Source organism: Lepisosteus platostomus, chromosome 5 (assembly GCF_059453375.1).
Source record: "Lepisosteus platostomus isolate fLepPlt1 chromosome 5, fLepPlt1.hap1, whole genome shotgun sequence".
Lineage (NCBI taxonomy): Eukaryota > Metazoa > Chordata > Actinopteri > Semionotiformes > Lepisosteidae > Lepisosteus > Lepisosteus platostomus.
In genome coordinates, this window is record NC_142615.1 from 56,488,726 (window position 1) to 56,632,070 (window position 143,345).

The 143,345-nt window shown below is 41.9% G+C and overlaps 5 protein-coding genes and 9 non-coding genes across 16 annotated transcripts; 10 read left to right on the forward strand and 4 right to left on the reverse strand.

Annotated features, from left to right (window-relative positions):
- Window positions 1-21,809: 21,809 nt before the first annotated feature.
- Window positions 21,810-21,892, forward strand: trnal-uaa (transfer RNA leucine (anticodon UAA)). The gene has a single exon. It is a non-coding gene; the product is annotated as a tRNA-Leu (tRNA).
- Window positions 21,893-24,046: 2,154 nt separating this feature from the next.
- trnaw-cca (transfer RNA tryptophan (anticodon CCA)) lies at window positions 24,047-24,118 on the forward strand. The gene has a single exon. It is a non-coding gene; the product is annotated as a tRNA-Trp (tRNA).
- A 14,086-nt stretch (window positions 24,119-38,204) lies between these two features.
- Window positions 38,205-45,292, reverse strand: LOC148669905 (uncharacterized). The gene is made up of 2 exons (XM_088632431.1): window positions 44,685-45,292; window positions 38,205-42,191 (listed from the first exon to the last, which is right to left on the reverse strand). Exons 1-2 carry the CDS (start codon window positions 45,070-45,072, stop codon window positions 40,456-40,458), a joined length of 2,124 nt encoding a protein of 707 aa, XP_088488557.1. The 5' UTR covers window positions 45,073-45,292; the 3' UTR covers window positions 38,205-40,455.
- A 1,942-nt stretch (window positions 45,293-47,234) lies between these two features.
- Window positions 47,235-92,928, forward strand: LOC148669906 (uncharacterized). Its single transcript, XM_088631008.1, has 5 exons — window positions 47,235-47,286; window positions 90,365-90,403; window positions 91,349-91,449; window positions 91,531-91,644; window positions 92,182-92,928. The coding sequence occupies exons 1-5, from the start codon at window positions 47,235-47,237 to the stop codon at window positions 92,641-92,643; spliced, it is 768 nt and encodes a 255-aa protein (XP_088487134.1). The 3' UTR covers window positions 92,644-92,928.
- A 2,376-nt stretch (window positions 92,929-95,304) lies between these two features.
- Window positions 95,305-95,376, forward strand: trnaa-cgc (transfer RNA alanine (anticodon CGC)). The gene has a single exon. It is a non-coding gene; the product is annotated as a tRNA-Ala (tRNA).
- A 1,754-nt stretch (window positions 95,377-97,130) lies between these two features.
- On the forward strand, window positions 97,131-97,224 carry trnai-uau (transfer RNA isoleucine (anticodon UAU)). The gene is made up of 2 exons: window positions 97,131-97,168; window positions 97,189-97,224. It is a non-coding gene; the product is annotated as a tRNA-Ile (tRNA).
- A 1,715-nt stretch (window positions 97,225-98,939) lies between these two features.
- trnat-cgu (transfer RNA threonine (anticodon CGU)) lies at window positions 98,940-99,011 on the forward strand. Its single transcript has one exon. It is a non-coding gene; the product is annotated as a tRNA-Thr (tRNA).
- Window positions 99,012-100,948: 1,937 nt separating this feature from the next.
- Window positions 100,949-101,022, forward strand: trnat-agu (transfer RNA threonine (anticodon AGU)). The gene has a single exon. It is a non-coding gene; the product is annotated as a tRNA-Thr (tRNA).
- A 4,373-nt stretch (window positions 101,023-105,395) lies between these two features.
- Window positions 105,396-105,506, reverse strand: trnal-caa (transfer RNA leucine (anticodon CAA)). The gene is made up of 2 exons: window positions 105,469-105,506; window positions 105,396-105,441 (listed from the first exon to the last, which is right to left on the reverse strand). It is a non-coding gene; the product is annotated as a tRNA-Leu (tRNA).
- Window positions 105,507-112,730: 7,224 nt separating this feature from the next.
- Window positions 112,731-115,137, reverse strand: LOC148669912 (zona pellucida sperm-binding protein 3-like). 3 transcript variants are annotated; one of them, XM_088632586.1, is made up of 7 exons: window positions 114,127-114,216; window positions 113,897-114,045; window positions 113,702-113,819; window positions 113,403-113,503; window positions 113,252-113,325; window positions 112,902-113,084; window positions 112,731-112,822 (listed from the first exon to the last, which is right to left on the reverse strand). In XM_088632586.1, exons 2-7 carry the CDS (start codon window positions 114,019-114,021, stop codon window positions 112,815-112,817), a joined length of 609 nt encoding a protein of 202 aa, XP_088488712.1. In that variant the 5' UTR covers window positions 114,022-114,045; window positions 114,127-114,216; the 3' UTR covers window positions 112,731-112,814. The 3 variants fall into 3 exon arrangements, with proteins under 3 accessions (XP_088488712.1, XP_088488711.1, XP_088488710.1); XM_088632585.1 differs by lacking the exon at window positions 113,252-113,325 and having other exon boundaries at window positions 113,326-113,503; XM_088632584.1 differs by lacking the exons at window positions 112,731-112,822; window positions 112,902-113,084; window positions 113,252-113,325; window positions 113,403-113,503; window positions 113,702-113,819 and adding exons at window positions 114,309-114,424; window positions 114,526-115,137 and having other exon boundaries at window positions 113,959-114,045; window positions 114,127-114,233.
- Window positions 115,138-118,145: 3,008 nt separating this feature from the next.
- Window positions 118,146-118,217, forward strand: trnam-cau (transfer RNA methionine (anticodon CAU)). Its single transcript has one exon. It is a non-coding gene; the product is annotated as a tRNA-Met (tRNA).
- Window positions 118,218-122,042: 3,825 nt separating this feature from the next.
- On the reverse strand, window positions 122,043-122,100 carry LOC148669914 (U7 small nuclear RNA). Its single transcript, XR_015939052.1, has one exon. It is a non-coding gene; the product is annotated as a U7 small nuclear RNA (small nuclear RNA).
- Window positions 122,101-128,306: 6,206 nt separating this feature from the next.
- LOC148669915 (uncharacterized) lies at window positions 128,307-129,079 on the forward strand. The gene is made up of 2 exons (XM_088631009.1): window positions 128,307-128,864; window positions 128,966-129,079. The coding sequence occupies exons 1-2, from the start codon at window positions 128,307-128,309 to the stop codon at window positions 129,077-129,079; spliced, it is 672 nt and encodes a 223-aa protein (XP_088487135.1).
- A 74-nt stretch (window positions 129,080-129,153) lies between these two features.
- On the forward strand, window positions 129,154-130,664 carry LOC148669916 (zona pellucida sperm-binding protein 3-like). The gene is made up of 7 exons (XM_088632617.1): window positions 129,154-129,257; window positions 129,335-129,509; window positions 129,587-129,704; window positions 129,903-130,003; window positions 130,081-130,154; window positions 130,311-130,493; window positions 130,573-130,664. The coding sequence occupies exons 2-7, from the start codon at window positions 129,385-129,387 to the stop codon at window positions 130,578-130,580; spliced, it is 609 nt and encodes a 202-aa protein (XP_088488743.1). The 5' UTR covers window positions 129,154-129,257; window positions 129,335-129,384; the 3' UTR covers window positions 130,581-130,664.
- The last annotated feature ends 12,681 nt before the right edge of the window (window positions 130,665-143,345 follow it).

The following is a 143,345-nucleotide window of genomic DNA, read 5'->3' on the forward strand; positions in this document are numbered from 1 at the left end:
TGTATTCTGCCTTGTGTCCGTTGCTTACTGGGATAGGCTCCAAATCCTCTGTACTGGATAAAGAGATTAGAAATGGAAGTAAAGGCACTGTGTGGATGGAACTATACACAGTGTTAGAAACCCACTATGAAATGGCAGCATCTCACTGAGAATAAAATATTTTATAGTGCTGGTTTAAGGAAACAGCCTTTCCACCTCTCTTGCACATCAGTATCCATACCTAGTTATTTAAACAAATTGCCTCTAATTATAAACATCTTAAAATGCTGGCTCTGTGGATCCGCATCAGCTATGTTTGCCCATTCCTTCAATTCATGTACATCCAACACACAGTTCAATGCCAGCAACTACACATAATCTAAAATACAAATCCTTATTTCAGTATCTATGTAAACATATAGTCTGTTAACTTCATCATCTTCATTAAAAGTATGCCTAACCCCATTAGGAAGTCTTCTTGTTATAAGTGTATTCCTCAGCTTTCCCCAAATTATCTTCTTCTTGCCAACATCTCTAGTCTTTTATCCTGCAATAACTCAGCCAACACTTAAATCTCCAAAAGCTGCTTGTGTTAATTTCTTTAAATCACAAATATCATTTGTAAATACTGGCCATGTAATACTCTGCATTGTGGAATAATAGTTTATATTAAATGGAACTAGAGAAACTAAGAACTAGAGAAATCAAGAAAGGCTTTTTTTCTAGAATTAATAAATGCACATCCTGTTCACTGGGGAAATTAAATCCACACTGAGCAATCTTCAATATGTTCAGAATATGACAGCAAGAATCCTATCAGGAATGCATTACACCTGTTTTCAAGTCCTTGCACTGGTTACCTATCAGATTTCGAGTCAACTTCAAAATCCTTATCCTCCTTATATACTGTCCAATAATTGATGACCGAATTATTGTACTTGACATGACTTCATTCAGCCTTTCCTGAACGTCTATGACAGGCAGAGAGAGTGCTGTTTCTGGTGCGATCTTTTGCAGCTGACATTTCACTGTTTTAAACGAACAAGAAATTAGATTGCTCATAAATCAGTTATTCTATATAAACACAGTGTAATTGCCCTCCGAAAATCCTCTTTTTCTTGTTCGTTTTAGAGACCTTGATCCAAACTGATTTTAGATGTCAGAAAGGATTTATTTTCTCTGTATTTCCTACATTGCTTTGTCGAGATTTTAACTTTATACCTAACTTTATATCTAGGCTCAGATTTCAACTATTAATCGTACAGTAATTAATAGCAGTAAATACTGATGTTTTGCACCCTCTTACCACAAAAATATATGTTTTGTAGTTGGGATTAACTTTATTTCGTACGCGTAGCTACTCCGATTCGGACACCGAACAGTTAAAGATGGCGGCAAATCAGATACCCAGAGAGGGGGGGGGGGGGCGTCTTCTCGCCTCCATAACTAAAATGCCAAATAGGAGTGGCTTAAGCGACATACACAGTCGTGTAACTGACAGTTTGAGGTAGCCTATCGTGTAAATTTCGCTTTGTTGCTGATAGGTTAAGCTTTCGAAACTCTGCCCCAAAGTCATGTGACTGATTTTTCGCCCTGTTTCGTTGGTTAAACGCAATGATCACAAGCACCACCATGGTAACTGGGATGTGTAGTTTTTAATTCCATTTGAATTATAACTGTACGTACTGTCTTCATATTTGGCCAGGGCTTTAAAGAGAAGGCGCGCCAAAAAATTTCGGTGCCGTCGTCTCCATTTTAAAGGTACCCCCGTGCTGGAAGAATTTGACCTCGGAACGTTTGCCCAGCGTAGTTATAGTGGACATAAAAACAAGAGTTCGCTGGCATTATATCCTAGAAGACACAGACCGGCGCCAGACCGGTAAATGCTTGATGAACTAGGGATTGGACAGTTTCCAAGTACTTGTACAATCGATGGAAATGTTCAAATAAACGTGCAAAAGAAATAAACAAAATAATCATTTATTTCTTTATCATATTGGCTAGCTAATGTCCTCTCTTTGCTAGTTAGTGGCTGTGTTTCTGCGTTGGGTAGCAATGGGTGACTGTTCTCAGGCGGAAGATGTAAACAGCTTAATTTTCGTGTTAAATAATTTTTAAAAATTAAAATTCATTCTATACAGCAATCACATATTTGGGTACCGTTTCATAAAACTTTCATGCTTAAGATGTTTAGGGAGAAATGGAAGACTGGTGTGTATTTTTTCTTTAAACTATCAAGAGCAGCCATACACAGTACAGTTTATGTACATACAGTAATGTTTATGTTCCTAAATTAATATTGTTTATGACCTTCAGATGCGTTATGCGCCTCTTCTTTTTATGCTCAGCTACTAAAATTTCCCTTTAGTGGTAAAATTCCATATAAATATTCAAAACTAAGCAGATTGAAATGTGCACAGTAAAGACATTAAATGATTAAATCTTTTCACTACCAACCAATGCACCACGAGTGCCCCTGTCGGTCATTTTGGCCAGCCAATCACTTGCCCTGCGGTGCCCTATGGTGCCCTGCGGGTTGGTTACTGTACCACGAGTTTTTACCGCTCATTTTGAATGGCTGCATCTGTATCACAAGGTATAATAGTCGTCGTGCGTCCTCAGTTAAAATGTACAACAAAAGTACAACATTTATGGTTAAATCCATATTAAAATGAAGGTAAATATACCAAGATATTAAAATACAATTGTACAGTCCTAACTTAATAATGCCTGTGAAGTTTTCCAACAAATCCGAACTGTAATTTTGAAATATTATAGCTGAGAATGAAAAGAGAGTACAAAGATCAAATTCAATGAGTGAAAATGCACCAGTAGTTCTCTAAAGTGAGTTTCTTCCCTGAAATGACTTGCTTGCAAAAGCACCAAGCAGCCTTGAACGGATCGCGGAATCAAATATACAGTACAGATGGATTCAGAGTGTGCTTTCCAACTTTTGTGCAACATTTACCTTTGATAGGGTGGAGTTGTCTTCACAATCTGGGTTAAATAAAAAGGAGTGACGTCAGCGTTAAACAGCTTTCCTTCTTGGAGAACAACGGTTGTGTTCCATATTTCTAATTATTTTGGTTTCAAGATCGCAATTTAGTGTGAAACATAAAAGCCAGCTGGATAAGCTTTATTAATTTCCCTCATGGGATCAATAAAGTATCTACAGCAGTGGTTCTCAAACTTTTTGGACCAAGTACCACCCCTAATCCAACCAAAGCATCCAAGTACCACCTACAAGTCATCATCTCATAGGAACCCCAGAAATTCTCAATGACCAACATGAGTGTACGTGCACATACTCACACATACATATAATAAATATTATAATAATGAACTTTATTTGATATAGCGCCTTTAAAGGTGGCTTCTCAAAGTATTTTACAGAAAAAAAACATTAACAACAACTAATAAAAAAGCACCATTTCAGTGAGAGGGGTGAGCCTATTTAGTTGAGCAAAGGAGATGTGAATTAATTTTTCAAGCCTTGATACAATTCACAACAGAGTCTAATAGATATTAAATCGTCAGGCATTTTCTTGACGGCAAAGGTCTCGCGGTGGATGTTGTAATGCGTACATTAATTTCTGGAGCAACCTCTCTAATTCGTGCAACTGCACCGTTATGTCGGCTTGTCATTGCTCTAGCACTGTCTGTACAAACTCAGACGCATTTTATCAAGTCGAGGCCATTCTCTTCGATAAATTCATTCAGAAGCTGAAATATGTGCTCTCCTGTAGTTCCTGTTGGTAGCGGTTTACAGAACAGAAAGTCTTCATGGGACATACCCTCAAACTCGTATCTAACGTAAACAAGCAAATTGGCCAAATCGACTACAGACTCATCTAATTGCAGTGAAAAACATCTGCTCATCTTAACGCGCTCTATCAGTGTACTTTTGATATAATCCTTCATTTCAATAATTCTATGAATGACTGTGTCTTTCAGGGGGAGGGGGGCAGCAGGTCGAGCTGTTTAGCAGCTTTTTCTCCACACATAATACGTGTCAGCTCTTTTGCCAACAGTAAATAAGGTTCTTCAAAAATAGTGTAGCTTACCTGCTTAAGCAATCCGAAAGCTTGCATTTTTCCGCGTTTCTGTTTTTATTTCTGTATTTATTTAAAGTTTTTATTTCATGCGCATGGGAGCGAAACACAGAGACGCTCGGTGTATTTTTCTCAAATTCGAACAGTTCTTAAATATTTTTCTGTTATCACGCTTTCGTGTGCTCACAAGATTACCGGTGTTCGTAGCACATATTTCTATGCATTGCTGTGTTTAGAACGTTGGCATAGTTCCAAAATCACGCACATTCTTCGTTCTCCCTATTTGCTGGAGATGCAGTAGCTTTTTTTAAATACAATTGGTCACTTGCATCCGTAGCACGCATTCCTATAGAGTGGTATAGAATTACAGAGTATCTCTTGTGTCCACTGAAGTATTAGCGCATACTGTATCGTAGTACGTAGGCTGCGTATTTGACACGTATTAAAATACAAAATATGAAAACCCATCCCGATTTTTCAGTGCACACTACACAGTTCCAGGGTCATTTGGCGTACCACCTGGTGGCACTCCACGTACCACTGCCGGTACACGTACCACAGTTTGAGAACCACTGATCTACAGTATCTATAAATCTCTTACACGTCATTTACAATGGCTTTTCAACTAATAGCCCGTGCAGGGATCAAACCCTAACTGTTGGTACAGTACGAGTTGCGTAAGGCTCTGTAATGCGCAGATGAGAAACTAACCTCTACTTCTTCATTATATACACAGTGAGCTATATATGCAAGCTTACTGCCCCCTGCGGGCTCTGTATTTGATTGCGGTACAAGACCGGCCATGGAGATAAAGTGAGACGGGTGTGTACATTAAAAGGCTCATAGTGTCCCTGGGAGGGCTCAAACCACCACCCTTTTGGTTAACAACCGAACCACAAAGACTCATGTACAGCTTAACACTTCTCGGTCTCAGTGAAAGTGATACTCCGTAAAATTTCCAGAGATTCATTTATTTTTAAAGGAAAATCACCAACAGCGGCCGAGATCTACTGGAGTTTTTTCATTCTATACTGCGATTTCTGAAGGGTACTCTGTGAAAATATGAGTTTTGACGAGAAGGGATGGACATATAAGGTCAAAAGGCTTGGGGAATTGAGCTTTAAGGTGAAGACTGCGGGTTCAGTAGCAGCAGAACCTGATCAGTATCAGTTGACTCCGATATACTTTGAAAATGAACTTGGGGATTTAGAGTCAGACGTGCTACGGTTGCACCATGGGGTACTTAAGTTAAAAAAATAGGGAAAAAAAATCAGTGTTCCTGGATCTGTAATTGAGAACAACACCTGCACAAGAGCTGTGCAGGAAGAATAAAATGTGGTCTGGGATGAAGAGACTCTCTTCGGAAGAGCGGCGCTCTTCACAGGAGATTTTTTTTTGTGAAGTTGATTTGTCTCCTTTGGGAAATTCAAAGGTGCTGATAGCCATGGCGCAAAGGTAGCATATCTGACTCCAGATCAGAAGGCTGCATGTTCAAATTACATTGAGGTCTGCTTTTCGTTTTTCAGGTTCTGCTCGTCCTAAACACAGAATTCACACCATGTAGTTGAGTTCTATCTGTACACCACATAGATAATCTAAACAAAATAGAGCCCTACTGGACATACAGTTAGGATCTCACACAGCGAATACCCTTAAACACAAGAGAGAAGGCACAGTTCACATCTGCGAAACATCACATCCGTCTTTAGAGACAGCTACATCAGAGAATGGAATCCCGGAAGTTTCAAATAACTTATTTTAATACAGGTTCAAGCAAACCTAAAAGTTAGGGAGTTTCCGGACACTTTTGTTTTATTAAAAAGTGTCTGAAGCCTGAAAATGTAATTTGAAAAAAAAAAAAAACGCTATTGGACATTAGCAGGTACTTTTTGTAACGATTTGCTATTTTATGCTGAAAAACAAAGGAAACAGACCCAATGTTTGCTTTCAGGTGCGGTTCATTACATAATAGACATCTATTACTGAGGAGCTTGAATAAAATTTACACGAGCCAGGTAGAAGTCGAACCTACAATCTTATGATCCAAAATCAGATGCGTTATTTATTAAACTGCTGGTATTTCACATAACCGGAAATCCCCCATAGTGTGCTCACCGGGGTAAAGTTAGCTCGAAGTTCGAAAACGATTTTGGCACGCCTGTAGCGCTTTCACGAAACCTCTTAGAGTTGCGAGAATGCTTGTTTTGTGTATAAAATACATTGTGGATGCTTTCTCAGCCTTTACTTTGTCGTTTTTATGACATTTTTTTGACCAAGCACGAATATTCTTTTGTCCATATCTTCGCGATGGAAGCACAGAACGCCGTCAAACCAAATGCATTTTAAAGACCACGACTTGTGGATATTTCCACACCCTTTACATCAAACTATCAGTGAGCTAATTATCTTTTTTAAAACCTCCGGTTTTTCATCGATGCGTAATTACGCACGAACTGGAACCCGGGGGACCGCTGTGTGCACACGTTCACAAAGCGAGAAATACTGTTCAATACGGCTTCATGCGAAAAACCCGTATATGACCATAGGAAGCAGAACAGCGCAGTCTCCCATTACCCAGACTGTAAGCACGGGAATAAAGCTTTGTTTGATTTCTGAAACCCTTCCTTTACGCCCTGTTTTCATTCAGGTAAGGGTCAACTATATTGAAAATACTACTGACAGCAGGAAGATTAAAATATTCTTTACTCAGCAGCTTATTAAAAACAGCTCCCATGATGTTCAAACCGATTTTTTACACAGAACACTGACACAGCTTTGTGTTCTGAATCTCTTTTTCTCTTGCTTTTATTTAATGTGACACAATGCACTGGGATAGGGGTATTCTGTTCACAAACCAATAGCATTTGAACCACAGCACCCACAATGCTGCAGGTAAGTGTTTTGCACACTAAGCAGGTCATCTGACTATTCCCAGCTCTGTTTTGGGTTATGGAACCTTTATTTTTTTATGATTTTCTGAAGATAACACTACAGGTAACACACTGGGATGGGTGGGTCGTCTTCATGGCTCAATAGCATTTCAAATACAGCACCCACTCTGCTGAAACCAAGTGTTTTACACACCAGACAGGCCCCCGGACCTCGTACAACCTTGCTGTGGCTGTGGCCCCTTTCTTTATTTTGTAATGAGTTTCTGAAGATAACACTACAGGTAATACACTGGGACGGGTGGGTCGTCTTCATGGCTCAATAGCATTTCAAATACAGCACCCACTCTGCTGAAACCAAGTGTTTTACACAGCAGACAGGCCCCCGGACCTCGTACAACCTTGCTGTGGCTGTGGCCCCTTTCTTTATTTTGTAATGAGTTTCTGAAGATAACACTACAGGTAATACACTGGGACAGGTGGGTCGTCTTCATGGCTCAATAGCATTTCAAATACAGCACCCACACTGCTGAAACCAAGTGTTTTTCACACCAGACAGGCCCCCAAACCTCATACAACCTTGCTGTGGCTGTGGCCCCTTTCTTTAATTTTTTATGATTTTCTGAAGATTACACTACAGGTAATACACTGGGACAGGTGGGTCGTCTTCATGGCTCAATAGCATTTCAAATACAGCACCCACTCTACTGAAACCAAGTGTTTTACACACCAGACAGGCCCCCGAACCTCGTACAACCTTGCTGTGGCTGTGGCCCCTTTCTTTAATTTTTTATGATTTTCTGAAGATTACACTACAGGTAATACACTGGGACAGGTGGGTCGACTTCATGGCTCAATAGCATTTCAAATACAACAGCCACACTGCTGAAACCAAGTGTTTTACACACCAGACAGCCCCCAGAACCTTATACAACCTTGCTGTGGTTGTGGCCCCTTTCTTTATTTTTTTTATGAGTTTTTCAATATGGCACCATTAGACAGGCGGTACATGGGGATAGTACATCGTGCTCTTCACGAGTCAATAGCTCTTCAAGCACAACAGCCACAGTGCTGCAACCAGGTGTTTTACACACCAGACAGCTCCCCTAACCTTATACAACCTCGCTTTGAGTTGTTTAACATTTCTTTCAAATCACTTGGGTTCATCAATCATTTGATCATTTTTCAGCGTGGAATAAACCTATTACTTGTTCCTTGGAGATTACCATCTGCTGATAAGATATGATCGCTATATTGACCATATACAATTTCTTGCATAAGGAATTCATATTTTGCATACACCGATCCCCCCGGAGTCCCAAGTGATTCTGGTTTTGGAAAGCTAAAGGACAATGAGCTTCACGATACCAGGGGGACAGTGGGTGGTCAAGTCTCCCCTAAACAATGGATCTTGTCAGATTATGATGTCAGTGCATTTAATAATGTTGTTGAACTCTCTTTAGCCCAAATACAGAGGAGCCCAGACCCAGAATGTTACACATACTGACAGAGAGTGATCTCATTATGTGTGTTTGGATTTTAACAACTATTTTTATTGTTTGCTAGAACCAAAACAATCTATGTTAGACATTTTCATCTTCAGCCAAAAATACAAACCTGTGTACGTAGTGTGGTGCAGGTTCTTGTCCCATTCTGCTCTTGGTCCAGGTTGGAGGGTTGCACCGATTCTGAGTCTTGTTAGCTGGTATGGATGGGTTTGGGGGTGTTGATACCAGAGTGGTCCAGGAGGGGGATTCAGGTGTCTCGGGGGCATTCTTGTTTTTCTATGAGTTCAGGTTGATTCTGTTGGTTCTGTCATGAATCTCCCTCACGCAGGCAAGCGCTCCAGCATTCCCTCGAGCTCTCCCCATACCAAACGTGCACATGTCAATCAGTCCTCTACTTAAACCCTCATTTGTCCCCCGGTCATTGCTCATGATTGAGATTTTCTCCCGGAGCTTACCTACTAACTACGCCTTTGCCTTACTATGACTTCTCCCCTGGACCTCGACCCCGCTTTTCCGACAACCGCTTTAGCCACTCGATTTTGTACCTTCACCTGTTTTATGCTTTCTCGGATCCTGCCTACCGACGCAACTTCTACGCCTTCCCGGACTCCGACCCCTGCCAGTCCCTCGACTACGCCTTCGCCTGTCGATTCTGTGCCTACGCCTGTACTACGCCTTCCTGGACTCAGGCCCCTGCCTGTTTACTCCGACTACGCCTGCGTCTTGCGCCAACCCTACCAAGGGCACCGCATTGGATCCCTATCCTCAGCAGTCAGCCCCTGCGTGACAGGTTCTGAGTGTCTTGGCTACATCCGTTTGTGTGTATAGATGAAAAAGCTATTGAAGAGCACCCCCACACCCCCCACCCGTCTCGGTGGAAGTTGCCATATTCAAAAAATCCTAAAAAGATAATTAAAGTTGCACACAACAAAGCATGACTGTGAAAGGTCAGGAGGCCTGCCTAGTGAGCACAACACTTGATTACAGTAAAAAAAAACATTAAAAAATAAAGAAATGTTCCACAACTCAAAGCGAGGTTGTATAAGGTTAGGGGAAATGTCTGGTGTAAAACACCTGGTTGCAGCACTGTGGCTGTTGTGCTTGAAGAGCTATTGACTCATGAATAGCACCCCCCAATCCCCATGTACCGCCTGTCTAATGGTACCATATTGAAAAACTAAAATTCTTATTAAAAAAATAAATAAAGGGGCCACAACCACAGAAAGGTTGTATAAGTTTAGGGGACCTGTGTGGTGTGTAAAACACTTGGTTTCAGCAGTGTGGTTGTTGTATTTGAAATGCTATTGAGCCATGAAGACTACCCACCTATGGCACTATATTACCTGTAGTGTTATCTTCAGAAAATCATTACAAAATAGAGAAAGGGGCCACAGCCACAGCAAGGTTGTATGAGGTTCGGGGGCCTGTCTGGTGTGTAAAACACTTGGTTTCAGCAGTGTGGGTGCTGTATTTGAAATGCTATTGAGCCATGAAGAAGACCCACCTACCCCAGTGTGTCACCTGTAGTGTTATCTTCAGAAAATCATAAAAAAAGAAAGGTTCCATAACCCAAAACAAAGCTGGGAATAGTCAGAGGACCTGCTTAGTGTGCAAAACACTTGCAGCATTGTGGGTGCTGTGGTTTAAATGCTATTGGTTTGTGAACAGAATACCCCTATCCCAGTGCATTGTGCCATATTAAATAAAAGCATGAGAAAAAGAGATTCAGAATGCAAAGCTGTGTCAGTGTTCTGTGTAAAAAGTCGGTATGAACATCATGGGAGCTGTTTTTAATAAGCTGCTGAGTAAAGAATATTTTAATCTTCCTGCTGTCAGTAGTATTGTGAATATAGTTGACCCTTACCTGAATGAAAACAGGACGTAAAGGAAGAGTTTCAGAAATCAAACATTCCCGTGCTTACAGTCTGGGTAATTGGAGACCGCGCTGTTCTGCTTCCTATGGTCATATACGGGTTTTTCGCATGAAGCCGTATTGAACAGTATTTCTCGCTTTGTGAACGTGTGCACACAGCGGTCCCCCGGGTTCCAGTTCGTGCGTAATTACGCATCGATGAAAAACCGGAGGTTTAAAAAAAGATAATTAGCTCACCGATAGTTTGATGTAAAGGCTGTGGAAATATCCACAAGTCGTGGTCTTTAAAATGCTTTTGGTTTGAAGGCGTTCTGTGCTTCCATTGCGGAGATATGGACAAAAGAATATTCGTGCTTGGTCAAAAAAATGTCATAAAACCGAGAAAGTAAAGGCTGAGAAATCATCCACAATGTATTTTATACACAAAGCAAGTGTTTTTGTAACTCTAAGAGATTTCGTGAAAGCGCTACAGGCGTGCCAAAATCGTTTTCGAACTTCAAGCTAACTTTACCCCGGTTAAAAATGAGCGTTAAAAACCCGCGGTACAGTAACCAACCCGCAGGGCACCGCGGTAAGTGATTGGCTGGCCAAAATGACCGACAGGGGCACTCGTGGTGCATTGGTTGGTAGTGAAAAGATTTAATCATTTAATGTCTTTACTGTGCACGTTTCAATCCACTTAGTTTTGAATATTTATATGGAATTTTACCACTAAAGGGAAATTTTAGTAGCTGAGCATAAAAAGAAGAGGAGCATAACGCATCTGAAGGTCATAAACGATATTAATTTAGGAACATAAACATTACTGTATGTACATAAACTGTACTGTGTATGGCTGCTCTTGATAGTTTAAAGAAAAAATACACACCAGTCTTCCATTTCTCCCTAAACATTTTAAGCATGAAAGTTTTATGAAACGGTACCCAAATATGTGATTGCTGTATAGAATGAATTTTAATTTTTTAAAATTATTTAACACAAAAATTAAGCTGTTTACATCTTCCGCCTGAGAACAGTCACCCATTGCTACCCAACGCAGAAACACAGCCACTAATTAGCAAAGAGAGGACATTAGCTAGCCAATATGATAAAGAAATAAATGATTATTTTGTTTATTTCTTTTGCACGTTTATTTGAACATTTCCATCGATTGTACAAGCACTTGGAAACTGTCCAATCCCTAGTTCATCAAGCATTTACCGGTCTGGCGCCGGTCTGTGTCTTCTAGGATATAATGCCAGCGAACTCTTGTTTTTATGTCCACTATAACTACGCTGGGCAAACGTTCCGAGGTCAAATTCTTCCAGCACGGGGGTACCTTTAAAATGGAGACGACGGCACCGAAATTTTTTGGCGCGCCTTCTCTTTAAAGCCCTGGCCAAATATGAAGACAGTACGTACGGTTATAATTCAAATGGAATTAAAAACTACACATCCCAGTTACCATGGTGGTGCTTGTGATCATTGCGTTTAACCAACGAAACAGGGCGAAAAATCAGTCACATGACTTTGGGGCAGAGTTTCGAAAGCTTAACCTATCAACAACAAAGCGAAATTTACACGATAGGCTACCTCAAACTGTCAGTTACACGACTGTGTATGTCGCTTAAGCCACTCCTATTTGGCATTTTAGTTATGGAGGCGAGAAGACGCCCCCCCCTCTCTCTGGGTGTCTGATTTGCCGCCATCTTTAACTGTTCGATATCCGAATCGGAGTAGCTACGCGTACGAAATAAAGTTAATCCCAACTACAAAACATATATTTTTGTGGTAAGAGGGCGCAAAACATCAGTATTTACTGCTATTAATTACTGTACGATTTATAGTTGAAATCTGAGCCTAGATATAAAGTTAGATATAAAGTTAAAATCTCGACAAAGCAATGTAGGAAATACAGAGAAAATAAATCCTTTCTGACATCTAAAATCAGTTTCGATCAAGGTCTCTAAAACGAACAAGAAAAAGAGGATTTTCGGAGGGCAATTACACTGTGTTTATATAGAATAACTGATTTATGAGCAATCTAATTTCTTGTTCGTTTAAAACAGTGAAATGTCAGCTGCAAAAGATCGCACCAGAAACAGCACTCTCTCTGCCTGTCATAGACGTTCAGGAAAGGCTGAATGAAGTCATGTCAAGTACAATAATTCGGTCATCAATAATAACAGTTGTAGGACAGTATATAAGGAGGATAAGGATTTTGAAGTTGACTCGAAATCTGATAGGTAACCAGTGCAAGGACTTGAAAACAGGTATAATGCATTCCTGATAGGATTCTTGCTGTCATATTCTGAACATATCGAAGATTGCTCAGTGTGGATTTAATTTCCCCAGTGAACAGGATGTGCATTTATTAATTCTAGAAAAAAAGCCTTTCTTGATTTCTCTAGTTCTTAGTTTCTCTAGTTCCCTTTAAAATAAACTATTATTCCACAATGCAGAGTATTACATGGCCAGTATCTACACATGATATTTGTGAGTTAAAGAAATTAACACAAGCAGCTTATGGAGATTTAAGTGTTGGCTGAGTTATTGCAGGATAAAAGACTAGAGATGTTGGCAAGAGGAAGATAATTTGGGGAAAGCTGAGGAATACACTTATAACAGGAACACTTCCTAATGGGGTTAGGCATACTTTTGATGAAGATGAAGTTAACAGACTATATGTTTACATAGATACTGAAATAAGGATTGTATTTTAGATTATGTGTACTTGCTGGCATTGAACTGTGTGTTGGATGCACATGAATTGAAGGAATGGGCAAACATAGCTGATGCGGATCCACAGAGCCAGCATATTAAGATGTTTATAATTAGAGGCAATTTGTTTAAATAACTAGGTATGGATACTGATGTGCAAGAGAGGTGGAAAGGCTGTTTCCTTAACCCAGCACTATAAGATATTTTATTCTCAGTGAGATGCTGCCATTTCATAGTGGGTTTCTAACACTGTGTATAGTTCCATCCACACAGTGCCTTTACTTCCATCCATTTCTAATCTCTTTATCCAGTACAGAGGATTTGGAGCCTATCCCAGTAAGCAACGGACACAAGGCAGAATACACCCTGGACATAGCGCCAGTCCATCACAGGACAGACAGACACAAACACACACACCAGGGCCAGTTTTCCCATAAACCAATTAACTTACCAGTATGTTTTGGAGTGCGAGAGGGAGTCATATCACACATATGGAGAAAAAACATGTAACCCAGAGAGAACATGTAAACCCCACACACACAGGATGGCAGGAATTGAACCTAGGACCCCAGTGCTGCAAGATAGCAATGCTAACCACTTTGCCACCATTATAAATGGATGGATATCTTAGTTATCTTTCTAGTTCACAGGTTTGCATGCATAATTTAATTTTGAAAGCCACTGAGACATCAGGTACTACTGTTGTATTTATGAAAAAGAAACAAAACAAAAAACATACTAACAACTGTGCCATCCTACTCCTTAGTTAATACATTTTATTATTCATTAACAGTAAACATTGTTAGCAAAATATTTTGAATTATATTTAACCCTATTTTTTCTTTAGTTTTGTATTTAACTTATTATATGATAGTCAGACTTAATGTATATTTGAACAATGAAAATATATTTTTACAAGATGCGGGGGAAAGTGCAACAGCTTATTACAGTGCTAAATTTAATATTATTGATTGCTAATAGTTTATGCTAACACCTAACTTTCTTAATTAGATGTATTTAAAACAGTGAACTAAGTGTAACATAATATTCAGAAATACAATCGAAAATAGTTTTGTGGTGTTTGTATGGATGAAACGTTTCTAAAATGTATAACGTAACAAAATTAAAGACGATTAAAATCTGTAATCTTTCCACTTGTAATGTCATTAGACAGAACAACACGTTTCTGGTTTGTTTTAATTAGCTAGTATTAGTTAGTAGTTAGTAGTTTTAATTTAATTAGTATTGCAATTCGCACTGATTCCCTTGCGAAGATATGGACTTAAGAATATTCGTGCCTGGTCAAAAAATGGCATTAAGCACTTAAAATTAATATGGTTAATAATAGTAAACTGTAACATGCTGTAACAAGATCGGTTAAACTGCGAAGAAAATGCTTTCAGAGAAAATGTTTCAGGTGTGAAGAACATAGATCTCCAATGCAATTTCAACCAAACCTGTTCCCACACACCCTGCCCCCACTACCATTAGAATATACACAAAGCACTGAAATCTTTCGAGCTAATGATCAGGTGACCCGAGAGAGAGCGAGAGAAACACCAAGGGGTGCGGAACCAGGGAACTATTTACATGGAAAACGGGCGATCTCCCCAGACTGTCCGCCCGTTTCACTGTTACCTGGATACCTCTTTATTTAGAACTCACTAACACTGATTTTTAGTTTAGAAGGATTCAAGTAGGGTTTTAGATGAAAGGCAGCGACCTTAATCAAGCCCAAATCATAATTGAACCCATTCAGAGCCTACATTACATTTTAGCGTTTCATTCTGAGCAGAAGATCCTCACACCTGAAGAAGGCTTGCGTTTTCTCTCTTCTCTTTTAAGCATGTGTACAATGTGTAATACAATTACAATGTGTAATTACAATGCTGTAATACAATTTGAATCGTATGAGGGTGTATTATTAGGGGGAGGTGTCTTTCGCTGGAAATCTCGCCTTCTTCTACTTTAAGAGTACAACCCCCTCTCTGCCTGAGTGCTGGCTGTGACGAATTAAACCGGTTTCACAGGTTTCAATCACAGACCATGTGACATGGGAGTCAGGAAACTAACACACAGCGCCACCGGATTTGATAACGCTATAAAAACGCTATAAAATAATGTGACTAGGCACAGAACAAGTTTACAGCACAGTACAATAATAAATGCTGACCATGACTTTAGAAGCATAAATTGCCTTACACTCAATTTAAACACAAGCTGTCTTTAGCCCTCTAAGCTGGTTCATACAGAAATGTAGAGATCCAGGCTCAGAACACACAGCTTCATTAACGAATACATATGCAGGACAACTAGAGAAGACGTTTTACAGAGGATGGATTTTTAGAAACATCCCATCAGTGACATCACTGAAGTCAACTCCTAGGTACTGCAACTGTCATGTGGATAGTTTCACAAGAATCAGACAAAGGTTTAAGCATCGCTTGTTCTAGATAAAACTGCAAAAAAAAAAACAACCCATAGTGTACTTCTTTGCGGCTCTGTTTGCCCAAATCATATATTCACAACGTGAAATTTAGAAAATAATATTACGTAACCAAAATCCGCAATATGGAAACAGAACCTGTGTAATTGTTGATAGATGATGTACTCGTAACATTTTTACAAGACGAACTACAACATTTAAAAAATGACTTGTATGTACTTGATATCTCTAATTAATCCACGGCGACATTGTTAAAGCAGAGTCCCAGTAAAACGAAACTAAAACGCCCTGGGCATACCGTTTCGCACTTCTTATTAGTTGCTCAAAAGTAATTTGACCGTATGAAATGCGTAATATAAACCTAGAAACATATACGTGAGCAGTATTTACGTACTGTAGTATCGGTGTTAAGACATACCTCTCAAATACTGTAAATCAAGTTAAAAATATCTCAAGACCGATTCTGGTCATAATGAAACCATGTTTCGTGTATGTTTTCTTTAAAGTACCGAGACCAGCCATATACTGTATGTTTATCTTCCAAAATTAATATTGTTTATGGCCTTCACACGCGTTGCAGTATGCTCCTATTCTTTTTATGCTCAGCTACTAAGATTTCCCTTCAGTGGTAAAATTAGATTTGAATATTCAATACTTAAACGGGCACAGTTAAGACATTAAATATGCATATACATACTGTATACAGTACAGTTTTCATACAGTAATATGTTTATGTTCCTAAATCAATCTCTTTTATGAGCATGTGAAAGGCATGGTGAATCGATTCTCAAAAATTACTGTAATTTACATGATTGGAAACAAATGCGTGATTGCAAAGACGGTCAATGAAAAAAAGAATGTTGACCAGGGCAATACTTTGAGTTTACACTTACAGCTTGTCCAAGGTCATTCATTATTAATACTATTAGTAATATCTTCGTTAAAGACTTTGATGGCCACAGCTCAAACATGAGAGGTTGAGCTTTATTAGCTCCAGCTTGCCGAAATTCCGGATACTATTATTTTGCTTGTCATATTATAGGAGAATTTACGGTAACTAGTGGTATTTACCGGTAACTCGCAGTATTTACCCGTAACTTGCGGTAGACTGCGTACAGCGTACCGCAAAATAATGCGGTATCGCCCACGCATTTTGAATGGCTGCATCTGTATGTCCCCCAGCTCTGAGCCCATTGGGCCTGCTGGTGTGACCAGAGCTGCAGCGTCGCCATGCTGGTGGGGGTCAGTTCGGCTTTTCTGTTGGAATGAACAGGGGGGTTACATGATGGTGCTGTCTGTGGTCTGGCTGTCCTGCTGGTCTGGATGAGGGGTGCGTAGTGTGGTGCAGGTTCTTGTCCCATCCTGCTCTTGGTCCAGGTTGGAGGGTTGCACCGATTCTGAGTCTTGTTAGCTGGTATGGATGGGTTTGGGGGTGTTGATACCAGAGTTGTCCGGGGGGGTGCAGGTGTCTCGGGGGCATTCTTGTTTTTCTGTGAGTTCAGGTTGATTCTGTTGGTTTTGTCACGAATCTCCCTCACGCAGGCAAGCGCTCCCGCATTCCTACGAGCTCTCCCCGTACCAAACGTGCACGTGTCAATCAGTCCTCTGCTTAAACCCTCATCTGCCCCCCGGTCATTGCTCACGATTGAGATTCTCTCCCGGAGCTTACGTACTAACTACACCTTTGCCTTACTACGACTTCTCCCCTGGACCTCGACCCCGCTTTTCCGACTACCGCTTTAGCCACTCGATTTTGTACCTTCGCCTGTTTTACGCTTTCTCGGATCCTGACCCCAGCCTGTCTCTTCGTTTACACCTCTGCCTTCTGAATCCACACCGACGCAACTTCTACGCCTTCCCGGACTCCGACCCCTGCCAGTCCCTCGACTACGCCTTCGCCTGTCGATTCTGTGCCTACGCCTGTGCTACGTGTGGAAGACCGAGTCAAAAGGTCAGGACAGTGACTATGCGTGGGAAAGGTTTTCTGTTCGCACCTAAGACCACTGTCTTAGGTGCAAACTAAAGCCTGTGATTCCTCACACCCATTCAACCAGAGAAAATTGAAACAGATTTTAGGATGCCAAATGGCACCCCCCTGTCCTGTTTGTTTGACTTCTGACACTGCCCCTTTCCCTGTATGTTCCTTTGATATGTTAAAGTATTGCCTACTTTTAATGTATAAAAAAGGAAAGTATAACTTCAGTCTAGTGAGCATGTCTTGAGTGCTAGGGGAAACCCTTTCTCTGTGATATGCTCCCCTTCAGCTGATTGTATTAAAGATCTCTGTTGACAATCTCCCAACCTGAGTGAAGACTGAGTTTTCTTTGAAATACGCCTTCCCGGACTCGGACCCATGCCTGTTTACTCCGACTACGCCTGTGTCTCGCGCCAACCCTACCAAGGGCACCGCATTGGATCCCTATCCTCAGCAGTCAGCCCCTGAGTTTCTTGTTCTGAGTGTCTTGGTTACATTCGTTTGTGTGTATAGATGAAAAAGCTATTGAAGAGCACCCCGACACCCCCCACCCATCTCGGTGGAAGTTGCCATGTTCAAAAAATCCTAAAAAGATAATTAAAGTTTCACACAACAAAGCATGACTGTGAAAGGTCAGGAGGCCTGCCTAATGGTGGTGCTGGCCCCACTAGCACCTCTTCCAGCAGCAACCTTAGTTTTTCCCAGGAGGTCTCCCATCCAGGTACTGACCAGGCTCACACCTGCTTCAGTACTGAAGGCTGCTGATTATGGCCAGCAGCCATATCACCCTGCAACTCACAACTGGCAACCCACTGAAGCTAAGCAGGTGTGAGCCTGGTCAGTACCTGGATGGTAGACCTCCCGGGAAAAACTAAGGTTCCTTAGTTCTTTAGTGGGGCCAGCAGGGGGCGCTCACCCTGTGGTCCATGTGGGTTCTAATGCCCCAGTATAGTGATACTGACAATATCCCCAAATTTCCCCATTGGCCCTTACCAATCATGGCCTCCTAATAATCCCCATCTTTGAATTGGCTACATTTCTCTTCTCTCTTCCTCACTGATAGTGGTGAGTGTTCTGGTGCACTATGGCTGCTGTCGCATCATCCAGGTGGATGCTGCACATTGGTGGTGGAGGGGAGTCCCCATTACCTGTAAAGCGCTTTGAGTGGAGTGTCCAGAAAAGCGCTATATAAGTGTAAGCAATTATTATTATTATTATTAATGAGCACAACACTTGATTACAGTAAAAAAAAAATCATTAAAAAATAAAGAAATGTTCCACAACTCAAAGCAAGCTTGTATAAGGTTAGGGGGCCTGTCTGATGTGTAAAACACCTGGTTGCAGCACTGTGGCTGTTGTGCTTGAAGAGCTATTGACTCGTGAATAGCACCCTCCTATCACCATGTACCGCCTGTCTAATGGTGCCATATTGAAAACATCATAAAAAAATAAAGAAAAGGGACACAGCCACAGCAAGATTGTATAAGGTTAGGGGGCTTGTCTGGTGTGTAAAACACTTGGTTGCAGCACTGTGGCTGTTGTGCTTGAAGAGCTATTGACTCGTGAATACCACCCCCCTATCCCCATGTACCGGCTGTCTAATGGTGCCATATTGAAAAAATAATTACAAAATAAATAAAGGGGCCGCAGCCACAGCAAGGTTGTATGAGGTTAGGGGGCCTGTCTGGTGTGTAAAACATATGGTTTCAGCAGTGTGGCTGTTGTATTTGAATTGCTATTGAGCCATGAAGCAGACCCACCTATCTCAATGTCTTACCTGTAGTGTTACCTTCAGAAAATCATAAAAAAATAAAGAAAGGGGTCACAGCCACAGCAAGGTTGTATGAGGTTAGGGGGCCTGTCTGGTGTGTAAAATATATGGTTTCAGCAGTGTGGCTGTTGTATTTGAATTGCTATTGTAGCGGCAATGCTTGTTAATAAGACTTAAGCGTTGGTATGCTGTCCTAAAGGAGGCCCCATCTCACCCTCCATCTCTGTGGTGCAGCCACAGAGAAAATATTCATGCAGGCTGATTTAAGATGTTTTCTTTTGATAAGGAACAAGCTCCCAGACGGGGATGCAGTTAGCTAAGCCTGGCTATCATGATCAATGGTCATCCATTGGCGCCTATCAGTCTAGGGAGTGCCGAATGGACATCTGGACTGCATTCCTAAGTGTCAAGAGTAAGTGAATTATATCTCATCTTGACCAACCAATCAGGGACTGGCAGGGCGTGGTAATACCATGTGGGTCTCCAATGCCCGCCAAACTCTCAACCAATCAGCACACATCTGGGTCTTGGTCAAAAAGGGAGCGCAAGCTCAGATCGGGGCTCTCCTTGGCCATTTTCGCGCATCCTCAGAGACAATCACGTGACAACTGCTGTTGTCTGCAAAAGGACTTGGACTTTGTTCTAAGCGCGAGGCCGAGGATCCCGTACGTTCTCAGAATTCTACCAACGTGAATGCTTCGCTTGATCAACGGCAGCCTACAGTTGGACCCTCGTTGACAACCTGAATAGCTTATTCAGAAGCAGCGCTGGACCGGGAACGAACCAGCTTCTTCCCGGGCAAAAGAGTGACTTGTGAGGACTCGCGGTCACACTCTGTGCATAGAGACTTTCTACTAGCCAGCCGGACTCCTGGTAGATCCCCTCAGAGCAACAACTGCCCTGCGCGCCGCAGTCAGATTCCTCCGCCCATCCTACTCCGAGCTGCACCTTGACTGGTTGGCCGGTAGACAGAGGACGCCGACACAACGCCCATTGGACAACCGCTGCAACAGAGGCTGCAACAGAGCCTGTCAGCTGGTTTGGTGTTCGTGGCGGGAGATTCCAAATCCATACACAGTGGATAAGTAAACCCCATGTTCTACATTGCGTCTCGAGAATTCAATTGTACCTCAACACAAGTTGTTATCAATTTAATTCATGAGTAATGTATTTACTTCCGAGTTTAGAGTAACAGTGGGTAATAACACTGGTTAGCGATTTGGTAACCGAACGATATATATTGACATATATTCTCTGTTGTGTATCTCTTTGTGTTTGCATCTCTTCGAGATTATATACCTTGTATATTGATAACCCTCACAGTAAGGTCTGCCGCTCGTATCCAGGCAGACTAGTATATCTTTGGTGCACAATTTATATTAATAATTGTATCTCGTGTATCGAACCCGTGTGTGTGTGTTGTTAGTTGTTTGACGATTGATTTTCTAAAAGCTACAACGAACAACCTCGTGATTACTGTTACAATTAATAATTGTAAACCCATCAAACCACTACACTATTGAGCCATGAAGAAGACCCACCTGTCCCAGTGTATTACCTGTAGTGTTACTTTCAGAAAATCATAAAAAAATAAAGAAAGAGGCCACAGCCACAGCAAGGTTGTATGAGTTAGGGGCCTTGTCTGGTATGTAAAACATATGGTTTCAGCAGTGTGGCTGTTGTATTTGAATTACTATTGAGCCATGAAAAAGACCCACCTATCCCAGTGTATACCTGTAGTGTTATCTACAGAAAATCATAAAAAATAAAGGTTCCACAACCCAACACAAAGCTGGGAAAAGTCAGAAGACCTGCTTAGTGTGCAAAACACTTACTTGCAGCATTGTAGGTGCTGTGATTTAAATGCTATTGGTTTGTGAACAGAATACCCCTATCCCAGTGCATTGTGCCATATTAAATAAAAGCACAAGAAAAAGAGATTCAGAACGAAAAGCTGTGTCAGTGTTCTGTGTAAAAAATCGGTTTGAACATCATGGGAGCTGTTTTTAATAAGCTGCTGAGTAAAGAATATTTTAATCTTCCTGCTGTCAGTAGTATTGTCAATATAGTTGACCCTTAACTGAATTAAAACAGGGCGTAAAGGAAGGGTTTCAGAAATCAAACAAAGCTTTATTTCTGTGCTTACAGTCTGGGTAATTGGAGACTGCACTGTTCTGCTTCCTATGGTCATATACAGGTTTTTCGCACGAAGCCATATTGAACAGTGTTTCTCACGTTGTGAACGTCTGTACACAGCGGTCCTCCGGGTTCCAGTAAGTGCGTAATTATGCATTGATGAAAAACCGGAGGTTTAAAAAAAGATAATTAGCCCACTGATAGTTTGATGTAGAGGCTGTGGAAATATCCACAAGTCTTGGTCTTTAAAATGCATTTGGTTTGACGGCGTTCTGTGCTTCCATTGGGAAGATATGGACAAAAGAATATTCGTGCTCGGTCAAAAAAATGTCATAAAAACGAAAAAGTAAAGAAAGCATTCACAATGTATTTTATACACAAAGGAAGTATTCTCGCAACTCTAAGAGGTTTTGTGGTTTAATATTTTTTAATTGTTGAATCATATTTAAATGCTAAACAACTGAAGAGCATATCGTTGTAGACCAGGATGGTCGAGTGGTTAAGGCGTTGGACTTAAGATCCAATGGACAAATGTCCACGTGGGTTCAATCCCCACTCCTGGTAGTGTTATAATAAGTTTTAAGTGACAGAACACTTTGATGATTTACTCTCTATTTAAATATGAATTTGCTAAATTTCAGTTCAGTTCTCTTCACTCCCACTCCCTGGCATAACTGAGCTCTCACTATCGCATACTGAAGGCTTTACATGCATTAGCTGTGATACAGCTCCCAATAAAGACGGAATCAAACAGTTTGTTCTATTTCTCATGGTGATCCTCTTCTTGATCCAAATGAAATGGATCATTTAATATGATGCCTCGAGAAAAAAAAAGGAGTGAATTTCCGCCTGTAATGATTGATGCCCCATCAAACATTTTGTAACATCCCTGGAAGATTATACAGTAGAATCCTGGTTTGTGGCTTAAATTCAAGGTAAACAAGTCTAAGGAAACGAGTTGGAAACTTGATGTCGAACTGGAATTTAAGTACCCGGAATGTTTCACTACATTGGGCAATATGTGCCAGAGAGGAGTGCTTTAAACCCCTTCGATAGCTCAGTTGGTAGTGCGGCTGACTGTATTAGAAACAGTTAGGAATCCTTAAGTCGCTGTTTCGACCCCAGCTCGAAGGAAGGTGCTTTTGTGAACTTTAATCAAATAGTTAAAATAGCGACTCTTTTTCACTCAGACGTTGATCAAAAGCTCAATAAACGATGAAGCAGAGGCTCTTGTTCCGAATTCAGCTAACATCTGGTTGTCTTGTTTTGGCCAAGATCTGATCTTTGAATTAAGGGACTACGCTGTCTGATTTGTAATTCAAAAGTAGATACAAATGTCACTGTTTTCAAAGGATAGGTACTTAATTGGCTTTATGATTTGGTATTGATTTTGTATCATTATATTATTACGTTTGTGCTTTCTGTGTTTTTTATCGTATTGTGAACTTATTTTTTGCGATCCAAAGAGCCTCAGACGCACAGTCTAACAGTAACCAAACCAGAATGGATTCTGCTGGGAGCCGGACTGAGCTCATTCTCACTCCCTGTGCTGAAAACAGAATTATCTCTTCCCCAAACATCGTCTACAGCTGCTAGATATTGCTCTGCGTCCTACTGCTCCAGCAATTCCTTTGACCAAAGACAGATCACTAGTGCGCTTTTAAACTTCTTGCCACTACAGGCTCTTTGATGACTCATGCTGACTGTCCTGTGAATCCAAAAGAAAATGTTAAAGCTGATACATTTTCGATTGTAATTTGCATCTAACTACAACGTCCCTGGAAAAGAGATTTTATTCGTTGCGTGCAATCACTATCTTTTACTTTACGTATGGTAGTGGAAATAGTTTTAAAAATGTTTTCTAAAGAAGATTGTATTGCCAGGACCTGCCTTTAGCACTCAGTAGCGATTACGCTGTTGATATAGATGGAGAAGAAATGTAAGATGAATTGATGATCTAAGCTAAAATATCCCTAACACGCCTCCTGTAACAGTGTTTGTATTCATAGCAAGTAATATTTTTTTTCAAACCCGAACGTTGCTTTTGCATTAAGTGTTATGTAACCATTAGCGGTTTTGGTAGCTTCTGAAGAGCGCACTTTTCCAAACTGAAGCCTATAAGAACATTATTCAAGATGCACCATGGCCCAGAACGTGCATCGGGACAAGGATTAACATCAATTGAAAGTACTACCAAATAAAAGACTTGACGGAAAAATTGAAAGAGTAGGCAAGTATTAAAACAACACCATAACTTCTCGGCTTCCAATCTCTTTCCAGGTTCAGGCTTTGTAAAATGACATGATTAGTGGAGTCATGCCGCGGTTGTGAGTTCAAGCTTCACCTGGAGCAGCCCGGTTTTCTGTCTTGACAGGTAAACAGTGTTTTGTGTTATTTGCTAAATGGAGAGAGGATTCTGTGTTAATTGTGCTCCTCCTGGGAGAGGTCAAGATGAGAAGTTCACGAGGCTGGTGGTAAGTATCCTGTCCAGGAATATCGGGGCTGTAGGGGGTGAGATCTATAGATGTAGTAAACACATCAGTGGAGACGGTGTGTCTGCTCTCTGTGAGAGAGCCGGGCGGAAAGAATAATCTGTGGTTGGGGAAGAAGAGACCCTCGTTGGAAGAGCGGCGCTCCACACAGGAGAGAATGAAAAAAAATATTTTTCAGGGACACTGATTGTTCTCTTTGGGGGAATTAAAAGGACGGGTGGTGAGCGACCTTGTGGCGCAACAGAAGCGCATCTGACTCCAGATCAGAAGGTTGCGTGTTCAAATCACGTTGAGGTCAGCTGATGAGTTTGCAGGTGCTGCTGGTGCTGAACCCGGAAATTACACCATGCAGTCTGGTTTTATCTGTACACCACATAGGTAATTGAACAAAGTAACAGCGCAGTACAGAACACCCAGTCAGGAGCTTATTCAGCGAATCATCATGAACATGACAAGAGAAAAGGCACACTGCACATCCGTGAAACATCACTGGCTTTAGAGACAGTGATATCAGAGAATGGAAGTTTCAGACCTCGTTTTTGTTACAGGTTCAAGCAAACCTGAAAGTTAGGGAGTGTTTGGTCACTTTTGTATGAAAAAGTGTCTGAAGCCTGTAATTACAATTTGTCCTTTTTTAATTGTGGTTGAAATCCACTCCCATGTACCAAGACCTACAGTATATTCATGTTAGCTTAAATGACTAACGCTATTGGACATTAGCTGGTGTTTTTTGTAACGATTTGCTATTTCATGCAGGAAAGAAAGGAAACCAGACCCAACGTTTGCTTTTAGGTGCGGTCTATTTACATAACGGACTTCTATTTCTGAGGAGCCTGATTTAAATCACACAACCCCGGTAGAAGTCGAATCGACAATCTAATAAACCGAAATCAGATGCGTTATCCATTAAACCACTAGTCCGTCACGTAAATGAATTGCACCATGGTGAGTTCAGCGCCACTACTAGTAATACCCCACCCCCATCTTAAATTTCTACGTGAGAAACGTGTTTTCCAAATTTTTATCAGTTTTTAAAAATCATCACTTTTAAGCAGACAAAGCCTTTATGTGTCGCTCTGAATTTCTAATTCATTTATAATTAAAAAGAAAATAGCGTTTTGTTCCACAACGGCTTGAAATTATCACATCTTTCACTCTACGTCTCTCTAGTAGTAAAGCAGACCTTGCTAGGTGAGCATTTGCTCTGGTAAATTAGGTCACTTTTCATGTTAACTCACTTCTTCTAAACACAACATTTCCTGGTGCACGTTTTCTCCATGAAAAAATACATTTTCCCTTACGTGATTACTCGGTTTTTTTTCATCAAAGAGTACAGAAAGAAGAAAGAAAGAAAGGAAGTGTCGTAAATGAACTCTGTCGCCCGTGGGAGATGTCAAGCGCATTGGACATGAAAAGTGCCCGATAAAAGCCATTTCTGTACGTTTCTCTTAGTGTCGGGGCCAGAATGTAAAGGAGGCAACATGCTCAGCCAGCCGACTCAGCTTACTGAATGCAGGTGTCTCTGAGCGGTGTGTCCAAGGGGCAGTAAAAGAGGAGAATTCTGCCGGCGCCGTGGCTTAGTTGGTTAAAGCACCTGTCTAGTTAACGGGAAATCCTGGCTCCAAATCCCAGCAGTCCATCGCCTGTGTTGCACTACACACCCTGTAGATAATCAAAAGCATATTGAGCTCCTTGGTAATGAAATTGGCAGATAAAAGCCATTTCACATCCTTTCTCAACTTGCTCAGTGAGCAGGCTCACCGCACACCGAACGAAGATATAACAGAGCAGTGTGTCCAACTGGCTGAAAAAGGGCAGTGCTTTGCTGGCGCTATGGCTTAGTTGGTTAAAACGCCTGTCTAGTAAACAGGAGATCCTGGGTTCAAATCCCAGCAGTGCCTTACTTCCTGTCTTCGCCCACTGTTTATTGTTACAGACAATATGCTTCTGCATTATGTTTAAATGAACTTTTAATTTCGCTTTTGGCACAACTTGTTTTTCAAGAAATCCACACATTGCGAAAGATAAAATGCTCATCTTTCTTATCAGTGCAAAAGAATTACTGCCAGCTGGCAAGAAAATGACAACGATCTTTTTTTTTACTTTAGCCAAAAAACTGTGAATGTAGAAAAAATACAAAAAATGTCAGTTTCTATGGCACACTCAGTCAGGGTGTCCTTCAGTTAAACACAACGTTGGTAGATCAAACGCACCCAGAGACACACTTTGAATTAATCCGATCTAAACATTACCTTCTCTAAATGTGATTGAGTTTCTTTCCACGTCCTTAGCCATCTTGATGTTTGCAGAGATTTTCAACTTTTGACACCAGTCAAACTACAAGTAAATAGTGGAGTACCTAAGTCAATATCACTGGGAATGTGAATATAAATGTAAACATCAATATTTCTGCTGTCTCCTGATAAACACAAGTATAGAGTCAAAACACAAAAAATAATGCTAAAATGTTATTCAGTTAACACCCAGATGTGACAAAACACATTTAATACTTACATCCCCTTTAAATATGTATTTCCTTAATATCAGTTCTCTTCCCTCCCCAGGATACCTGCAAATTCACTACAGCATATTAAAAGTTGTGTGTAAGTCTTACATGTGTTCTGAGTAGTATAAAGCGACACCTTTCGTCAAACTTTTGGCAGGTACCACGCCCCCTTTTCCAGCCAATGGCAGTCAGCGGTGGTTGGCTGTCCCGCCCCCTTGTCAGCCAATGGCGTGTTGTTATTTGTGCATGTCCCGCCCCCTCAGGAGCCAATGGTGTGTTGTTAAGGGTCGGAACTCCCGCCTTCCCCCCCGGCCAGTCGGTCCGGAGCCTCAGGGTCCCAAAGCCCAAAGGCGGTGCATCCCTCGCTTTAGGTATGTGAAAGTGTGTATTGGTTTGGAAGGGGACCATGTCTGCAGCGGGGTTGAGTGCGCTCTATTATAAACCTAGGGAATCGGGTAGTTACAGCGGCACGGAGAGTCTGGTGTGAGCTGCGAGATCCCGTGTTGTGAGCGGCGCCAGCCACGGCCGGGTGGCCGAGTGGTTGTCCGGCCAGGCTGCTTATACGCTGCACAAGCCGTGTCTCAAAAGCAGCAGGGTTGTAAGCACACACACACTGACTGCGTAAAGTCTCACGGAAAGAACTCGCAGGACAAACACAGGACAAACACCATGTGAAATGTGAACCGCTTTATTTCAACAGTAGGTGTTTCAAACATTGGGCTCATTAGGGACATCGTTAGCTAAACCTTGTTGGGCATCAGCTTTATTAACATTTGGCCGAACACACAAGCATTGGATGATGAAATGCGAGACATTCTTCAGAACTCGCATCTGGCCGAATATGAAAAAGTGAAATTGTACAGTTAGGTGTTACAACGGTATTTGACATTAATACGCCAGGAGACTTCCGAAAAGGGGACTTTAACTGTTGTACTACATGAAAATGCACCCGCCGAGCTATCACTCACGTTAGCACAACCGCCGACATTGAGCGACACTGACTTTGGGTATATTTTGGACAGTGTGTCTCAGCGGTTCCGGAGAAATGCCAAGATATTGTTAAAGACCATGGCCCGCAATGAACCATTAATAGCCTGGAATGAAAAAGGGGAATTTGTGTACAAGGGGGCACCCGTTGAGGGCTCTCACATGATTGGTCTTGTCAGGGCTCTCACGCAGCAGCAAGCAGTTGCGGTCGGTAAGAAGCCAAAAGGTTGGGATGTGTTCATGGAGGCTATGGCAGAAACCAACGTGCCGGGCACCTTGCTAGCCAACGCTGGTAACCGAGAGCTACTTGAAAAACTCAAGGCTGCCCCGCTGGGGTGTGCAGCGTCGGTCAAAACTTTAAAACAACCAGTAGAGTTGTCGATGGTCGACCCGGTCTCTTAGATAACCGCTGAAAGGAGACGATCATTAATACCTAGACCCACATGGTTGTCTTTGTAACATTTTTTCTCTGGGTATGTGTGTTTGTGATAAATGACTTGAAATGTATATTAAAAAGCGTGAGCAATATAGTTAAAAATTTTTGTAAGAAAATGGCTTGGATGTAACATTAAACATAACATTAAAAAAAGCTTGAGCGCTATAACAGCGAATGTATAATAAAAATATTGTATTGATTTTAATTCATGTTTTGTGTTCTTTCTAAATAATAACCACACAGACATCGAAATGGTTTGATTTCATTTTTATTTTAGACGGTCGATTAACATTTATGACATGTTTTAAATTGTCGTAAACACCCGCGTAATTGAACATTCGTATTTTCAAATGGCTTAAAAGGGTATCAGGGTCTCCGTCTCACACGGCGTCGGTTTTTCAGAAACATTTCCACCATGGGGTCATTCTGGATTGCATTCGTAGAATAAAGTTCTAAAATGTTTCTAAAAGATAAACCTTTACATCTATGGTGTAGTGGTTTTGATGGGTTTACTGAGACAATTATTAATTGTAGCAGTAATCACGAGGTTGTTCGTTGGGGCTTTTAGAAAATCAATCGTCAGAACAACTAACAACGCACACACGGGTTCAATACACGGGATACATTTATTAATATAACTGTGCAACAAACATATACTAGTCTGCCTGGATACGAGCGGCAGACCTTACGGTGAGGGTTATCAATATACAAGGTATATAATCTCGAAGAGATGCAATCACAAAGAGATACACAACAGAGAATATATGTCAATATATATCGTTCGGTTACCAAATCGCTAATCAGTGTTATTACCCACTGTTACTCTAAACTCGGAAGTAAATACATTACTCATGAATTAAATTGATAACAACTTGAGGTACAATTGAATTCTCGAGACGCAATGTAGAACATGGGGTTTACTTATCCACTGTGTTTGGATTTGGAATTTCCCGGCACGAACACCAAACCAGCTGACAGGCTCTGTTGCAGCCTCTGTTGCAGCGGTTGTCCAATGGGCGTTGTGACGGCGTCCTCTGGCTACCGGCCAACCAGTCGAGGTGCAGCTCGGAGTAGGACGGGCGGAGGAATCTGACTGCGGCGCGCAGGGCAGTCGTTGCTCCGAGGGGATCTACCAGCAGTCCGGCTGGCTAGTAGAAAGTCTCTATGCACAGAGTGTGACCGCGAGTCCTCACAAGTCACTCTTTTGCCTGGGAAGAAACTGGTTTGTTCCCGGTCCAGCGCTGCTTCTGAATAAGCTATTCAGGTTGTCGACGAGGGTCCAACTGTAGGCTGCCGTTGATCAAGCGGAGCATTCACGTTGGTAGAATTCTGAGTACGTACGGGTTCCTCGGCCTCGCACTTTGAACAAAGTCCAAGTCCTTTTGCAGACAACAGCAGTTGTCACGTGATTGTCTCTGAGGATGCGCGAAAATGGCCAAGGAGAGCCCAGAACTGAGCTTGCGCTCCCTTTTTGATCAAGACCCAGATGTGTGCTGATGAGAGTTTGGCGGGCATTGGAGACCCACGTGGTATTACCACGCCCTGCCAGTCCCTGATTGGTTGGTCAAGGTGAGATATAGGTCACTTACTCTTGACACTTAGGAATGCAGTCCAGATGTCCATTCGGCACTCCCTAGACTGATAGGCGCCAATAGATGACCATTGATCATGATAGCCAGGCTCAGCTAATTGCATCCCCGTCTGGGAGCTTGTTTCTTATCACAAGAAAACACTCTTAAATCAGCTTGCATGAATTCTTTCTCTGTGGCTGCACCACAGAGATGGAGGGTGAGATGGGGCCTCTTTTAGGAGCATACCAACGCTTAATTCTGTCTTATTAACAAGCATTGCCGCTACAATGGTATAGAAAAAAGACACGATGTAGACCGCAGGTCACCGCAAAAGAATCTTGCAATTGTCTGTTGTTGTAAAATATGGAATTAGCATTTCTGTTTAAGAAATCAATAATATTCTTGGGAAAAAAAAAGGCTTCGGGTGAAAATCCGTAGGAGTCGAAAAATTCTGCGCCCTCGTCGTCGGGTAAGTAAATAGCCAACCAGTGTTCACCGGGGCGGTCGTGTGGGTGAGTATTAACTATTAAACTCAGAGGAGGCCACGCCAGTCTCTCACGCGGTAGGGCATCACTGGGGAACACGCCTAGAAAACTGTCTCGGGTGTAGCGGTCCTGGGTTAGAATGTCTTCCAGCTGTTTGGTGTTCATCTTTATGTGCAGGTTGTGTGGCCTCCAGTGCTTTTTAGCTGAAGTCGTAAATGACTTGACGTCTCATATCTAGCTCTATCACGTTGTCGAACAGCGTGTACACAACCATGTTAACTGTAGTGGGTAGCGGTAGCGCGAAGCGTATTTCAGCTCTCAGATTACCCATTTTGATAAGTGAATAATGTCCTGTGCACTCGTCGTCGGGGCTGAGGTTGAAAGCGAACAATGTGTAACCTCGCGCGTACTCCTCGCGGTCCACCAGAAGTGGTTTGTCTTTCAGACGCTTCCCGGCTGTTTTCACCAGATTCAAATATTAACGGACGCAATGTCCATTCTGGAAGTCTGGTTGAAGCGGTTTAGTGGGGATTTGTTCACCGTCCACGTAGAGAGCCAGAAAGTTAACGTTGTAGTGTTTAAAATTGAAGGGGTTTTGGGTAAAACTGCCGCTGAATGCCGCGTTGTCCACAAACCCCAAAATGACCACTTTGGGTAACTGTCCGAGAAAGAGGTTTTCTTGGTTACACACACGGCTCCCGGCAGGCAGGCTGAAGACTTTCATCTGTACGCGGTCTATGGGGTATTTAGCGTTGGCCGTCAGGAGTGCTTCGGCGTGTCCCAGTCTGACCCCGGGTGACACTCTGACTCTTTTCACAAACAAAGATGCAGAGAGTACGCTCAGTTTGTATTCTCCGGCGTTGTTCATTAAGCAGAAAGCATCTCTGTTTCGTGTGAGTTTTATTTTCAGGTCTACGCCATTCAGTAGTAGTTTGTCCTGAAAAAACAGGTCGGCGTGAATGTGATCCAGGAGCTCTAGTTTTCGGCTTTGCGTCGTGTATGATGCTCTTTTTCTGAACCCCTGATTGGGACCATCCAAAATTGTGGACTCGTGTTCCCCGGCTGTGTCTTTGTCAAAGAGCCCTGTTGAATACTGCGTCTTCAGCGTCTCTTCACTGTAGTTCAGGACCGACTCTATAAAGGCTCTGTAAGGATAGCAGTTGTTGCTCTGGCTGATCAATCGGTCTCCTACGGTGATGTCAACCTGGCTGAAGATGGCTGCGATGGGGTACTTCACCAGGCTCACACGGGCTGCCGCATCAATGTCCCGACCGTCTTCTTCCATTATTTTACAGGTCAAATAGAGCAGGGTGTTGTTTAAATCTAAATAATCTTCTCCGTTGCCTGCGACGTAGAACTCCAGAGGTGCGTTTTCTGTTAGGGCTGTGAGGGGTGGAACTTCTATGTACAAGCTTTTCTCGATGCTTGTTTGGGTAGGTGCTAATTTAAATATGTCCAGCTCCGACTTGGCTCATTCTGCAGACATGAACAAAAGCCATGTTTAAAATATGTCTCGTTTCGTGTCTCGTTGATTGCGGTGTGTCACGCTCTTCTTGGTCGACCTGAAGCTTTTATGAGTTGCCTGTCTGCGCTTAGCCATTCTTTTATCAGGTTTCGGCGGCCCCCGACGGTGTGATGATGACGTCTGTCTTTTTCTCCTGACACCCCTGCGGATGTATGCTAGACCTGAACCTTCCTGCTGATGTGCAGCCACCTTAGACATGACCGCGCTTGTAACGTTGCTGACCACGTCTTTGGTGATGTTTTTAGCTGCCGATGCCATGTGCGGCTTAGCTATTTCAAACCCGCGTTTCAGAAAAGGCACGGCTTTTCTAAATAGCGCTCTGAAAATACCCCCCGATACCAGCGCCGTACTGAACCGGTAGCCCTGAAAATCCTGGTAATCCATAACCAGCCTGTTGTTTGTAGTAGTGTGTATACAAAGAAGGATCCCCGTAGCTCTTGATGACCGTCATCCTTTTAGATGTTTGTCGCTTTCACAGGTCTGAAATGCAGCTTGACGATGACCTATCCAAATGCAAATGACACGTGTTCGTTTTGATCCGTCTTTATTTCAATAGTGATGTTGTTAAAATGGTCGATGCTCACCAGCACGTAATGGGGTTTGTCGTACAATACTGTGACGAATTCACCATCCACGCCTCTGAAGGGCACACAACACAAAAGCGGTACGTAGACGTCGCCTATTAACTGGTGTTCTATGATATCGGTGTATATATACATGGTGTTAAATCCGCCAGTCATATCGACGGGGTGCGGTGATTTTACACCGGCGACACCCGAATTAAAACCCAACATCCGCGCTAGGTGGTCACGCACTTGCATAACAAACCGTTTATCACTAACAATCCTTACCGACCGGCTAATGGGGTTGTATTTAAGACTTACAGCCGTTAACTTGGATTTTTCAGCAGCCCGTTTCATTTCATGCAAGAGCTGCTCGATGTTGCCGTAGTACCCTCTCGGTAAGGTACAGGTCCAGATAGTCTTGAGCTCCTCGCTGACGAACAGAAAAACTTCGTCTTCATCAAAAGTGTTTAGTGTATTCGGATAGTGTAGTTCGACCAGGCCCACTTCCCAGCCCCCGTCCAGGTCAATCGCCTTTGCCAGATGCTCTGTGAAGCACGCGTTAGTGTTCTTTGGAAACATCTTTGAGGATGAATTACTAGCCAGCATCACATAGAAACCATTGGGGTTCATTTTTCACCACCTCTATATGTCTCGGACCTCAGAAGCCTTCACTCAACTATTGAATTTATCGCTCCAGCCACGCCACTTTACCAAAAGCTGTTTTTGCCACGACCCCTGGCTGCTAAAATCGTTTGGATGCGGTAGACGTTCTCAACATCTGGGTTTATCTTCTGTAGCTCTTCGGCATAGAAGGAGCCCTTAATGTTGTTGCCTGCGTAGTCCTGCAGTTTGTAATAGGGTCTCAGAGCCGCGGTCCGCTCTTTGACAGTGAAAATTTCATCTGTGAAGGTCTGTTCATATCCCTTCTCAAACACTCCCTTTATTTTGGACACCCGCACGCGATCACCCACATTAAATGAAAACTTTGACGGTTTTCTCTTAAAGTGCTCGTCATTGACCGTTCTCCACACCTCAAGGGAGTTGTCGGACGTAACAGAAGCCGGGGTTCGTTTAATAGTCTTGTGGTAACTATGGTTATAAGCGTAAATAAGATCTGAAAGGACGTCGATATATCGAAAGGTGTTTTTGTGTGTCAGGTACCTCCACATTTTTGTTTTAATAGTTCTGTTAAACCTCTCGACCACGCTAGCCTTCACATCGCTGGCCGTAACGAAATGTTCAATATTCTCACGTTTGAGAAAATTTTGGAAGGTCCTGTTAAGAAATTTTTTACCATCGTCCGTTTGTAGCTTTTTAGGAGCACGCCCCTCTTGCAGTATATTTCGGAATGCGCCTGTCACGGCCCCTCCAGTCTTGGTTTTCAGCGGCACGGCCCAAGCGTATTTAGACAGCATGTCTATACACATTAAGATGTAACAGAAACCGTCGTTGAACTAGCGGTGTTCTCTCATGTCCACCAAGTCGGCCTGCCACTGCCAGTCCATTTCGGACACCAGCGTCCTGTTTCTCTTAAAACGTACGCGCGCCGGCTTGTGCAGCGTATAAGCAGCCTGGCCGGACAACCACTCGACCACCCAGCCGCTCACACCCCGGGATCTCGCGGCCCGCACCAGACTCCCCGCGCCTCCGTAACTACCCGATTTCCTAGAGTTATAATAGAGCGCACTCATCCCCGCGGCAGACATGGTCCCCTTCCAAACCAATACACACTTTCACACACCTAAAGCGAGGGATGCGCCGACTTGGGGCTTTGGGACCCTGAGGCGCCGGACCGACCGGCCAGGGGGAGGCGGGAGTTTCGACCCACACCATTGGCTCCTAAGGGGGTGGGACATGCACACATAACAACACGACATTGGCTGGCATGGGGGCGGGACAGCCAACCACCTCGGACGACCATTGGCTGGAAAAGGGGGCATGGTACCTGTCAAAAGTTTGACGAAAGGTGTCGCTTTATACTACTACCGTTGTTCCCCAAGAAGGAAAGCTGTTTTACACTGACGTCACTCCTTTTTATTTAATCCAGATTTTAAAGACAACTCCGCCCTCAAAGGAAATCAAAGGAAAATGTTGTATTAGTACGAGGCTCTGAATCAGACCATTTCAATTAGTCTGATCAGTGCAGGACAAGTTAATGTAGAATTATTGCTTTGTCTGTCTCTTGTTTGTATATAAATGAATGTCTCTTAAAACTTAATGTTAGTTTTTAATTTAGTTTTAGTTTTACGCCATGCGTTGACATATGCACAAACACACGAAATGTCTCATTCCTGATTCAGCTCATGCTCCATAGGAGAGAAAAGATTCCTCCTGTTTTTCGTATAACCATATCAGAACAGAAGCCCGTGTCACCCAGGTCTGATTCAAGATCGAGTTGCATCTTCAACATTTTGTTTTTGTTTCTGATCATAATTTTCTTTAGTTATGATCAATATTGAACATTTTCTAAATAAAACAAAACTAATCAAACATGCAGGCAGATTTTTTAAAAGTATTAGGAGTTGACAGAGCGCTCCTTCGGAATAGTTGTCAGAAAATGTGAGAAAAGGAAAGTTACGTAAACTCTCACACACAGCATTAAAGACTGGAATCTGATCATAAAAAAACTAGCTGTCTCCCCATCGGTAATCAAGCCCCGGTTTCCCGCGTGACAGGCAGGGACACAAACAACTTTACTAACTAGGAGCGCTTGCTACCTCTGTCAGAGGATCTCAATCTGCTTTCCGTGTACAAGAAGATGTCCAACTCATGTAGCTAAAGACATAGACGACAGTGCTCCACTGAAATCTTGATCTCACAACCCTCGGCATGACTCCGCTGTTCTGCTTTAGACAAAGGGGGGAAAAGACTTCTTTCATCACACGTTCTGCACTGTTTACGGTGTTTGCAGTGCTCTTTCTTAATTGAAAACCAGGAATCGGCACCATATGAGGTGAGACTAGATAATATTGGAACAAGTAGCCTCGCCATTCCATGCGTGACGTGAGCAAAGTGTAATTCCTGTCTTTATAGTGTGCTTGTTAGAGACCTAGCTGGCACCCAGAGCGCTTTAAATCCGGGAGACAGCAGCCCAAGACAAGAGAGCTTCCTTCGTCTAAGTTTTTTGCGTGAAGGGGGAAAACCATGCGTGTGCTGCAAACCATCTTAGTATCGAAGTGCCGTCCCACATAACCGATCCGAACAATCTGCTTTACAGAGGAGCACTGCCGGAGCTTATCGTTGGTGAACTGAACACCAGGCCGACCTCTTCTGTGACTCTTAAACTCTAAATCTTAAGGTTGTGATTTCAAGCTCCACACTGGCGGGAAATTCCATAGGTTATGATCAAATTTTCTTGCATGCTAATCAAATGAAATATTAAGAAACTTTTCCCAAAACAAGTTTCACAGTGACTTTGTAGGTGACATTTTCCTGATGAGAATAAGGTTTCGTATGCGATCAATAACAGCACCAGAATAAAATACCGGAAAGAAATGACCTGTCACTAAGAGAATTCATTAAATGACGCCGAGACATAATCAGAAAATCGACATCAAGAAAATGTTAATCACTTTACATATTCTTTAGCATTTTTATATATACACATTCTTATAGACGTTCAAGGTGTTCTAGTCGCTGTACTCTTCGTAGATAATCTAAACGAAATTACAGTACAGTACAGGACACGCAGTGAGGAGCTCACACAACAAATACTCTTGAACACAAAAAAAGTAAAGGCACATGGCACATCACGTATGAGTTTAGTGACAACTACCTCAGAGATTGTAAGCTGGGTAGTTTCAGATCACTTTTTTATTAAAAGTTCAAGCAAACCTGAATAACTTTGCAAGAGACATTTCAGAATCCTAGTCAAATCCAGTATGATTGCTGTATTGATTGTACTGATTGCGGATGCTGTAAAAATAAAATGACATCAAGGGTGCTGTACGCAGAGGTCTAAAGCCTGCTCCACAGAAGAACCTTATCCAGAGGTGTTAAAGAAGTCGAGATCTCGCCATGAGAGGGGAAGTGTTGCGCCCCTGAAGAGGGAAATGATTAAATAATCAGTCACTCAACTTGTTTCCTCATCAGTGGCTTTTAGTGTGATTCTATATAGGATAAACAATTTACAGTAATACAATATAACAAAGAATATAAGCTGAAAGTTACAAAAATGGTTCTTAATATTTTTCTAACTATACATTAAGAAAATATTCTGCATTATGTCTTATTCAGTCTTCTCCTTAGTATATTCTACATTTCAGTAAAACACAATCTAAATCGACGATATCACGAGACCACATTAGTATTTCTTTAAAAACATAATGTTCACTAGCAATATAAAAATGTGGAGCACTTTGGTTATTATAAACACCAATAAATATAGAAAACCAGGAACAGTTTCTGTTCCTAAGGCTAAATAATCTAAGGCTATTACCGAACATGAACTAAATTGCTAATTTCAAATTTCATTTCATTTAACATTCAAATTTAATTTAATTTAAAATTAAATTCAAATTTCATTTAACATACCAAATACATGGCCTTTATGCTAACTATGAGGATTGGCGCTACCAACTTTGTTCTAATAACTCAATATAATTTAACAAATACACTCAAATCTGAACGGAAAATACTTTTGACATAATAACAAATCATTGACAACTTTTCTCCAAATCACAATCGTGTTTTATACACTTTTTACCTGAAGAGGGAAATGAGTTATAGTTACTCAACTCTTTCTTTCCTCATCAGTAGCTTTGATTAGTTTGAATGAGGAATGGGAGCTCCCTCTCACTGTTTCACAGACATAAGTAGTAAATTATTGATTAAAACTGTAGACTCTACGGGTAGATAACAGATAAAAAGACTGAACAAAATAACATCCCAGTGAAAACTATACGAAATGACAGCGTCCATTTTACTTTTACATGTATCTATTTTAACGGCTGTGTAACTTTTAATAAACACAGTATCACGTATTCCATTCAGTTTTTTTCAACAAGCAATGTTTGTTACTTCCAATCAGATTGCAATCCAATTTTTTTTTTACTTATCGTACTTTTGAGCACACGTTCTGTGCTATTGTGTGCTGTATTATTCTTTCTTGCCTCACCAGGGTTATGAGGTGGAAGGCAGAAGGTTATTCTTTACATTTATACTCCAGTTCTTTCTTCTATCACCCATCCAGGCTTATACTTCTGTCCTCTCCACACCTCACATTCTTCTCCGTCATCGCCACCTCTCGCAGCCCATCACTACCTGTTTTTTTACCCTTTTTGCTTGTCGCACAACCCTTCTTTTAACTTTTTTTAAAAAGTTGTTTGTCTTCTTTTCTTGACTTAGCATTGCTAATATTAATTCCCTCCCCATATTCTCATAACTTAACAACAATACTATCGCCATTCATTTAGCAGCAGCTGCAACTCACAACTGGCAACCCACTGAAGCTCAGCAGGTGTGAGCCTGGTCAGTACCTGGATGGGAGACCTCCTGGGAAGGTTGCTGCTGGATGAGGTGTTAGTGGGGCCTGCAGGGGGCGCTCACCCTGTGGTCCATGTGGGTCCTAGTGCCCCATTATAGTGACGGGGACACTACACTTTAAACAGGCGCCGTCCTTCAGATGAGATGTAAAACCGAGGTCCCGAATCTCTGTGGTCATTAAAAATCCCAGGGTGTTTCTTGAAAAAGAGTAGGGGTGTAACCCTGGTGTCCTGGCCAAATTTCCCATTAGCCCTTACTAATCATGGCCTCCTAATAATCCCCATCTCTGCACTGGCTTCATTACTCTGCTCTCCTTCCCACTGAGAGCTGATGTGTGGTGAGCGTTCTGGCGCACTATGGCTGCTGTTGCATCATCCAGGTGGGGCTGCACATTGGTGGCAGTGGAGGGGAGTCCTCATTACCTGTAAAGCGCTTTGAGTGGAGTGTCCAGAAAAGCACTATAAAAGTGTAAGCAATTATTATTTTTATTATGTTTTATTTCAATCTAAATACATAACTTTTGTTTCCATGTTCCCTTTACCTTTAGCCCTTATAATACTCCTCCTTAAGTGGTCTAGAACCGACCCTGTTTTATCTGGACTAGATACCATCTCCAGATCTATCAGTGCTGCCAGCGGAGCTGCCATCACACTTACAAGTACCCTTGAGGTCAGTGAATATGAGTCTGGTGTTAGCATACAGGGCCAACTCCTCACTTAACACTCAGCTCAGCAGTCACTGGTGATTAAACTGCTAGCACAACTGGTCTATACTCATATTATTAATAATATTATTAACCTTAGCTTCCTTAGCAGGACACAGTCTTGTGTGGATTCAGTTTTATTGAGCTCAATAAGTCCGACAACGCGCGCTGGGTCTGCCCCACAGAACAGACAAACTGCAAGGGTTTCCCAGCTCTTATATATACAGTCAGAAGAAAGTTTGTTTCACAATCTGAGTGCTTGTCCTGTTCTTTGATATATAATTACTTCTTGTCCTACTCTGTCTTGCTCTAGGTTCTGCCCTTTGATATGCAGCAGACATTGGTCTGGTTTGTCCTGTCTGTGGGTGTTGTTCCTGTCTGTTATTATGTAACGTTAAGTCACTGGGGCTGCTAAAGCAAATCAGCTTTATGGCATCTTAGTTTAACTTTTGTTTGAGGCTAAATTAACAGACCCCATCAACACCTTTCACAATGTGCTTAAGTTGAAAGGGTCAGTAACTTGGAATTCCTTGGCGTCCATATCACCGAGAACCTCACATGGTCTCTCAACACCACCTGTCTGATCAAGAAAGCGCAACAGCGCCTGTACTTCCTAAGACGGTTGAAGAAGGCTAAGATATCTCCCCAGATCCTCACTAACTTTTACAGATGCACTACAGAAAGCACACTGACAGGCTGCATCACAGTGTGGTATGGCAACTGCAGTGCTTCTGACTGCAAAGCCCTACAGCGGGTGGTGAAAACTGCCCAGTCTATCACTGGGGTTGCCCTCCCATCTATACAGGACATTAATGACAGACGGTGCTTGAGGAAAGCTCTAAGCATCATCAAAGACCTGACACACCCCAGCTACAGACTTTATGATCTGCTACCATCTGGAAAACGGTACCGGAGCATTCGGGCCTGGACTACCAGACTCAGAGACAGTTCTTACCCCTGCATTATCAAACTATTAAACTCCCAGCTTCTCTCACTCTCACCTCACCTCTCACCTATGATCTGAAACTCACAGCGCCTTCTTTCTTTCTTACCAAAAACCCAAACACACATTGAAAATCTACCTCTACCATACATGTCAATGTATGGTAGAGGTAGATCCCCATAATTTCATTCCCTTTATTTCATTCTGTTTATGCATGTTTCTGCACATAACCTGTTATCTTTTTGCTGTTTTGAACATTGCCTGTTGTTGATGGTTTTTTTGACAGTCAGTGATATTTATTGTGCAATTTATCAAGCAATTGAACACCAGTGAATTTGAAATGAACACAGGTGTACCTTGTTAATGTATTAAGTGTGATCTCTCAAGATAATTGACCCAAATTAGGTTGTTAAAACAAAGGGAGTGAATACTTATCAATTAAGTAATTTTCCATTCTAAATACTTAACATTACAGAGAATTGCTTCTACAGGAGTGGAAAAAATCCCATTCAAATATGATTTAATTTGACTTTGCAACACAGCAGAATGAGAAATAAACAATGGGATGTGAATATTTTCTGAAGGCACTGTATATATTGCTTGTCCTGTCTTGTTTAAAAAAAAATAGCTGCAGTGAAAAAAAACATTAAAATATAGAATTATTACTAATGGTGCCAAAATAGATTTTCTTATTAAAAGAGATTCATACAATATCTTATTCTTTATTTTGTACCCTTTATTGCATAAATATTTCTTGTATTTGATATATATATCCTCCCTGGGGATAAATACACTTTAGATTGTGCAACACAGACTTTGAGCTCTTTCTGTAGAATTTAATCAGATGTGTGACTTTTTTTTTCCCTTAAGAGTGACAGTTAAGGATCTTAATCTGTTTTACACACATTCTTTGCTTAACATGGTAAGTTAAAAGCTGTTAAACAATAACAAGCCTATCCAATGAGACAGTCTTAATTGTAAATTAAACATGACTATAATTAACATTCCAAGGGTATAAAGGAATTCAATTCAATTTAGAAATTAATTCAATGTAGACCTAATTCATTTTAAAATTGAATTAAACTAAAAACATTTTACTATACACAAATTAAACTCTGTGACAAGAGCTATTTCTATTTTAGTCAACTGTAAATAAGAGTATAGTCAAAATTTAATGGACCAGACGAACTCAAAAGTGGGTGACTATGACTAATAGATATTTTAGGAACAAGTAAAGGTTTGCTGAAAAGAGAAGAAAATAAATGTTTCGACAGTGGAGCCTTTTTCGGATGTCACATGCTGATGCATCTACCTACTTGCACTAAAAGACATTTTAGTTGACTTGACTGGTGACTGACCTGGTGACTAGATTGGTGTTTTTAAGTCACCTGACTGGAAAAAAACTCTTCCCACACTAACTGCAGCTGAATTATCTCTCTCCTGTGTGAATACGCTGGTGGGTTATTAAGACATCTGACCGACTAAAACTCTTCCCACACTGACTGCAGCTGAACGGTCTCTCTCCTGTATGAATGCGCTGGTGGGTTTTTAAGACATCTGACCGACTAAAACTCTTCCCACACTGACTGCAGCTGAACGGTCTCTCTCCTGTATGAATGCGCTGGTGGGTTTTTAAGTCACCTGACCGACTAAAACTCTTCCCACACTGTCTGCAGCTGAATGGTCTCTCTCCTGTGTGAATGCGCTGGTGGCTTGTTAAGTCGCCTGACTGACTAAAACTCTTCCCACACTGACTGCAGCTGAACGGTCTCTCCCCTGTGTGAATGCGCTGGTGTGATTGTAAGTGGTTTCTTTTACTAAAACTCTTCCCACACTGACTGCAGCTGAACGGCCTCTCCCCTGTGTGAATGCGCTGGTGGGTTATTAAGGTACTTGACCGAATAAAACTCTTCCCACACTGACTGCAGCTGAATGGTCTCTCTCCTGTGTGAATGCGCTGGTGTGTTTTTAAGTCATCTGACCGACTAAAACTCTTCCCACACTGACTGCAGCTGAACGGCCTCTCTCCTGTGTGAATGCGCTTGTGGGTTTTTAAGTCACCTGACCGACTAAAACTCTTCCCACACTGACTGCAGCTGAAAGGCCTCTCTCCTGTGTGAATGCGCTGGTGGGTTATTAAGTTACTTGATTGTCTAAAACTCTTCCCACACTGACTGCAGCTGAATGGTCTCTCTCCTGTGTGAAGGTGCCGGTAGGGTTTTGAAATGCTAGACTGACAGAAACGCTCCTCCTCCCTGTGCCATAATAGCAGTTTGTCCACTCCATCGGAGCAAGGCCTTGAGTGATTCTTCCTCATCCTCTGATCATGCTGGGGTCTCTTATTCTGAAAATGCTCCATGGAATGGTCTTGCTCTGTGTGATGAAAGTGAGATTTGTTTTCTTCATTATGTCCCTCAGTGTTCTGCTCAGCAGTGTGAATCATCTGGGGCTCCTTCTCCAGCTCTCTGAGACTAAAACCGCCCAGTTCATTCAGTTGTTCCTCTCTTTGCCCAAGAACACACACACTCTCCAGTTCATTAAAACTTTCAACAATTTTCTGAGTAACCAGATTATTAAACCTGTGTGTAAAGTCATCAGATGCTAAGGGATTGCATGATTGTTTGAGACTGTGCAATGACAGTCTCTCCACTTGAACAGAACAAGGCCTAATTATCAAGCCCTGTAGGAGCTGCTGTTGCTCCTCCCTGTACTGACTCTCCTCTCTGTGCTGTATCTCAACAATGTTTTCTTCACTAGGTACATCAGTCTGCTGCTCTGCACAGTCAATCAACTGGGGCTCCATGTCCTGCTCTGTAAGATTAAAGACATCCAGTTCTTCACTGTGCTCTTGTACAGAGACACAGCCCAGTTCATTACAACCTTGTGTAATATTGTTCGAGTCCAGATTATTCATCTTCTTTGTAAAATCATCACATACTAAGCGCCCAGGTGTCTCACTCTCAGACTCCATCTTCATCATGGGCACAGAGTCCAGAACCTCAACAATCTGTCTGCTCTCTGTGTGCTGCTCACTGAGAGTCTTTTTCCCTTCTGGAGCAGTGAGCTCTGTCTCCTGCATCAGACTGGAGCCCCACTCCTCCTCACTGTGCTTCTGTTCAAGAGGAGCCCTTTCCCCAGCCTCAGAGAGAGCACTGGCCTCTGAACCTGTAAACAGAACAAGACAAAATCTTTATAATAATAATAAAAAACTTTATTTTATATAGCACCTTTAAAGGTGGCTTCTCAAAGCATTTTACAGAATGCCAACAACAAAAAATACACAAAATAAGCATGATGAGAACACACAGTTAGAGGAGACAGTAGATGGTGGTACTAAATACAGTAGGAGCAGAGGGGTAAAGAATAGTTCAATGAAGGGTCTTCTAAAGAAGAAGGTTTTGAGTCTGGATTTGAAGGAGTTTAGAGAAGGTGACTCTCTGATATCCTTGGGGAGAGAGTTCCAGAGCTTTGGGGCATAATAGGAGAAGGCCATCTCACCCATTGATTGTAGACGGACTTGGGGACAGATAGGAGAACACAATTAGAAGAGCGAAGGTTGTGAGGTGGGGAGTAGGATGATAACCCAGACAGGTACTGAGGTACCAAGCCATGGAGAGGCTTATAGGTGAGCAGGAGGATTGTTAAGTTGACATGCAACTTGACAGGAAGCCAGTGCAAGGACTCCAGGATAGGAGTAATGTGACTAGACCTAGTCAGGATTCTGGCTACTGAATTTTGGACATACTGAAGTTTGTTCAATGTGGATTTAGAGTCCCCAGAGAGTAGAGCGTTACAGTAGTCTATTCAAGATTAGACAACTCTTTTCAGCCACAGTTAGTGATAACACAGGGCGTAGTGGAGAAATATTTTTGAAGTGAATGAAAGATGTTTTGACAACATGCTGCACATATGGGTCAAACATCAAATATCATCCCCAAGTTTTTCAATATAGACTGAGGCTCAAGTATAAGAAAATCTACAGATAGAGTTACAGCATTGGTTTTACAAAGTTGATGGGTGGTGCCAATAAGCATGACTTCAGTCTTGTCACAGTTAAGATGAAGGACATTTTGAGTCATCCAAGATTTTATATGGGAGATGCAACTAAATAGAATAGAGACAGACACATCAGCGTCAGGTTTGGTATGGATGTATATTTGAGTATCATCAGCATAGTAGTGATAGCTGAGGCCATGTGATCTAAAAAGCTTTAAACCACACACACGCATACAAGTACACTCACAATCAATTTGGGTTGTTTAAACATAGCGGAATATGTGGGTATAAGGAGGTGTTCTGATTTAGCTTTGTCAGAAACCTAACTACCATGTAAAAAGTAAGTCTACTGTAATAATATCACAATCACATTATATTTACATTAACAGTGCACTGAGAGAGAGGGATCAATACAGACTGAGTGGACACCACAGAACATTAACACTGCAATCAGAGAAAGAGGTTAATACAGACACACTGACTAACTGGACACTACAGAGCATTAACACTATACTGAGAGAGAGGGGTTAATCCAGACACTGACTGGACACTTCAGCACATTAACAATGCACTGAGAGGGAGAGGTGGGTTAACAGACAAATTGACTGCACCCTACAGTACATTAACACTACACTGAGACAGAGGGGTAAATACAGACACTGATTGGACATAACAGTACATTAACACTGCACTGAGAGAGAGGGCACATGAACACTGCACTAAGAGAGAGGGGTGAACACAGACAGACTGACTGGACACTACCGTGCATTAACACTATACTGAAAGAGAGGGGTTAATACAGACACTGACTGTACACTACAGCACATAAACAATGCATTGAGAGAGAGAGGTGGGTTAACAGACAAACTGCTTGCACACTACAGTACATTAACACTACACTAAGACAGAGGGGTAAATACAGACAGTGATTGGGCATAACATTACATTAAAACTGCACTGAGAGAGAGGTCTTAATAGAGACATGCTGACTGAACACTACAGTACATTAACACAGTACTGAGAGAGGGGTTCATACAGACACACTGACTGGACACTCCGGTATATTAACACTGCACTGAGAGAGAGAGGGGTTGATTCACACACACTTACTGCACAGTACAGTACATAAACAATGCACTTAGAGAGAGAGGTTAATACAGACACACTGGATTAATATTCCAGAGGAGTTAATACAGACACAGACCGTGGAGGACGGTAATACTTAAACCAATTGAAATATTTTTTTTACACAATCATTAGTATACATATTAAATCTAGACCAATACAACGTAAATACAATATTTATAAATGTTGTTTCATAATGATGTTGGGTTACAAATTGATTCAGTGGAACAATTGTTGAATGTGAACGAGGTGTTTTCAGCACCTTAACCGGACAAAACAGTTCAGTTTCTAGTAAAGAATCCCGTTGCTACATCACAAGTCTTTCCCACTTCACTCTGCATCTCTGCACTATATTCTCACCAGTGAGGAAAGTTTTTTGATGACAGTTTGATAGTTTGTTAGATAACGAGAATGTTTACTCTTGCGAGATGTTTTCTTTAAAATAAAGTTTGTTATTTAAAAAATCTCACCGGTGAGGAAGTTATAGACACTGGTTTTAAACACACATACTGACTTCATACAAGTCACCACACTGACCTGAGAGCTGCAGTTCCGTATCCATTTCTTCTTTTATTTCTGCAGAGACTTCACAGGGAAGCGTGTGTCCAACACGATCTGTCTGTTCCTGATCTCCTCCTGCTCCCGACTCCTTCTCCCTCAGCTGCAATCTCCACTTCAGGCTCTCGTTTTCCTTCTTCAGTTGCGCCATTTCACTCCCGACACTGTCCTCCACACACTGTGTGATTTTAAACACGGCCCGTCTCACCAGGATCCGGGAGACGCTGCGGAGTTTGTCTTGAAACTCGTCCTCCGAATCACACATCCTGTTTCCAAAAACTTCTGACACTTCATACACGATCGATTTGAGCAAAACGTGCATGAAAGAGTCAAGCTGGGTTTGCAGATTTAACAAGCACTCCGCCATCCTTCTTCAGAGTCGGTCAGAAACAAAGGCTGACTTCCGAAGTTTAAACAGAACAACTTATTTTTTATTCTTCACAGATCCTGTTGTCAGGGCTGTGCTCTGTTCAAGCATAAACGCAGTCGACAAGACGTTACGTATTCAGAACCTGAAGTTATTTTAAAGAAACACAACAACTTTCTTTAAAGAAAATTATTCAGTCACCCACACGTGGGTGAAATACATGCAGGGTCGCGCAGTATAATGACGTCATTCGTTAGCGCGGCCACAGTTTCAAAACAATAGAGAAGCGGAGCTGAGAAAGAGGAGTTTCTTCAGCCTGATATAAACTTCTCTGCAACACCTAGCGCGACCTAGTCAAGAGGAGTGAATCACCTGCGACCTTCGCCGTTCGTAACGGAACAGATTTATTTTTTGCCCTTTCACAACCCTCCTCCCCAACGAAAACGTCTCAAGTGGATTTTTTCAAGTGGGTTTTGATCTCCCTATGCAGGTTTTTGGTTAAAGAAAAAAAATGCTGTCGTTCAATGCGTTTGACATATCCCAACAGTGACAGAGTTCTTTTGCGACACTGTTTCTACTTTTATCTTCTTTCTGTACGCTTTGATAAAAAAACGAGAAATCGTGCAAGGGGAAAAATGTATTTTTTCATAGAGAAAACGTGCACTAGGAACTGTGGTGTTGAGAAGAAATGATTTAACACGATACGTGACCTTATTTAACGGAGCAAATGCTCACCCAGCAAGGTCTGGAGAACTTGGAGAGTCTGGTGGATGTGATACTTTCACGGTATTGTGGAAGAAAACAGTCTTTCTTTGAATTCTCAATCAATCGGAATTTCAGTGCGAAATATAAACCCTTTGTCTGATTTAAAGAGATTATATTTTAAAACTCATAAAAATTCAGAAAACACGTTTCACACTTTGAAATTTAAGACGGGGCGGTGTATTACTAGTAGCGGCGCTGAGCACACTATGGGGGAATTCAGGTTATGTGATATACTAGAGTTTTAATAAATAACGCATCTGATTTCGGATCTTAAGATTGTAGGTTCGACTTCTAGCTGGTTCGTGTAAATTTTAATAAGGCTCTTCAGTAATAGATTATGTAATGAACCGCACCAAATCATTACAAAAGGCACCAGCTAATGTCCAATAGCGTTTTTTTTTTCAAATTACATTTTCAGGTTTAAGACACTGTTTAATAAAACACAAGTGTCCTTAAAATCTTCAACTTTCAGGTTTGTTTTACTCTATAATAGAGGATCCAGATTGTGAAGACAACTCCGCCCTATCAAAAGAAAATGTTACACAAAAGTTGGAAAGCACACTCTCAATCCATCTGTATATTTGATTTCCGCCATCCATTCAAGGGTGCTTGGTGCTTCGCAAACAAATCATTTCAGGGAAGAAACTTAGTTTAATGAACTACTGTTGTATTTTCACTGATTGAATTTGATCTTTGTTCTCTCTTTGCATTCTCAGATATAATATTTCAGAATTGCAGTTCAAATTTGTTGGAAAACTTCACAGGCATCATTAGGTTAGCACTGTACAATTGTATTTTAATATCTTGGTATATTTACCTTCATTTTAATATAGAAGTAACCATAAATGTTGTTATTTTGTACTTTTGTCACACTTTTTAAAACATTTTAGCTGAGTCTCCTCATGTGCGTGTATATCTTCTGGTGTTGTGTGGTTGTTAACGAATAAAGCTAATGGTTGTTTGTTAATCGCGTCTCCACTCGTCCTTTGTTTTGAAAAGAACCTGTAAATGCTACATTGGTGTCAGAAGCGGGCAGAATGGACAACTCGTGGCAGACACTACCCAATTCTATTAAGCGCCGGCTGACGCTGAAAGAAACAAAACCCATCGGCAGCGCACATAGGGAGCCTGAGCAACTCCTGGGTGCGACAGGTGGCCACAGCCCTTACCATGGTTATTCAATAGTGGTCCCACCAGTAGAATTGGGGCGACTGGCTGCTACTCCTGGTCAGCGGGCACCCCAGATAGAGGATACTCTCCCTGCCGGAGCCGATCAGCGATTCCCACACCCATCGGCGCGGGTGCGAACAGGTCGCTACAATGGGGAAGCGCCTTGGGAAATCTACGAGGCGCAGTTCCAGGTCGTGGCCCGGACGAAGGGCTGGAACCGGGCTGAGATGGAAGGAGTGGCCTGCCAGGTCCCGGAGGATGTCCCGGAGGAGGACAGAGGTGAATACACGGCGCTGGCGGCGGCTCTCCAGCTGCGTTTCGGTGTAGAGGAGGCGCCAGACTTGATGCGGGAGAGGCTGGCCCTGCGGCGGCGGCAACCAGGAGAGCGACTGGGCCCGGTTGCCGCTGATGTCGCGTTCCTCGCCCGCCGAGGATACCCAACTTTCCCCCGGGAAGTGCAGCGAGAGATGGCTCTCCAGGCTTTTCTCAAGGCCCTCTCACCCGAGGAGCTGCGGCGCCACGTGCAGCTGGCCGCGCCAACATCGCTGGAGCAGGCCTTGGCCCTTGCTACACGGGGTGAGGCCGTGTTCGGGGTGACTGGAAGTGCCAGCAGACGCAGTGCGCCCTGCTGGCTGACCGAGACGGCGACGGAGGAATCCAGCAAGGGGGAAGAGCCAGCCCGGGCAGCAACCCCTGCGGAACAGCCCCGCACGCTGATTTGCAACCGCTGCGGGAAGAGAGGACACCGAGCCTGGTTCTGCCAGGCACCCGAACCTCTCACTCCTCGATCGGCGTAGGGAAACGGGAATGGGGCGACTCAGCTTGGGGAAGGCCGCCCCTCGAACACCTCAACCCCCGCTCCAGAGAGCGCTGTTAAGACCGGCGCCCCTCACGCCACCGTGGGGCGAGTCGGCTGTAGCCGGGGCCTGTACCTCCACTGCAAAATCGAGGACCAACCCTGCCTGGCCCTACTCGACACCGGTTCATCGGTAACCCTACTCCGGCCGGGCATCCTCCCCAACACCGAGGGCACCAACCCCCCAGGATGGGAGGCCTCCAGCCTGCGGCTAAGGACTGTGATGGGACAGCTCGCCGCAGTGCGGGGGAAACAGGTGCTTGCCTTCCGTCTGGGTGCAGCGACGGTGCGCCTTCCCTGCTACCTCGCACCCATCCAGGAGGACTGCATTCTGGGGCTGGACGTACTGCAGCGAGTGGGGCGCGCCGTTGAGGATCTCTGCCAGTGGAGCTGCGAGGGCCTCGATCAGGACCAGCGGCAGCGGCTCCAGGCGCTACTCGCCCAGAACGAGGATCTCTTTGCGGCGATAGATGAGGACTGCACCCGCACTGCCCTGGTCCAACACGAGATCAACACCGGCGACGCTCGGCCCATCCGCATCCCACCGGGACGCATGGTTCACGCCAAGTGGACCGCCGGCGAGGAAAAGATCCGGGAGATGGCCGCAGCGGGGGTGATTGAGCCCTCCGCGAGCCCGTGGTCGGCGCCAGCTATACTGGTAAAAAAAAAAGACGGCTCGTGGAGTATTCTGCGTCAACTACCGCAAGCTGAATGAGGTCACCCAGAAAGATTCCTACCCCCTGCCGAGGATAGATGACGCCCTAGACTACATCACCGGGTCGACCTGGTTCAGCTCCCTGGACCTCCGCTGCGGCTACTGGCAGGTACCGCTTGCTCCCGATGCTCGCCCGAAGACGGCCTTTTCTATCGGCCAGGGCCTCTGGCAGTTTACTGTCATGCCTTTTGGCCTGTGTAATGCCCCGGCGACGTTCGAGAGGCTGATGGAGAGGGTGCTGGCATCTGTCCCGCGGAACCAGTGTGTGCTGTATCTGGACGATCTGCTGGTTCATGCCCGGGGCTTCGACCAGGCCTTGACGAACCTCCAGGTGGTGCTGGCCTGCATCCGCCGTGCTGGCCTGAGGCTCAACCCCCGCAAGTGCGAGCTCCTGCGGCGGGAGGTGAGCTTCCTGGGACATGTTGTTGGACCGCGAGGGATGGCTACGGACCCAGGTAAGGTCGCCGCAGTGAGGGACTGGCTGACTCCACACACCGTCACGGAGCTCCGCAGCTTTCTGGGGTTGGCCTCGTACTACCAGAGGTTCGTCCGGGACTTTGCCAGCATCGCTGCCCCGCTGCACCGCCTCACCGACAATTGCCGCCGTTTCGGCTGGGACTCGGGCGGTGAGACTGCCTTCGGCCGGTTGCGTGAAGCTCTGGTGGGGGCCCCCGTGCTGGCCTACACCGACCCGCGGTTGCCGTATGTTCTCGACACCGACGCGAGTGACTCGGGTTTGGGTGCGGTTTGGGTGCGGTGTTGGCGCAGGAGGGGCCGGATGGGGAGTGCGTAGTGGCCTACTAAAGTCGGGGTTTGACTAGGCCGTCGCGAGCTGCTGGCGGTGATGGCGGCGGTCCACCACTTCAGGCCGTACCTGTTCGGGACCCGGTTCCGGCTGAGGATCGACCATGCGTCCCTCACCTGGCTGCTCCACTTTAAGGAGCCGGAGGGGCAGATGGCGCGATGGATAGAGATCCTGCAGGAGTACGACTTCACTGTCGTGCACTGTGAAGGGTCTTGCCATCTCAATGCCGACGCTCTCTCGCGGCGCCCCTGCGAGGCCGCGGAACGCCACCACTGCACCCGGCGGGAGCAGCGTGAGGAGGCTGGCCGCACCGTGGCGGGGGTGAGCACCGCGGCCACGGCCCGGGAGGGGCCGCTGGGGGTGGGCCTGCCAGACTTGGCACAGCGTCAGGCAGCTGATCCTGATGTGGGGCCGGTGCTCCGCTGGAGGGCAGCTGGAGTGCGGCCTACGCGAGAGGAGCTCGCCCCGCACCCGAAGTCTGTCAAGGCCCTCTGCGCCCTGTGGGAGGCCTTGGAGGTAAAGGACGGGGTGCTGCGCCGGGGGTGGCGGGTACCCTCCAGTGGCGAGATACGGTGGCAGCTGGTGGTGCCTCGGTCACTCCGCAGGGCGGTGCTCCGAGCGGTGCACGGCCAGCCGGGCGTGGGGCACTTCGGCGGTAAAAAAACCCTGCAGCGTCTCCGAGGCCATTTTTATTGGGGTCTTTCCCACCGGGATGTGGAGCGGTACTGCCGAACGTGTGCGGTGTGCGTGGCGCAGAAGGGTCCCCCTGAGCACTCTCGGGCCCCCCTCCAACAACACCAGGTGGGGGCTCCTATGGAGCGGGTGGGGGCGGACGTTTTGGGCCCGTTTCCACACACCGAGGCCGGGAACCTCTACGTCTTGGTGGCCATGGATTATTTTACGAAGTGGCCGGAGGCCTACGCCCCCCCGGACCAGAGTGCCCCCACGGTGGCCGATCCACTGCTGGAGGGGATGTTTGCCAGGCTGGGGGTGCCGGAGGAGTTACACAGTGACCAGGGGCGTAACTTCGAGTCCCAGGTCTTCGCCAGAGTGTGCCAGCGCCTGGGGATCACTAAGACGTGGACCACACCGCTGCATCCCCAGAGCGACGGGTTGGTGGAGCGGTTTAATCGGACGCTCACCACCCAGCTGGCCACCCTGGTGTCCCGGCACCAACGGGACTGGGACTGCCACCTCCCCCTTGCGCTCTGGGCGTACAGGACCGCGGTCCAGGAATCCACCGGGTGCACCCCAGCCTCGCTCATGCTGGGCCGGGAAATAAGAACCCCGGTGGACCTGGTCTTCGGCCCGCCGCCCGAAAATGGGTTGGCACTGCCGGCTGGACTGGACTACGAGTGGGACCTGTGGCAGCGGATGCAGCGGGTGCACAGCTTTGCACGGACCCACCTGACACAGGCGGGGGTCCGGCAGAAGCGGTACTACCACCTGCGCTGCAGGGGACCTGCCTTCCAGCCCGGGGACTCAGTTTGGGTGTACAACACGCGCCGCCGCAAAGGCCTCAGCCCTAAGCTGGCGCTGTCGGAGGAGGAGCCGTGTGGGGAGGCTCTAGAGGAGCAGCTGGGGCTGGAGCTGGCCGATAGTGGGGCGTCTGTGGGTCGCCAGCCGTCACCGTGGCGCAGCGGCCGCTCACGCAGGGTTCCGCAGCAGTTGGCCGAATACGAGTACAGCCTGAGGGGGGTGTTCGACGTCGGCGAGACGCCAGATGCCAGATGCTTCAGGTGGGGGCAGTGTAACATCCTCGCTTGGTGGTGAGGAGGAAGCGCCCCTAGGCGCTCGTAGTACCGCTGGGCATGCTGGGAGTGGTAGCCGGGGAGAGTCTGAGGGTCAGCACGATGACCAGCGGCTGACCCTACCTGTGTAAATAATGTCCTAGTAATTCTAGTGGCCTGTGTAGTCCTGTAAAAGTATAGTGTGTTGTTAGGTAATTACCACCCTAAATATGTGTACGTGTTCCGTCAGTCTCCTCATGTGTGTGTAGATCCTGTGTTTGGTTTTTGTGTGGTTGTTAAATAAAGCTAGTGCTTGGTTGGTTAACCGCGTCTCCACTGTTCTTTAGTTCTGAAAAGAACCTGCAAACGCTACACAATGTATTGTGAAGCATAAAAGCCAGCTGCATCAATCTCTATTACGCGTCATTTATGAAGGCGTTTCAAATAGCAGCCAGTGCAGTATTAACGCTTTTGGAGCATGTATTACATTGTAAATAGTCTTATTTAAATAAGTTTAAATTCGCACACTGTTATTTAGACAGCGCCAACACAGTCTGAACTCCTACAACCTGTCCCCGCTGAGTAGATCTTAAAGCAGCTGCAGCCAGAGTAGCCGTAATGGCAACAGTGTTTGGAGTTCGGCTTATTTCTTCTGCAGAACCACCGGTATTGGAATATACTGTTCCGCAAAAGAAGCGCTTTCGGTTTCTGATCGTTTTAATTAAGCGCTGCTCTAAACTTTACATTTGCTCGTACTAGTTTCCTCCATGAAAAAAATACGTTTCCCTCATTACTTGATTTCACTTTTTTCTTATAAATAAATAAAACATTTAATTCAATACAATAACCACAGGCAGGAAGGCTCGTTGTCTAAGGCGTTGCGGTCAGTTAGCAGTTTCTCCTGGAGACATTTGTTCAAATCCCACTTCTGATGAAAAGCTTTTCTCGTTAGAGTAGAAACGATAGAAGCCTTAAGTGGGAAAAAAATCACAACATCTCGCATTTCACGTGTTTAATGTTAATTGTCTCAGTGGTTGCCTGGGTGAATGATGGATCTTCTCTCTTGCAGGGTGACGGCAAACTTCTTCAGAGAGGGAGTCTCCAACGTACGGCTTTTCTTTGTCAAGAGCCGAGACAACAGAAACAGACTTCAAACTCACATGAATTAATTCTTGAGCGTTTATGACCCTCTTTAAAAAGCCGAGAGCAGGCGAAAACGTCATTGGAAATGAGGAAATGCCTGCTGACAGTAAACAGAGCTCACGTTCAGCTGCGAATAAGTGCTCTTCGTTAGTACAGTGCTGAGTACCTACGCTTGTTGCACGGGAGACCGGGGTACTTTTCTGTGACAGGGCGCTGGTTTAATTTTTTAAAAACCTGACTCCACTTAAAAGTGTTTACTGTGTACTAACTTTCGAAGTACTTAGTGCGGTAGAATATGGAGATCATCTCTAGCTCTGAGCTCAACTGCAACAAGAAGTCGTGCTGAACAAAGTCAGAGCCCAGCTGAACATGTGCTCAGTGTGGTGCTCAGGACACGTGAGCATTGTTGTGGTTCTAATTAGCGCTAACTGCAGGGGCTCTGAATCAGAACGTTTCAATTTATCTGTTCAGTAAATTAAAATGCAGAACACGTTAAAATCGGATTATGACTATATAACCGAATGTCCCTCACAGTTTAAAAGATACCAGTAAGGACACACAATTACTAATGCGATACTTATTGGAAATAGTCCCAAAACAAGCACATATCGCAGCTGGTAGACCCCTGTAATAATTTTGCAGTGACAGAACACTTTGAAGATTTGCAATCTATTTAAATATGAATTTTCTAAATTTCAGTTCTCTTTACTCCCTGGCATAACTGAACTCTCACCTTCACATACTAAAGGCATTACATGCATTAGCTGTGATAATGCTTCTAAGAAACACAGAATGACATTTAGTTTTGTTCCTCATTTCCCCCAAGAAAAAAAGAGTCAATTTCCACCTGGAATGATTGATGCCCCATCAAACATGTTTTAATATCCCCAGAAGTTTATACAATAGAATCCTGGTTTGTGGCTTAAATTCAAGGTAAAAAAGACTAAGGAAAGGAGTTGGAAACAATGTCGATCTGGGATTTTACTCATCCGGAATATTTCACTACATTGGGCAGTATGTGCCAGAGAGCAGCTCCTGATATCCCTTCGATAGCTCAGTTGGTAGAGTGGGGAACTGTAATAAAAACACTTTGGAATCCTTAGGTTGTTGGTTCAACTCTGGCTTGAAGGAAGGTGCTTCTTGTGTATTTTAATCAAAGAGTTAAAATAGTGAATCTGTTTAATTCAGTCGTTGATCAAAAGCTCAATAAACGACGAAGCAGAGGCTCCTGTTCCGAATTCAGCTCCTGTCTGATTGTCTTGTTTTGGCCAAGATCTGATCTATGAATTAAAGGACTACTCTGTCTGCTTTGTAATTCAAAAATACATTTTGTAATGCAAATGTCAAGTTTTTTGTAGATATAAAGGTGTTCTCTGTTTTCAAAGGATAGCTACTTAATTGGCTTTATGATTTGGTATTGATTTTGTATGGTTGTATTATTAACTTTGTGCTTTCTGTGTTTTTATCGTATTGTGGACTTATTTTTTAAACAAATGCTTACAAAGGCAGACACGGCACACATCTGTTTATACCAGCGGTGAATTGTACATTTTTATTAAGTACAATCTACTGTGCATTTTTGGGAGTATAACAGGTTCGATATAAAGTGGCAAAAATCTAAAAGGGGAAAATACCCCAGACTGCGTGTAAAGCCCTTGTTGTGGCTGTTGTTTTATTTTTAGATAAAAATGGCGTAGTGTGCACGAAATGTTATAGAAACACAATCTAATATTTTAATAACTGTTATTTTAATAATTTGATAAGTATGAGGCCCCAGATCCAAATCTTCGGTTCTGATTTTTTAAACATGATATCTTCCCTTCCTCTCGATGTGAGCAATTGTTTTTTTTTCACGTTGTGATCTAAAGAGCCTCAGATGCACAGTCTAACAGTAACCAAACCAGAATGGATTCTGCTGGGAGCCGGACTGAGCTCATTCTCACTCCCTGTGTTGAAAACAGAATTATCTCTTCCCCGAACATCGTCTACAGATCACTTGTGTTCTTTTAACCTTCTCGCAGCTACAGGCGAGACTTAAGCTGGAGATGTGAAGGCACCCGTTGGTGCATCTTCTCCAAATTTCACTTCTCTTTTTTTTTAAAGTAGATATAGCCCTGAAAAAAGCATTAGCTTTATCAATTTTTACATTAATCGATTTTGAAACAAATATTATATTTTTATTGCAATTTACATAATAATAATAATAATAATAATAATAATAATAATAATAATAATAATAATAATAATTATTATTATTATTATTATCATCACTTACACTTATATAGCGCTTTTCTGGACACTCCACTCAAAGCGCTTTACAGGTAATGGGGAATCCCACTACCGCCACCAATGTGCAGCCCCACCTTGATGATGCAACGGCAGCCATACTGTGCAAAAATGCTCACCACACATCAACAATCAGTGGGGAGGAGAGCAGAGTAATGAAGCCAGTTAATAGATGGGGATTATTAGGAGGCCATGACTGATAAGAGCCATTGGAAAATTGGGCCAGGATGCTGGGGTTACACCCCTACTCTTTCAAGAGACGACCTGGGATTTTTAAAGGCCAGAGAGAGTCAGGACCTCAGTTTTACTTCTCAGCCGACGGGCGGCACCTGTTTACAGTTTCGTGTCCCTGTCATTATACTGGGGCATTAGGACCCACATGGACCACAGGGTGAGTGCCCAGCGACAGAAACCAGATGGTACTGTGTGTCGGGCTCGGCTGCAAGCAGGACAATGATGGCACAGGGACAAAGTAGAAAAAATCAATACGGTTCTGTAAAAGACCTGTATCAGCTGTTGGTTCGCAGTCTGGACTCTAAATCCATCGATCTGATTTCAAATCTCTCTAACACCTGAGCTGTGGCTTCTTTTGAGTAGTTATTCAGGAGAACATTATGTTAATAGATGAAACGTTTAATATATTCAGGTGAATAGCTACTTCAGCATGCATATCTGCAAAGAAACAAGTAATATTGTAGGTTTAATCCATGCTGAAAAGAGAAGAGAGAAAACAAACCTGAAGAAGTTTTCATAGCTGAAACATTGTGTTTTCTCTCTTCTCTTTTCAGCATGGAATAAACCTATTACTTGTTCCTTTAATATATTGTTCTGTTGAATTCAAAATGTTTTACTACTACAAGAGAGGATTATAGTATGGAGGATGAGACAAATTTATGATTTCTTGGATGAAAATGGTTTTACTTTGCATTCAAAATGAATCAAAACTTTTGCGTGACACACAAACCCTTTGTCTTTTTTAAAGATATCATATTTTTAAACATTTTAAAAAGTTTTTTTTTTACTTAGAAATTTTGGATGGGGGTGATGCATTACTAGTAGTGGCACTGAGGTCACTATGGTGCTGTTGAGCACCATAAGGTTAGGGCCAGTGGTGTAATGTATAATGCATCTGACTTTGGATCAGAAGATTGTAGGTTTGACTCCTGTCTGACTCATGTTGCTTTTAAACCAGTAGTAGATTTTCTTTATGTAAATTAACTGCAGCTGAAAGCTATAGAAAACACGTTGGGTAAATTGCAATGAACTGTCGAACTGTTTTGCACGAAGCTGCAGACTACTTAACACGGTACTGTCTGAAGATCAGCTCCTGCTCTGAGCTCAATAGCAATGCAAAACTGTGTGTAACAAAGCTGGCGAGCAGCTGAACTTGTGCTAAATAGTCTGTTCGGTGATGAGGGTTCAGTACTGGCGTTGTTCTAATTAGCACGAACTGCACAGGCTGAATCAGACAATTTCAAATAGTCTGATCAGTGTAGGACAAGTTAATGAAGAATTATTACTTTGTCTGTCTCTTGTTTGTATATAAATGAATGTCTCTGACAACTTAATGTTAGTTTTTAATTTAGTTTTAGTTTTACGATGTAGGTCAGGCGTTGACATATGCACAAACACACGAAATGCTTGGCATGAAGGGGGGGTACTGTCACGCCCTCTGCAGCCAGAGGGCGCTCCTTCTCTGTTCCTGTTCCTAGTTTCCAACCTGCTGTCCTTCCTGTCCCTCTCTTTCCCTTGGGCTATATATTTCCGGGTCTTGTACTCTGTCGTTGCTCAGCATTGACGTTCGGATGTCCTGAGACCCGCCTAGCACCAGGGCGCCCCACGTCCGCTCCCTGAGGGCATAAGTTTCTATACGGCATTCCTGAACTCTTTGCACTAATGAGCCCGGGCCTTTTTCCCGTCTCGCCGCTACGCATATGGGTCTTTTTCCGCTCTCCTACTCCCCATGGTTAGTCCCTTTGGACGTCTGTGACAGGTGCCCCTTTGGAATAGTTTTCAGAAAATGTGAGAAAAGGAAAGTTATGTACAGTAAGCTCTCACACACAGCTCTCAAACACAGCATTAGAGATTGGAATCTGATTGTAAAAAAAAAAACTGCCCGTCTCCCTGCCATTTAACGTTGCTGTTGTTTTTATTTTACATATTGTTAGCATTTTAATGAATTGTTAAAAGATTTATACACAAATCGCTAAATACGAAACGTAAAAACCCATCTGTAAGCAATTGACCATTCATATTCCTGAATTTTAAATCCCTGTGTTTATCTGTGTCCAAGTGCCTGGTGCAGCTATTTTGAAAGCATACCTCAAGGAGGACTTTACACGCAGTCTGGGGTATTTTCTCCTTTTACATTTTTGCGATTTTATATCGAACCTCATATACTCCCAAAAGTGCACAGTAGCTTGTACTGTGTGCCCTGTTTGCCTTTGTAAGCATTTGTTTAAAAAATAAGTTCACAATATGATAAAAACAGAGAAAGCACAAACTTAATAATATAACGATTCAAAATCAAAACCAAATCATAAAGAAAAAGAGTCAATTTCTGCCTGCACTGATATCCCTTCAAATGTTTTATAAGAACTATTGACGTTTATAGAGTAGAAGCCTGGTCCATTTTTTCTACTAAACGAGACTATGGGAGTGAGTATTTTGATGTCGAACTGGGATTTAAATAAAGAGGAACACTACACTACATTGGGCTACGCGTGTGACAAAACGTTTATTTTAGACTTCTCGATAGCTCAGTTGCTAGCTCTTAAAACTGTAGAAAAAGCAGCGAGTATGTCTTATGTCCCTGGTCTGAATCCAGTTTGAAGGATGGTGTTTTCTTGTTCCTTAATCAAAAAGTGAATTGCGAATTTGTCTTTCACTTTGACGTTCACCCGAAAGCTCAGTATACAAAGAAGTAGAGGCTCCTGTTCTGAATAATCCTTACGTCTGATTGTTTTGCTTAGACCTTTAAAATGTACACTGTGGACTATTTGCTCTTCCTAACACAATTAGAAAGCCGCCGGCAAACCTATCGATCGGGAGTTTAGTTCAGTGATAGCGCGCACTTAAGACGCTCCGTTTTCTATCGCCGGCATCTCTGTATTCTTTTTAAACGCGATATTTTTTATTCTTCGTGTGTGAATTTCAGGGAGACTCATAAACCCTTTCTCTGTTTTTAAGATACATTATTTTAAACCAGACATAATGAAAGACGTAGTAATTAGACACACGTACAAAACACATGAATCTGAGAAACTTTTGACCGGGGCGATGTATTACTAGTAGCGGCTCTGAACTCAATGTGGTGCTGTATAGGAATGCAATGCAAACGCCAATGGCACAATGGATAACGTGTCTGATTACGGATCAGAAGACTTTAGATTTCACTTTAGGTGACAATAAGTTTTTGTTTCTTTAACGTAACCTAACTTTTGCCTGTAAAGTTCACATTATTTTCTGTAGCCGCAAATCCCCAATATTTCTGCTGTCTCCCGAGAAACACAAGCGTGGAGTCAAATCATATTAAATAACACAACACATCTATTAATTTAACACCCAGATGTAACAGAACACATGTAAGACTTACACACAGCTTTTAATATGCTATAGTGAATTTGCAGGTATCCTGGGGAGGGAAGAGAACTGATATTAAGGAAATACATATTTAAAGGGGATGTAAGTCTTAAATGTGTTTTGTCACATCTGGGTGTTAACTGAATAATTTTCTAGCATTATTTATTGTGTTTTGACTCTATACTTGTTTTTCTCAGGAGACAGCAGAAATATTGATGTTTACATTTATATTCACATTCCCGGTGATATTGACTTAGGTACTCAACTATTTACTTGTAGTTTGACTCGTGTCAAAAGTTGAAAATCTCTGCAAACATCAAGATGGCTAAGGACGTGCAAAGAAACTCAATCACATTTAGAGAAGGTAATGTTTAGATCGGATTAATTCGAAGTGTGTCTCTGGGTGCATTTGATCTACGAACATTGTATTTAACTGAAGCACACCCTGATTGAGTGTGCCATAGAAACTGACACATGTCGTATTTTTCTACATTCACAGATTTTTGGCTAAAGTAAAAAAAAATCGTTGTCATTTTCTTGCCAGCTGGCAGTAATTCTTTTGCACTGATAACAAAGATGAGCATTTTATCTTTCGCAATGTGTGGATTTCTTGAAAAACAAGTTGTGCCAAAAACTAAATAAACACCTCCATTAAACTTAATGCAGAAGCATGTTGTCTATAACAATAAACGATGCAAGGAGACAGGAAGAAAGGCACCGCTGGGATTTAAACCCAGTGTCACGTCCTCTGCAGCCAGGGGGCGCTCCTTCTCTGTCCTGTCCCTAGTTTCCGGTCTGCTGTCCTTCCTGTCCCTCTCTTTCCCTTGGGCTATATATTTCCGGGTCTTGCACTCTGTCCTGGCTCAGCATTGACGTTCGGATGTCCTGAGACCCGCCTAGCACCAGGGCGCCCCATGTCCGCTCCCTGAGGGCATAGGTTTCTATACGGCATTCCTGAACTCTTTGCACTATGAGCCCGGGCCTTTTTCCCGTCTCGCCGCTACACATATGGGTCTTTTTCCGCTCTCCTGCTCCCCACGGTTTGTCCCTTTGGACGTCCGTGACAGAATGCTGAGCCACCTACTGACCCCGCGAGCGGCGTTTTTTTTTTTTGTCTTGCCGCAGTTTCTTTTTTCTTGTTCTCTGTGCTGTTTTTTTTTTTCAGTTCCTCTATTCTAATCACTGGATATAACTCCGATCTTCCGTGCCTGTGAGCGGGTCCTGTACCTGGCTTTCCTCGGGTAGATCACTCCGATATCAGTGATTGAATGTTGAGCTGGCTTGCCTATTCTTATTACTGGATATCACTCCGAGCTTCTGTGTCTGGAGCGGGTTCTCGTGCCTGGCTCTTCCTGGTCTGGCTCTCTCCGATACCAGTGATAGAATGGTAAGCTTTCTGCCGTTCCTCCATGTCTTTCGCTGGATATCACTCCGGGCATCTGTGTCTGTGAGCGGGCTTCGGTCTGGCTTTCCTCAGGTTGTCCACTCCGATATCAGCGTTAGTATGTGAACGTGCCCATTTGCCGTTCCTCCATTCTTTTGCTGGATATCACTCCGGGCATCTGTGTCTGTGAGCGGACTTCGGTCTGGCTTTCCTCAGGTTGTCCACTCCGATATCAGCGTTAGAATGTGAACGTGCCATTTGCCCAGTCTGCGGTATTTTTCCCCGGGGTTTTTGTGTTTTTTTTTCTTGTTTTTTGCCTTTTGTTTTGATTTTTTTCTTCCTGGTTTCCCCTCCTTTTTGGTCCCCCCTGCTCTCTGTGTCTCGGAACCTTGGTTCCTACCTGTTTTTGGTTCCTATTTTTTTTTGTGGTTCGTCTCCCTGGTCTTTCCCAGGTTTTTGTCTGTTGTGTTTGTGCTTGTGTACTTTTTTGTTTTTAGTCTCCGGAGCTCTTCTCTACCCCCCCTTCCTCCACCCAATAAAGGTTTATACCCCGGAGGAAGGGGTAGCTCTCAGCCGTGGATTCCCGGAGGTTTCCTTTCAGTTAAATGAGGTTTTTCCTCCCCCCAGTGCTGTGCAGCTTATTTATTTGTATGGGCGTCGGGAGCCGCCCATGAAGGGGGGGGTACTGTCACGTCCTCTGCAGCCAGGGGGTGCTCCTTCTCTGTCCTGTCCCTAGTTTCCGGTCTGCTGTCCTTCCTGTCCCTCTCTTTCCCTTGGGCTATATATTTCCGGGTCTTGCACTCTGTCCTGGCTCAGCATTGACGTTCGGATGTCCTGAGACCCGCCTAGCACCAGGGCGCCCCACGTCCGCTCCCTGAGGGCATAGGTTTCTATACGGCATTCCTGAACTCTTTGCACTATGAGCCCGGGCCTTTTTCCCGTCTCGCCGCTACACATATGGGTCTTTTTCCGCTCTCCTGCTCCCCACGGTTTGTCCCTTTGGACGTCCGTGACACCCAGGATCTCCTGTTAACTAAAGAGACGCTTTAACCATCTAAGCCACAACGCCAGGAGAATTGTCCTCTTTTACTGCCACTTGGACACACCGCTCTGAGACACCTGCGTTCAGTAAGCCCTGAGTCTGCTGGCTGAGCAAAGCTGCCTCCTTTACACGGAACAGGAGCCCTGACTGTAAGAGAAACGAAGAGAAATGGCTTTTATTGGGCACTTTTCATGTCCAATGCTCTTCACATCTCCCAAGGACGACAGAGTTCATTTACGACACTTTTCCTTTCTTTCTTCTTTCTGTACTCTTTGATGAAACAAAACGAGAAATCATGTAAGGGAAAATGTCTTTTTTTCATGGAGAAAACATGCACCAGGAAATGTTGTGTTTAGAAGAAGTGAGTTAACATGAAAATTGACCTTATTTACCAGAGCAAATGCTCACCTAGCAAGATCTGCTTTACTACTAGAGAGAAGTAGAGTGAAAGACATAAATATTTCACTCCGCTGTGGAACAAAGCGCTTTTTTCTTGGAATTCTAAATCAATTAGAAATTCAGAGCGACAAATAAAGGCTTTGTCTGCTTAAAAGTGATGATTTTTTAAAACTGATAAAAATGTAAAAAACACGTTTCTCACTTAGAAATTTAAGATGGGGGTGGGGTATTACTAGTAGCGGCACTGAACTCACCATGGTGCAATTAATTTACGTGACGGGCTAGTGGTTTAATAGATAACACGTCTGATTTCGGTTTATAAGATTGTCGATTCGACTTCTACCGGGGTCAATAAGAAGATTGTCCCTGGGTGGGTTTGAACCACCAACCTTTCAATTAACAGCAGAACGCGCTCGCCGATTGCGCCACAGAGACTGATGAGAGAGGCTTTTTTCCATTCGCACCTTTCTGGTCAAAAAATAAACATTGCTTGCATTTTCTTGCCAGTCGGCAATATTCCTACTGCTCTGATAGCCAAGAATTACATTTCATTTTTCACAAGCTGTATGATTTTCTTGAAAAACAAGTTGTTGCAGAAAGGAACTGCATTCATGCTTTAAACTAAATCAAGCCCTATGCGGTTGTCCAAGATGTAAGTTTCTGCACAAAAAGACAGGAAGAAAGGCACAGCTGGGATGTGGAGCCAGGATCTCCAGTTAACGAGACAGGAACTTAAACCGACTCAGCTACGGTGCCGTCAGAATTCTCCTCTTTTATAGCTGCTTGGACATACCGCTCTGAGCCATCTGCGTTCACGAAGCCCTGAGTCTGCCGGCTGAGCAAGCTGCCTCCTTTACACGGAACAGGAGCCCTGACCGTAGGAGAAATGAAGAGAAATGGCTTTTATTGGGCACTTTTCATGTCCAATGCTCTTGACATCTCCCAAGGGGGACAGAGTTCATTAACGATACTTTTCCTTTCTTTCTTCTTTCTGTACACTTTGATGAAACAAAACGAGAAATCATGTAAGGGAAAATGTCTTTTTTCATGGAGAAAACATGCAGGAAATGTTGTGTTTAGAAGAAGTGAGTTAACATGAAACGTGACCTAATTTACCGGAGCAAATGCTCACCAAGCAAGATCTGCTTTACTACTAGAGAGAAGTAGAGTGAAAGACGTGATCATTTCACGCCGCTGTGGAACGAAACGCTTTTGTCTTGGAATTCTAAATCAATTAGAAATTCAAAGCGACAAATAAAGGCTTTGTCTGCTTAAAAGTGATGATTTTTTAAAACAAAAAAAAATGTAGAAAACACGTTTCTCACTTAGAAATTTAAGATGGGGGTGGGGTATTACTAGTAGCGACACTGAACTCACCATGGTGCAATTAATTTACTTGACGGACTAGTGGTTTAATGGGTAACGCGTCTGATTTCGGTTTATAAGATTGTCGATTCGACTTCTACCGGGGTTGTGTGATTCAAATCAGGCTCCTCAGAAATAGATGTCTGTTATGTAAATGAACCCCACCTGAAAGCAAACGTTGGGTCTGGGTTCCTTTCTTTCCTGCATGAAATAGCAAATCGTTACAAAAAAAAAACACCAACTAATGTCCAATAGTCCAATAGTTAGTCATTTAAGTAAACATGAATATACTGTAAGGTCTTGGTACATGGGAGTGGATTTCAACCACAATTAAAAGAAGGGCAAATTATAATTACAGGCTTCAGACACTTTTTCATACAAAAGTGACCAAACACTCCCTAACTTTCAGGTTTGCTTGAACCTGTAACAGAAAAGCGGTTTGAAACTTCCATTCTCTGATGTCACTGTCTCTAAAGTCGGACGTGATGTTTCGCGGATGTGCAGTGTGCCTTTTCTCTTGTCGTGTTCAAGATGAAATGCTGCATAAGCCCCTGACTGGGTGTTCTGTACTTTTCTGTTATTTCGTTCGGATTACCTAGGTGGTGTACAGCTAAAACCCGACTACATGGTGTAAATTCCGGGTTCAGCACCAGCAGCACTTGCAAACACATCAGCTGACCTCGACGTGATTTGAACACGCAACCTTCTGATCTGGAGTCAGCTACTACTACGCACTACTGTTGTGCCTCGAGGTCACTTGCGACAAGTGCTTTTAATTCCCCAAAGAGAATAACAGTAATGCTAGAATAACAGTAGTATTAAAACTACTACTATTACTGTTAATTCTCTAACAGTAACACTATAATTATAATTAATTTTAACATGAATATGAACATTAAAACTAAAACTATCAGTAGCGCTATCATCATTAATACTCACATGAACACTAGCATTAAAACAATCAGTTGTACTCTCATTAATATTCATATGAATACACTAGTATTAGTATTTGTTGCTACCCATGACGTCACATCGCTCTTTGTGACGAACGCGATACACCTAGACGCACACAGTGACATGGCGCCTGTCCCCGTGGTTACCATACTTATGATTTATAAACACGGGAAAAAATACATGTAAACTGTTACTTACATACATTTATCAACTTGGAATATGTATTTTTAGCTCTAGGATACAGTTACCTAAATAATAATAAGAATAATCATTGTTTAATTTCGGTTTGAACATTTTTTACACTAAACGCACTACGATAATTGATCGATACAGTCCTTATTGACTGTTTTCTAGATATTTAAAACAGGATCAAAAACAGAAAAAGAATTAGTACTCACCAATCGGTGAAGTTAATAATTTATTCTACGGTTTTTCAATTGAATTAATTGGTTTTCGATAGATACGTGATCAATAACTCCATGCATGCCCTCGCTCTCTGATCCAGGCGCTCAGGCTGGTGTCTGTGACATCACAGCGCTCTTACTAACAGAGCAGAGCGCGTCTCCGCTGGAGGAGACTCCTGTCCGGAGCCTGGGGGGCTTTTCTTGCAGATATAACATCCCCCCCAAAAAAGAACAGACAGGGCTGTGAAAAGAAGCGAATCATAACAGTTGTAAAAGGAGAGCGACAAACCAAGGAATGAAATTCATAAAACAGGGAAAAAAATAGTTTACTTCGCAGATTAATGTGTTACAAGGCGTACCCGTGTGGAGCAGTAGAGAACAAGCACAAGTCCCTGTAATAAGTGCTTTTAAATGTTTTAAACGAATCATCAGAGTATAGAAGCCAGGAGGATCAGGAACCTGATCCTGGAGGTTAAAATGTGTATCCTGGTTTTATTTCCAGCCTGCTCTCAGTTCCATAGGTAGTCTGATTATTTAAATTAACTGTATAACTGTTACAATAATTCATCTAATTGTAAATTTATAAGACTGTGAGACACCTGTAAGAGACATATGAGAGCTGGTGATTCCCTGGGCTGGTGTGGAATCACACACAGACAGGTCTTCTTCTGTGTGATCTGAGTCCCACTGCTGAGAGCTACAGACTGGTCAACTGGTCACTACTGTAGACAAGGCCATCGGCCCATCGGCTACTAATAATCAATATACAGTGTACTGACCAGAGTGTCACTACTTGTGTTTATAACATAAAAAGATAATTCCACACTCACGTGTGTTATAAAACATTTAAACATTAAAACAAGTGTCTGTGAGGAAGGAGAAAATGGGGAGATGTGACCTGAGTCCAGGCTGTTCTGTCTGATATTATTCATGTAACAGCACTGATTGTCTGAATGTCCTCTGGTTCTGGATTGACGGATAAAAAGAAGTATTGAGCTTCTGTCCGATTGTCTCTGAGCTGTGAATCTGACTGAGAAGAGAATAATGATTTTTTTATTCTGCCTCTGATAATTTTTCTCTTTGCCAAGTGGTGTTACATCCCCTTCAGAAACTCTGCACAGACTGTCAGAGTGAGAGAAAAGTAGAGAGATGGACAAATAAGAGCACACGCGGCGAGAGATACATACGTCTTGATTTACTTTGAACCAAGTGTTCATTTCCTTTGTGGAACAAGTTGTTTCTGAACTTCAAGAAATTCATACAACTTCTGAAAGATAAAATATAAGTCTTGCTAATCAGGACAGAAGAAATACCGCAAATAAATGTCAGTGATTTTTCTCCTTTTAACGAAAAGTGGAGAAACACAACGGCAGTGCATCTCCGTCAGCTTGATTTAGCTTAATACAAGTATTCACTTCCTTTTCTGTGGATTACAGACTGCGAAAGATGAAATAAAGTTATTGGTTTTTCATGGTTAGTGCAGAAGAAATACTGCTGGCTGGCAGGAAAATGTCAGTATTTTATAATTCTTTAACTATAAATGTGTTAATGGCAAAAAGCAACAGGAGTGTGTCTCAGTGTAGCTATTAAATGAAGGGCTGGTGGTTCAAACCCACTAAGGGACGAGCTTCAGACTGTTCCGCTGTAACCATAATCTCTGCTAAAACTTGATTGGATTTCTTCGCAAGCCCTCTTGAAATTTGCAGGAAATATGTATTTTACTCGTGTGGAACTACAAGTAAACAATTAAGTACCTGTCAATGTCCAAGTAAACCATTTTCACGTGTGGAATTTTATCTTCAACTGGCTGTCAGGAGAATTCATTTATACACCCGTTGTATCCTTAGCAAAAATATTTTAAAATTAGAACACAGATTTGTTGGAGAACTTGACAATCCTTGACAATCATTATTAAATGAGCATTATACAAATGTGCGTTGATATTTTGTATATGTACCTTAATTGTAATAAACTTAAACATAATTGCTATGGATGTTCATTTGAAGGATTTGAGGAAACTATCAAGGATCTCAGAACAACCAAAGATACATTTGGGCATCTGCTATTGGTAAAGATTAAAGAGTACTGTAAGTGTGAAGCTTGCACACACACGAGAGAAAAATCAGTTTTAATGTACTTCATTAAACTGATGGTGTGCTTATCAATCGTGCATAAAATGTACATAGCAAAGGATGGTTTCAATCAGTCGATCTTTGGGTTATGGGCCCAGCACAGTTCTGCTGCACCACTCTGCTAACAGATGTCTTAGTGTGATTCAACACAACTACTCTATCTTTGCTTTCTAAAAGTGTGCCCAAGATGGAAAAGTCTAAACGGTAAACGCAGACGTCACTTTGAGCATTTGGTCTTTTATAGTACAAATCATCACACGCTGCCTTACATGGGCGTGTCTTCAAGATCGTTGTGAACCAAACCTTCTGCCAAACTGAATCTTTCGTCGTTAATTCCCAAATCTTCAATGAGAATCAGTGAAACGAAAACCAAGCCCATGTACACAGTTGCGTCCCAGCAAAAATGATGTAAGCATTTGAGAAATAACGAGAGTAGTCTGAACATCTCCAGCCTGTCAACTGCTCTACAAAGAGATCGCTCCCTCTACACCCACTTTATAACGCTGAAAATGATTCAGAAAGCACAGCAAAGTTCTAAAACCAGCGAATGCATCTGCATACATAAAATGTCAATTTTTCAAAAGTAAAATCTTCAGCTTTGAAAGATTGTCATCTATATATTTTCGTTTTTCTCTTTTTACATAACACGCTTTCGAAAAACAAACTGTCTTGTAATGAAGGCTGCATTAGAAAATGTGTATCTAGCTTTGTTAAATTAAAATCGGCACATCCCAGTGGACAAAAGATGTAGAATATACGACTATTAAACGCATACTTTAGACGTATAAATGTGCTCCCTAACTGGTCTAGAATGAAATTCTAATATACATATATCGTTATATGTCAATTAGACATCTATGATTATATGTTTATTATACATAAATGGTTGGAGTTCTATTATACGGATAAATTTAGAGGACTAATATACATATATAGTTAAAAGTCTATTATACATCAAATAAATATTTTATAGGTGTAGAAACTAGTAAATAAAGCCAATGATTTGTTTTAGAAATTGATTCTTAAAATATACAATTATTCACACCTGAAAAATATGTAGTTCAAATTATACATTATATACAATATTGTAATCAACAAATGGCTACTCATCATAAAAACACAACTAGTAATCTTCAGTTACAAATTCTAGTAACATGGCAATATATATAGTAATGCCAAACAAACTAATTACATGATCACGCTTATATTTAACTCAAAACCACATTTCGATTCAAATATAAATTTTAACATTTACAACTTCTATATTTCCACGAAAATATAATTAATGTAGCACAAACGCTACTTTCTAAATAAGACAGAATGAAACAGTTTGTTTTGAGTTTCATGGTGATCCTACTCTCGATACTAATGACATGTTTAATATGATCCCTCGAGAAACAAAAAGGAGTACATTTCCGCCTGGAATGATTGATGCCCAATCAAACATTTTGTAATATCCCCGGAAGTTTATACAGTAGAATCCTGGTTTGTGGCTTAAATTCAAGGTAAAGAAGACTAAGGAAACGAGTTGGAAACTTGATGTCGAACTGGGATTTAAATCACCCGGAACATTTCACTACACTGGGCAGTATGTGCCAGGGAGCATTGTGTGACATGCCTTCGATAACTCAGTTGGTAGAGTGGAGGCCTGTAGTGGAGTCAGTAGGGAATCCTTAGGTCACTGGTTCGATTCTGGCTCGAAGGACGGTGCTTTTTGTGTACTTTAATCAAAGAGTTAAAATAGCGAATCTTATTCACTCAGACATTGATCAAAAGCTCAATAAACGACGAAGCAGAGGCTCCTGTTCCAAAGTCAGCCCACGTCTGATTGTCTTGTTTTGGCCAATATCTGATCTTTGAATTAAGGGAATACTCTGTTTGCTTTGTAATTAAAAAAAACATACAGTACAAATGTCAATTTCATTTTGGTTTCAAGATCGCAATTTAGTGTGAAACATAAAAGCCAGCTGGATAAGCTTTATTAATTTTCCTCACGGGATCAATAAAGTATAAATCTCTTATACGTCATTTACAATGGCCTTTCAACTAATAGCCCGTGCAGGGATCAAACCCTAGCTGTTTGAGTTGCGTAAGGCTCTGTAACGCGCAGATGAGAAACTAACCTCTGCTTCTTCATTATATACACAGTGAGCTATATATGCGAGCTTACTGCCTCCTACGGCCTCTGTATTTGTTAGCGGTACAAGACCGGCCGTGGAGAAATGAAGTGAGGAGGGTGTGTACATTATAAGGCTCATAGCGTCCCTGGAAGGGCTCAAACCACCACCCTTTTGGTTAACAACTGAGCCACAAAGACGCATGTACAGTTTAACAATTCTCGGTCTCAGTGAAAGTGATACACTCCGTAAAATTTCCAGAGATTCATTTATTTTAAAAGAAAAATCACCAACAGCGGCCGAGATCTACTGGAGTTTTTTCATTCTATGCTGCGATTTCTGAAGGGTACCCTGTTAAAATACGAGTTTTGACGAGAAGGGATGGACATATAAGGTCAAAAGGCTTGGGGAATTGAACTTTAAGGTGAAGACTGCGGGTTCAGTAGCAGCAGAACCTGATCAGTATCAGTTGACTCCGATATACTTTGAAAATGAACTTGGGGATTTAGAGTCAGACGTGCTACCGTTGCACCATGGGGTACTTAATTTAAAAAAATAGAAAAAACAATCAGTGTTTCTGGATCTGTAATTGAGAACAACACCTGCACAAGAGCTGCGCAAGAAGAATAAAATGTGGTCTGGGAAGAAGAGACTCTCTCCGGAAGAGCTGCGCTCTTCACAGGAGATTTTTTTTTTTGTGAAGCTAATTTGTCTCCTTTGGGGAATTCAAAAGCACGGACAGCCGTGATTTCATGGCGCAACGGTAGCGCGTCTGACTCCAGATCAGAAGGCTGCATGTTCAAATCACGTCGAGATTAGCTGTTACTTTTTCAGGTTCTGCTGGTCCTGAACACGGAATTCACACCATGCAGTTGAGTTCTATCTGTACACCACATAGATAATCTAAACAAAATAGAGCAGTACAGGACACGCAGTGTGGAGCTCACAGAGGCTTACAGTCTCCAGCATTGGAGTGAAGAGGAAAAAAAGAACTTGTTTTTTTTTAAGAGAAAAAGCACAGTTCACATCTGCTTAACATCACGTCCAACTTTAGAGACAGCTACATCAGATAATGGAATCCCGGAAGTTTCAGATAACTTTTTTTAATACAGGTTCAAGCAAACCTGAAAGTTAATGAGTTTCCGGACACTTTTGTTTTATTAAAAAGTGTCTGAAGCCTGAAAATGTCATTTGAAAAAAAAAACCCGCTATTGGACATTAGCAGGTGCTTTTTGTAACGATTTGCTATTTCATGCTGGAAAACAAAGGAAACAGACCCAACGTTTGCTTTCAGGTGCGGTTCATTACATAATATACATCTATTACTGAGGAGCTTGAATAACATTTACACGAGCCAGGTAGAAGTCGAACCTACAATCTTATGATCCGAAATCAGACGCGTTGTTTATTAAACCGCTGGCATTTCACATACCCTGAATTTCCCCATAGCGTGCTCAGCGCCGCTACTAGTAATGCACCGCTCCGTCTAAAATTTCAAAGTGAGAAACATGTGTTTTCTGATTTTTTATGAGTTTTAAAATATAATCTCTTTAAATCAGACAAGGGGTTTATGTTTCGCACTGAAATTCCGATTGACTGAGAATTCAAAGAAAGACTGTTTTCTTTCACAACACCGTATAATTATCACATCCACCAGACTCTCCAACCTCTCCAGACCTTGCTGGTTGAGCAATTGCTCCGATAAATTAGGTCACGTATCATGTTAAATCATTTCTTCTCAACACAACATTTCCTGGTGCACGTTTTCTCTATGAAAAAAAAAGACATTTTTCCCTTGCACGATTTCTCGTTTTTTTATCAAAGCTACAGAAATAAAAAAGAAGAAGAAATAGTGTCGCAAAAGAACTCCGTCGCCCTTGGGAGATGTCAAACGCATTGGACATGAAAATGCCAGATAAAAGCCAGTTCTCTTCGTTTCTCAGTGTCGGGGCTGCTATGTAAAAGAGGCAATTTGCTCTGAGCGCAGGTTCAGCGCTTACTGAACGCAAATGTCTCAGAGCGGTGTGTCCGAGCGGCTGTAAAAGGGGCTGGTCGTCCTGTCACCGTAGCCTAGTTGGTTAAAGGGCTTCTCTATTAAACAAAAGAACAGGGATTCAAATCCCAGCCGTGTCTTTCTTCCTATCTTGTAGTACAGAACGTATCATTTCGGGCAATCACAAAGGGCTTGATTTCGTTAAATGCATGTGTTCATTTCCTTTCTGGAAAACTTGTTTTTGATTAAATTCACACAGCTTGCGAAAAATGAAATTCAATTCTTGGTTATCAGTGCAGAAGAAATATTACCGTCTGGCAAAATAAACGGGAAGAGATTTTTTTTTTTTAACCGAAAACTTGTGATTCGAGAAATGAACCTACCGGTCAGTCTCTGTGGCGCAATCGGTTAGCGCGTTCGGCTGTTAACCGAAAGGTTTCCTTTGCAATGTAAACGCTGTCTTCAGTCGATTGGATTTCTTAGCGAGACCATAACCATTTTAATATTTACAGGAAATGCGAGTGTTTAACACGTGTCAGTGTCACCGGGAAATGTCCAATAATGTCCAACATTGTAACTCCCCAGAAAACCATATTCACTCAAAAAAAATTATCGTCGAATCTTCATTTATACTCCAGTTGAATCCTCTGCTGAAATATTTTAAAAATACAATGCAGGTTTGTTTGAGAACTTGACAAGCATTGTTACAATAGCACTGTGCAGTTGGATTTTGATATTTTGACATATTTACCTTAATTTTAAACATAAATACTATACAGTCTATTGTAATTTTAAAATATGTTAGCTGAGGATGCAAAGGGGTGAAAGGGAAAGGTCAGAAGGTATAGTAAAAACAAGGTTAGGATTGGTGGTAGGGGTGTTGATGGTTTTTCTCTGTAGAGGATGATTGAGTTTTTTATCCTTCTCTGAAGTGAGAAATTGGAAGAGTTGGGAGTTGAGGGATCTGATGAGGTTAGTTATAAAAGGAAGTTGATGTGGAGCTGTTAGCCGTAAAACTTCCTAACATCTTTGATGTTGTCATCAAAGATAAACTGCAGTAAGCAAAGATAAAAAGAAAATTATCTTTTCTTACTGCTCTGTCTTGCTCACACCTGAAGAAGGCTCTAGGGCCAACATGTTATGTTTCCTTTCTTCTCTTTTCAGCATGGAATAATCCTTTAATTTTTCCTTTGCAGCCTACGCATGCTGACACAGCTACTCACCTGATATATAACATTCCTATAATCGCAACTATGAATGTCCACTGTGGGTATTTTTTCCATTATTATTTATTTTGGCATTGAAGCATATTTTATGTAATACCGAAGTGTCATTATCACTGAAAAACATAATTGTTTTCATTTAGAAAGAATTAAAAAAATATAAATCACTATGAATTACATTTAACCTGTTCTGATCTAGGTTTTCTATATACTTTAACATGCCATGTTCAGAATGTCACAACACAGAAATGCAACAGTGAAGTTTTGTAATTACAAATGTTCGTGATGAGTGATTTTGTCTCTCTTACCTTAGTGTCGGAATACTAAGATGTTCTGGTAACGAGGAAGGAGGGAATAAGTAATTCAGCAGAAGGGGTGCTATTTTGTTGACTATAAATCCTCACATGCCATGTTCAGAGGGTCATATTAAAAAATGGTACAGTAAATTTTCTTATACTTCATGATTTTCATAATTTGTTACATTGTGTCTCACACCTTTGTGTCAGAATTCTGAGATGTTTTTTTCTAAACAGGGGCCATCGCAATACAACAGAAAGAGCAATTAGCTTTTCCCTATGAATTCTCTCATGCCATATTCAGAGGGTCATATTTTAAAAATGGTACAGCAACATTTCCTGAAGTTCAGGATTTTGAGAGTCTGTTACATTGTGTCTCACACCTCAGTGGCAGAATTGTGAGACAATTTTATAATCAGGAGGGAGGGTCATAGCAATAAGCAGAAAGTGTCATCACCCTTTGCTCATCCTCCGTTAACCATATATTCTCATATGCCATGTTCTAAATGTCCCATTGTAAACTGCTATAATAACATTTCTTGCAAAATGCAAGATTTTGAGACTTCACGTTTTGCCTTTGTCTTATTTACTTGTTGTCTAACATGCCAGTTTGTGTTATTGTGAGTTTTGAAAATTGGTTTTCGATTTTCTGAAATGTGTTTCATACAAAAATGCAATTTGGATAATCATTACTTACATATTCCCCTTTACTGAGGATATATACAGTAATCAACTCGGATTAGTATTTTTAAAAATGACTATAGAGAGCCATCTACAGGCGAAAGGCGTCATAACATCACAGCAACAGCACTTAAGGTGGAACGAAAAACGCGAATAAGAAGCTGGCGAATAAGCAGCCAACTTCAGCCTCGTTAATGCAGCAGGATTGGGTGAGGCAGAAAAATATTTCTTCCTCTGAATCCTAACATTTTTGTTGGTGTTCTAGGACTTCTCGCCTCAGATTAAGCTGCCAATACATCACTTATTTCTACTCCATCAATATCAGCAGTGTTATCAGTACTGAGCCCTAAGTGTAGGTCCTGTCATCATATAAAAACTTGAACGTATCGACTGCATTCACCTGAAAAAATCTGATAAAATTGAAAAATACATCGGAAACAAATTTGCACTGTTTTTTTTTCAGATCCAGAAGAGAATCATCATGAGACTCAAAACAGACCTGTTTTTAATTCTTTCCAGGAGGAAAGATTATTCAGATGCAAACATGGGTCCAAAATCAATGTACTCACCTATCGCTGTTGCTTCTTCAAATCCTTCAACTGAACGTCAATATTGAGGGATGATTTCATACAAATTTTGGTTTTCTTTTAAAGCAAATTTTATTAAAATATGAGCCTCTATTATAGTTGTCTTGGATGTTTCGCAAGGTATAATAGACCCCCTTGTGCCCTCTGCTAAAATATTATAAAATACAACAATCTTTATATATATATATTTATATAATATTTTAACTAAGGGTGCAACGAGAGTATAAATGAATTCTCCCGCCAACCATTTGAAGGTCAAAGTCCGTGACTGAATACGATTCCCTTGAATGTTGGCCATGACTGGTCATTCCCAGTGATAATGACTAATGTACTCACTTGTTTACTTGTTGTAGTTCGTCACACAAAAAAACTGCATTTCCTGCAAATATCAAGTGGGTTAAGTTTTTACTAAGAAATCCAATTAAGTAGAATAATGAGAAATGGGCTCGAACCACTAACCTTTCAATTAACAGCTCCCAGAGACTCACGTGCATCCCTTTTCTCCATTTGCAAGCTTTTTGTAAAAAAAAATACTTTATTCTTGCCGGCCTGTGATATTTGTTTTGCACTGATAAGCAAGATCTGTGTTTCATCTTTCGCAAGCTTTCTTTTTTTTGTCAAATATTTTCAAGCATATTTTTGCTGTTGAAAATAAGTGGTTTGTGGTTTTGAGTGTTGTGTTCCTCTTTCCTTAGTGTCACCCAAAGTGTTACATTGTGCTTTGGCAATTCTTCAGGCTATAGTGTTAAGAGGAGCTCAGTTGAATTAGTATGCATAGATAAAGTATTTATTTTCCTTTTAATCCTTTAAAGCATATTACATTGTCAATACATTGTATCTTTATTCTTACTAATTGTCATCATTTTTTTTTTCTGGCTTGATCTCGTAATCAGATATTTCAGAATCTTCCTTAAAAACTAGTAAAAGAAGTGGGACAGATTCATGCACATTAAAAAATATGAAAGGGTAGCAGGACACAGTAACCACCAAACATCTCGTAGATTATGAATGTGCCTAAAATATTTCAGTACTTTAGAGGGTTCTGCCATTTTAGATGTTGTACTGTGCCTGTCTGATTCATCAAATGTGTCATTTAAATCTCCCGTCAATTCTATATCAGTCTTGCAGTAAAGATTGCAATTCATCCCAAAATGCCAAGTTTCCCACTGATGATACGTACAAAGAAATTAATGTACATTTTCCCCTAAAATCAACCAATTTAAAATCAAATGCATCCCTCCTCATCTGCTGTTGGAGAGAAAAATGTCAGAATAAATACAGGTTTTAGAAGTCAGGAGCATTGATAGTCCTATTTTAAAATTATGCTAAAATGCTCAATATATTAAAAAAGTTCTATAAAATGCAAAAATAATTAAAACATATTAAAACAAGGTAAAAAGAAATGATACACAGTCATAAAGATCAGGAATTATCAATTTGAAGTTACAATCCACTTACAATATGCCAAAAATGGCAAGGATATGTAAAACAGGTGTATACATTTTTTAAAAAATAAAACAAGTTAAAAATAAATACTAAATACTTTTAAAATTCAGGAATGTGATTGGTCAGATGCTTATGATGAGTGTTGTTGGTGTTTCGTGTGATTTAGCAAAATGAAAAAATATTCCATTTTAAAACGGCAAGAGCTCGTATGAAAAAAATAGTTCGTAAGTATCTTTGTTGTAACAGCTGCGCCAGAACTAGTGTATTCATATACATCAGAAAAGTACCTGAACTTGACTGGTTTATATTCAGTTATGTGCATTGGGAACAAAAGGGAGACTTACATGGATTTTATTAGGTTTTAGGAATCAGAAAATGTATTTTTACACGTTTATGCCTACGAGGAGAAATAACTTCCTGCTTTCAGCGCTTTAATTGTTTCCGCTTGTAATCTCGAACAGAGAAACCCAGTACTGACTCACAGAAACGCCCCGGAGTTTCTGTGTTCCTGGGATTTAAGAGGGATGTATGAAGACAGTAAAGGGGAGTTTCTTTTTTCCCGCTGTAGAAGGCGGTGTGACGAGTCTGGAGGGAGGAGACGCGCATTCCGCACGGGGAGCGCAGAGCAATGAGTTTCACCTGCAGCTCGCCGAGTCCTGTCCTATATAACCGCTGAGCCCGGACACACACAGCGTCTCCAGCTAGTGTTGGGGATGCACTATATCAATAGTTTTTTTATGCAGATGCTGGGATATTATTATTATTATTATTATTATTATTATTATTATTATTATTATTATTATTATTATAAGTGGATTATTGGAGTTAGTGGTTACTATGCTAAACTGGCGCGAATGGCGCTTCTATTTCTTCTGTCTGCTCAAACACTGCTGGGCAAAGCTTAAATTAAAACCCTTTTTCTGAAACATTGAGTGTGAGGGGTAACAGGTGGAGTTTATAGCCAAATAAAGGGCTGTATTGGATGAAAGTAGTAGATTGCGTGAGTGACGAGTAACGAGCTCGATCAGACCCAAACTCCATACGTGCGGTAAAGTAAAGAGTACAGATGCAGCCATTCAAAATGGGTGGGGTATTCCGCAGCATACCCCGGTGGGCGTGTCGCGGTGTCACGCAGTATCACGTGGTTAATCGCGTCATTTGATGCCATGCCGGAAACTATCCGCGTCACCTTGTAAAACCGCCGGGGGGAGCTTAACCTCTCATGTACAGCATTTGAGCTTTTAATTTTGAACTGTGTATTACAGTATGTTAATCATCAGTCATTAAAATGTTGGTATATTTTATTAAAGCAAGATTGCTCAGTTGGACAAAAGTACACAACCTACCTTTATCAGAAATATTTATGCATCAAAGCCTTTACCGAAGATGTTACTAATAGTATTAATAATGAATGACATTGGACAAGCTGTATGCTCAAAGTATAATTTCTTTAGCACATTTGTACAAGCACTTGCAATCTGTCCAAGCCATACTTTGTCAGGCATTTTGTTTTACTTCAACAAGCATAAAAACTTCCTTGCTTTTAACAGGGCGTTTCATAATTTCTAACTATGAAAATGATTTAAAATGCGACACCTATCATTCAACTAGAGCTCAAAATATCACAAGGATCCTCAAGAGCACAGCAAAGACTGTATTAAAAGATACTTGTATGTATCAACGCTTTCTTTTCCGTATACCTGATTTTATGGAATCACTTCAGAAGGGTGTCAGCCAGTCAGATTCCAGGAATCGGTACTTTAAAGGAAAAATACACACTGGTATTCCATTTCTCCCTAACAATTTTAAGCATACAAGTATTTAACTAGCATGTGAAATAGCATGTGAAAAAGTGGTAGTTTTAAGCTTTTCTGCTAATATAATATGGAATCACGTATCTAAAAAATTGAATAACGATATGATTATATTCGTGTACTGCGACAGGGCTGTGTAGGGCTGTTTCGCCTCTCTCTTCATGTGACTTCCCTTGTAGCCTACTGGTCTACGTGCCCGATTACCAACTCACGGGTTGTGTGTTCAAATCCAGCTGGTGCTGGACTTTTCTCTTAAGAAACATTTCTTCGAAAAAATAGAATAGCGATAGTATGGACAGTCAATTGACTTTTTTATTTCAAAATATCACAACATGATCGATTCTAAGTCATTTTTGATAACAATGAATAGTCACCTTCTTGCCTTCTGACAACGGTCCCTGCTTCTGCTTCCTGGTTCTATTGTGTGTGTGTGTAATAGAGTAAATTTTTATAGAGAAATGGAGGCTGGACAGTATGCGTTACAATATAAACATTTATATTGATTTAAATCGCAAACGTGTGTTTAATTATGTGTTTTTTTATCATAATCAGGCTAATGCAACATAAATTGATACAGTATCTTTGTCTTCTAAGTATCTTAATAAACTTTCAGCATAACTTTCTACCCATTTAGATTTATATCTCTTGGGATTTTGGGATCAAACGTGGAAGGATTAGATTGTAATCATTTTTATTTTTCAAGTACGTTTTAGAAAAGTGTAATCTATACCTGCCCAGACTGAACGCCTTCCTATACCCCGCCTTTCATTCCTGTAATGCTCTTCCCCACGCACCCCAGCCGGGCGCTCTTCGGCCTCTGCCTGGGAGGAATGTATATTTTGATATTTACACCCGGCGCGGCACCGAGGGAGCGTCTGCATTTAAAACTTAGTTTTTAAAATTAGTCAAGCAATATGAAGCATCTCCTTTTACTTTTAAGTCCCTTAAATACATTGAGCACAGCTTTCTCACCACTTAAGATTGCTTTTCGATACCATCCTTACACAAAGCAGAAACTTTCCGATGACATACAGTACAAGTGGAAAGATTACAGATTTTAATCGTCTTTAATTTTGTTACGTTATACGTTTCATCTAAACAAACACCACAAAACTATTCTCGATTGTATGTCTGAATGTTATGTTACACCTACAGTAGTTTACTGCTTTAAATACATCGAATTAAGAAAGTTATGTGTAGCACTTTAGATCTTTTTTTCTGAACCAGGGAAAATCTGATCATGTTTCTCTATAACAATAATAAAAAACTTTATTTTACATATCACTTTTAAAAGTGGCATCTCAAAGCAATACAGTAGATCAAAAAACAGTTAAAAGGGACCAAAGTAAATACCAGGCAAACGCGTTTTTAATAAAATGCTTTTATTCATTCAGCAGAGAGAGACACACACACCGGTTTCCATTGACAAAATTGTTTTTTTTTCAATTCCTTTTGTCTAACAGGAATGTTTTGTTTGTGGTTAGACTAGAGGAAAAGAGCTCCTCCTTCTACGAAGCATTTCGTTGATCCGATCACAAATTCTTTTCCAGTCGCACACAGTAAGGGTTGTAAAGTGCTGATTCTTATGGAATGTGTTCCGCCGGGGATTAAAAAAAATATTTTTTTTTAATCGCGTATCTAAGGAAAATTGCAGTATAACTTTGTTCATGCACATCATTATACAGTATCTCATTTTGTATTTCGATAAAAAAAAATTGTTTGCCCAGCCACTATTGTTGTTATTGTTTTTATCCTGTAAAGCGCTTTGAGGAGCACAGCTTTCTCACCACTTTCTCACCTTCTCACCACACCATCCTTACACAAAGCAGAAACTGATTGTATTTTCCGATGACATACAAGTGCAAAGATTACAGATTTTAATCGTCTTTTTTCTGAACCAGGGAAAATCTGATCATGTTTCTCTATAACAATAATAAGCTTTATTTAACATTTCACCTTTAAAAGTGGCATCTCAAAGCAATACAGTAGATGTAAACCACAGATTACAAAGTAAATACCCAGACAAGCGCAAACGCGTTTTTAATAAAATGCTTTTATTCATTCAGCAGAGAGTGAGAGGGACATCCAGCAGAGAGAGACACACACACACCGGTTTTCATTGACAAAAGTAATTGTTTTTTTTACATTTTTTTTACATGTTTTGTTTGTGGACAGACTGTCCACAAATGTGAGACTCTCTCTCAGACTTACATTCCCGAATGTCCTCCGCCCTGGTCAACAATCCTAGGAAGAACACGAAACAGCCTGTTAATAAAATTGTTACAATTTTGTTCAGTCAGTTCTTCCTCACAGAATTTATAGATCGCATCGATCAGTTCCTGCTTTGTGACGGGCTTAGCAGTTTTCCGAGCGTAGTCTTTCAACGAATGCCAAACCATCTCTATCGGATTTAGATCTGGTGATTCGGCTGGAGTTTTCACCCAGTTCACTCCTTCTGCTATAAGCCTCGCCCTTGCTGCTGTGTGTTTCGGTTCGTTGTCTTGAAAGAGACGGTGCCTTGATCCAAACTGCTCCCTGATATATGGGGCGGCATGGTGTGTGACCACGACTTCCTCGAAGAATACACGGTCCATAATTCCTTCGAAAATAAGAAGTGGTCCCGGGCCTCTTCTAGATATACCCCCCCAGACATGAACCTTCAGTGGATGTTTGGGCTTTGGCTTGTCCACATGTCTCCCCTTTTTGCAAAATGCCATTGTTGAAAACTGTTCCAGAGCCACTGTTGTTTCGTCGGTAAAAAGTACATCCTGAAATGCCTCCCCCTGTTCAATCCATTGGAGCGCTTGCTTGAGTCTTTCCTCTTTGTTTTTTAGTCTTATCATGGGGCATGTGTTGGTTTTTCTGTATCTCCATCCAAGCCTCCTGCGTACTCTTCTTATCGATGTCGGGCTAATGGTCGCACCGAAGTCAGCCCAGAGCCGTCTTCGGACTTGCATCGCCGGTAGCTCATCATTTTCATCAGTCAGTTTGTCGATAGCTCGCACAATAGGACTTGAAAAAAAAGAGATCAACAGTTAGTTTTAAAAATAATGTGCGTAGTTGTATTTACATGCAAGAAAGGTATTTTTAGAAATTTATTTACCTTTGAATCGTCCTCGGTTTAGATTCTCTTTGCCTCCTCTCCCCTTTATAATGCCGTCTCACTGTGCTTTCAGAAACGAAGATGTCCATCAAAGCCAACTGCTGTACAATGTCCCGTGTTGACTTCCCGTTTCTCTTCATCTTCATTATTTGGTGTGAGAGAGTCTTCGTGATTTTGGTCATTGTCTATCTCCTTACCAGAGCGATACAGTGGTGCAGCTTGAATTCTGTACCTATATACTGTATGATATGGTACAGATAAAACTTACACTATACCGATGAGCTAATGCCAGGAAAAGACACTCCTATTTTATTTAAAACACAATACGCCAGGAAATGTGTCTGATGCATTAGCAAGTTAAAACAATTGGGTCGAAAACCTGGGCGTAACACCATTTCCTTTTTCTGATCACTCGCTTTCTGGATACACGTCTCACCTGTCCTGTTCTTTGTTTTCCTGGTTTGCTGATTAAGCCTGCTGCAGTCCACTCCTACCCTCACACCTAAAGAATACTATTTTAAATTTCATGGCGCAGTTCATTAACCATTGTATGTGCTGTCCGTGCCCAAAATGCAATTTTAAAAAAAGTCAAAAACCGCGCTCAAAATGCAATTTAGAGCTCTCTGGCAAGAGGAGACACCCAAATCAATGTAACATGCCACAGTTTGTGCATGAACAGGGTTATACTGCCTATTCCCTTTGATACCCGATTAAAAAAATAAAATAAAAAATGTTTTGAATCCCCGGCGGAACCAGGCATCCATATGAATCAAGTAACAGGTTTATTCCATGCTGAAAAAAAGAAGAAAGAAAACACATTCCATAAGAATTGACTGAGCTCCTATTCTTTTTATGCTCAGCTATTAAGATTTCCCTTCAGTGGTAAAATTCAATATCTACAACGGGCACAGTAAAGACGTTTACTGTACTGTAAGTCTTTCTACGACAGACCAACGGACTACGAGTGCCCCCGTCGGTCAACCAATCACATACCGCGGTACCCCGCATCATCATGCGTCACGATGCGCGATGCCGTAGCCAATTACTTCCGGTACGTGTCTGTACCACGCACTTTGAATGGCTGCATCTGTACCTCCTTGTGATGCATCAAGAATACACAAAACTAAGGAAGTCCGTTTCCGCCAGGAAGTGGAAAAAAAACGCGCTATGGTATCTCAAATTTGCGATTTCGAAATTAACCCCATTTAATTCTGTCCTTTTGTTATTGTAATGGATTCAGGTTCCAGGGCTTGTGCACTTGCCGCTCCCGCCCTAGTTCGTGCCTCACTGTATAGGCTCGAACCCAGGTCTTGCCAACTAAGTTACGGCAGCGTGGGGAGTCTGGTGAGGGCCACAACTTCCCTGGGTGTGAGCGCCAGCCGCGGCCGGGTATCAGACTGGTTGTCCGGCCAGCTGGCTTATACGCTGCACAAGCCAGCACGTGTGAGCTTTAAGAGAAGCAGGACGCTGGTACCTGAAATGGACTGGCAGTGGCAGGCCGACTTGGTGAACATGAGAGACTACAGTGAGTTCAACGATGGTTTCTGTTACATCTCCTCACATATAGACATGTTGTCTAAATATGCCTGGGCCGTGCCACTGAAAAGTCTGGAGGTGTCGTGACAAATGATTTCCGAAATATATTTCAAGAGGGTCGTACTCCTAAAATGCTACAAACTGATGACAGAAAAGAATTTCTTAACAGGACCTTCCAAAATGTTCTCAAATGTGAGAATATTGAACAATTCATTATGGCCAGTGATGTGAAGGTTAGTGTAATAGAGAGGTTTAACAGAACTTTTTCCACAGCACGTTTCATTTCATGTATGAGCTGATCGATGTTGCAGTTGTACCCTCTAGGTAAGGTACATGTTCATCAGCGATTAGACTATATGGACAGAAAATCTTCATCTTGATCAAACGTGTTTAGCGTATGCGGATAGTGCAGCTCGACCAGACCCACTTCCCAGCTCCTGTCCAGGTCAATCGCCTTTGCCAGATGCTCTGTGAAGCACGCGCTGGTGTTCTTTGGAAACATTTTTGAGGATGAATTACTGGCCAGCGTAACCTAGAAGACATTGGGGTTCATTTTTCAGCACCTCTATATTTCTTTGACCTCGGAAGCCTTTACCCAACTATTGAATTTATCGCTCTATCTGCGCCACTTTACCAAAATCTGTTTGTTTTTTTTCACGCCCCCTGGCTGCTTTAATCTTTTGGATGCGATAGACGCTCTCAGAATTGGGGTTTATCTTCTGTAGCTGTTCTGCGTAGAAAGAGCCCTTAATGTCATCGCCTGCGTAGTCCTGCAGTTTGTAATAGAGTCTCAGAGCCGGGGTCCGCTCTTTGACAATGAAAATTTCATCTGTGAAGGTCTGTTCATACCCCTTCTCAAACATTCCCTTTTATTTTGGACACCCGCACATGATCACCTACATTAAATTAAAACTTTGACGGTTTTCGCTTAAAGTGTTCGCCATAGACGGTTCTCCACATCTCAAGGGAGTTATCAGTCGTAACAGAAGCCGTGGGTCGTTTAATAGTTATGTGGTAACTATGATTATAAAAGTAAATAAGATCAGACAGATCGATATATCGAAAGGTGTTTTTGTGTGTCAGGTACCTCCACATTTTTGTTTTAATAGTTTGGTTAAACCTCTCTATCACACTACTGCTCTGTGGGGGAAGGAGGGACATCCACCCTATAACAACACCATTGGTTGAAAAGGGGGTGGGACATGGGGTTTTAAAGTTTTGACAGACGCTGCACACCACAGTGGGGCAGACTTGAGTTTTAGTAGCTCTCAGTTACCAGCATTGGCTAGCAAGGTGCCCGGTACGTTGATTTCGGCCATTGCCCCTGTGAACACATCCCAATCTTTTAGCTTCTTACCGGCTTCAACTGATTGCTGTTGTGTGAGAGCCCTGACAAGATCAATCATGTGAGAGCCCTCAACGGGTGCCCCTTTGTACACAAATTTTCTTTAATTCCCAGCTATTAACGGTTTATTGTGTGCCATAATCTTTAACAATATCTCGGCATTTCTCTGGAACCACTGAGACGCACTGTCTAAAATATACCCAAAATCAGCGTCGGTCGATGACGGCTGTTGTGGTGATGCGTGTGATAGATCGGTGGGTGCATTTTCGGGTCGTACAACAGTTAAAGTCCCCTCTTCAGAAACTTCCTGGCATACTAATGTCAAATACCGTTGTAACAGCTGATTATATAATTTCACGTTTTCATATTCAGGCAGATGCGAGTTCTGAAAAATGTCTCTCATTTCGTCATCCAACCTGCGGGTTGTTATTTTTCTCACATCGGTTTCTTTGCCGGACCAGTCTAGGAGTTGATTGAGCTGTTTTTGAGGTACAAGGTACATTTTTTTTCAGTGTGGTCCATTATCAGTGTTGTAGAAGCTCCGTAATCAATGGTACTACAATACTCAACAGTGTCCCGATAAAACTGCCGGACTGGTTCACCAAGAGTCTCTTTCTTTTAAGAGAAAGACCCCTTTGACTCAAAGTCTTTAAAAGCTTATGCTTTCTCTTCAGGGTCCCAAACTGCTTGGCAGGCTTAGCTATTGCCTGTACAAGATCATCTGAAGCCCCACAGAGAATAGCTTTCTGGTGACTGGGGCTGGCTTTTACCAGAAAATGTAAGTGTCAGGTTTCTCCGAACGCGTGAAGCCATGACGATGGCCCGAACGTGTTTTTTTGACTGAGTCTGTGGTTGCGAGATCACCGACTTTTAGATTCTTTAAATACATAAGCCACGGGTACATCTGGGGGGAAAAGTCCTGTTCACAAGCGATAGTCATCTGGGGTGTCGGCATTTAAATCCACCAACAAGTAACCGAAAGGTTTTTTAGTAGCGTCATCAAACGCTTCCAAAAAATCTGGCTTTACCGGGATACATATGCCGTGACAGGGTTGTAATCTGTAGTTTATCTCTAGGGTTTTTAAACAGCACCATGTACTTTGTATTTAATGCTATGGTTCTACGTTTCCGGCCTTGACAAAACACATTTTGGACGATATACATGATGCTGAGGTTTCAGTGGTGTATGTATTTTGTAAAAGCTTTTTCTATCTCATTATTTTCACACGCAGACTCCATCAAATCATCAACTATAATCAAATTTACTCTATCCGGTGGCAGTAGCTGGTCATCGGAAAAAGACGTCGGTAGCCCTTCTATAAACTGAATGTATGGAAATTTCACAAGCAACTCAGCGGATAGAGGTTGCCAGCAGCTGTAACACCAGACTATGTTTTCGGGTTTACGAGTCATAACAGTATCACTGTTCTCCAAGAGCTGTTTTATAAAATAACTTTTACCGCAATTCGAGGGTCAGGAAAAAATGCATGAAAAAGGGTGTTTTAACCTGACATCCATCGTGTTAATATCCGTAGGGCAACGATGTCAAATTTTCTTGCAGCACCCGCTTGTCGTACACCACCTTCTGGGTTTTCTTTAAGGTCCGGGTCTCACTGCGCCAATCCTTTTTAACACGCACGATCATCGGCTGTTGAATAGAAATGTGTTTAAATTCCCGGCACTCTGCATAAGGGTTAACGCCATAGTCAAAAACCAAGTCCCGCAGACTCTTAAAGTTAACTTTTTCACAATTGTTCACATTGAGCGTAATGCCTTTTACCTTTAAACAGGCTTTCCCTCCAGACAGTTTGTACCCGTACGACTTGGGTCCTGTTGATACAAACTCGGTGATGTGTTGTCCAGCAGCTATTTCGCTGGTCAGCTCACCCAAGTAGTCACCCAGTTCCGGATTCCACTCACCCTCCCGGCTCACAAAGATAACCGAATCTGTCTCGTGGTACAGACAGTGGCCTTGCAAAGCGTGTAGCAGATTGTATAACTCCCAGCGGGCATAGGCGGTTGTAAAGCTAGCGATGAAAATGTTAGTGTTTGAATGGCCTGTATAGTGGTGTTTAGTGTTTCCACGTAACACAGGCTGTGTTTTCATTGATAAACTCGCAGGCTGACACCTCATGATATGGCGTAAATAAGTACCCGAACAATTCATCGGGGTTTCTCACAATGGTGGTCTGTGGTAAATTGTCTCTTTGTCCATACTTCCCCCACAAACTGTTCAAGGCAATTTTTGAAAGCTGTCTTTTGGCCGGATTCTTTTTAATGTTGCCGGGGTCCAGCCGGACATCCTCTTTTTCATAATATTCGCTGATATATCTTTGTTGTTTCGCGACATCTGTACACCCCTCTGGAAACCCCAAAGCTTCCTGTTTCCCTTTCAGATGCAGTTTGATGTAGTCGGTAAAAAGATTGTGTGAGGACTTTTCGAAATGTCAAATTTCATAAATTTTACCCACTCTATACCCCAGATCTAAGGCCATAATTCAGGGGCGCACCAGACACCAGTCAAGGCGCGATCTTCATCACCGTGCTCACAGGGGGTGGTCTGTTTTGTTTCACCACATGTACGACAGTGTTGACAGTTTTTTTGTCAATTTTGGTTGGAAGAACTGGAAAGTACAAACATCTGGGTGGGTAAACTTTCACCTTTGCTAAACCGAAATATTGTTTTAAATCTCCAAAGTTCTTATAAATTATTCGGGGGTGCCCCAGTGGGTATTTTTTAGTTCTGTTCACAAATGGATACAGACTGGTGAAATCATAGTAATGGATTTTTTCACTGGGCTGCGCTGTGTAATGCAAACAAATCTCATTTGTTCTCCCCCCAAAAAGCGACCCGCTGTTAGAAATTTACCCAAGTCTCCATTTTCAACAAGCATGTCTCTGAACTCGTGCTCCCACAAAACACGCACGTTAAAACCTCTCATTTTGAGAAAATTAATTTTCACCATCGTCTTTCTGTACAACCAACCAAAAGTAGTGTTTGTCAGCGGATTAAAATCGTTTAAAATTGTTTTTACAATAACAAACGCTACAACCGTGAAAAAAGCAACCGTTGAACTCAAAGGCTGTCGGCACTCCGTCAATTACAGCATAACCATCCAGAAAATATGGGCCAACCTTGAACTCACCGGCCGTGGTTAACGCGTGTTGGATTTTAACGGGCTCTGTGTGTTCGATGTACATACAGTGCCTTGCGAAAGTATTCGGCCCCCTTGAACTTTTCAACCTTTTGCCACATTTCAGGCTTCAAACATAAAGATATAAATTTTTTATTTTATGTGAAGAATCACCAACAAGTGGGACACAATTGTGAAGTGGAACGAAATCTATTGGATTTTTGAAACTTTTTTAACTAATAAAAAAAATGAAAAGTGGGGCGTGCAAAATTATTCGGCCCCCTTGCGTTAATACTTTGTAGAGCCACCTTTTGCTGCGATTACAGCTGCAAGTCGCTTGGGGTATGTCTCTATCAGTTTTGCACATCGAGAGACTGAAATTCTTGCCCATTCTTCCTTGCAAAACAGCTCGAGCTCAGTGAGGTTGGATGGAGAGCGTTTGTGAACAGCAGTTTTCAGCTCTTTCCACAGATTCTCGATTGGATTCAGGTCTGGACTTTGTCTTGGCCATTCAAACACCTGGATACGTTTATTTGTGAACCATTCCTTTGTAGATTTTGCTGTATGTTTGGGATCATTGTCTTGTTGGAAGATAAATCTCCGTCCCAGTTTCAGGTCTTTTGCAGACTCCAACAGGTTTTCATCCAGAATGGTCCTGTATTTGGCTGCATCCATCTTCCCCTCAATTTTAACCATCTTCCCTGTCCCTGCTGAAGTAAAGCAGGCCCAAACCATGATGCTGCCACCACCATGTTTGACAGTGGGGATGGTGTGTTGAGGGTGATGAGCTGTGTTGCTTTTACGCCAAACATATCGTTTTGCATTGTGGCCAAAAAGTTCGATTTTGGTTTCATCTGACCAGAGCACCTTCTTCCACATGTTTGGGGTGTCTCCCAGGTGGCTTGTGGCAAACTTTAGACGAGACTTTTTATGGATATCTTTGAGAAATGGCTTTCTTCTTGCCACTCTTCCATAAAGGCCAGATTTGTGCAGTGTAAGACTGATTGTTGTCCTATGGACAGACTCTCCCACCTCAGCTGTAGTTCTCTGCAGTTCATCCAGAGTGATCATGGGCCTCTTGGCTGCATCTCTGATCAGTCTTCTCCTTGTCTGAGCTGAAAGTTTAGAGGGACGGCCAGGTCTTGGTAGATTTGCAGTGGTCTGATACTCCTTCCATTTCAAGATGATCGCTTGCACAGTGCTCCTTGGGATGTTTGAAGCTTGGGAAATCTTTTTGTATCCAAATCCGGCTTTAAACTTCTCCACAACAGTATTACGGACCTGCCTGGTGTGTTCCTTGGTCTTCATGATGCTCTCTGCGCTTTCAACAGAACCTTGAGACTATCACAGAGCAGGTGCATTTATACAGAGACTTGATTACACACAGGTGGATTCTATTTATCACCATCAGTCATTTAGGACAACATTGGATCATTCAGAGATCCTCGCTGAACTTCTGGAGTGAGTTTGCTGCACTGAAAGTAAAGGGGCCGAATAATTTTGCACGCCCCACTTTTCATTTTTTTATTAGTTAAAAAAGTTTCAAAAATCCAATAGATTTTGTTCCACTTCACAATTGTTGGTGATTCTTCACATAAAATAAAAAATTTATATCTTTATGTTTGAAGCCTGAAATGTGGCAAAAGGTTGAAAAGTTCAAGGGGGCCGAATACTTTCGCAAGGCACTGTAAGCCATTGAATGCTGGGTGTAGAAAATAGTTTTTGCTGGCGGTGGTAATTTTCATGGGGTAGCAACGCAATCGTCTCTTCCTGTAAAAACATAAGTCTGAACATGGCCATGCAGACACTAGCGATGGTCACAAACTGAAAGGGGTCGATGCAGACAACACAGGCGGCCCCTAACTCAGTCATGAGTGTCTGTCTGGTCATATTCATGACCTCGTCCCGAAACCTGATACAGCCTTCTCTTAGAATTGCCACATCCAACTGGCAGTAACGTTTCAACTCTCTCTGTAAGTTAAACACACTTCCCCTGCATTCTTCATACCAAACCAAAAACCCGGCTTTCTCGCTCGGCAGCATGTAGTTAACGCCGTAAAGTTCTGGCAGCGGCAGCGAGCCGTCATAATTTTGGTTTTCTGAAGTGTTCATCAAGTGTGGAAAATGACCCTTAGCCCCAGGGAACCCCACGGCGGCCGGCAGTTTGCTTAATTTCATAGGTAGAACGTTTAAAGAATCGATAAATCTGATGTTCAGAGCTTTTACGGTCATACACATTATCTTACCACCCTGATTAATTAGTTCAACGTCCATCTTTGCAGCTAACAACTGTCTGATTACTAGGTAATTGTCATATCCCTTGCCATTGTGCGATATGAACGTATGGTTTTTGAAACGTCTATCGATAAATTTACACACAAAATCCTTTAGACAAGTTTCACCATAAAATTCCCAGCTTCGTTTATTGTCAATATGAAGGGCGTGGACGTAATTTGGTATGTGTTTCCCCGTTTCTTGCATGCATTCAAAGTCGAAAAAAATGTACTTGTTTGAAATTTTGGGGTTGTCCAAAGGCGGTATGTAGCACAAATGTGTGTCAGGGGTGTCGATCACGTTGTTACAACGCGAGCACATTTTCTCTTTACATTTGTGACTTGCGAGGTTATAAACCCCACATTTCTCACAAAAGACCCTGCGCTCACACTTACTCACACCCGTCGCCGCATTCCGCAAGTGTCTCGCCAAACACTGAGAGCTACGACAAAAGACCTTACAGGCCGGGCAATTCTGAATTTCTGCAATTTTGCAACACTGGGGATCTAAACAGGTTTTACAAGCTTTAACACAGGCGTGTGCGTTCTTGTGGCTATACGCCACATGGCAGTTAGTGCAAAAATACGCCGCCCCCACAAAAGCTTTAATATTTAAAACCCCATAAAAATGCTCTTCATGCAGTAGAACAAAAAGTATTTTAGAATTTGGTGGTGTGGGCCCCGTTGTAAAATATTTCCAATCACCCTGGTCGTGGTACAAAATTTTTATGTCTGACAAACTAATTTTCCGATTCTCTGGAAAACCCAACTCTTTGTGCATTCGTTTAGCGCTCTGTATTATTTCCCTATCGGTACAACCTTCATTCAACAAACCGTACACACACCCGGCGAAACACAGATTACCGCCCGTGTAATGTAAGTCGATAAGGTGCGCTTTTTTCTGAGCAATTACCCGGCTGTACAGAACGGATTTAAATCTTCGGCGGGCACCCCCCTGCATATTCCTAACTATCGTCACCACTAAGCGGAGGCTGTCATCGGTGAGAACCTCTGTGTGGCTCTGTAAGAGGTCCGAGATGTGGCTTAAAAAATCGGCAGCATTTAATTCTCCAGGGTGTCTCCTGCGTGAGAACAAGGGTTTGTTAAAACCACCCGCAGTCAATCGCAGCTGTACAAAATCATTCGCCCCGATGTTTGGAGAAAATTCATCCAATATTCTCTGGACTGCACCATGCACAGCGTCTATAGCCTGTACATATGACATTCTTCATGGTGCTCTGTTGCTCTAAAATTATTATAAGACCTGTTATAACTACGTATACGCTCCAGGAAAACTAAGGGGTCTCTATTCGCCCCTGCACCGCCACCAACCTGATTCAGATCGTTCAATACAACCGGTTCTCGGTTACCGACATCCTGTTCTGCTACAACAGCCTCGGGCCTTAAGTTATTTTCTACCATGGCATTCTCATTGCGTGGTTCGGGCGGCCCTTGGGAAATCTGATGCCTCTCTCTGAATCTTTGACGACACAACAAACATGCTTTTGCCAGTTTAATTCTTTTATTTATGTACAAAAGCTTGCGGTTGGCAAGCGGTCGGTCTTTTAAGCACTTTTTAGACCGCATGTTTAGTCATTTATCACCGGGGATTTGCACCAATGAAGTATGAAATATCATCATCATGGTCTGAAATCCAGAGTTTAGAGCGGCATCTTCTGTAGAAATTATATCTAAAGAGGTTAGCGGTGAAAACCTGGATCTGTTTTGGAAACAAGGTCTGTACACCGGCTAAAACCGCTCTTAGACGCTCTAAAGCTCGTTTTTTGGCAACCTCATTAGTGATCGCCGTTGATAGTGACTGTGTAATACTGCGCACTGAATCTAGCACATCACCCAACACAAAGTCTTTAGGCACGTTATGATTTCTCTCCGCAGGCTTGACACGTCTGGCTTTGGTCAGCGTCTTAACAGCCGTCTCCGATGCAGTCACCACCTTGGGGTCCGACGTTTCCGCCACATTTGTTTCACCACTCGTCGATACAGCGGCTGTGTGAAAAAATAAAAGACTTTTTATTACCACGCCAATGCTCCACATCTCAAAATCAAAAAAACTACACGGTGATAAAAATAAAAGACTTTTCAACACAACAATTAATGAAATCTAAACTGTCAAAATCAGAAAACTACGATAACTATGATAAAAACGCCACACATGTGGTGCATCCTTACACACAGGGCTCCGGGTGAATGGAACAAGTTACCCGGACATGTTGTTACACCGGTTTCCTTTACGGCTGTGGTGGCGCTACTAGAGCGTGGTTAACGGCCTGTAGACCCTTGCACAGACCAGTCGCTTTTAACTTTAAAAGCTAAGCAGTTTTAAAATAAGGTTTTTTAACACTCCCAAACAGAAAACTACGCGATGTAGGATCTTTCAGCGAATTAACATCCTAACAAAAGAAGCAACGTTTGCCGTAAGTGGATCATAACACATCTTGACCACGCTTAAATTATATTAACCTTTGCTTGTTGATTTCAGACGTTTTGAGCTCGTTGACCCAGTTAACGTGTTGGCGCGTCGCAGTTTATTTTTTGAAGGTCCGGGGTCTGCACGGAGTGGGAAAATACCATTAGTGAAAGAACTCAACACCGCAAATTACCAAAAAACGGTTGTTTTTTTTTTTATTATAGACACGTTTAAATGGCCATGCTAAAAGAATGTTTTATATAATACCGACCTCTTCTCTCAGGCGATCTGATAATATGCCCCGCACCCTCTGGTATGGCGTGAACATCTGTCTCCACAAGGTTTTGCGGTGGGATTGTAAACCCCAAACGAGTTTTTTTAAATGTGTAGCGACTTGTCCCTTCTCCCGCGTCTGTGGAATAGACACACGAGTTTTGGTGTGGAGTATATACCCCGGTGTCTTTAAGACTCACATGGTCGTAAAGTGTTATTCAAAACATTGTCGTAAATACTCACCAGTGTTGGACTGTGCGGTAACTGGCCTTTTTACAGCTGTGGTTTTTGGGGCTAATGGAAATGAATAGATACACACAGTCACGACCACATTATGGAGCAACTCCCTGGTAATTCCATTATAATAATTCAATATTGTCTAGTATACAAATATTATACAACGTTTTGTAACTATATCAAACATGAGACATGCATCGTGACGTTGTAATTGTCTCACAAAAAGCCGGATATACATACCGCTGAAATTCGTGGAGTCCTGGCCTTCGTCTACCAAGTCGAGCAGTGTTAAGTCTGTAAATAGAATATCTTCAGACTGTTGAAATTGATCGGCGTGATCCATTCTGACGAGTTAGGCGATAACGTGAGACTGTAGGAATTGGAATGCAGCTAAAACTTCGCCTGTTAAACCTCTGGTACTTATACCCAAACCGATAAACATTCTCTTCTAAGAAACACACATGGCCCCCCATAAAACCATTAATCTTAGGTATCGTTGGGGGTGCACGTACTGGTCTGTAGAAATTATTTTAAGAAACATTTTAGAAAACGTTTTAGACTGTTATAATGTTAAAATCTATATTATTAAAAATCTATATTATTTTAAGGCATACAACGGTGTCTAAATTTCATAGCTGTTAAACGTGGTGAAAATGTGTCGCGCTGTCTGTGTTTGATTCACCAACAGACCGCTAAGAATATTATCAAACAAAATGTTTTTTATTAACGCTATAAGAAAACTTATCTGTTCTTTATAGGGACGTGTTCACAAAACAAGCTTGATGTTTTGAGGTTTTATTTTTTAATAATGTTAAGAACATTTTTGCGTGAAATACATGGTGTGCTTGTAAATGAGAAAACTTAAAATTTATTTTCTGGGGAAACACAACATTTGTGTTTGCATTGTGTGTTAATACTTTAAAACTTATAAACAGATGTATGAATACTTTTCGCGCTCGATAAATCGGGGGGGTCATCACAACCAATTGAAAAATGTCTTGTGTTATGTAGGCGTGTTACACCATTGGCGCATATTCTTAAATGCTCCGGCCTGACAGGGTCGCAGTGCGTGCTTGGAGCTGTCAGACACCGCAGAGGTGCTGAGATGGCTTCTTTGTGTGAAGAAACAACGGGGTCCGCTACTCTACAAAGTCAAGAGGTAGGCGGCTAAAATATTTTTCTGATCGTACTTGTATCGGTGCTTAGCCTATGTCATTTTAATACTTGATCTTCTTTTTAGCAAAACCCAACCCCACCCTCTACACCCTGTGACAGCGGCGGGGGTGTGAGTTCAGCTGGGGTACCAGATGTTGAAGAACTGCCGGGTGCTAGCGATGATGCCACGCTACAAATGGTAAATATTAACGAAAAACCTTAGCTCACAAGCGCGTTAAATGCTCAATATTTTAGGTACAAAGCATGTCTATTTTGTTAAGCCTTCCTTTTCTTTTTCCTTTAATAGAATAAAGAGGATGTGGACGGGTCAATCTTCAGCCTACCGGCACACGTGAATGTCTCGTGTCTATGCTTGTGTGTTCGCCCAAATGTTAATAAAGCTGATGCCTATGTCCCTAATGAGCCCGATGTTATGCCCCAGGTTGTGAAAGCAGTAGTTTATTGCATCTTCAAACACTGTTTAAAGGGGGTCCTGGTTGATGACTGCCCGGCCTGTCTGATTGACCATCCCGGGCAGCGGGGTCACACATGCCTGTCTGGCAGCTACACAGATGGGTCTGAAGACGTGACGTTTGCCACTTTAGATATTTATAAGTCTCTCAGTTTAGCCCGAATTTTATCGGCTGTTCTGTACACCGCCTGGTGTCTGGGTTCGTACACCATTACAAATGACACTGAGCGGCGCATAAAACAGTTGCTAAAAAATATAATTGAGGACCGCCATCGTCCGAAGAATGAAGAATTTCGAATGTATACGTCTGAATTCTTACTAAGAGTGCTTTACACACTTCTCTCTACAAAGCTTGATATGCAAAACAAAGAGTCAAATGCTAATGTCCTTAAATTTGTTAAAGAGATAGATGTGTATGTCAAGAACTTGAGTGAAATTATTGCGGATCTGATGTTTTCAGATCAGAAAAGGAAGCCTGAGGGGTTCTACAGTGTGTATTCCAAAATACAGCGTGTTTTGCTCAGAACCTGTGGTAACACCATCCCGCTGATTACGCAGGCAAATGTTTTTGCTCTGCTAGATCGGATCGCCCAGTGTGGTTCGCATGGCTTTAGACACGGGGAGCGGAAGGGGGTTATGAATGCTTTTTCAGATGCTGCAAAGTTTCTCAGCAATGTTGGGGTGGTGGTTATGTGTAGCGAACTAATTTTCCGCACCAACATTTAATTGTTGAATGCAAACAGGAGCCGGTAATGCATGTGTGCTGCGTTGTTTCACTGTTTGAAAACCCCCTGTTGAAATAAAGCGGTTCACATTTCACATGCAAACTGGAGTCTGTAACGTGTAAAAAGTGCTGCTGCGCTGTTTCGGTGTTTGAAAACCCACTGTTGAAATAAAGCGGTTCACATTTCACATACTTGCAAACTGGAGTCTGTAACTTGTGTAAAAAGTGCGGCTGCGCTGTTTCGGTGTTTGAAAACCCCCTGTTGAAATAAAGCGGTTCACATTTCACCTGGTGTTTGTCCTGCGAGTTCTTTCCGTGAGACTTTACGCAGTCAGTGTGTGTGTGCATGATTGCACCCCTGCTGCTTTGGAGACACGGCTTGTGCAGCCGGACAACCACTGGGCCACCCGGCCGCGGCTGGCGCAGCTCACACCCCAGGATCTTGCGGCCTGCAACAGACTCCCCGCGCCGCCGTAACTACCCGATTTCCTAGGGTTATAATAGAACACACTCAACCCCGCGGCAGACATGGTCCCCTTCCAAACCAATACACACCTGCACACACCTAAAGCGAGGGATGCACTGCCTTGGGGCTTTGGGACCCTGAGGCTCCGGAACGACCGGCCGGGGGGAGGCGGGGGTTCCGACCCACACCATTGGCTCCTGAGGGGGCGGGACATGCACAAATAACAACACGCCATTGGATGGCAAGGGGCGGGACAACCAAACACCGTGGACGACCATTGGCTGGAAAAGGGGGGCGTGGTACCTGTCAAAAGTTTTACGAAAGGTGTCGCTTTATACTACTGATGTGCAGTGTGCCTTTCCTCTTGTCGTATTCAAGAGTACTCACTGTGTGAGCTCCTCACTGCGTGTTCTGTACTCTACTGTGATTTAATTTAGATGATTACGTGGAGTAGAGTGACAAGATCTACTTGAACATTTTTGGTTTGTGAAATGAAACACTAAATACACTACTGTAAATACAAGTAATGGACATTTAAAATAACCACAGTACAGCTAGAACAGTGAAAGATAAAAGACTATTTAGAATGACATTCACAATAGACTTAAGAACAGTTCAACCACCTGAATAGGGACTTGAACCCTGGGCCCTCAGATTAAAAGTTTGATGCTCTACCGACTGAGTTATCCGGGCTCTGAAAGAAAGTTGACACTGTCGGGATCCTCGCAAGTCACGTGTCTCTTGTGCGGAAGAGCAGTCATTACCCGACCCGTCTGGAATGACCACTGACAGACTTTATCCAGAAGCGACGGCACCACTCCCAGTAGAATGAGTGAGAAATATAGCATGACATGGGTAGGTAAGGGGCTCCCACAATCCATCTTTCCTCACATTACTGATTTTTCTCAATAGCATTTTGACCTTTTTTCACATTCAGATTTTTTTCACATTTAATTAAATCTTTTAATCAAAAACATTAAAAAGAAAACAAATGGAACATTTTTTGGAACAATAATTAAAAAAAACTTTCAATGCCTTGGTTGTACAATGCCATACGTGTGCACACCCTTTATAAAGGGAGTTGCAACAATGCTGAAATTTAAAGAGCATTTCTGTAGAGAAAACAGCATTTTTTCTGCCTTGATGTTAAGCTTAGGGAGTCTGTCTTTTAGAAATTATATTTCTTAACACCTTGCACAGCCTCCCGACAGACTAACAAATATTTTTTGGAGAAATTGGCTCACACGCCAGAAAACACTAACGTTTATTTACGTGAGAGTATGTAAAACTTTAACAGATGTTCATGGTGTTTCACACGGGGTGTTACCTGTTGTAGTGTTTCCAAAGATGTGTTAGCGGACCACAAATTATCTTGAAAAGATTTGGGTTTGTACTGGCTGGGATTCAAACACGACTTAATTATTTGGAAGGCACCTGTACCACCAACGCACTTCCGAGAAGCACCTGGAAATTATCACAATCCTCTCTCTCACCTACAAAGTTATGGAGACACAGACGTCCAATGAAAACTCAAGGCTCCACTCAAGGCTTTATTCACTCAAGGCTCCACTCTTTTGTTGTGATGTCATTTTAATTAATATTAGCTTTGATAAGGTGTCATTTTTGCCTCTTTAAGGTCAAGTCTGCTCCTTTCTTCCTGGTATAGAAAGAACGTGTTCCATCTTTGTTTAAAAACACCACTAAAAGTAAATTATTCAGCTCTACCGCCTGTGTGCATTGACAAGACATCTCAAAAGGACATATTAAATAAGAACACGATCCTTCCTGTTACCATTCCTGTGCCGGGGCGTTGTTTCACCCTTTTACGTTAAATCATCAGTACTGCTGTTTTTCTATGCATAGTTTAATCAAGAGCACTTAAAAGATGCAAAAAGCTTTCAAATAAAATAGAATTGAAAGACAGTCGAGTAAGGAGGTAGAAAAAAAGCACTCCCCCGTCTGGGAATCAACCACCGTCGCCCATGTAACTGGATACAAAAATAACAGATTAATTTGTGCCCAGTCTCTTGAAGCTTCGATGCGATTATTTTTCCTTCCTTATTTCTTCATTCCTATGAATTTACTCTGTAGTAGAAGAAACGCGAAACTGGGAAACTGCAGGCATTCTTCGTGAGTGGTGGATTGTGATCAGTGAGCATTTGCACATCTCTAAGTCTGTTCCATAAAATTTTTCATAGGGGATGTAGCTCAGTGGTAGAGCGCATGCTTCGCATGTATGAGGTCCCGGGTTCAATCCCTGGCATCTCCAGGTGCTTTATGTTATAGTACTCACATCGCAATCTTCTGTTGAATTAGAACTCTTTGCTCGTGTTCAGAGAGAGACAAGTTTACAAAATTAAATGCAGGCACACTCGACGTGCTGCAGAGTTGCGCTGCTGTTTTAAATGTACCTCATTTAGTTCTGTTTAATCTTAAATTATTTGAACTAATAATTTAGTTCAAATTCAGGAAATCCAGAGATTGCTTCACACTTGTCTTGGCTGTTGCAGAAAACACCTGTTGAATCTCACCCCGGATTTCCTGAGAGATTATTCAGCGAGCGAATCCTCCTTCTGAACTCCGCACTAAACTGAAAGCTTCACGAACTCCTCACTGCGTGTCCTGTACTGCTCTCGTGTAAATGTTAAGCACAGCCATAAACACACTTTGAACTTTTTCCGTTTGTTAAGGTAAATGCAAAAGAGGATGACAAGTATTGATCGTATAAAATATCCATGGCACAACTCGAGAAAGTACTGAAGGACTACACATCGACTCTTGATGATTACAAGAGATTCAAGAAACACAACCGTCCGCACCTGGGTTTGGATCCTGAACACTAGAGTTAAAAGAACATAAGTGATGGATATGACCTATAAACTCTCTTAATTGTCTTATAGTTTATGAAATAAAACAATTTCTTATACTTTCTTACTGTTGATAGACGATTTATTGAATTTTAACAAAATCACAATTACAAACGTTTTCTGTTAAACTGTTATTCACATATTCTAACGTAGATAAACGTTAGTGTCTTCCAGTGTGTGAGCCAATTTCTCCAAAAAATATTTGTTAGTCTGTCGGGAGGCTGTGCAAGGTGTTTAGAAATAGAATTTCTAAAAGACAGACTCTCTAAGCTTAACATCAAGGCAGAAAAAATGCTGTTTTCCCTACAGAAATGCTCTTTACATTTCAGCACTGTTGCAACTCCCTTTATAAAGGGTGTGCACACGTATACAACCAAGGCATTGAAAGTTTTTTTTAAATTATTGTTCCAAAAAATGTTCCATTTGTTTTCTTAATGTTGTTGATTAAAAGATTTTATTAAATGTGAAAAAAATCTGAATGTGAAAAAAGGTCAAAATGCTATTGAAAAAAATCAGTAATGTGAGGAAAGATGGATTGTGGGAGCCCCTTACCTCCCCATGTCATGCTGTATTTCTCAGTCATTCTACTGTGAGTGGTGCCGTCGCTTCTGGATAAAGTCTGTCAGTGGTCATTCCAGACGGGTCAGGTATGACTGCTCTTCGGCACAAGAAGAGATATAACATCAGAGCAGCACCATTTAAGGTGGAACGAAAAACGCGAATAAGAAGCCAACTTTAGCCTCGTAGCAGACCCTGGGAGGCACGCTCAAAATAATCATCTTTCCCAGTACTTAAGAGTCATATTTAGATCGCTTTACTGCAATTTTATTTGATTGATGGGAGATGTGAAGCCATCGACCCTGTACTGCGCTTCACATTGTAATTGAAGCCATTTCTCATGCTTCTCTCAGTGTCGGGGCTGCAATTGCGTGTAAAGGAGGCGACTTGAAAATGTCGCTACAAAAAAGTTAATTTACTTGTCCGACCACCTCCCTCCGTCCCCCTTTGCTGTTAGCACAATTCTTTCAGTTTCTTTTCTTGTATTTTCCTTGATATTTTACTGTTGCTTTTCCCCATGAGGAGATGGATCCACAACCGAAACTGTTTTCACCCTGTTTGTGCAACTTCAGTCTGTATGAGGAGCGCATTTTGCACAGCTCCAGTGGCGCAATCGGTCAGCGCGCGGTACTTATACAGCAGTGCACAGCGGAGTCATGCCGAGATTGTGAGTTCAAGCCTCACCTGGAGCAGTGTCTTTAGCTACTGAAAGCAACTGTCGAGTTTAGATACTCTTAGGTATCTGATGGAGATAAATTAACATCAAACGAACAAGTAAAGGTAAAGGTTTACTTCGAGTCACAATCAAAGAAGGCTCCACAGCTGAAACATTGTGTTTCCTTCTCTTTTCAGCATGGAATAAACCTATACTTTTTCCTTTGAAGCCCACCCATGCTGACGCAGCTCCCTACTTAAAGTACCATCAGCTGTGTACCTCCAGTTGACCTGTACACAAATATATGAGAGAGGTCTACTGAGACGAGAGGAGCACTGGACTTGATAAAGCTCTTGCATTAGATTATGTTTTTGTTGTTCCCCAGATTTGTTTTTAAATGTTCTTTTTCTTTTTAAGTTGTTGCATTTGGTTGTTTTTTTATAGTTGTTAGACAACTACAGGGATTTACCGAGGTTCCCGGAAGACTTCTCGTTTTGTGTTTGTTGTGTTTTCGGGTTACAACTATTTTTTTTTTCTGTTAATAGGACCCCACGCATTACTATGGGACTAGTTAATTTTAGTTCTTACATTGTACCTGAAATGACCTCAATAACTACTACTCTGTTTCCCTTTTTTTAAAAAAAAGGCAAAACTGATGTTTTGTTTCTCCTTGTTGCTGATTGGTAGCTACAACGGGTGAGTTGAAACAAACTTGGCCTCTGAAATTTTTCAGCAGCTCTGTACTGAACCTGTTCTCAATTGCAACAAACCTAAACTAACAGCTGCTGCCCATTAGATGTTACTGAAGTAGCAGACTAAGCGGAACAATAGATTACATTGGAACTGTCCTGAGTGTAGTGGAATAATATCGTCATTAAGTAATGAACTGATGCACCACTTGTTTGAAAATTATTTTTATATTTAACTAAAATTGCTTTCCAGACACTACAATTATTCACAAGGAATTTTATCAATACATATTTTATTAATAAAAGCGTGATATCTTAATAATAAAGTTTAATGTTATCTTTAACATTAGTACTTTAGTAGCTGTATTATGCTTTTGGGAATTTCCAGGTGTCCTGGTGGAGAGAACTGAAATTAAGGAAATACATAATTAAAGGGGTGTAAGTGGATCTACAGAAGCTCAGGATGCCGTGAGGCGTGCTACATTACTGCACTGTATCGGGGTTCCCGTGCAGCGGATTTTCGCCAACCTCCCTGGAGAAAAAGGTACATATGAACAGACTGTAGCTGCCTTAGACGCTTACTTTACACCGCGGAGAAATGTGGTTTTGGAACGGCATAAATTTAGGCAGAGAACTTAGTCTCAGGACGAATCTGTTGTTGCTTTTTTGACTGCACTAAGAGAACTGGCTAAATCTTGTGACTTTGGAGTATTGGAAACTGACATGTTAAGATATCAACTTGTGGAAAAATGTGCACATAAGAGACTATAAATTGCTGCAGGAGGAAGGGCTGACTTTAGAAAAGCTCTTACAATCGCTAGAATTCATGAAGCAGCTCAAGCAGAATCAAGAATGCTTTCTGACCACAGTGACACTGAACGGGGCGCTCGCTCAAAGTTTACAAACAAAAGCCGAGCAGCAGGACGCAGTCATGCTAGAGAAATAGAAGAACAACGAAGTTTAAGGACAAGTATCCCTTTTATTGTTGTTGCTGCATCCAGGCGATGTAAACCAGATTCAGAAAAAAATAATTTGAACAACATTATTCCCACATTTACTCGAAGGCGTGGTGGCTGAGTGGTAAGGCGTCGGTCTCGTAAACCGACGAGCGTGGGTTCGAACCCCACCCGTGCCTGTTTCATTTGTCACTGCTTTCCTTTAGTTTCAAAGTCTAAAACTAAAGTCAAAAACTCGCAATGTAGGGGTCTCAATAGTAAGAGGACATAACTGTCGCCAGTGATTAGTATTCTTGCATATCCTGCTTTGTTTTTTAGTCGACAAAGCTTGTCTCTCTTCACACCCATCTTCCAAATGATCGCATCAGCATTGGGAAGGAACGTGCACTTGGTACAGCCCCCCACTCCATGGTCTGATCACAAACGGATCGGGTGAGCTGTCAGTCCAGGTTGGAAGTAACGTTCGAAAGCACTAAAAATCTGGCTTAGGAACGAAAAGACCGTGTTTTTTTAAACGAGTAAACGATAAAATAATATACTGCCTGCAAGACTTGTCAAGTTCAAGTCCAAGTTTATAGTCATTATACTCATACACAGGTATATGGTATAACGAAATGCTATTTACTGTAGCTAGCTCTCGGACATAAGTAGTACAAAGAAAAAAACACAACAACAATACAATTGTATAACAAAAGACAGACAGAAACAACAGCCAATGTGCAAAAAACAACAACAGGCAGTGTACAAAACAACAAAAAGGTAACAGGTTATGTGCAAAAACATGCATCAAAAGAATGAAATAAAGGGATAGAAATGATGGGGAGTGAGCTTTTGACATGTATGGTAGAGGTAGATTTTCAATGTGTGTTTGGGTTTTTGGTAAGAAAGAAGGCACCGTGAGGTTCAGATCATAGGTGAGAGGTGAGGAGAGAGTGAGAGAGGCTGGGAGTTTAATAGTTTGATAGTGTGGGGGTTAAAACTGTCTCTGAGTCTGGTGGTCCGGGCCCGAATGCTCCGGTACCGTTTTCCATGTCATGCTAAACGCCACAAATTGTGTTTGTCCAGTCGTATCAATCGTTCTAAAGTTACAGAAAATCGGATGCGACTGGTGCAATGATTGCACACATATCTTTAGAACAGTCGAGCGGTTTAAAACAGCAAATTCACAGCTTTGTGTCTTTTAAGCTTTGTGTTTCGCTCTCCAAATAGAGGCACGGGTTTAAATCCCACTTCTGACAGTCAGGCGTTTTACCCTGTCTTTTTTACCTGCCTTTACACTGTTTCAGTCTTGTTGTGCTCACTGAGAATCACAGTACGAGGAAAACGGAGAAACTGCTTAGCAAAAACATAACGGACAGAAAAAAGCTTCGTAAACACGTGAATGTGATTAGCAGCAGTAAGGTATGCATTCAAATGTTTAAGGCAGATTTCTAAAAGCAGCAGAAGAAAGGTGCAGCCTTTGTGAGAATTCGTGGGTTTTTATGCTGCTTGGACTTCTTTCAAGCCTATGAGGTGACCCCCGTTTTATTTTCATTTTCAAACTTCAGAACCGAATAACGAAAATGTTTCATGTGTGACAGCATTCCGTTGCAAATACCGTTTCCACGATGTATTCAGCGACGGGAATGAAATGTTTTAGTGCTGGCTCAAATGCGAGGAATTTCAGAAAAACCTGGAAAAGCAACGCTTGCAGTAAATGACATATCTAAAGCGTGTAGTCAGCATGAGCAGAACAACGCAATGCTCTGTAAAAACGATCTGAAACCGCAATTACTCTTTTATCTCAGGCAGTTCATTCCGATACGATGTTTCCGCAGACTAAATGAAATGCCGAACTCCAAGCATCTTGTTGCCATTATTGTACTCCTGCTGAAAGAAGAAAGAAAGAAAGGTGTCGTAAATGAACTTTGTCGCCCGTGGGAGATGTCAAGCGCATTGGACATGAAAAGTGCCGGATAAGACCCATTTCTATACGTTTCTCTTAGTGTCGGGGCTCCTATTGAATCCTATTGAATCTAAAGGAGGCAACGTGCTCAGCCAGCCGACTCAGCGCTTACTGAACGCAGGTGTCTCAGAGCGGTGTGTCCAAGTCGCAGTAAAAGAGGGGTATTCTGCCGGCGCCGTGGCTTAGTTGGTTAAAGCGCCTGTCTAGTAAACAGGAGATTCTGGGTTCAAATCCTAGCGGTGCCTTTCTTCCTGTCTTCTCGCACCGTTTATTGTTATAGAGAACATGCTTCTGCATTACCTCAGTCAATATCACCGGGAATGTGAATAGAAATGTAAACATCAATATTTCTGCTCTCTCCTGAGAAACACAAGTATAGAGTCAAAACACAATAAATAATGCTAAAAAATTATTCAGTTAACACCCAGATGTGACAAAACACATTTAAGACTTACATCCCCTTTAAATATGTATTTCCTTAATATCAGTTCTCTTCCCTCCCCAGGACACCTGCAAATTCACTAGAGCATATTAAAAGCTGTGTGTAAGTCTTACATGTGTTCTGTCACATCTGGGTGTTAAATTAATAGATGTGTTGTGTTATTTAATATGATTTGACTCCATGCTTGTGTTTCTCGGGAGACAGCAGAAATATTGGGGATTTGCGGCTACAGAAAATAATGTGAACTTTACAGGCAAAAGTAAGGTTAAGTTAAAGAAACAAAAACGTATTGTCACCTTTTTCAACGTGATTTTTTAAGACATTTGTTCGGAATAGTATATCTTCTCGTGTCTGTGGCTGTTATCCTACAATAACGGTGGTGAAATAGCAGGAATGTGCGGAAAGAATCGGAGATTGAACAGAAGACTCATCCAGTCGATAGTAAGGTTGTGTAGGACCGCACACCCTACGATGTCAGTGTTGAGTAGTGAGGTTTAAAAGCTTCTTCACGAACCAGGAAGGAGTACAAACCTAAAGTCTTCTGATCCGTAATCAGACACGTTATCCATTGCGCCATTGGCGTTTGTATTGCATTCAAAGCCGCTACTATTCATGTGTCTTGTATGTGTGTCTAGTTACTACGTCTTTCATTATGCCTGGTTTAAAATAATGTATCTTTAAAACAGACAAAGGGTTTATGAGTCTCCCTGAAATTCACACACGAAGAATAAAAAATATCGCGTTTAAAAAGAATACAGAGATGCCGGCGATAGAAAACGGAGCGTCTTAAGTGCGCGCTATCACTGAACTAAACTCCCGATCGATAAGTTTGTCGGCGGCTTTTTAATTGTGTTAGGAAGAGCAAACAGTCCACAGTGTACATTTTAAAGGTCTAAGCAAAACAATCAGACGTGAGGATTAGGATTAGGATCCAGAACAGGAGCCTTTACTTCTTTATATACTGAGCTTTCGGGTGAACGTCAAAGTGAAAGACAAATTCGCAATTTTCACTTTTTGATTAAGGAACAAGAAAACACCATCCTTCGAGCTGGATTCAAACCAGGGACATAAGAAATGCCCACTGTTTTTGTCTATAGTCTTAAGATCTAGCAATTGAGCTATCGAGAGGTCGGAAAGTAAACGCTTTTTCACACGTGTAGCCCAATGTAGTGTAGTGTTCCTCTATTTATATCCCAGTTCGACGTCAAAATACTCACTCCCATAGTCTCGTTCAGAAGAAGAAATGGACCAGGCTTCCACTGTATAAACGTCCAGAGTTCTTATAAAACGTTTGAAGGGACATCAGTGCAGGCTGAAATTGGCCCGTTTTCTAGTGGGATCAGGATCATATAAAACCTTTCTTTTGGATTGAGAAGAGGATCATGGAGACACTCAAAATATCCCTGTCTTTGCTTCTTTCAAGGATGAATGGAGTATTTAGCTGCAAGCATCGGTTTAAATCAAAACTCTCTGCTACTGCAGTTGCTTGTTTGAGAGTTTCTTCAAATCTTTCAACTGAACGTTGATATCAAGAGATATTGACGGTAATATCATAGGGACTTTGGTTTTCTTTTGATCGAAAATTGTATTAAAATACAAGCCTCTTTCACAGTTGTATACAGTAATACTTTCCCTTGCATCCTAAAATTTCTAAATACCACAAAGTTACAACATATGGAATAGCATTTATTTTAAAATGTATTTTAAAATTTGCATTTATTTAGAGCTATATTTAGAGCTTAGTAAAGATAGCATTGCTAATATTGATGGAGTAGAAATGTAAGATGAATTGATAGCTTTTTCTGAACTAAAAAAGTCCTACAACGCCTCCTGTAACAGTAGCGAGAGAACAAAGGTTTGAGGGTGGGTACCCACCTGTATAAGAATAGTATTCTGCCAGTGCTGTGGTAAAGCTGGTTAAAAGACTTGTTTCATAAAGAGGAAATCCTGGATCCGATTTCCAGCGGTACCTTTTTTTTTCCTGTCTTGTTTTACAGAACATGTAATTTGGGACACTCAAAGAGTTCTTGATTTGGTTTAATGCGTTTATTCATTTCCTTTGCAGAACAACTTGTTTTTTTTTTTAATCATACAGCTTGCGAAAGATGAAATGCGAGCGAATTTTTTTGTTCACCAAAAGTATGTAAATGAAAAAAAGCGTAAGGTATAAGCATTTCTGTGGTGCAATCGGTTAGCGTTTTCGGCTATTAATCCCCAGGTGGGTTTTTTGATCCCACCCAGGGACGCACTTCTTCCTATAGTAAACATCATCACCGCAAAAATTTAATTGTTCCGCAAAACCTGAACTATTTTGATATTTGCAGTAGTAAACAATTGAGTACCAGAGTCAACATTACCGGGAATTTCCAATAATTACCGACATTGGCAACTTGCAAACAGTTAGTATTCACCCATAGAATTATATGTTCCAGTGAGTGAGGGAGAATTCACTTATGCTCCCGTTGCATCTTCAGCTAAAGTAATTTAAAAAACATTGCAAAATTGTTCGAGAACTTGTCAAGCAAAAACAACAGATCGCCGGAGTTCTATTTTAATATTTTCGTATATTTACCTTAATTTGAATATAAATGTTAACATAAACGCTGTTCAATATAATGTAATGTTGTTGTACTTTTAAAATATTTTAGCTGAGGGTGAGAGGGGGGATATTACGCCTTGCCAAACATCTAAAATAACTGTAAAAGGGGATGGCATTTTAATAAAACTGGCAATCAAAAGAAAGTTACAATTTGTATGGTATTATACTCAATATCCCTCGATATTGAAGGTCAGATGAGGAATTTGAAGAAATTATCAAAGAAACAACGGCAATAGCAGAGGGTGTTGATTTTGAACCAGTGTTTGCACCTCAATAATCCATCAATCTTCGCTTGACAGGCTTCCTCAAGATATTCGGTGTTCTATACAAAAAATCGACTATTAAGCGCAAATGTGACAAGAGGCAAAGACTGCGGTAGAGGAGGAATAAACTCCACACGATGACTGTATGTATACGTCTGTCTAATATTCGGCCCCTGCAGGGGCATCATATTCGCTGAACAGCGTGTGTACGGGCTTATAATTCAAGAATATCAATGGTCAGTCGCTTACAACGGGTGTTTGTGTTTGTATTATTTAGAGAATTGAAAAAACATTTTCTAAACTACAGCTCGAATGAAATTTAAAAAAGTTTATTTGTCTCTTTGCTGTAACAACTGTGCCAAAACTATTCAGATACATCAAAATAGCATCAGAATGTAACTAGATTTTATTGGATTTTAGGAAATGTATTTTTGCGCATTTCTCTATACGATCAGAATACCTTCCTGTTTTCACCGTGTTTATTGTTTCTGCCTATGATCTCGGAAAGAAAGACCCAGTATCTGTTCACCGAAATATTCCAGGAGTTTGATATGGTTTGAGAGGAGTGTATGAAGGTAATGAAGGAGGGAGGACACGCGTATTCCGCACGGGGAGCGCAGAGCAATGAGCCGCGCCTGCAGCTCTCCGAGTCTTTTCTTATACAACCCCCCGGAGTCCGGACACAGTGTCTCCAGCCAGTGTTGAAGGTTTACAGTTCAGAAAACGGCTGTCTCGAGCAGAAACTGATCTTCCTGCTTTAGTTAAGGTTTGGTTATTGTGGGGGTTTAGCGCTTGTATCTCTCTTCTCTTACTAAACACTATCTACTGTAAAGTATATAAATAGAAGCAAAAATGCAGTTAAAATACTTCAGTAAGGCCGAGCAGATAGGAAAGTTTAATAAAAATGTTCTATGATCTATGTTCTAGTTGCCCATATTTTTTAAACTCTCTGTTCGAGCTCTGATTTAATCCTCTCGGCTCCTGCCGCTGTCACCGGGAGAGTGGCTGCATTCCGTAGGGCTACAGGCTGATTTCACAATGCCACATTTAATGAAATACAGGGGAAACCGCAAGGAAAACAATATGTTTTAATACATCTTCTTCTTGACCGTAAATCTTTACTCGATTACAGGCACCCCAAACAGTTCTTAAGGGAGAAATCGAAGCCTATTTGACTTTCTGCTAATCACATTGAAGTGTTCACGAAGCATTTCCCTGCCCATCATGTGCCCGCAAGCCGGTTTCTCCGTTTTCCTCTTTCTGTCGTTGTCAGCGAGCACAAGAAGACAGGAAAAATGCAAGAGAGGGAAAAGCTGTCAGGAGTGGGATTTGAACCCACGCCTCTATGCAGAGACCAGAACACACAAGCAATGGAAAGACAGGAGTCCTTGAGTCTGGCACCTTAGACCACTCGGCCATCCTGACGAGGTACGTCAGATGGTGTGATAAAAGCACCAGTAGTTCACAAAACTGAGAAATGCTTTGCTGGAGAAGCGCCACGTTGCCTAATGTTGCCTAAACGGATCGCGGAAATCAAATATTCGGATCGATTTAGAGTGTGCTTTACAGCCTTTGTGTAATATTTTAAATTGTTTTAAAAAAGTGTGTACTGTGTACTACGTTTAGGACTAGTTAGTGTGGTAGAATATGGAGATCATCTCCAGCTCTGAGCTCAACTGCAACAACAAGTCGTGCTGAACAAAGTCAGAGTTCAGCTGAACCTTTGCTCAGTGTGGTGCTCAGGACTCAGGAGTATTGTTGTGGTTCTAATTAGCACGAACTGCAGGGGCTCTGAATCAGAACATTTCAATTTATTTGTTCAGTAAGTTAAAATGCAGGACATGTTAAAATCAGATTATCACTGTGTCTCTGTCCCGTTTGTATATAACCGAATGTTTAAAAGATACCAGTAAGGACACACAACTACTAATGCGGTACTTATTGGAAATAGTCCCAAAACAAGTACGTCCGGCAGCTGGTAGACCCCTGTAATAATTTTGCAGTGACACTTTGAAGATTTACGCTCTATTTAAATATTAATTTACTAAATTTCAGTTCTCTTTTCTCACACTCCCTGGCATAACTGAACTCTCACTCTCGCATACTAAAGGCTTTACATTCATAAGCTGTGATACAGATTCTAATAAAGACAGAATGAAACTGTTTGTTTTGTGTCTCATGGTGATCCTCTTCTCGATCCAAATGAAATGTTTAATATGATCCCTCGAGAAAGAAAAGGAGTCAATTTCCGCCTGGAATGATTGATGCTCCATCAAACATTTTGTAATATCTCCGGAAGTTTATACAGTAGAATCCTGGTTTGTGGCTTAAATTCAAGGTAAACAAGACTAAGGAAACGAGTTGGAAACGATGTCGATCTGGGATTTAAATCCTCCGGAACATTTCACTACATTGGACAGTATGTGCCAGAGAGCATCTCCTGACATCTGTTGGTAGCTCAGTTGGTAGAGCTGAGGACTGTAGTGGAAACAAGAGGGAATGCTTAGGTTGCTGGTTTGACACCGGTTCGAAGGAAGGTGCCCTTTGTGTATTTCATTCAAACAGTTAAAATAGCTGGTCTTTTTTCACTCAGACTTTGATCACAAGCTCAATAAAAGACGAAGCAGAGGCTCTTGTTCTGAATTCAGCTCACGTCTGATTGTCTTGTTTTGGGCAAGATCTGATCTTTGAATTCAGGGAATACTGTCTGCTTTGTACAGTAATTCAAAAGTAGATACAAATATCACTTTTTTATTGTAGATATAAAGGTGTTCTCTGTTTTCAAAGGATAGGTACTTAATTGGCTTTATGATTTGGTTTTGATTTTGTATCGTTGTATTATTAAGTTTGTGCTTTTTGTGTTTTTAACATATTGTGAACTTATTTTTGAAACAAATGCTTACAAAAGCAGACATGGCACACATCTGTTTATACCAGCGGTGAATTGTATATTTTTATTAAGTAGAAGCTACTGCGCACTTCTGGGAGTATAACAGGTTCGATATAAAGTGGCAAAAATATAAAAGGGGAAAATACCCCAGACTGGGCGTAAAGGCCTCGTTGTGACTGTTGTTTTATTGTTGAATACGGCATACTGTGCACGAAATGTTGCAGAAACACAATCTGATAGTTAAATAATTAGTATGAGGCCCCGGATCCAAATATTAAGTGCTGATTTTTTTAAGTGATATCTTCCCTTCCTCTGGTAGAAGTAACACGATGTGAGCAATTGGTTTTTGTTCTTTTTTTTTCACGTTGCAATCCAAAAAGCTTCAGATGCACAGTCTGACAGCAACCAAACCAGAATGGATTCTGCTGGGAGCCGGACTGAGCTCATTCTTGCTCCCTGTGCTGAAAACAGAATTAGCTCTTCCTCGAACATCGTCTACAGCTGCTGGATGGTGCTCTACGTCCTGCTGCTCCAGCAATTATTTGGACGAAAGACAGATCACTTGCGCGCTTTTAACCTTCTCGCAGCTACAGGCGAGACTGAAGCTGGCGATATAAAGGCACGCGCTGGTACACCTTCTCTAACTTTCACAATCGCAATAAACATTTTTTTAAGACCTTTGAAAAACTAGATATAGATAAAACTAGATAAAAAACATGAGCTTTATCGGTTTTTACATTAATCGATTTTGAATCAAATTTGATCTTTTTACATTGCATTTTACTTTGAAATGTAGCATGCATACCTAATCCACCAACGGACAGAGCAATATTTAACGTTGCCTTCAAGAGCTTCCAACGTGTGATGGATTTGTATGGGTGTCTGTATGATACCACTACAGCACTGGCGCAGGTGCAAAATTCACTTTCACAAGACTTTTTCAGTGTCTTCTCTCTCAAATGGACCGAAGCACAGGAGCCAATATTCGGGAAAACGACAGGTGTTTAAACAGAGGATGTCCCAATGTCTGGGACAATGCATTGTGATTTTGTATAAACGCAAATGGTTTCTCATTTAAAAGCCAACATCATTCTTTGTATCCCTGGCGCTAATACGCTACCATACATGCGAGCTGTTGTGTGAAAGAAAATTCATATGTGCGTAGGAAGGCAGAATAAAATCCAGAACTGTGTTGGTGACATTGATAAACAGGGCTCATGTTCACAACAAAACTTTACTGTATAAAAAGTTAAAATTCGTAAATATATAATTTTTAATTATGCAAGGTGTCTGTTAAACCATTCATGAAGGATTTTTAGACAGAAAAACACACCATTATATGAGAAAATATATTTACTATATCTGCATTTAACTCACTTTTTAACAATTTCAATTTCAAGGCCGATATAAATTGTTGCCCTGCTTTTTTGTCATAAATACACAAGCTTGTTATGTCTTGTGTCAGAAATAAACTGCATGAAATTTGCTAAAGCAACAAAAAGTAAGCGCCACAAAGAAGACAGACATTTGCATTAATAGTGCAATGTTATCTCAAGCCTTTAAAATTACTTTAAATGCAATTTGTTTTTCTCTGTGGCTCTAAGGTTTTGTCATTTACTGTAGTTATTCAGGAGAACATTATGTTAATCGTATAGATGAAACGTTTAATATATTCAGGTGGGTAGCTAAGTCAGCATGCGTATCTGCAAAGGAACAAGTAATATTGTAGGTTTATTCCATGCTGAAAAGAGAAGAGAGAAAACAAACCTGAAGAAGGTTTCACAGCTGAAACGTTGTGTTTTCTCTCTTCTCTTTTCAGCATGGAATAAACCTATTACTTGTTCCTTTAATATATTGTTCGGTTTGACTCAAAATGCTTTACTACTACAAGAGAGAATTATAGTATGGAGGATGAGACAAATTTATGATTTCTTGGAAGATGTTTTTTCTTTGCATTCGAAATGAATCGAAACTTTAGCGTGACACACAAACCCTTTGTCTTTTTTAAAGATATAATATTTTTAAACAGACATTATAGAAAACGTTTTTTTTTACTAAGCAATTTTGGCCGGGGGCGATGTATTACTAGTAGTGGCGCTGAGGTCACTATGGTGCAGTTGAGCACCGTAAGATTAGGGCCAGTGACGTAATGTATAACGCATCTGACTTCGAAACAGAAGATTGTAGGTTTGACTCCTGCCTGGCTCATGTTGCTTTTTTAACACGGTACTGTCTGAAGATCAGCTCCTGCTCTGAGCTCAATAGCAATGCAAAACTGTGCGTAAAAAAGCTGGTGAGCAGCTGAACTTGTGCTCAGTAGTCAGTACGGTGCTGAGGGTTCAGTACTGGCGTTGTTCTAATTAGCACGAACTGCAATGGCTCTGAATCTGACCATTTCTATGGAAGCCCATTTCCGCCAGGGAGTAAAAATAAAAACGCGCTATGGTATCTCAGAATTCCGACTAAGTAACCGAGAATTGCGACTTAAAAACTCAGAACTTTCCGACTTTATATATCACATTTGGGACTTCGAAATAACCCATATTTCATTGTCTGTCCTTTTGTTATTGTAACGGATTCGGGTTCCAGGGCTTGTGCCCTCACCGCTCCCACCCTAGTTCGTGCCTCACTGCATTGGCTCGAACCCAGGCCTTGCCAGCTGAGCTAAAGAAGAGTTTTTTTTTAAAGTAAAAAAGAACATACAATGGAAATATTTAAAAAGTTTCAGCTTTTATAATTGTGAATTCTCCTGGATGTGAAGTGTCTATTTATGTATCTTATTTCATATTGTCTTCGTTTTTGTATTTCTGTTGTTTAAATAAAAAAAAAAATAAAAGCCCACCGTCCACTATTCCATCCGTGTACTATGGAAGCCTCACTACAGGAAATGGGATTCCATAAAAATTAGTGTAATTAATTTGATTTTTATCAGGTCACTGTACAAGACAAGTCTTCAGGCTTATAGATCCTATGATCTTGTACGATTCATCAATATAGTGTAACAGAATGGCCAACATACAATTTGTAGTTCAGGTGGGTAGCTGCGTCAGCATGCGTAGGCTGCAAAGGAACAAGTAATAGGTTTATTCCATGCTGAAAAAAGGAAGAAAGAAAATATGTTTTGGCGGAAACGTACCAGTAAACTTTACATTAACAATACCAGCCAACAATACATTATCATTTCACACCGGTTCTACAGGAATCTACAGCAGAGCCCTAAGTTGACTCCCAGAGTCCCACTGAGCCCATAGAATTCCACATCACCCATCACTCCTGCACACAGTCCGCTGAGAGCGCCTGTCCATAAACTACTGGATTGAGAATGGGATCAAATAATTCCCCATTTTCTTAATTCTACATCAAAGGACTGTTAAAGGTCTATTCGAAGGCATCGATTCGTATTCTTAAACCAAATGAACGACTGGAATAAGTTAATATTACTTATAAATAGTCGTGCTACAATACTCCAGTTGAAGGCACGCTTCTAGCTTTGTGGTACTCTGGTGCGTCACAAATTTATGTTTGAATTTCTGTGGATGAACTACTATACAGTAGGTGTACCCTCGCTCACTTTCTTTAGCGACAGTCGTTGCTCTTCATCTGAGTGATGTATTTGCCTGTTTTTCAGTTCACTTCCCTGCAAGGAATATTTACCTCAGAGCTCTCTTTCACAGACTGCAGGCACTATGTTTGTTAACAGGTGTTATAGTGATGACATCTTTCTGTATGATCAGGACAGGAGCTGCAAGTCCACTGTGTTGTGGCTGCAGTACAATTTTAGCTTATTATTATAATACTTTTTAACAGCGACAGATTCCTAAGATCACGAGGTGTTTATGATATTATTTCAGTATTTAGATGCTACTACATTCGGAACTGTCCCATAGGATTCAGTGTTCCATCAGTTTGGCACTAAACTGCTTAGTCTATTGCAGGAATTGTACTTAGTCCTGTCCTGTAGTGTCCTCTAGAGAGCAGCAGCTGTTTCCTTGGGCTCATTGCAATTGGGAACATTGTGATTACTGAGCAGGGGACTAAAGTCAGCAGACGAGCGAGTTGCAAATCGGTATTAATCTGGCGTACAGAGCTGCATGCTAATCTCTGGATCATCTCCAGTTAATGCGATGCTGTTCTTACCTTGCAATTGACCCAATCTGACTACTGGCACCAACAACCCTGTTATTACAAATAAACTTCTTGTGTACCTACCGTGATACATAAGTTTGGTGGAGAGGTTTGGCAGCCCATATTCAGTCAAAGGTGTGTGTGCAGATCACTGTGATATACAGGCATCAACAAACTGACATACAATATTAAATGTTTAACTGATAAAACCCAAATAAACCAAACCTGTATAAATTAGTGGTGGAAAGGTCTCTGAGCCTTTGGTAAGAACGATGGGTATATAACCCATTGTCCTCAAAATTTGGAAATGAATCCTTGAGCACTGCTGTTGTACCAACGGTCCTCAAAAGTGCTGCCATTACCCCCGTCCCATAAAAGCCTAACATTACCCTTTCTTGCATAAACTGTAGAACTTGCCTTCACATTTCAGTTGCAGTTTAATCTATTATCACCCTACTCCACACTTCATAACCTTCACTCTTCTAATTCTGGTCTCCTGTCCCCCAAGCCAGTCTACACTGTATGGGTGACAGGGCATTCTGCTGTTATGCCCCCAAGCTCTGGAACTCTCTCCCCAAGGATACCAGAGTCACCTTCCCTAAACTCCTTCAAATTCAGACTCAACACCTTCTTCTGTAGAAGAGCCTTTACTGAACTGGTTCCATTCTTTACCCCTCTGCTCCTACTTTCCTTAGTACCACCATCCATGGTCTCCTCTGTCTATTGGAATTGTTTTATCCTGTGTGTTCTTATTGTAATTATTTCAAGTGCTTTGCGAAGCCACCTTTGGTACCATTATATAAAATAGTTTAGCCTAAAACCTTGAAGCTTTAATAGGGCATTGCAGTAGGGCTAAAAATTAACAGTGTTAGTGGGCCAGCAGGATTTGTGCAAATTATAGGTAGTCACAAAGGGAGACCAGGATTCACTTGAAATCCATGACATGGGACACTGAAACAGGGGAGAGGCTTTGTGTAGTAAGCGTTCAGTCTCACTCTACACAGTCTGTATTGCTGGTAGAGGTGGTTGTGAACACATGTCTTGCCAGTCAAGTACTGGGATCTCCAGTCTCAATCCTAATACTTCCCGTGACTGTCCAATACTGCGAAACCAACACCCATAAGACAAGACCTCCAAGATTCTAACTGTACCATTATTCACTGATGTTTGTGCACCAGTATTGTTCTTCTGCTAAGGAAGGGAAGGCCTACTTTACACCAAGCCCCTGTTGACAATTCCTTCCTTGTGTTTCTTTTAGTCAGTTTGTGCAGCCTAGAATGTGACACCAGATCTCACTCTTACTGGGCACAACAGTAGCAACTCACACTCCATAAGCACTACCCCTCTTGGAAACGGGAGGATTTCCAGTATATTGAACACCTCCGTCTCTCCCACAGTAAAAAAAAAAAAAAAAAAAGTCACAAAGCCCTGCCCAAGGAATAGTGGGCCATCTTCCCCCAGTACAATGCTTTATTACTCCAGCCATTTTCAGTCCTCATTGGCAGCAATATGAGAAGCATTCTTGAAAGGGGAACCCCCACAAATACTTCCATTGATTAATGAGTCTCACTTCCCTTGAACTCCTCCACCCCATTCAAACCTATAAACCATAAAGAAACAAGGGCAGGCAGAAGGGTCTTTCACAGCTTTATTGAAATGTTGCCATTACAAGGCGAGTGGAGGCAGGAGAGTCACAAGGGCCAGGCTGGAGCCTTCATTCAGGCACCTGGGGAGGAAGAAGGAGAACAATCCAGCTGAACTGCAGGACACCCACCCCTACAGGAGCTCCTCCTGCCAGACCCTACCTGTCCACTGGCCAACATCTCCAAAGTCCTCTGCCCCCTCCACATCCTCACTGGTGCTCTCAGCATCTTCACTGGAGCTCTGAGGGTCTCCTTCCTCATCCTCAGTCCAGTAAACTCCCACATCCAGAGGACCCTCTACTGGTGCCACAGCCACCCGACTACTGGTCACCAGGCTCCTGGTACCTGTGGACAAGTAACACCCAGGAGTGAGGGATCTGCTATACCCAGAGACCCACAGTCTACTCATCTAAACAGTCCCTTTGTCCAGCACGGGATCATTCCTCAGTTGTCCAAGCATGGTTGTCTCTTGGGCAGAGATGCATCCACAAGGGATAGAGAACCAGACCCACCTTCATTCCGACTGCCAGCACACCTGGACTCACAGCAGGCACAGACCTCATGGTCACCATACAGCTCCTCCCACCTGGAGGAGAGGAGGACAGGTGAGGCCTCCACCTGGTATGTCCCAGAGCACCCTCAGCAGGCTCCTTGCAGAAGTACCTCTTAGCCTCCCTGTTGTAGGTGCAGGACTTGGTCCCTGGTGTTGCTTTAGCAGGAGCCACAGCCATGACACAGTGCATGTACAGCTCAGTCACTTCATGCTGCAAGAGGGAAGGTCACAGCATTAAGGGATCAAGGCCAATAGAGGGACAGAGAAGGACCTTCTGCCATCAGTGAAGGCAAGCTGGCAGCTCTAGGCACTACAGCTGCCACAGTCTGGTTCACATCTAGATCATGGATGGAAAAGCAGACCATGGATCAGTAGAGCAGGAAGGCTGAGCAGCCTTTGAGAGCAGTACCTTCCTGGACAGCTTCTTCTGGAAGAGGAAGGCATCAATCGTGAAGCGGAGCACATCCTTCTGCTTGGAGGGGACAAACCTGGACAGGCAGTCATCTGCCTTGCTGTCCACCATGCACCTGGGGACAAGGACAAGGATGAACCCCTGCAGGCTCTCAGGGCTCCTGCCCACCTCTCCTCCCAGAAGGGGCCGTACCCCAAGTTGTCGATCACGGGGAAACGGGGCTGGGAGTGCTGGTCCGGTTTCTCGGTTATGTAACACGAGTGGATGTACAGCCTCTGCTCCGCTGTGGCAAAGTAGGCAGTGGCCTGGAAGTACATGGGCTGACCCAGGAAGTACTCATCCTTAGGAGAGAGAGAGGCAGCATTACACCTGCACACAGCACCCCTTGCAGGCAGGTGGAGCCACTCACTCAAGGAGCTTACAGTTGGTGGTGAGCAGCACAAAGCTGTGCTTGTTCTTCAGGTCCTTGAAGAAGGTCCTTCTCCTGGCCCACGTGGGGACATAGCCAACCTTGTAGGAGTAGTGGAACCTGCAGGACAGAGTGGATGAAGGGCTTCTGGACACTTTCCCAGCAGCTTCTCAGCAGTAGCAGAGCCCTGCCTACCTGTTGTAGGAGCACTTGACAGGCACAGAGAAGGGAATGAAGTGATGCACAGGCGCACTGGAGGAGGGCGGGGCATAGCGGAGAGTGTTGGAGTACACCACGCGGCCCTGGAGAACCTGCAGGGTCACAGAGGAAGGGATATTCCCAGGAAAGGCAACCCCGACACTGGCCCTACAGCTCACATCGATACACTGCATGTAGATGAAGACCCGCTTACCGATCGCTCGGTGCCGCAACCGTGAAGCCCGTAGATGAAGTAGAAGTAACTGCGTGTGGGTCGGCTGACGCTGCAGTTGCCCAAGGTCACCTCCGATGGCCGACAGCTGAAGCCGAACAGGAGCCGACTAACCCTCACGTACATCCTGCTGGAGTCGCACCACACGGCCACTCCTCGGGTGTCCCCGATGGCCGGGCGAGCCGGCTGCCGCCCTCGCTGGGGAGGAAACAGGACGCTCTTGATGTAGGCGGGTAAGGGGCGGCTGCCGGCTTCGGGCTTCATCTTCTCCTTGTCGAAGTAGGGCGAGTACGCGTCTCTGGACACGGGAAGGCGGCGGAAGTCGGGAGCCAAGGACTGCGAGTCGTTCTCGCTTGCAGACAGGTCTTCGGAGGGCGCATCTGCCAGGTTCAAGTCCTCCAACTGGGCTGCGTCTTCAGGAGCCGGGAGGTCGGCCTGGAGCGCTAATTCCCGAGAGTCCCAGCCAGCCGGCTCGGCGGAGATCAGTGCGGGGAGCCCAGCCCCTGCGCACAGGCACAGCATAAAGAAAAACAAGCGCATCGCCAAATTAACGCCCCGCTAAATTGCTACAGGAGTAAAATAAATAAACCAATAAACTGTGTTGAAGCAAGAAAGCATAAAGTGTGAATGCGGTGACTAGGTTTTTATACTGGCAGAACCTGCTACCACACACCTGGTCACACTACCGCTCAATCAACACAATCAATTACACACAGAGACTCGGATTGTTCTCAGGGTCTAATTAGAACCTGCTTCCAGTCTGAGGCGGGACTCCGTGAAGCCGCCTGAACACTTTCCCGTGTGTATCTGACCTCAGCGGAGGAGTTCCACGCAATTTCGACAGAATTAAATCACCCACACGTGTAAAATTTGCTCAGATTAATTTATTGTTCAATTCGTTTCTAATTTCCAAGGACAGTGTGTTAAACTCGCTGTCAGACAGAGTACGGAACATGCGACACTCCGTCCACACTTTCCTTTATCGAGGGGCTGTTCTATCAACATGTACCGCAATGAAAATAATTTAACTATTTTTCATGTGTAATTGCATGTCATATTAAAATGTGTAATACAAGCATTTCTTTGTTTTCCAGTAAAGAAATACTGATCAGCTTTTGACATGATCTGATAATAATTTGTCTGATTTTCCAGAGATTGCTTTTGCTTCGCAGCACTGAGAACCTACGGAAGCCCGTTTCCGCCAGGGAGTAAAAAAAAAACGCACTATGGTATCTCAGAATTGTGACTTAGAATCATAGAATTGCGACCTGAAAACTCAGAATTTTAACTTTATCTCTCACATTTGCGACTTCGAAATAGCCCATATTTCATTGTCTGTCCTTTTGTTATTGTAACGGATTCGGGTTCTAGGGCTTGTGCCCTTGCCGCTCCCACCCTACTTCGTGCCTCACTGTATTGGCTCGAACCCAGGTCTTGCTAGATAGAACCCGAATCGTTACAATAACAAAAGGACAGACAATGAAATATGGGCTAATGTGAGAGATAAAGTCATAATTCTGAGTTTTTAGGTAGCAATTCTGAGTTACTTAGTCGGAATTCTGCGATACATTACTATGTAGGACACGTTAATGTAGAATCATTACTATGTCTGTCTCTTGTTTGTATGTAAATGAATGTCTTTGACAGCTTAATGTTAGTTTTTAATTTAGTTTTACGATGTAGGTCATGCGTTAACATATGCACGAGCATACGAAATGTCTCCCTCCTGATTCAGCTCATGCTCCATAGGAGTGAAGCGATTCCTCCTGCTTCTTGTACAATCATATCAGAACAGAAGCCCGTGTCGCTCAGCTCTGATTCAAGACCGACTCGCATCTTCAGCCCCTTTTTTATTCGTGATCCTAATTTTCTTTAGTTACGATCAATATTGAACTTTTTCTAAATAAATCGACAATAATCAAACATGCAGGCAGACTTTTAAAAAGTATTAGGAGCTGACAGGGTGCCCCTTTGGAATAGTTGTCAGAAAATGAATTATTAAAAGATTGATACACAAATCGCTAAATAAGAAAACGTAAAAACCCTAGCTGTAAGCAATTGGCCATTCATATTCCTGAATTTTAAATCCCTGTGTTTTTCTGTATCCGAATGCCTGGTGCAGCTAATTTGAAAGCAGAGTCTACCATTTACTGTATTGCAGAAGCGTATTGTTGCCACCAAGGAAAAAAAATCCTGAGTTTACAGGAGTAAAAGAGGAAACAAATGCAAACACCGTTTAGAAAAAACACACACGTCTCAGGCCTTAACCATGACAAGGATGGGATTTGAACCTAGACGAGCAGAGCACAATGAATTAGCAATCCAAAAAGTGACTCCTGTTTAATTTTCTTTTCGCTTGCTCGATTTGTAGTACGCTCCTAAATCTTTACAACCGATAAACAAAACGGCTTCATGTGCCACAGCATTCTGCTGCAGGTACGGTTTGCACCGTGTATTAGGCGAACCCGAATTAAATATTTCAAATATGTGAAGAATTTCATGAAACCTGAAAAAAGATCACAGCCAATGTCAGCAATTCAGAGCCTGTAGGCAGCTTCAACAGAACAAAACGATCTGAAGCCTCAATAATTTCATAGAGTGTATTGTGACACTCTAACCACGTTGTTGCTACTTCTGCTACTTCTGCTGCCGTTGCTTTAAACTCTACTCAGCGGGCAAATAAAGTTGTGCAAAGAATAGAGTACTTTGAGCCGTCCAAATTCCATTATGTGAATTTAAGCTTTTTTTTTATTAATAACAGCATTAGTAAAACAATGCGTGCTCAGAAACCTTACTTATTAGCTTATGAAGCAATAGTGTTTCGACAATTTGCGGTCTTCAAAAAGTAAACGCTGAAGTTTTTATACTTTCTTGTGAGCAGATCACCTTTGATTTAGAAAAGGAAAACTTACTCCCCTGTTGCTTTCATTGCAATATCTGAATCGAGACCCAAGCGCTAAGAAAGCTGAAAAACGCAGAAGTCATAAACCCGATTTTAATTTAGATACACATTTTCTAACGCAGCCTTCATTACAAGACATTCTATTTCTCGAAAGCGTGTTATGTAAAAAAGAGAAAAACGAAAATATATGGATGACAATATTTAAAAGCTGAAGATTTTACTTTTGAGAAATTGTCATTTTATGTATCTAGACGCTTTTCAAGCGCTGCTTTTAGAACTTTGCTGTGCTTCCTGAATCATTTTCAGCGTTATAAACTGGGTGTGGAAGTAGCGATCACTTTGTAGAGCAGTTGATAGACTGGAGCTGTTCAGACTACTCTTCTTATTTCTCAAATGCTTCCATCATTTTTCTTTCAGGCTAGGACGCGAGTGTATAAATGTGTTTGGTTTTCGTTTCACTGATTCTCATTGAAGATTCGTGAATTAACAACGAAAGAATCAGTTGCCTCGGAAAGCAGAAGGTTTGGTTCTCAACGATCTTGAAGACACGCCCATGTAGAGCAGCGTGTGATGTTTCATACTATAAAAGACCAAGTGCTCAAAGTGACGTCTGCGTTTGCCGTTGAGACTTTTCATCTCCGGCGCACTTTTAGAAAGCAAAGATAGAGCAGTTGTGTTGAATCACACTATGAAAGGTGTCAGCAGAGTGGCGCAGCGGAAGCGTGCTGGGCCCATAACCCAGAGGTCGATGGATCGAAACCATCCTCTGCTATATATTTTTTATGCACGATTGATAAGCGCACCATCAGTTTAATGAAGTGCATTAAAACTGATTTTTCTCTCGTGTGTATGCAAGCTTCTCACTTACGGTACTCTTTCATCTTTACCAATAGCAGATGCCCAAATGTATCTTTGGTTGTTCTGCGATCCTTGATAGTTTCCTCAAATCCTTCAAATGAACATCCATATCAAACCAATTGTGTTTATATATATTACAATATAGCATATAACATATATAGCACATTTGTATAATGCTCATTTAATAATAATTGTCAAAGATTGTCAAGTTCTCCAACAAAAGAACAAATGATCAACAAATGATGATTAATCTCTTCTTGAATATAATCTCAAAAAAGAACCATTAAGATTTACTAAGATCAAAGCTTAATCAGTGTATTAAGTTTAGCTTGCATCATAGTAATTGAGCAATAAAGTCTGTCCTAATTAAAGAGTACCCAAAGTTTGAAAGTACAACATAGAATAAGAGTACCTTTAATTGCTCTAAAAAGATTTGTGTCTCCCAGGCACCTCTTTTGTCTTTGATCTTTCTGGTTTGTGCCAGCGAAGTTGAATTCCATCATCAGTTAATTTGTCTTAAGTCTGAAAACCAAATTATGACTGAGCTTAGACATTTCTCTAGCGAGTTTTCACTCAACGTTTATTTACTCAAATATTTAGTATCAAATGTACCACTGTAATTCTTATATTTTAAAAGACAATTTAGCAGTTTTACACCTTGCAAATTCAGTGGTTAACAAAGTATCTTTAAGCTAAATTCTGTGGATATTTTAACTTGATCAAAGTAAAAATGTAATGTAAAAACATTAAAAAAATCTATAAGCAATACCTTAACAACACTGTGAACACACTTTCTTTGAAATCACTGTTGCCTACTCTCCAAAGTTGGTTTATCTGGAAATAATATTATATTATAAATAATATTAGAAGCTATTTTTACTACTGGATCTTCACTAATCAACTAATCAGACATACCCATTACACATTTTCACATTTTAACTCCACTTTTCTGCAGTATTTGCTAAGTCCTAGAATACAAAGTGGCCATATTTCAAAGTTCAAAAGTTGTAGTAATTTCTTAGAACATGAAGCTTTTTATAAAACACTTTATTTTGGCATTAAAAATTTAGCAAGATTATACATTATAAACTAAAAATAAGAATGTATGCCAGAGATGGATCCTATTAATCAGATGTAAGCTGTCATATAATGACCTATCTGTAACCTATAATACTAGTAGTGAATATTTTCTACACCACAGAGAGAATATAATATCATACCAGTAGGTTTTGATTGTCCATGTTGTCAAGGTCTCACTTGTGTGTACAGGACTCTTCCATTGTGCTCAGCCTCTTGATGTGGAATCGGGAGTTCACCAGTTCTGTACACTTTCCCACATGCCTCAGTTCATCTCTTTTCTCTATCAGGAGACCCAATCCCCGGAACTCTGAAATCATTCACATTTTGTATCAGCATTTGTAAGGAATTAGGTCAGGATTTTTTTTACACTATTGTTATATTAGCATTACTGTAGTGTTGCTAATGTGCTACATGCAATTTATAATCCTAAAAATGTAAAATTCCCACATTTGTAGTTGATTTTGTGTGATCTTCACCTTCACACTATTTTATATGCCATTTATTGCTTATTAACTTACTATTTTTAATCAAAATAATGTTAAGACCTGTATGTATTCAAATAGTATTATCATTATTTATACTTACACATCAAAAGATGATTGCTGAGAAAAACATGACAGTAATTAACCTAAATGGCAAACAACAAATATCAGCAATGCATTGTAGTATATAACCAGAAAAGATGCTGTGTTAGATATGTTTTCAATTCCAATTATATATGCATTTATTAATGTTGTCAATATTATTACGGTTGCAATTTAACCATGGTGAGAATCCCTGCCTGTCATACAGGAGAGTGGGGTTTGATTCCTGACAGGGAGCTAAGGAGCTTTTTCTATGACCTGTTTACAATTTAAACTGTAGTGTGAGACACCTTTCTTCTAAAGAAATCTATTTTTTAAAAAGGAGATGAATTAGTTATAACAACACAAAACATCAAAGTGAAGTTGCTTTTCAGCAACTCCTTGGCTACATGGGAATTTAGTTTTTTTGACAGCAGGGTCATTTGCAAAATTAAACAAGGAATTGATTCACTCCTGTGGAATACTGTATAAAATGGAAGACAGGTTTGATATGGAAACAACTACACACATTTTAGTTTTTTTTTCCAATTGTACTCCCATCAAAGTGACATAAGAAAAGTCATTGTCAGAAGTGGGATATGAAAACAAGCCACCAGGGGAGATCGATGTAATAACTTCACCAGAAATATATTGAAAACAAATGGGCTGTCACTAAGGAAATTCATAGAGAAATACAGGTCCCACCATAAAACACCATAAGGAGTGCAAAATATGTTAAGTTATTTCTGTACTTCATCAGTGTCGGTAAAAGAGGGACTCAAGGACACAAAGACTCTAGTTTGGGATTCAGGCTGAGAAAGGGAAGTGTGACTTTGGACACAAAACGAAACAAAATGCCATATCCCAGATTGAACCAGGGTCCTTTAGAGCATCAGTCTAAGGCTTTCTCAGCTGGGCTATTTCAACCTCTGTGTATGATCCAACCTCTGCTGTCTGCAGTAGCCTCCCAAAGTTCCAGCATGAGTGCACGAAGACGAGTGGTAGAGTGTTATGTCATTCAGAAGGGGAGTAATCCAGCTCAGCTCTCTGAGGTTTGGTAGATACATCTTCTTCCTGAGTAATGTAGGATCAACTTCTTCAGGCTGGAGGAAGGGCTTGCATTTCGGCAGTAGTAACTGACTGAGTAGTGACTTCTAGGACCTGGTCTTATCAGGTTGCTTTGCCACGTTTGTCAGTTCTGCTGAAAAGACCTGTCTCTAGGAAATTTAGGAAGCAGAAGAATGACTGTCTGAAAGGTGACATGATCTGCTGGCTGTTTGATGTGATGTGATGTAATGAATGACACAGGAAATTCGAATTCTTGCAATAAGACAAAACAAGATCCATAAAACTCTGGCAGGAGTGCAAAATGTGAGAAGATAAAAAGACACCTGTTTCTGCCCAATTTCAAACAGGGGATCTTGCGCATGTGTGATGAACGTGATAATCACAATATTACAGAAATGACAGCAGTATTGAACATGGCGAGACGTAAAAGATTGTTAATTCCCTTCAAATACTCACAGTGTGTTTATTCTGCTGTATTAATTTACTGTGCTCATCCGGCAGTAACAAACCTGTTATCTACACACTGTTCCCAGAGCTGGATAGGTGACTCCACATTCTACAGCTCTCTAGCAAAAGAGGAAGTCAGACTATAGAAATGGAGAAAATCTCCTCTTCAGAATGTGGAAATATATTCCTGAGAGAAGTCCTTTCTCGAAGTTCAACACTCTCTGCAAGTCACCCATTCCCACCTTGTGCAGTGTAGTGGTTATCACATTCTCTTAACACACCAAAGGGTTTCAGTTTGAAAGCGGGCGAAAACAAGTGATCACTTTTTGCACATTTGTCACTGCTGACGTTGCTTTATGGGTCTATTTTCTATACTGTGCTGATCAATTGTAAATCAAATGGCAAAAAAGACCCGTTCCCACACCTAAGGTCAAATAGTAGGAATCAAAACTGTTCGAGTGTATGGAAGCACACAGCTTTATTAAGACTTCCAAGCGCAAGATCTTTTTAATCCTAAAAGACCCTATTTATGTTGTATGAGAAACATTAATATTAATACAGAATCTTTTTTCACAAAATAAATCGGCTTCCTGACTTCAGAGAGCCTTCTAGACAAATACTAAAAGAGCAAAAATTCCATTTGGTAAATGAAATGAAAACACATACCCTACCAAACCTTGAGTACAGGCCATTCAGGGTGATAATACAAAACCATTTATAATTCAACAAATAAAAGCTGTCAACTGGTAATCACAGCTACTCATAAAAAAACTGAAGTGGCAATACACAGTAGGTGACTCTTGAGTGCAAGTTAAATCCATGCAAGAAGGGGGTTTAGTGTTACATTTCCAAATCAGATATGCAAATGAGAGATCTGGCCCAGCCAATCTCAAAGCTCCCTTGGTCTGGAATGGAGCTGCTCCCCTCTTCTAGTTATTCAAACGGGTGTTAGTTTACACATTAGCACACTTCATCTAATTCAGTTGTTTCAGAAAAAAATAAACAAATAAACTGGATTTATTTGTTGGAGCTTCACCAATCTGTTTTTCCACCAAATAAATTGGCTTTCTGACTTCAGAAAAACCTTCAATTTATTTTTTAAGAACTATTTTAATTTCACAAACAAATACAAAGAATCACAAAATAGGAAACTTTAATAAATATACCCAAAACAATATATATGAAACCATCTCTTTAGGTTATAGTGCTCTAATAATGGACAGGGCCAGGCTACCTGCTCCCTTGACTGGAACCTCAATGCCTTTGAACACCCCCGTGTTCCTCAACCTCCTGTTTTTATTCCGTCAGCACCTCTGAACTCAGTTCCATGAAGGACTATAGAATACTGGCTTAGCCAGGTGCGAATGTCCTCCATCTTTGCAAACTCTGAGAACAAAACAACATGCACAGTTGAATATGGATCTTCCCATAGGCCTGAACTATCATTCTTTTTGACTCAAACAACTCCACACATTGTTCAAAGCGAGGGGAGGTAGCAGTAACAACTTCAAACGTTTTCTCCACATTCTACAGATCTCTAGAAATAGAGGAGGTCAGGCTGCAAAAGTGGGGGAATGGAAAAAATCTCCTCTCCAGAATGTGGAAATATTTTCCTGGGTTGAGTCCTTTTCTCTGCAAGTCACTCCTCCCCACCTTGTGCAGTGTAGTGATTGTCACATTCTCTTAACACACCAAAGGGTTTCAGTTCGAAAGCAGGAGGAAACAAGCTATCTCTTATATCAAAAGTTTAGCGCTCCCGACAGTGCATAACGGGGCTCTTTTCTACACTGAGATGCTTATTTGGAAAACATAAGGGAAGAGAAAAGTTTCCCTTATTGGGAGTTTAACCCAGGCCACCTGGGTGAAAATCCAGAATCCTAACCACTAGACCATACAGGAGCACACAGCCTCACAAACAATGTGTAATTTCTGTCTTTATAGCGCACTTGTTACATAGCTAGCTGGCACTCAGAGTACTGCAAGATCTATTTACTGAGAATTAGTTGAAGTATAACGTCAGGACTATAACCCCAGCTTTCAGGGGGACTGCAACCTTAACACAGAGCCTTAGACCACTCAGAAAAGGTTTGTTGGCTTTTATAAGTAATTACATGTGTGAAATCTATGTCTCTCAGGCCTGTGAGACTACATCACAGAAGTGCAAACTTGGAGGATGGGCTTAGTAGATAGGGCAACAATTGCGACACGCGCCAAGCCTCTTATGTCCACTGCACATGCAGACTTTGAAAGGGGTCTCAGATTTTATAGGTACTCAATTCTATACGACACTGGCAAGACGGAGTAAAGGAGCAGACCCTTTAAGAGACAAAAACAACACATTGTTTCAGCCAATGTTAATTAAAAGGGCAGCACAGCATTGGAACTTCTGTCACGGATGTTATAAGGGCATGCCGTGGAATGGCCAGGAGAGCAAAATAGGCCCTATGTGTAGTGGCAAAACGGGTGTTAGCCCATTTAGGAGGTCAGATGATGTCGGGTAGAAACTTAAGCCCTCAGGCCGCGGAGGAGATGGCCTGGTGCTAGGCAGGTCTGAAGACATATGAACCCTCAATACTGAATGAAGAGGAAAGGGTGACCCAGAAATATATAGCCCCAGACAAAGACAAACCAGAAGGACAAGCAAAGCACAGGGAAACTAGGCCAGGACAGAGTGGGAGCGCCCTCTAGCTGTAGAGGGTGTGACAACTATTAGTTTTGAGTGATTGAAATCCATTTTCAATGGTCTTTTTCCTGCTCATAACATTACCAGTGAGAAAGAGGATTGTGAAACCCCAATTGCTTAAACAGCGAGTGCGTTGGTGGTTATAGTAAGAAGTTTCCATAAAATGAAGCATTATATTTTTGTAATACGTTTAGTGCCTATAAAAACTATTCCCCCCTTGGCCTTTTCACATTTTATTGTGTTACAGTATGGAACCATGATGTATTTAACTGAGAATTGTTGCCACTCATCAACACAAAGTGCTCTATAATATCAAAGTGAAAAAATTCCAGACATTTTACTAAGTCATCAAAATAAAAAACACTAACCCTAACACTCAATACCCAGTTTATAAGGTGAAAAATTATGCTTGAAGCACAGCAAAGTTCTAAAACCAGCATTTGAAAAGCACCCAGAAACATAAAATGTCCATTTCTCAAAAGTAAAATCTTTAGCTTTGAAAGATTGTTATCCATGTTTTCATTTTTTCTTTTTTTACATAACATGCTTTCGAGAAATAAACTGCCTATTACAATGAAGGCAGCATTAGCAAATGTGCATCTAGCTTTGTTAAATAAAATCAGGATGTTTACCTATCTCAAATTGATCACTCTTTGCAGGCACACTACGGAAACCCGCGATGTGAGCTGGGAGAATTGACTCTTACAAAGAGTGTTGACCTAAGAGAAAAGGACTCCTCCTCCCAGTAATACATTTCCACATGTTGAAGAGTCGATTTTCCCCATTGCTTTCCCATATTTTTCGGTGTGGTTAGTGATCACTGCCAGTTATCTGCCAAGTCACAGTGAAACTGTTACAGTGAAAAGATTAATAATATTTATTTTATTGGAATACATGTGTTATGTCTCATTCTTACAAGCAATTTTTAAGGAAACACTAGTGTAAATTATAGTGTAAATAGACAGGAGCTATCATAATGTTAAATACTAGTTGTGATAGGTGAAGCTGCATCCAAGTGCTTGGTATGAATAGGTTATCTACGGAGTCTTTGACTTATCTACTCAGATGAGGAGCTAGATCAGTCCTTTTTTTCTCAATTTGAGTCACCATCAAGATGTAACATGGTCAAAGATGAACAGGAAACTTAATTAATGAGAACACCTGTATCACCCAAAATTGAATTCATAACCCTGAGATTAAGAATTCCATGCGCTACTGACTGAGCCAATCAGGCACTGGTTAAAGTGCCAATCTAGTCCCTGCTGACGTCAATTTGAAAAGGTATACTTGCTGGCTTTTAATCCTGTTTGGACCGGAGTCTAGTGAAGCACATTGTGTTCTTCATTGATTACTTAAAGCAGAGCAAATGTCAGTGTAGCAGCGATGCTTATTAATAAGAAAGAATTAAGTGTTCTGAGCTTTCCCAAATGGTCCCATCTCTGTTCATCTCTGTGGTGCAGCCACAGAGAAACTATTCATGCAGGCTGATTTAAGGTTTCCTTTGATAAGGGACAGCCCCCAAAGGGGGATGCACTTAGTTAAGCCTGGATATCATGATCAATGGTCATCCATTGGCGCCTATCTGTCTAGGGAGTGCCAGATGGACATCTGGACTGCATTCCTAAGTGTTGTCAGGAGTAAGTGACTCATATCTCACCTTGATCAACCAATCAGGGACTGGTAGGGCCGAGTAACCCAGGTGGGACTCTGATGCCAATGGAACTTTCAGCCAATCAATGAGCTGAAGTTCCTCCAGGTAAAAACAGGCAACACAGAGGGCCTGAGAAGATTCAGTGGAGAATTCTGTGGACTTTTCTAAAGGGAATTCAAAGGAGAATTCCAGGGCAGGACATCCCAGGAGCAGAAGGCTCCCAAGGGCAGGACATTCTCACAGAGCGCCTCCTGACCATCCTGAGACTCAGCCCGGACAACCACGGAGCGGCCAGTGTGTCGGAATGCCAGAACTTTCCTTTGTTCTAAGAGTCTAGAGCGGAGGTTGCCAGAGGGTAACCAGAGGATCCACCCGAGGTTAGCACCAGCAGCAGGCCTCGTGAACAGGTCAGAACTGTGGACAGCTGAATCACTATTCAGAACTTGCTCTTCATCAGGAATGAACCGGTCCTCTTCCTGACTTGCTGGGACCCACAGTCATCTTTTCTCCTGTGCGCAAACTTTGCTAGTTAAAGCCAACACTAACTAGCCGGTCAGTGAGCATCAGCAGCGCACCGTCGCAAGCCGCACAGCACAGCCTGGCACCGAGCCAGAGAGCGCGGATTTGACAGCAACAGCCTGAAACTGTTTCTTTGTGCCCGCAGGAGATCTGAATCCCCAGAGTTTGGATGAGTATTCTGTCACGACCACCAGTCAGCTGAGATCAACACGTAAGCGAGCCAATCAGCACCAGCAGCGGATTACTACTAACAAGCGCCGCCGCACGAGTTAACACACCTGCAATTGCTCTACCGTGCGGCACGCCGGGTTATTTATACCATTCTTACCTGATTCCCGTTGCTCGGTATTGAGTTCTCTACTTGTTGCTCAGCCTACCGTTCTTACCCCTCTTTTGCCTTCCTGGAATTCTGCCTGCACCTTTTGCCTTTGGACTTCGGATCTCGTCTCGCCCCTTGGATTGTTTGCTATCATTGCCTGTTTTGGATTTGACCCTGTAGCTCTCTTTTCGACCACGAGTCTGTCTCACGTTTTGGATTTTTCGCCACCAGTGCCTTTACCGGATCTCGACCTACCTTCGCCTTTGGACTACGACTCAGCTCCTGGATTTGCTTGGTACGTTTACTTACCTCCCTGCGACTCCTGCATCTGCATCGGATCCTTTTCACCTCTACAGAGCAGCGTTACATATTCAACTTCACTGCATTACTGCTCGAGAATTCAATTGTTATCCCAACCAGTTGATATCAATTTAATTCCTAAGAGTTATGTACTTGTTTTGAGTATCTAATGTAGAAGTTGTAACCAAGTTCACTTTATGAAACGGTCTAAATGAATGATATACTGAACGTATGTCCTCTTGATATATGTAACTCTTGGTAACTGACTGAATATATACCCTTTGTATTCTGATAACCCTCTCGATAAGATCTGTTAGGTTTATATGCATATTCCATATATTAAGAAATGTATCCTCGTGTATTAGTACCTGTGTGTGTGCGTTGTTTGAGTCATATCGCATGGTTGGATTCTAAAGCCATCAAAAGAATCAATTTTGTGATTTACTGCTACAATTAATAATTGTCCCAGTAAATGCCCAAACCCTTCAGAACTGGTGCCTTCAGAGAGCACACTACAGGGGTCAGAACAGGACTGAGCAGTTTGTGTTATTTTGATCTCTACTCTTTTGGACTTTCAAAATGCATTTTGCGGGTCAGTCTTTATCCTGACCTGAAGAAATCCAACAACTGAATTTCAAATTCTCTAAGACTGAAGGAATTCAGTCACAATTCTGTGATACCATAGCGCGTTTTTTTTTTTACTCCCTGGCGGAAATGGGCTTCCATAGGTTCTCAGTCCTGCGAAGCAAAAGCAATCTCTGAAAAATCAGACAAATTATTATCAGATCATGTCAAAAGCTGATCAGTATTTCTTTACTAGGAAGCAAAGAAATGCTTGTATTACACATTTTAATATGACATGCAATTACACGTGAAAAATAGTAAAATTATTTTCATTGCGGTACATGTTGATGGAACAGCCCCCTCGATAAAAGAAAGTGTGGACGGACTTGTCGCATGTTCCGTACTCTGTCTGACAGTGAGTTTAACACACTGTCCTCGGAAAATAGAAACTAATTGAACAATAAATTCATCTGAGCCAAATCTACACGTGTGGGTGATTTAATTTTGTCGTAATTGCATGGAACCCCTTCTGCTAAGGTCAGATACACACGGGAAAGTGTTCAGGAGGCTTCACGGAGTCCCGCCTCAGACTGGAAGCAGGTTCTTATTAGACGCTGAGAACAATCCGTGTCTCTGTGTGTAATTGATTGTGTTGATTGAGCGGTAGTGTGACCAGGTGTGTGGTAGCAGGTCCTGTCAGTATAAAAACCTAGTCACTTCATTCATACTTTATGCTCTCTTGCTTCAACACAGTTTGGTGGTTTACTTATTTTACTCCTGTAGCAATTAAGCGGGACGTTAATTTGGCGATGCGCTCGTTTCTCTTTGTGCTGTGCCTGTGCGCAGGGGCCGGGCTCCCCGCACTGATCTCCGCCGAGCCGGCTGGCTGGGACTCTCGGGAATTGGCGCTCCAGGCCGACTTCCCGGCTCCTGAAGACGCAGCCCAGTTGGAGGACATGAGCCTGGCAGATGCGCCCTCCGAAGACCTGTCTGCAAGCGAGAACGACTCGCAGTCCTTGGCTCCCGACTTTCGCCGCCTTCCCGTGTCCAGAGACGCATACTCGCCCTACTTCGACAAGGAGAAGATGAAGCCCGAAGCCGGCAGCCGCCCCTTACCCGCCTACATCAAGAGTGTTCTGTTCCCTCCCCAGCGAGGGCGGCAGCCGGCTCGCCCGGCCATAGCGGGCACCCGAGGAGTGGCCGTGTGGTGCGACTCCAGCAGGATGTACATGAGGGTCAGTCGGCTCCTGTTCGGCTTCAGCTGTCGGCCATCGGAGGTGACCTCGGGCAACTGCAGCGTCAGCCGAACCACACGCCGTTACTTCTACTTCATCTACGGGCTTCACGAGTGCGGCACCGAGCGATCAGTAAGCAGGTCTTCATCTACAGGCAGTGTATCGATCTGAGCTGTAGGGTTAGTGTCGGGGTTGCCTTTCCAGGGAATATCCCTTCCTCTGTGACCCTGCAGGTTGTCCAGGGCCGCCTGGTGTACTCCAACACTCTCCGCTATGCCCCGCCCTCCTCCAGTGCACCTGTGCATCGCTTCATTCCCTTCTCGGTCAAGTGCTCCTACAACAGGTAGCCAGGGCTCTGCCGCTGCTGAGAAGCTGCTGGGAAAGTGTCCAGAAGCCCCTCATCCCCTCTGTCCTGCAGGTTCCACTACTCCTTCAAGGTTGGCTATGTCCCCACGTGGGCCAGGAGAAGGACCTTCTTCAAGGACCTGAAGAACAAGCACAGCTTTGTGCTGCTCACCACCAACTGTAAGCTCCTTGAGCGAGTGGCTCCTCCTGCCTGCAGGGGGTGCTGTGTGCAGGTGTAATGGTGCCTCTCTCTCCAGCCCACTGGGTCCGGCTCTCTCCTAAGGATGAGTACTTCCTGGGTCAGCCCATGTACTTCCAGGCCACTGCCTACTTTGCCACAGCCGAGCAGAGGCTGTATATCCACTCGTGTTACGTAACGGAGAAACCAGACCAGCACTCGCAGACCCGTTTCCCTGTGATCGACAACTTGGGGTACGGCCCCTTCTGGGAGGAGAGGTGGGCAGGAGCCCTGAGAGCCTGCAGGGGTTCATCCTTGTCCTTGTCCCCAGGTGCATGGTGGACAGCAAGGCAGATGACTGCCTGTCCAGGTTTGTCCCCTCCAAGCAGAAGGATGTGCTCCGCTTCACAATTGATGCCTTCCTCTTCCAGAAGAAGCTGTCCAGTAAGGTACTGCTCTCAAAGGCTGCTCAGCCTTCTTGCTCTACTGATCCATTTTCCGCTTTCACATCCATGATCTAGATGTGAACTAGACTGTGGCAGCTGTAGTGCCTAGAGCTGCCAGCTTGCCTTCACTGATGGCAGAAGGTCCTTCTCTGTCCCTCTATTGGCCTTGATCCCTTAATGCTGTGACCTTCCCTCTTGTAGCATGAAGTGACTGAGCTGTACATGCACTGTGTCATGGCTGTGGCTCCTGCTAAAGCAACACCAGGGACCAAGTCCTGCACCTACAACAGGGAGGCGAAGAGGTACTTCTGCAAGGAGCCTGCTGAGAGTGCTCTGGGACATGCCAGCTGGAGGCCTCGCCTGTCCTCCTCTCCTCCAGGTGGGAGGAGCTGTATGGTGACCATGAGGTCTGTGCCTGCTGTGAGTCCAGGTGTGCTGGCAGTCGGAATGAAGGTGGGTCTGGTTCTCTATCCCTTGTGGATGCATCTCTGCCCAAGAGACAACCATGCTTGGACAACTGAGGAATGATCCCATGCTGGACAAAGGGACTGTTTAGATGAGTAGATGAGTATAGCAGATCCCTCACTCCTGGGTGTTACTTGTCCACAGGTACCAGGAGCCTGGTGACCAGTAGTCGGGTGGCTGTGGCACCAGTAGAAGCTCCTCTGGATGTGGGAGCTGACTGGACTGAGGATGAGGAAGGAGACCCTCAGAGCTCCAGTGAAGATGCTGAGAGCACCAGTGAGGATGTGGAGGGAACAGAGGACTTTGGAGATGTTGGCCAGTGGACAGGTAGGGTCTGGCAGGAGGAGCCCCTATAGGGGTGGGTGTCCTGCAGTTCAGCTGCATTGTTCTCCTTCTTCCTCCCCAGGTGCCTGAATGAAGGCTCCAGCCTGGCCCTTGTGACTCTCCTGCCTCCACTTGCCTTGTAATGGCAACATCTCAATAAAGCTGTGAAAGACCCTTCTGCCTGCTCTTGTTTCTTTATGGTTTATAGGTTTGAATGTGGTGGAAGAATTCAAGGGAAGTGAGACCCATTAATCAATGGAAGTATTTGTGGGGGTTCCCCTTTCAAGAATGCTTCCCATATTGCTGCCAATGAGGACTGAAAATGGCTGGAGTAATAAAGCGTTGAACTGGGGGAAGATGGCCGCACTGTTCCTTGGGCAGGGCAGTGTGACTTTTTTTTTTACTGTGGGAGAGACAGAGGTGTTCAATATACTGGAAATCCTCCTGTTTCCGAGAGGGGTAGTGGTTATGGAGTGAGTTGCTACTGTAGTGCCCTGTAAGAGTGAGATCTGGTGTCCTATTCTAGGCTGCACAAACTGACTAAAAGAAACACAAGGAAGGAATTGTCAACAGGGGCTTGGTGTAAAGTAGGCCTTCCTTTCCTTAGCAGAGGAACAATACTGGTGCACAAACATCAGTGAATAATGGTACAGTTAAAATCTTGGAGGTCTTGTCTTATGGGTGTTGGTTTCACAGTATTGGACAGTCACGGGAAGTATTAGGATTGAGACTGGAGATCCCAGTACTTGACTGGGAAGACAGGTGTTCACAACCACCTCTACCTGCAGCACAGACTGTGTAGAGTGAGACTGAACGCTTACTACACAAAGTCTCTCCACTGTTTCAGTGTCCCATGTCATGAATTTCAAGTGAATCCTAGTCTCCCTTTGTGACTACCTATAATTTGCACAAATTATGATGGCCCACTAAGGCTGTTAATTTTTAGCCCTACTGCAGTGCCCTATTAAAGCTTCAAGGATTTAGGATAAACTATTTTATATAATGGTTCCAAAGGTGGCTTCTCAAAGTACTTGACATAATTACAATAAGAATACACAAGATAAAACAATTCCAATAGACAGAAGAGACCATGGATTGTGGTACTAAGGAAAATAGAAGCAGAGGGGTAAAGAATGGAACCAGTTCAGTAAAGGCTCTTCTACAGAAGAAGGTGTTGAGTCTGAATTTGAAGGAGTTTAGGGAAGATGACTCTGGTATCCTTGGGGAGAGAGTTCCAGAGCTTGGTGGCATAACAGGAGAAGGCCTTGTCACTCATACAGTGTAGACGGGCTTGGGGGACAGTTAGGAGACCAGAATTAGAGTGAAGGTTATGAAGTGGGGAGTAGGGTGATAATAGATTAAACTGCAACTGAAATGTGATGGCATGTTCTACAGTTTATGCAAGAAAGGGTAATGTTAGGCTTTTATGGGACGGGGGTAATGGCAGCACTTTTGGGGACCGTTGGTAAAACAGCAGTGCTCAAGGATTCATTTCCAATATTGAGGACAATGGGTTATATACCCAACGTTCTAACCAAAGGCTCAGAGACCTTTTGCTATATAAAAAGACTTCTTTCCACCAATAATTTATTCAGGTTTGGTTCATTTGGGTTTTATCAGTTAAACATTTAATATTGTATGTCAGTTTGTTGATGCCTGTATATCACAGTGATCTGCACACACACCTTTGACTGAATATGGGCTGCCAAACCTCTCCACCAAACTTATGTATCACGGTAGGTACACAAGAAGTTTATTTGTAATAACAGAGTTGTTTTGTGCCAGTAGTCAGATTGGGTCAATTGCAAGGTAAGAACAGCATCACATTAACTGGTGATGATCCAGAGATTAGCATGCAGCTCTGTACGCCAGATTAATACCGATTTGCAACTCGCTCGTCTGCTGACTTTAGTCCCCTGCTCAGTAATCACAATGTTCCCAATTGCAATGAGCCCAAGGAAACAGCTGCTGCTCTCTAGAGGACACTACAGGACAGGACTAAGTACAATTCCTGCAATAGACTAAGCAGTTTAGTGCCAAACTAACGGAACACTGAATCCTATGGGACAGTTCCGAATGTAGTAACAGCTTAATACTGAAATAATATAAACACCTCGTGATCTTAAGAATCTGTCGCTGTTAAAAAGTATTATAATTTAAAGCTAGAATTGTACTGCAGCCACAACACAGTGGACTTGCAGCTCCTGTCCTGATCATACAGAAAGATGTCATCACTATAACACCTGTTAACAAACATAGTGCCTGCAGTCTGTGAAAGAGAGCTCTGAGGTAAATATTCCTTGCAGGGAAGTGAACTGAAAAACAGGCAAATACATCACTCAGATGAAGAGCAACGACTGTCGCTAAAGAAAGTGAGCGAGGGTACACCTATAGTAGTTCATCCACAGAAATTCAAACATAAATTTGTGACGCACCAGAGTACCACAAAGCTAGAAGCATGCCTTCAACTGGAGTATTGTAGCACGACTATTTATAAGTAATATTAACTTATTCCAGGCGTTCATCTGGTTTAAGAATACGAATCGATGCCTTCAAATAGACCTTTAACAGTCCTTTGATGTAGAATTAAGAAAATGGGGAATTATTTGATCCCATTCTCAATCCAGTAGTTTATGGACAGGTGCTCTCAGCGGACTGTGTGCAGGAGTGATGGGTGATGTGGAATTCTATGGGCTCAGTGGGACTCTGGGAGTCAACTCAGGGCTCTGCTGTAGATTCCTGTAGAACCGGTGTGAAATGATAATGTATCGTTGGCTGGTATTGTTAATGTAAAGTTTACTGGTACGTTTCGGCCAAAACATATTTTCTCTCTTCTATTTTCAGCATGGAATAAACCTACAGTATTACTTGTTCCTTTGCAGATACGCATGCTGACGTAGCTACCCACCTGAATATATTAAACGTTTTATCTATACGATTAACATAATGTTCTCCTGAATAACTACAGTAAATGACAAAGCCTTAGAGCCACAGAGAAAAATAAATTGCATTTAAAGTAATTTTAAAGGCTCGAGATAACATTGCACTATAAACGCAAATGTCTGTCTTCTTTGTGGCTCTTACTTTTTGTTGCTTAAGCAACTTTCATGCAGTTTATTTCTGACACAAGACATAACAAGCTTGTGTATTTATGACAAAAAAGCAGGGCAACAATTTATATCAGCCTTGAAATTGAAATTGTTAAAAAATGAGTTAAATGCAGATATAGTAAATATATTTTCTCATATAATGGTGTGTTTTTTTGTCTAAAAATCCTTCATGAATGGTTTAAAAGACACTATTCATAATAAAAAAATATATATTTACAAATTTTAACTTTTTATACAGTAAAGTTTTGTTGTGAACATGAGCCCTGTTTATCGATATCACCAACACATTTCTGGATTTTATTCTGCCTTCCTATGGACATTTTAATTTTCTTTCACACTACAGCTCGCATGTGTGGTAGCTTATTAGCACCAGGGAGAAAAAGAATATTGTTGGCTTTTAAATGAGAAACCATTTGCGTTTATACAAAATCACAATGCATTGTCCCAGACATTGGGACATCCTCTGTTTAAACACCTGTCGTTTTCCCGAATATTGGCTCCTGTGCTTCGGTCCATTTGAGAGAGAAGACACTGAAAAAGTCGTGTGAAAGTGGATTTTGCAACTGCGCCAGTGCTCTAGTGGTATCATACAGACACCCATACAAATCCATCACACGTTGGAAGCTCTGGAAGGCCACGTAAAATATTGCTCTGTCCGTTGGTGGACTAGGTATGCATGCTACATTTCAACGTAAAATGTAAAATGTAAAAAGATCAAATTTGATTCAAAATCGATTAATGTAAAAAACGATAAAACTCATGTTTTTTATCTAGTTTTATCTATATCTATATCTAGTTTTTCAAAGGTCTTTAAAAAAAATGTTTATCGCGATTGTGAAAGTTAGAGAAGGTGTACCAGCGCGTGCCTTTATATCGCCAGCTTCAGTCTCGCCTGTAGCTGCGAGAAGGTTAAAAGCGCGAATGTAATCTGTCTTCCGTCAAAATAATTGCTGGAGCAGCAGGACGTAGAGTACCATCCAGCAGCTGTAGATGGTGCTCGGGTAAGAGCTAATTCTGTTTTCAGCACAGGGAGCAAGAATGAGCTCAGTCCGGCTCCCAGCAGAATCCATTCTGGTTTGGTTGCTGTCAGACTGTGCATCTGAGGCTTTTTGGATCGCAACGTGAAAAAAAAGAACAAAAAACAATTGCTCACATCGTGTCACTTCCACCAGAGGAAGGGAAGATATCACTTTAAAAAAAATCAGAACTGAATATTTGGATCCGGTGCCTCATACTTATACATAATTATTAAAATAATAATTATTTAACTATCAGATTGTGTTTCTGCAACATTTCATGCACAGTATGCCGTATTCAACAATAAAACAACAGTCACAACGAGGCCTTTACACCCAGTCTGGGGTATTTTCCCCTTTTATATTTTTGCCACTTTATATCGAACCTGTTATACTCCCAGAAGTGCGCAGTAGCTTCTACTTAATACAAATATACAATTCACCACTGGTATAAACAGATGTGTGCCGTGTTTGCCTTTGTAAGCATTTGTTTCAAAAATAAGTTCACAATATGTTAAAAACACAAAAAGCACAAACTTAATAATACAACGATACAAAATCAAAACCAAATCATAAAGCCAATTAAGTACCTATCCTTTGAAAATAGAGAATACCTTTATATCTAAAATAAAAATGTGACATTTGTATCTACTTTTGAATTACTGTGCAAAGCAGACAGAGTAGTCCCTGAATTAAAAGATCAGATCTTGGCCAAAACAAGACAATCAGACGTGAGCTGAATTCGGAACAAGAGCCTCTGCTTCGTCGTTTATTGAGCTTTTGATCAAAGTCTGAGTGAAAAAAAGATCGGCTATTTTAACTGTTTGAATGAAATACACAAAGGGCACCTTCCTTCGAGTCGGAGTCAAACCAGCGACCTAAGGATTCCCTCTTGTTTCCCCTACAGTCCTCTGCTCTACTGTACCAAATGAGCTATCAACAGAGCTGCTCTCTGGCTCATACTGCCCAATGTAGTGAAATGTTCCGGATGATTTAAATCCCAGATCGACATAGTTTCCAACTCGTTTCCTTAGTCTTGTTTACCTTGAATTTAAGCCACAAACCAGGATTCTACTGTATAAACTTCCAGAGATATTACAAAATGTTTGATGGAGCATCAATCATTCCAGGCGGAAATTGACTCCTTTCTTTCTCGAGGGATCATATTAAACATTTAATTTGGATCGAGAAGAGGATCACCATGAGACACTAAACAAACAGTTTCATTCTGTCTTTATTAGAATCTGTATCACAGCTAATGCATGTAAAGCCCTTAGTATGAGAGAGTGAGAGTTCAGTTATGCAAGGGAGTGTGAGAAAAGAGAACTGAAATTTAGTAAATTAATATTTAAATAGAGTGTAAATCTTCAAAGTGTCACTGCAAAATTATTACAGGGGTCTACCAGCTGCCGGACATACTTGTTTTGGGACTATTTCCAATAAGTACTGCATTAGTAGTTGTGTGTCCTTACTGGTATCTTTTAAACATTCGGTTATATACAAACGGGACAGAGACACAGTAATAATCCGATTTTAACGTGTCCTGCAATTTAACTTACTGTACAGTTAAATTGAAATGTTCTGATTCAGAGCCCCTGCAGTTCATGCTAATTAGAACCACAGCAATACTCCTGAGTCCTGAGCACCACACTGAGCAAAGGTTCAGCTGAACTGACTTTGTTCAGCACAACTTGTTGTTGCAGTTGAGCTCAGAGCTGGAGATGATCTCCATATTCTACCACACTAACTAGTCCTAAACGTAGTACACAGTACACACTTTTTTAAAACAATTTAAAATATTACACAAAGGCTGTAAAGCACACTCTAAATCGATCCGAATATTTGATTTCCGAGATCCGTTTAGGCAACATTAGGCAACATGGCGCTTCTCCAGCAAAGCATTTCTCAGTTTTGTGAACTACTGGTGCTTTTAACACACCAACTTACGTACCTCGTCAGGATGGCTGAGTGGTCTTAGGCGCCAGACTCCAGGACTCCTGTCTTTCCATTGCTTGGGTGTTCTGGTCTCTAAATAGAAGCATGGGTTCAAATCCCACTCCTGATAGCTTTTCCCTCTCTTGCATTTTTCCTGTCTTCTTGTGCTCGCTGACAACGACAGAAAGAAGAAAACGGAGAAACCGGCTTGCGGGCACATGATGGGCAGGGAAATGCTTCGTGAACACTTCAATGTGATTAGCAAAAGGTCAAATAGGCTTCGATTTCTCCCTTAAGAAATGTTTGGGGTGCCTGTAATCGAGTAAAGATTTACGGTCAAGGTATGCATTCAAAGGTGAAAGACTGAAATATAAATCCAGAAGAAGATGTATTAAAACATATTGTTTTCATTGCGGTTTCCCCTGTATTTCATTAAATGTGGCATTGTGAAATCAGCCTGTAGCCCTACGGAATGCAGCCACTCTCCCAGTGACAGCGGCAGGAGCCGAGAGGATATCAGAACTCGAACAGAGAGTTTAAAAAATATGGGCAACTAGAACATAGATCATTTTTATTAAACTTTCCTATTTGCTCGGCCTTACTGAAGTATTTTAGCTGCATTTTAGCTTCTACAGTATTTATATACTTTACAGTAGATAGTGTTTAGTAAGAGAAGAGAGTTACAAGCGCTAAACCCCCACAATAACCAAACCTTAACTAAAGCAGAAAGATCAGTTTCTGCTGGAGACAGCTATTTTCTGAACTGTAAATCTCCAAAACGGGCTGGAGACGCTGTGTTTCCAGGTTCAGAGGTTATATAAGAAAAGACTCAGAGAGCTGCAGGCGCGGCTCATTGCTCTGCGCTCCCCGTGCGGAATGCGCGTGTCCTCCCTCCTTCATTACCTTCATACACTCTTCTCAAACCACAGCAAACTCCTGGATTATTTCGGTGAACAGATACTGGGTCTTTCTTTCCGAGATCATAGGCAGAAACAATAAACACAGTGAAAACAGGAAGGCATTCTGATCGTATAGGGAAATGCGCAAAAATACATTTCCTAAAATCCAATACAATCTAGTTACATTCTGATGTATCTGAATAGTTTTGGCACAGTTGTTACAGCAAAGAGACAAATAAACTTTTTTTTAATTTCATTTGAGCTGTAGTTTTGAAAATGTTTTTTCAATTCTCTAAATAATACAAACACAAACACCCGATGTAAGCGTCTGACCATTGATATTCTTGAATTATAAGCCCGTACACACGCTGGCAGGCAGTTCAGCGAATATGATGCCCCTGCAGGGGCCGAATATTAGACAGACGTACAGTATACATACAGTCATCGTGTGGAGTTTATTCCTCCTCTACCGCAGTCTTTGCCTCCTGCCACATTTGCGCTTAATTGTCGATTTTCTGTATAGAACACCGAATATCTTGAGGAAGCCTGTCAAGCGAAGACTGATGGATTATTGAGGTGCAAACACTGGTTCAAAATCAACACCCTCTGCTATTGCCGTTGTTTCTTTGATAGTTTCTTCAAATTCCTCATCTGACCTTCAATATCGAGGGATATTGGGCATAATACCATACAAATTGTAACTTTCTTTTGATTGCCAGTTTTATTAAAATGCCATCCCCTTTTACAGTTATTTTAGATGTTTGGCAAGACGTAATATCCCCCCTCTCACCCTCAGCTAAAATATTTTAAAAGTACAACAGCATTACATTATATCGAAAAGCACTTCAGTTAACATTTATATTCAAATTAAGGTAAATATACGAAAATATTAAAATAGACCTCCGGTGATCTGTTGTTTTTGCTTGTCAAGTTCTCGAACAATTTTGCATTGTTTTTTAAATTACTTTAGCTGAAGATGCAACGGGAGTAGAAGTGAATTCTCCCGCCACCCATTGGAACATAAATGTCCATGGGTGAATACTATCTGCTTGGAAGTTGCCGATGTCGGTAATTATTGGAAATTCCCGGTAATGTTGACTCTTTTCTCAATTGTTTACTACTGCGAATATCAAAATAGTTAAGGTTTTGAGGAAAAATATTTTTTTTGCGTTGATGATGTTTACTACAGGAGGAAGTGCGTCCCTGGGTGGGTTCAAAACACCCACCTTTGGGTTAATAGCCGAACACGCAAACCAATTGCACCAAAGAAATGCTTGCACCTTGCTTTTTTTCATTAACATGCTTTTGGTGAACAAAAAATTCACTTGCATTTCATCTTTCGTAAGCTATATGGTTAAAAAAAAGCAAGATGGGTTCCGCAAAGGAAATAAATACACGCATTAAACCAAATCAAGACCTCTGTGAGTGTCCCAAATTACATGTTCTGTAAAACAAGACAGGAAGAAAGGTACCACTGGAATTCGGATCAAGTATCTCCTCTTTATTAAACAGGTGTTTTAATCAACTTTGTCATGGCGCCGGCAGAGCGCTCTTCTTTTAAAGCAGCTTGGAGACACCGCCATGAGACATCTGCATTCGGTGTGCGTTGAGCCTACTCACCGAGCAAGTTGCCTCCTTTAATGCACTAGCAGCCCCGATACTAAGAGACAGGATGAGAAATGGCTTTTATCTGGCACTTTACATGTCCAAGGAGATCAATGTGCTTTCCGTGTACAACAGGGTGTCCTCTACACCCGCCACCGAAGCGTAGCACAGGCTTGGTGGCTTGACGTCTCCCAAGGAAAATAGTGAAATTACAGGTGGAAGAGGAAAATGACCCTCAAGAATGCAGAAAGATGGTCATTTTAAGGGCACCAAATCATGTCTGAAGGGAGTGCAATTCTAGATGAGGTGGCTGAGTGGTTAAGGTGATTAACTTTTAATATGTTGTGCTCTGCACGTGTGGGTTTGAATCCCATCCTCGTCAGTGACAATATTTTTTTTTCTTTAACGTAAATACATATTTAAAGGGGGTGTAAGTCTTACATTTGTTCTGTCACATCTGGGTGTTAGCTTAATAGATTTACAGTATTATTTATTGTGTTTTGACTCTACACTTGTGTTTCTCAGGAGACAGCAGAAATATTGATGTTTACTTGAACTTGAACTTTATTGCCATATGTAACCAGTACATGTACTGGTACAATGGAATTCTTACTTACAGAAAGTCTCACGATTGTAAAACAAGTGTAAAAACACAGTGCAAACAGTGCTTAAAGATAATATACAGACAAACAGTAGATCATGTACAAGTAAACACGTAGACATGTATATCTACATTCCCGGTGATTGGCAAATATCAAAATGGCTTAGATACTCAACTATTTACTTGTAGTTTGACTCGTGTCAAAAGTTTAAAATCTCTGCAAACATCAGGATGGCTAAAGATGTGTAAAGAAACTCAATCACATTTAGAGAAGGTAATGTTTAGATCGGTTTAATTCAAAGTGTGTTTCTGGTTGCGTTTGATCTACCAACGTTGTGTTTAACTGAAGCACACCCTGACTGAGTGTGCCATACAAACTGACACATGGTGTATTTTTTCTACATTAACAGATTTTTGACTAAAGCAAAAAAAAATATTGTCATTTTCTTGCCAGCCGGCAGTAATTCTTCTGCACTGATAAGAAAGATTAGCATTTTATCTTTCACAATGTGTGGATTTTTTTAAAAACAAGTTGTGCTAAAAACTAAATGAACACCTCCATTAAACTTAATGCAGAAGCATGTTGTGTATAATGATAAATGGTACAAAAAGACAGGAATAAAGGCACCACTTGGATTTGATCCCAGGATGTCCTGTTTACTAGGCAAGAACTTTTAACAACTAAGCCACAGCAAAGCACTACCCTTTTTTAAGTGGTTGTGTTTTCGTTTCATTTTTCCCTCTTGTACTAGAGTAGTAATGTTTCTAGATGTGCATGAACAGCAGGAACACGTGGCCCACAAGCAGTGATGGTATTAGAGGTGCCTGCAGTATGTTGGTTTGTGAGAAGCGATAAAGTAACTTGCTGAGGAAGCAGGTGTGCCTGATTTAATAGAGGCCATCGAGCAGAAAAAGTAACAGAAGAACCAACATAAATTCAACAGCGATCTTCTGCAGCTGAAAACACAGGCGAGACTTCTACAGGAAACAACCTGGGCATGACTTCACTGCACACTGCTGTTGAGAACGATTGGTGCAGTTGTGCACTGGAGCTGTGCAAGTATTTCTCTCCACACTGACTGACACTGCAGAAACACAGGATTTTGGCTGTGGATCCATTTCCTTGTGGAAGAAAGAGACAGTAAAATAGCAAGGAAAATGCAAGAGAAGAAACTGAAAGAATTGTGCCCACTGCAAAGTAGGAAGGACAGAGGTGGCCGGATACTTAAAACAGCTCAGCGGATAATTTGTAACGACATTCTTTGGTGACAATCAGCAGATAGATTCAGGTTCTGTTGTGCAGTTTGAACGTTTGTTCTCCGAAATCTGGTTCGTTATATGAGATGAACTGATATTAAATATGAATAATCATTGATATAACAATTGATGTCTGGTGAAGGAAAATAACCTTTGTTCATGATTTGGGATGTGACTGGTTACATTTCAACAGTTACAACCCCCTTTGTAAAGGGTTTGCACTCTTATGCAATCAAGGGATTGAAAGATTTTTATTATTATTATTGTTGTTCCAAAAATGTTCTATTTGTTATTTCTGATGGAGCTGTGTGCAAAGATTTAACAAGCTCAACTCCCGCCAACGATTTGCCGTGAAGAAGCAAAACATTGAAGTTTCACAGACAGAAGCAGTACGCCAGCACAACCAACATTAAAACACTATGATTTGCACTGACTTGAAAGTGATCTCAGCAGACGTTGTTCCCTGCATAACGCTAAAGGTGGCAAAGCGCATGAGAGGACGCAGTAAAGCTTTTGTTTTCTGCCTTGATGTCAAGCTGACAAAGTATCTCTAAAAACTTAGCTTAGGTTCTCAAGAGACTGTCAAACAATTCCACTGATTGCTTTTCAAGTAATATTTCTTCTGCACTGATAACCAAGAATTGAATTGATTTTTTTTGCAAACTGTGTGAATTTCTTGAAAAACAAGTTTTCCAGAAAGGAACTAAACACATGCATTTAACAAAGTCAAGCCCTTTGTGGTTGCCCGAAATGGTGCGTTCTGTACCACAAGATAGGAAGAAAGACACTGCTGGGATTTGAACCTGGATTTGTTTGTTTGACAGACAGGCGCTTTAACCAACTAAGGCACAGTGACAGGACGGTCATTACCTTCTATAGCCACTTGGACACACCGCTCTGAGACATCTGCGTTCAGTAAGTGCTGAACCTGCTCTCAGAGCAAATTGCCTCTTTTACATAGCAGCCCTGACACTGAGAAACGAAGAGAACTGGCTTTTATCTGGTATTTTTCGTGTCCAATGCGTTTGACATCTCCCAAGGGCGACAGAGTTCTTTTGCAACACTATTTCTTCTTCTTTTTTCTTTCTGTGCGCTTTGATAAAAAAACGAGAAATCGTGCAAGGGAAAAATGTCCTTTTTTTCATAGAGAAAACGTGCACCAGGAAATGTGTTGAGAAGAAATGATTTAACATGATACGTGACCTAACTTACCGGAGCAAATGCTCACCCGTCAAGGTCTGCTTTACTACAAGAGTGAAAGATTTGATCATTTCTCGGCATTGTGGAAGAAAGCAGTCTATTTTGAATTCTAAATCAGTCAGAATTTCAGTGCGACACATAAACCCTTTGTCTGATTTAAAGAGATTATATTTTAAAACTCATAAAAATGTAGAAAACACCTGTTTCTCACTTTGAAATTTTAACTGGGCGGTGTATTACTAGTAGCAGCCCAGCACACTATGGCGCAATTCAGGTTATGTGATATACCAGAGGTTTAATAAATAACGAATCTGATTTCAAATCATAAGATTGTAGGTTCGACTTCTACCTGGCTCGTGTAAACTTTATTCAGGCTCCACAGTAATAGATGTCTATTATGTAATGAACTGCACCTGAAAGCAAACGTTGGGTCGGTTTCCTTTTTTTCCAACATGAAATAGCAAATCGTTACAAAAAGCACCAGCTAATGCCCAATAGCATTTTATTTTTAAATTACATTTACTTCAGGCTTCAGACACTTTTTAATAAAACAAAAGTGTCCTGAAACTCCCTAGCAGGTTTGCTTGTACCTGTATTAAAAGACGTTACCTGAAACTTCCAGGATTCCATTTCATTTTCTGATGTAGCTGTCTCAGAAGTCGGACGTGATGTTTAGCAGATGTGAACTGTGCCTTTTCTCTTTTGTTAGAGGGTAGTCGCTGTGTGAGCTCTATTTTGTTTAGATTATCTATGTGGTGTACACAGAGAGCTCAACTGCATGGTGTGAATTCTGTGTTCAGGACCAGCAGAACCTGAAAAGCTATTAGCTGACTTCAACGTGATTTGAACATGCAGCCTTTTGATTGGGAGTCAGACGTGCTACCGTTGCGCCACAAGGTAACAGCTGTCTATGGATTTGAATTCCCCAAAGGAGAAAAATCAGCTTCACAAAAAAAAGACTTTTTTTTTTTCCTCCTGTGAGTAGCGCCGCTCTTCTGAAGAGAGTCTCTTCTTCCCAGACCACATTTTATTTTTCCTGCGCAGCTCTTGTGCAGGTGTTGTTCTCGATAACAGATCCAGGAACACTGATTGTTTTCTATTTTTTTAATTAAGTACCCCATGGTGCAACTGTAACACGTCTGACTCTAAATCCCGAAGTTAATTTTCAAAGTCTATTGGAGTCAACTGATATTGATCAGGTTCTGATGCTGCTGAACCCACAGCTTTAATCA

What these genes read in the sequence shown, in the direction of transcription:
- LOC148669905 (XM_088632431.1), bottom strand. Translation starts at nt 45,072, where the DNA reads ATGGCGGAGTGCTTGTTAAATCTGCAAACCCAGCTTGACTCTTTCATG. An exon ending in TACGGAACTGCAGCTCTCAG is followed by an intron (nt 42,192 to 44,684) that starts GTCAGTGTGGTG and finishes TTCTGTTTACAG; the next exon opens with GTTCAGAGGCCAGTGCTCTC.
- LOC148669906 (XM_088631008.1), top strand. Translation starts at nt 47,235, where the DNA reads ATGGAAGGAGTGGCCTGCCAGGTCCCGGAGGATGTCCCGGAGGAGGAC. An exon ending in TGTCCCGGAGGAGGACAGAG is followed by an intron (nt 47,287 to 90,364) that starts GTGAATACACGG and finishes GGAAATGAATAG; the next exon opens with ATACACACAGTCACGACCAC. An exon ending in CATTATGGAGCAACTCCCTG is followed by an intron (nt 90,404 to 91,348) that starts GTAATTCCATTA and finishes CCGGCCTGACAG; the next exon opens with GGTCGCAGTGCGTGCTTGGA.
- LOC148669912 (XM_088632584.1), bottom strand. Translation starts at nt 115,083, where the DNA reads ATGCGCTTGTTTTTCTTTATGCTGTGCCTGTGCGCAGGGGCTGGGCTC. An exon ending in GTTGCGGCACCGAGCGATCG is followed by an intron (nt 114,425 to 114,525) that starts GTAAGCGGGTCT and finishes GTGACCCTGCAG; the next exon opens with GTTCTCCAGGGCCGCGTGGT. An exon ending in GTCAAGTGCTCCTACAACAG is followed by an intron (nt 114,234 to 114,308) that starts GTAGGCAGGGCT and finishes TCTGTCCTGCAG; the next exon opens with GTTCCACTACTCCTACAAGG.
- LOC148669915 (XM_088631009.1), top strand. Translation starts at nt 128,307, where the DNA reads ATGCGCTCGTTTCTCTTTGTGCTGTGCCTGTGCGCAGGGGCCGGGCTC. An exon ending in AGTGCGGCACCGAGCGATCA is followed by an intron (nt 128,865 to 128,965) that starts GTAAGCAGGTCT and finishes GTGACCCTGCAG; the next exon opens with GTTGTCCAGGGCCGCCTGGT.
- LOC148669916 (XM_088632617.1), top strand. Translation starts at nt 129,385, where the DNA reads ATGTACTTCCAGGCCACTGCCTACTTTGCCACAGCCGAGCAGAGGCTG. An exon ending in AGAAGAAGCTGTCCAGTAAG is followed by an intron (nt 129,705 to 129,902) that starts GTACTGCTCTCA and finishes TCCCTCTTGTAG; the next exon opens with CATGAAGTGACTGAGCTGTA. An exon ending in TGCTGGCAGTCGGAATGAAG is followed by an intron (nt 130,155 to 130,310) that starts GTGGGTCTGGTT and finishes ACTTGTCCACAG; the next exon opens with GTACCAGGAGCCTGGTGACC.